The 117,287-nt window shown below is 43.9% G+C and overlaps 5 protein-coding genes, 1 long non-coding RNA gene and 2 pseudogenes across 23 annotated transcripts; 4 read left to right on the top strand and 4 right to left on the bottom strand.

The window, feature by feature from the left end:
* Nucleotides 1-5,175: 5,175 nt before the first annotated feature.
* Nucleotides 5,176-13,661, top strand: LOC132353221 (zinc finger protein OZF-like). Of its 10 annotated transcripts, XM_059904258.1 has the most exons (7): nucleotides 5,176-5,444; nucleotides 5,574-5,793; nucleotides 6,080-6,260; nucleotides 6,453-6,556; nucleotides 8,347-8,385; nucleotides 10,333-10,459; nucleotides 11,760-13,661. In XM_059904258.1, exons 5-7 carry the CDS (start codon nucleotides 8,353-8,355, stop codon nucleotides 13,274-13,276), a joined length of 1,677 nt encoding a protein of 558 aa, XP_059760241.1. In that variant the 5' UTR covers nucleotides 5,176-5,444; nucleotides 5,574-5,793; nucleotides 6,080-6,260; nucleotides 6,453-6,556; nucleotides 8,347-8,352; the 3' UTR covers nucleotides 13,277-13,661. The 10 variants fall into 10 exon arrangements, with proteins under 10 accessions (XP_059760241.1, XP_059760242.1, XP_059760243.1 ...); XM_059904259.1 differs by lacking the exon at nucleotides 5,574-5,793 and having other exon boundaries at nucleotides 6,080-6,116; XM_059904260.1 differs by lacking the exon at nucleotides 5,574-5,793 and having other exon boundaries at nucleotides 6,080-6,116; nucleotides 6,438-6,556.
* A 12,158-nt stretch (nucleotides 13,662-25,819) lies between these two features.
* Nucleotides 25,820-48,104, bottom strand: LOC132353236 (uncharacterized). Its single transcript, XR_009498979.1, has 3 exons — nucleotides 47,868-48,104; nucleotides 45,354-45,472; nucleotides 25,820-26,702 (listed from the first exon to the last, which is right to left on the bottom strand). It is a non-coding gene; the product is annotated as an uncharacterized LOC132353236 (long non-coding RNA).
* LOC132353768 (mitochondrial import inner membrane translocase subunit Tim8 A-like) lies at nucleotides 39,556-39,910 on the top strand. Its single transcript, XM_059905175.1, has one exon. The coding sequence runs from the start codon at nucleotides 39,617-39,619 to the stop codon at nucleotides 39,908-39,910; it is 294 nt and encodes a 97-aa protein (XP_059761158.1). The 5' UTR covers nucleotides 39,556-39,616.
* Nucleotides 48,105-48,207: 103 nt separating the features above from the next.
* On the bottom strand, nucleotides 48,208-88,118 carry LOC132353213 (zinc finger protein 416-like). Of its 7 annotated transcripts, XM_059904243.1 has the most exons (9): nucleotides 87,423-88,118; nucleotides 79,386-79,424; nucleotides 78,832-78,958; nucleotides 73,807-73,892; nucleotides 65,811-66,047; nucleotides 53,587-53,726; nucleotides 50,179-50,228; nucleotides 48,791-48,890; nucleotides 48,208-48,402 (listed from the first exon to the last, which is right to left on the bottom strand). In XM_059904243.1, the coding sequence occupies exons 1-9, from the start codon at nucleotides 87,579-87,581 to the stop codon at nucleotides 48,369-48,371; spliced, it is 972 nt and encodes a 323-aa protein (XP_059760226.1). In that variant the 5' UTR covers nucleotides 87,582-88,118; the 3' UTR covers nucleotides 48,208-48,368. The 7 variants fall into 7 exon arrangements, with proteins under 7 accessions (XP_059760226.1, XP_059760227.1, XP_059760220.1 ...); XM_059904244.1 differs by lacking the exons at nucleotides 48,208-48,402; nucleotides 50,179-50,228 and having other exon boundaries at nucleotides 48,802-48,890; XM_059904237.1 differs by lacking the exons at nucleotides 48,208-48,402; nucleotides 48,791-48,890; nucleotides 50,179-50,228; nucleotides 53,587-53,726; nucleotides 65,811-66,047 and having other exon boundaries at nucleotides 71,758-73,892.
* Nucleotides 53,690-62,752, top strand: LOC132353217 (zinc finger protein OZF-like). 3 transcript variants are annotated; one of them, XM_059904248.1, is made up of 5 exons: nucleotides 53,690-53,928; nucleotides 54,623-54,670; nucleotides 56,861-56,899; nucleotides 58,850-58,976; nucleotides 60,278-62,752. In XM_059904248.1, exons 1-5 carry the CDS (start codon nucleotides 53,896-53,898, stop codon nucleotides 61,834-61,836), a joined length of 1,806 nt encoding a protein of 601 aa, XP_059760231.1. In that variant the 5' UTR covers nucleotides 53,690-53,895; the 3' UTR covers nucleotides 61,837-62,752. The 3 variants fall into 3 exon arrangements, with proteins under 3 accessions (XP_059760231.1, XP_059760232.1, XP_059760233.1); XM_059904249.1 differs by lacking the exon at nucleotides 54,623-54,670 and having other exon boundaries at nucleotides 60,278-62,751; XM_059904250.1 differs by lacking the exon at nucleotides 54,623-54,670 and having other exon boundaries at nucleotides 56,842-56,899; nucleotides 60,278-62,751.
* A 6,660-nt stretch (nucleotides 88,119-94,778) lies between the features above and the next one.
* Nucleotides 94,779-95,614, bottom strand: LOC132353400 (large ribosomal subunit protein eL6-like; annotated as a pseudogene).
* A 4,134-nt stretch (nucleotides 95,615-99,748) lies between these two features.
* On the bottom strand, nucleotides 99,749-100,417 carry LOC132353235 (large ribosomal subunit protein eL33-like; annotated as a pseudogene).
* Nucleotides 100,418-100,580: 163 nt separating this feature from the next.
* LOC132353220 (zinc finger protein 530-like) lies at nucleotides 100,581-107,956 on the top strand. Its single transcript, XM_059904252.1, is given in 4 exon segments — nucleotides 100,581-100,933; nucleotides 103,938-104,064; nucleotides 105,957-107,312; nucleotides 107,315-107,956. Coding segments are annotated over 4 exon segments (1,716 nt in total). The 5' UTR covers nucleotides 100,581-100,900; the 3' UTR covers nucleotides 107,515-107,956.
* The last annotated feature ends 9,331 nt before the right edge of the window (nucleotides 107,957-117,287 follow it).

Genomic DNA, 117,287 nt, shown 5'->3' with positions numbered 1-117,287 from the left:
CTAGGGCACAAAGGCAAGGGAGACACAGTGCAAGGAAAAGCCTCTGATAGTCTGATGGACAAAGGGGGGGGGATGAATAAAATGAATGAAGAATGTGGGAAAGGGTGGGATGCGGAGTATAGTAGAGAGAGTAATTTCAAGGGGAAGAAATATTCCTTTTCTCCTGAGCTGGGAAGACAATCTACAAGAAAACGTACATCACTATTATTCATTATGATTCATATTATTACACGGATAATACAAATAACTTATTTTTGTTGATCCACTTCCTATGACGAAGGCACTGTTCTATGCACTTCTGTGCATTATCTCATTAGATCCTCAAGCAACCCAAAGCCACAGAAATGATTATCATTCTATTTGTCAAGAGCAAAATGAGAACTTTTAAAGAGTAGCTATAGCACAGGGAACTATATTCAATATACTGTAATAACCTATAATGGGGAAGAATCCAAAGGTATACGTATATATGAATCAGTTTGCTGTACATCTGAAACTAATACAACATTGTAAATTAACTATACTTCAATTTAAAAAAAAAGAGTAGTAGACTGATGCACAGAATATTTCAGATCCAGTTAATTAGGTTAATTAGAAAACGACTCCAGCAAGGTGAGCTTCACCTTCTCAGCATCCCATGGGATTGTAAACCAAGCTCATTTTCTTATCTCCTCAGGAACACAGCAAACCACACGTCCCAGTCCTGGCACCCAGGTGTGGCCTCCTGTCAATGGAATGTGAGTGGAAGGGATGTTTGTGTGCAAGAGGTTATGACTTCTGCCCTCCTCTCTCATTTCTCCTATGCAAACAGGATGATGCCAGAGCAAACTTAAAGCCAGATGGTGACAGGAGAAGGCACCTGGGTCCCTGAACAACTGTGCTCCCCAGAGCTCCATTCTGACCCACACTGGACCTTGATGTGAGCAAGAAACAACCAGGGCCCCAACGAGGCCACACTGAGGAGCTTCCCACAGACATCCAGAGGCAGGAGTTCCCTTGCAGTCTGAAGCCAGCTGTGGCACACATCCAGTCAGCTCATGGTTGTCCTTGTGTACACATACTTTGGTCTCCTTTTCAGGAACATGGTTTGCATCTTCATCTGCAAGTTTTAGGCATCTCTTCCTGTGGGCCTTGCCCTAAATGGTTCTATTTTGGCTTTTCCTCACAGCCTCCCCATGAAGCAGGTGCCTTACAGGCATCATTTTCCATAGGATGAAATCAAGTCTCAGGGAGATAAATGTACTTGCTGAAAGGCAGGGATCTGATGAGCAGCTGAACAAAGTTGTACACCAGGTTGGCTGCATCTGGTGTCTGTAATGTATAACCACAAAGCTATGCAGCACTGCTCCAGAATGGGCCAAGTCCTGGCACGATGGTGATCTCTATTTAAAAAGACAGAAATATCATCAACCAAAGAAAATAAATTGATTATTTGAAGCTTAATCAAAAATAAAACTTTGCTGTTCAAGAGACAGTTAAGAAAGTGAAAACTCAAGTCACAACCTGGGGAAATACATTTGCAAGAAATTTACGTGATAAATGACTGATTCTCAATTTGTAAATAGTCCTTATACCAATAATAAAAAAATAACACAATTTAAAGTATTTGCAAAAGTTTTGAAGGTATACATCACCAAAGAAGTATAAATGGTAAAGAAGAAAATGAAAATATGCTCCTTGTCATTAATCACCATTGTAAACACAATTTAAAGCCATGGTGAGGTACTACTACACACTCATTTGAATGACTAGAATTCAAGAACAGATAATACCGAATTGATAAAGATGTGAAACAGTTACCACTCTCATATATTTCTTGAGGGAATAGAAATTGGGTGACTTCCCTGGCGGTCCAGTGGTTAAGACTCCACGCTTCCAGTGCAGGGGGCGAGGGTTCAATCCCTGGTCCAGGAACCTAGATCCGACATGCCGTGCGGCCAATAATAATAATAATAATAATAATAATAGGGCTGCCCTGATGGCGCAGTGGTTAAGAATCCGCCTGCCAATGCAGGGGACACAGTTTTGAGCCCTGGTCCGGGAAGATCCCACATGCCGTGGAGCAACTAAGCCCATGTGCCACAACTACTGAGCCTGCGGTCTAGAGCCTGCGAGCCACAACTGCTGAGCCCGTGTGCCACAACTACTGAAGCCCGCATGCCTAGAGCCTGTGCTCCGCAACAAGAGAAGCCACCGCAATGAGAAGCCCAGGCACCGCAACAAAGAGTAGCCCCCTCTCACTGCAACTAGAAAAAACCCGTGCGCAGCAACGAAGACCCAATGCAGCCCCCCAAAAAATAAATAAATAAATAAAATAATAATAATAATAAATAGAAATCGGTAATTAACCTTAGAAAATACAGTTGTACTCTTTTGAGATGGTATACATATACATATCATATGATATACACAGTAATTTCACTTGCAGGTATATCCTTAAGAAAAATTAAATCATATAACTCAGAAACACTTCTGTGGAAATAGTCACAAAAATAGCAGATTTATTCATAAAATCCAAAAAAACAGTATAATATTTGTGATTTTACTTTTATTTTTCCCCCATCATGTGTTAAAATATCTAAACTAATCCCAAGATAGAGTGGCTCATGCTACATCTCAAGTCCCCATGCTGGAACCTACCTCAATTTCTATTTTTTGTAAGTATCTGGCTCTGTCAGAAGTGGAAACCTAAGGCCACCCAATCAGAATACGCCTGCTCAGCTTTAGTTTTTCACACCCTAGCTCCCAAACTTCCCTGTACCCCATATAAGAAAAGTTAACCCAGCTATGACCAATCAGCAACTGCCTTGTATGAATTCCTTGTCCTCAAGGACAGGAATTTTATCTCAGTAATCTTAAGTAATCTGTGCATTCTGAATAGCTCTTTGGAGCTCCTTCCTGTTTGCTACACTGGATGATTCCCAGTTTGTGAATCAGTACATAAAAGCCAAATGGATTCCAAAATTAATGTCTCTGAAATTTTCCCTTAACACATATGTCAAGACTTTTTTCCTTTTTTTTAAAAGATAGATTCCTATGGTCCAAATATCATAAATTCAATTTTATATTCTACTCTTGAATTTTTAATTTCTTTGCTTTCTTTCTTCTTGTTTTTGGCAGGTATAGCAATGCTACTTAGAGCTATCTGACATGTTCCCTGATTGATATACTGGTTTATGTAGTGCATATATCAATAGAAAGTACTTTTTGCACGAAGGGACACAGGTTTAAAGTAAATGTATAATACTAAACACTACTGCAAAATAATTTTAATAGATACCCAATGCTAGTTTATGATATTTACTAATATCTTTAGTGTTACCAACATTTAGTTACTAACGTCAGACTTACTGAGTCTCATCAATCTGATTGGGTTCATTTGCATTTGCATTTTCCTGATGGAAAATACGGTTCTTTTATTTTTAGAAAATTTAGTTTCTTTCTGGTAATTCTAATCTCAAGTGGCATACAAGAATTTTGCCTTCACGGGTGTTAAATATTTCTCTCATTAATTTGTAGTATTTATTGAATTTACTTATTATTTATATATTAATGCTTAAAAAGTATAGGTGGCTCAATATCTTATGTGTTTTCTTCTTATTTCAATTTTTATGATTTTTTTAAAATAAAAGAAACCTGCTATTATGATATAGTTTGTGCATATGCTGTGATCATTTTTACATATGGTTTGAGAAGTCCTGCAAGGCATGCCAAATTAATAGTGTTGTGAAATGTGAAATAAAAAGGAGTCACTCATGTCAAAGGATTTTAACATGGAGCTGGGAGGCTATTAATTAGTGGACCTCCTGCACTTTCCCATCATGTGAAACCATGAACTTTTTTTTTTTCTAACATCTTTATTGAAGTATAATTGCTTTACATTGTTTTGTTAGTTGCTGCTGTGTAACAAAGTGAATCAGCTATACATATACATATATCCCCATATGCCCTCCCTCTTGCGTCTCCCTCCCACCCTCCCTATCCCACCCCTCTAGGTGGTCACAAAGCACCAAGCTGATATCCCTGTGCTATGCGGCTGCTTCCCACTAGCTATCTATTTTACCTTTGGTAGTGTATATATGTCCATGCCACTCTCTCACGTCGTCCCAGCTTACCCTACCACCTCCCCGTGTCCTCAAGTCCATTCTCTACGTCTGCGTCTTTATTCCTGCCCTGCCCCTAGGTTCTTCAGAACCATTTTTTTCCCCCTTAGATTCCGTATATATGTGTTAGCATACAGTATTTGTTTTTCTCTTTCTGACTTACTTCACCCTGTATGACAGACTCTAGGTCCACCCACCTCACTACAAATAACTCAATTTCTTTTCTTTTTAGAAACCCTGAACTTTTGATCTGGGCCAACCTGCAAATGTTCCAAGGACACTGCAAAAACGCCTTCAACTTGCCACAATAATGGGCTTATACCTCCCTCTAGTGATAGGCTTAGCACTCAACCCTGTTCAGCAAAGACTAGCTTCTGCAGCCAACTTCAATTAAAATTCTTTGTAACGCAAACCCCTCTTTGCCTTTAAAATCTCCTGACTTTTATTCCCCAGCTGGACACCTTTTGGTTGTCACTTGAATGTGTGTCCGCAATTGCAAATCTTTGATCCCAAGCAAATGTGTCATGCTTGATTAGTGCCGCTGAGGTTTACTTAGGTCCACAGTATCAACGACAGACTTCATTATCTAATTTTATATACTTATTCTCTTAGCCAATGATGAAGAACACAGGGATATTTAGTTGCATATAATTCCCTTTTTAATTTTTTATTCCAAAATCTTATTGACTTGATTTTTCTTACTTGAAAATTCTTCCAAGATTTTTATAAAAACAACAAGAACAAGTAGGACTGTGGCTACTTTCAGCCTTTTCACAACTGGAATGCTTTTTTGCTAATCCTGTATCAACTTTTATGTTGAGAAATGAGAGTTAAATCAGAATTTTGTAAAGGTTATACATAAAGGCTTTGCTGGGTCTACTTCGATGTGTTTTTAATTTGTACTTCCCTCAAGGACAAGTTGCATTAATGCCCTGGGGCTTTTCACATCACAAACCGGCAGCGAGGGGAACTACATTACCCAGAAGACTGTGCGGACCAGCCTTGTTCTCCTCTCCAATGAAGGCACCAAATTAGGGCTCTTCCGGATTGTGAAATAACCAGGGGCGGGACTTCCGGCGTCTTTCTGATGGCGGTCGTTTGGCGGCTTTTGCTGCCGTCTGCAGGACCCAAGGCTCTATCTAGGTCACTCGGTGGAGCGGAGCTTAGAGAAACTGGAAGGAGCCCGAGGGGGCGCCGTCCACACTGTCCAGGAGTGAGTGGGTTGCGGAACCCGCTTCCGGGATTTTCGGCCTAGGTCTCCACCATTATCCCGCGCGTCTCCTGGCACCACCGCGCCCACAGGGTCCTATGTCAACCAACGCGGTGCAGGACCCGGCCCAGGTGACTGTTCCGCCCCCCCGACCCAAATCCGCAAGCCCCCAGGGAGGGTCTCCTGCTCAGGGCACTGGGGTTCAGTCTTCTGCTTCCAGAACTTTAGGTGTGCGTGTGTGGTGGTCCCATTTCTGACAGGCTGTGTGACGCAGTGTGGAGCGTGTTAAAGGCTGTGGGCTTGGCCCGTGCAAAGCCTTGGAGGTGCTCAAGAGCCGGGAGCATTCGGGAGTCCAGGACTTAGGCTGTCACCACATGGACATCAGTCTGCCAGTGACCTCCTCCCCCAGGGCAGGAGGTTCTTTCTGCAGGGACAGGGCATTTAAGGAGGAGTCAACAGTCTGCATCAACTGAGCCAACAGTCAGTATTCTGGGAACCATGGAGGGTTGTGAATAAATCAGGACGACCCTCTGAGTTTTAAAGTATTTCAAAGGCTGCTCAGGGGAGAACAGACTGGGGAGGGGGAGCTGAGGGTGGAGACAGAGAGACCTGGGAGAGCCTAGTGCATTCCACTCCAAAGAGTAAGGTGGCTTCTGGACCAGAGTGGTGCCTATGGAAGTTGCTGACCTGAAACAAACAGCCTGCACGCTATTTCACTTGCAAAGATGGGTTTTTTTGTTTGTTTTTTTTTTGTTTTTTTTTCCAGAATCATCAGGGAATTGCAATTGGGGTGTGCAACCAAGGTGAGCTAAGACTTTTATACAGATTAAAGAAGGAAGTTACAAGGGCTATAGTCACCAAAGAGTCCATGGCTTTTCATTGGCCAAGTCCTTTCCAGGAAAGAAGAGAGTCTTTCTTCTTCCTTTTGGATACTGTTATTGTCTCAGGTCAGTGAGGGCTCCCCTTCTGGTGTGCCAACTTTAATTGAGGTTTCTGTTTATTAATTTTTTTTACAAAGGAATTTAAGTAATAAGATTCCCAGTAAACCTTAAAGATAATTGGTAGGATTTCCTGGTGCTGTGAATGTGGCTCCGAGCTAAAGGACAGACTAAAGTACAATAAAGATTTTCTTTTGGCAGAGCATCTGGGAAGACTTGAGACCAGACTGATGTGAGAAGTCAGTTTTAGGGAGAGATTAAAAGCTGGATTCGGGACATGCTGTTTCTGAGATCCCAAAGTTGAGGTAACAATAGGAGCTGCTGGAATCTGTAATCTGGAATTGGGGGAGGAGGACACTGGCGGACTGATGTCCATGTGGTGACAGCCTAAGTCCTGGACTCCAGCCAAGCCAGGATCACAAATTTAGGAGGGAAAGTCTTGTCACTTTTCTGTGCAAGGGGACCTCAGATGAAAGTAGAGAGACCTGGGGCTGGAGGGCAGGGCAGAGTGGGTGGGACTTTCTGAGGCTGCCTGAGGATGGCAGGGTCCTGTGGTTCCAGGGCTTTCTGGGGAAGCAAGGGTATAAAGAGTAAGGAGCCTTGCATGGGATGGAGATGGAGAAGGAGGTGTGACGTGTAGCTTCACTGCTCTGAACACTCAGCCGACTGTCTATTCCTTGTGGAGCCAGAAAAAGGTCAGCCAGGGTGGTGGAGCAGCTCAGGCCCAGTCAAGGGCACACGTGCCTCAGCTCTCCCAGGAAACTACAAGGTTAAAAATGTATAGATTTAACAAGTTAATCTTGTGTAAACAAGTAATAACTGCTTAAAATGAGAATATATATCTGTGCTATAATAAAATACATATGTTTAGGTTTTGTTTTGGGCTCTTCACCTAGAGCTCTGAACCCCTTGGAATTTCCTGGATTTAGGATTGTTTTTTGTTTTTCACAAGTAGCGTCTTTAATCACACAGGAGTTTGACTTAGCGTGGGTCCCCTAGATAACCTCAGGATTGGACTGGTCACCAGGAAAATAAGGTGAATAGAAGGTTAAACTTTCATCCCCACGTGGGACCACCCAAGGATCAGGGGGGAGCTGGAGACTAGGTATAAAAACTGCTGAACAATGAAATTCAAGGTTCCTTCAGATTGGTGAACACATTGAAATGGTGGAAGTGCTGGGAGAGTGGCATGTACTGAAAGGGCCTGGAAACCCCCTGCTGCCCTCTACTCCCCGACCCTGACCTAGACGTCGCTTCCATTTGACTGTTCCTAAGTTGTATACATTACAGTAAACCAGAAAAAGTAAGAAAAGTGTTTTCCTAACTTCATGGGTCATTTCAGCAAATTATCAAAACCGAGAAGGGGTTCATGGGAAACCCTGAATTTGTAGCCAAGTGGGACAGAAGTACTGGTAGCCTGGGGACCAGGGATCGGAACTGGCTTCTCAAAAGAGGGCAGTTTATGGGCCTGATGCCTTAAACCTGTGGATTCTATCACTAAGTTCAGGTAGTGTAATAATAGGAATGAACTGTAGGGCACCACAGTGGTGTCATAAAATTAGATAATTGGTGGTTGAAAAAAGATACTTTGTCTTAGAAAGCCTTGAAAGACATGTAAGAAAAACCTAATTTTAAAAAACATTTATAGAAATCTTAATCCTGTGCTCTGTAATAGCTGAATCTTAGCATGGGAGAGGTAATAATGCATTTGGTATGTACACATTATGAGATAGACATCCTAAGTGTTGCCGTTTATGTGAAGACACTGAGACTCAAAGAGAGTGAGTCTTTTTTTTTTTTTTTTTGCCACGCCCCGCGGCATGTGGGATCTTAGTTCCCCAGCCAGGGATGGCACCTGGGCACCCTGCAGTGGAAGCTTGGAGTCTTAACCACTGGTCTGCCAGGGAAGTCCCAAGGACGTTGAGTCTTTGTCTAAGCCTTTCGAGTTGTCAAGCTATAGCTCTGAAGACTGAGGATCTGAGGTCAGAGGTCAGCCTCAGATGACTCATGTCCAGGAAAAGGAAGGGAAGAAACGGCTCAGCCTTTACATCCTCACCATAATCACCTTTACCTCAGATACTCCCTCTTTTCACAGGTTCCCATGGTAGCAGCAGCATTTATGGTCCCTGGACAGGTAAGTGGAAGAAGCCCCAGTACCTACCCAGACATCATCCCTACCCCTGGTCCTGACACACAGATATAGAAGACAGTGTTGTCCTGCGATTCTGGGTCCTTAGGTCTGGGCCCTGGCATCATCTCAGGCACAGGACCATTAATCAAAGCCAGAAGTTGTACAGAGGTGTTCCCATGTGTCCAGTGGAGAAGGTCAAGTGGTGACATAACCTTGGGCACAGCCTGGAGATGAGACTGAGAGGGGAGTGTTCAGGGAACTGCAGGACCCATGACGTGGGCTGATAAAGACTGAGGGCATGAGTCATTCCTGGGATGGCAGCCTGAGGAGCTGGGCCTCTCCTGAGGGGGCGGGTCCATGCCACGTTGGCCGCAGAGGAGGGAAGTGATCTGACGCTGGGTCCGAAGAGGCTGCTCTGCCTGCCAAGAGGAGGAAGACTGGGGATGAGGGTGGAGCCGGGGGCCCAGTGGAGGGCACAGTCCTGGTAAATGTCGATTGTGACTGGATCCTGGCAATGGCTCTGTAGCAGGAGAGGAGGTGAGTCTCTCATTCTCGTTTGTGGTAGAGCTGATTTTCTGCTGTACAGGATGAGAGAGAGTAGTCTGACATGATCCCAGGATGTTTGCCTCTACGTGACGGTGGGGATGCCATGTCTGAGATGGGAAGTCAGAAGTAGGAGTAATGGACAGAAGGACTGTCCAGAGTTCCGTGTCCCCATGCTGAGTCTGAGATATTGTCGGGGTGTCTTGTGGGAGGTGTCAAGTGGGCCACTGGAAACACACACCTGGAGTTCAGGGAAGGTGTGGTTCAGGATTGAAGATACCCCTGAGCAGGTGGATGGCATGTGGACCAGGTCAGATTCCAGGCCCTCAGGTCATGTGTGAGTGCCATGAAATTTGTAGGCTGGGGAGGGTGTTCTCCGTGGACTGGCTCACCTCCCTGGGCACAGGGACAGGGGTGGCTGTCATCACTAAGATGGATGAGGCAGTGCAGTGACCATGAGTGTGTGGGGGATGGGAGTGGCCTCAGGGGAGGTCCTGGTCGTGGCACAGGATTCGAAGGGGTGGATAAGGTATGGATTGAGAGGCAAAGCAGGAATGGAGGTGAGATGACAGGGAGGTAAGGCCTGGGGCATTGTTTCCCCTCCACAGGCTCAGAGTCTTGTGATGACTGCGGTTGGAGCCTGAAGAGAGTGAGACTGGACGACAGACCAGCTGAGGGCAGATGACCGCAGCTGGGACAGGGTCTTGGGCTGGGCTGGGTGGTGGGGGGCTGGGCTTGGAATGAGAGGAGCAGAGAGAGGAAGGGGTGAGTGGTGCAGGGTCAACACGTGGGCCACTGTGGAGGAAGAGGGCTCCAGGCATCTGACCCCCCACGAGGTCTGGGTGCTGACGTGGGAACAGGGAGCAGGGCCAGGTGGGGGGACGGAAAGCAGTGCTGGGAACACCTGTAGCAGCGGGTCCCACAGAGGCCTGGGGAAGCACCGCGTGCTGGGTGGCACGTGGGGAACACGGTGAGGTGCCGAAGGCCTGTGGCCGAGGTGGTGGCGTGGGGTGGGGTGGGGGTCATGGTCAGGCACGTGAGGGAGTTGTGACCCTGCAGGGCTGGGCAACGGAGAGTGAGGGAGTGTGAGCATGGACTCAGGGCCCTTGTCCCCAGGCTTTACTCCAGGGGGCTGAGCACAAGTGTCATTGTATGTGGTGTGATCTGTGTGATCTCAGGAGAGTCGACTCTGAGGAGAGTGGCTGGGGGTCTGTGTGGCAGCCCCAGAGCGTCTTGTGAGACTGCATGTCTCCCTCTCTGTTTTAACTGAATGACGTAACGCTAGCAGGTTCCTGTAGTATCAGGACCTGGTGTGTCCTCTGAGCTGGGTCACTGGGGTAGACGACCATTACCTGGGGGTCCTGGTTGCAGAGGCTGCTGTGAACTCACTTGTCCCCCTCATGACAGGGCCATGTGATCTTTGAGGATGTGGCTGTGTCCTTCTCCCAGGAGGAGTGGGGTCTCCTTAACGATGCTCAGAGACTCCTCTACTGTGACGTGATGCTGGAGAACCTGTCACTTATAGCCTCTCTGGGTAAGGACCCATGTTCCCACACCATCGCCCCGTACGGGACTCTGCCCTTCTTTTTGCATGGCTCACTCCGTCCTTCCCAGCCTGGACCTTGGACACTGCTTACTCCCCTGATTTCCTGGCACTTGAGCTGCGTTCCCCCACCCTGTGTGTGTTCAGCCCTGTACCATAGTCCCTGAAGCCTTTCACAGAAGGCTTTCGTCTCAGAGGCTTGAAGCCTGCCCAACTGATGCCACTTAGCTTTGCCACCGCTTGTTGTGTTGACTGTTCAGATATGTGCAAGATCCGTGTCACACGTTCTAACCCTTTTTTTTGCACTGCCTGTGTCAGGAATTACAGACAGTTACATGGTCAACATTTGTGGTCAACCCTAGATTATGTTTGCAAGATTCCTTAAGGTTCTTCTAGTGATACATTTTTTTCCTGAAGTCTGTCATTGTTTGGTTCACTCTGGGCCAGTGTCTTTCTCCTAATGGCCCTATTTTCCTCTGAGGACTTTGATCTGGTAGGGTTCATAGTCACCCAGCCTGAGCTGAGGGGTGGAGGCAACCCTGGGTGCCTGACGAGGTGGGGCCCTCTCTAGTCATAGGAAGAGGGTTAATTGCATCCTGAGCCTGGTGAGTAGGAGCTGTAGGAAGGCATGATATCATTGATGAATTCTAATCCTACAGGGAAATGTTCTTTGCTCTCTCCTCTTTCCGTGTCAAGACTTATCATGCTCATACTTCATTTCTTTCTTCCACTTCTCCCCATTTGGACGTTTTGCCCACTTTTCATTTCTAATGTGATTTCTGACTCTTGTTTTCCACCTTAGTGTCCTCCACACCTCTCCTTTCCCCCTCTCTGCACTGTTCTCCAATTTTATGTATTTTGTATATTGTATATGCATATCCTTAATGTATCATGAGAGGTACATGTTTACTTACATTGTCTTTGAACACTGATAGTCAGGTGTAATTGCATTTTCCTGGATTGAGACACGCATTCTACAGAGCTGACACTTGTCACCACCAGAAAGTCCTGCTGAAAGCCATTGGCCGAGGAGTGGGTTGTTCTAGCCTCTCCTCCCGGCATGGCGCCACATCCTGGTATCCTGTGTTCTTGCTGGTTTGAGACATCTTCTGTTCTGTAACCATCAGAGGCCTAGTATTGCACAGTATCCCCTTCTACCACTTGACCCTTCCTCCCTTGTTTTAATAACAAACCCATGGGCTTATTCCTACATGTGTCATGCACAGATTTGTAGTGGGCTCCTGTCCCACCAACGTCTCCATACAGTTTATCAGCATTTTTGTGCTTTCAGGGTGTTGGCGTGCAGTAGGTACTGAGGAGGCTGCTTCTGAACAATGTGTTTCTGTAGAACAAGTGACACAAGACAGGAATCCAAATCCAGACCTATCTATCCTGAAGACTCTTACTTCAGATACAGGTGCCCTGGGAGAGAAAGACGTTTTGTACCTGGCTGAGCACCAAGGAGTGCATCCTGGGCTGAAACCGTCCTCTTCTGGGGCTTGTGGGAAAATGTTCACTTCTCACCTACAACAGCACCAGAAGCAGCCCAGTGGAGAGAAACACCTCAGAAGGGAAGAGAACGGGGCCTTGCTTGTGACGAGCTGCAAAGTCTTTTTACCCAACAATATGTTCGCATGTGGAGAGGTTGAGAAGGCTTTCCTAGGCAGCTTGGGCTTTCCCCAGCACCAGCCCTCCCACGATGGACAGCATCCACGTAGAAGCAGGCAGAGCAGGGAGGTCTCTCACCCTGGGCAAGGGCATTATGAGTGCAGCGAATGTGGCAAAGCCTTCAGTAAGAAGTATAAATTCACTGAGCACCTGAGAGTTCACACTGGAGAAAAACCTTATGGGTGCAGCGACTGCGGGAAGTTCTTCAGACTCAGGGGGGGTCTTTCTCATCATCGGAGAGTTCACACAGGAGAAAAGCCTTTTGATTGCAGTAAATGTGGGAAAGTCTTCATCTACAAATGTAAACTTGTTCAGCACCAAAGAGTCCACACTGGAGAAAGACCCTATGAGTGTAATGAATGTGGGAAAGCCTATGCCCGCAAGGATTCACTTGTCCAGCACCAAAAGGTCCACACTGGAGAGAAACCTCATAAATGCAGTGAATGTGGGAAGCTCTTCCTTTACAGAAATAAACTTCTTGTGCATCAGAGGATCCATACTGGAGAAAAGCCTTTTAAGTGCACTGAATGTGGGAAGTCCTTCAGTTATAAAACCAGTCTTATTATCCACCAGAGAACCCACACTGGAGAAAGGCCTCATATGTGCAGTGAGTGTGGGAAAGCCTATGTCAACAAAAAAAGTCTTATTGTACACCAGAGAATTCACAATGGAGAAAAAGTTTATGGGTGTAAGAAATGTGGGAACTTCTTTATAAGCAGCTTTGCCCTCAATAAACACCAGAATATTCACACTGCACAAAGGCGTTACGAGTGCAGCGAATGTGGGAAAGCTTTCAAGAGGAAAATCAGACTTGCTGAGCACCAGAGAATCCACACTGGAGAAAGACCCTATGAGTGTAATGAATGTGGGAAAGCCTTCAAGCTAAAGAATACACTTGTTAGCCACCGAAATGTCCACACTAGAGCAAAGCCTTTTCAGTGCAGTGAATGTGGGAAGCCCTACAGTAACAAAACAAGTCTTGTTGTCCACCAGAGAATCCACACTGGAGTAAAGCCTTTTCAGTGCAATGAATGTGGGAAGCCTTACAGTTACAGAACAAGTCTTATTGTCCACCAGAGAATCCACACTGGAGAAAGGCCTTATGAGTGTAGTTCTTTGTATGTAGCTCCAAGCTCATAAAAAAGAGGAAAGTTCACACTGGAGAAATGCTTTCTGGACTTATGCGTTCCTTCACTTGAGTTAATATCTAGCACCACAATTCCTGTGTTGTAGAGTAGGTGAATGTTTAACTTATGTGGGGTCAAACTTTTTAAAGTGATAGTATCCTTTTACAGTCTCGCCAGAAACACCAGGACCCAAGTTCCCATTCTTTCCATTCTTACCAACACTTGGTACGTGCAGGCTTTCTAATTTTTGTGACATCATAGGTGTATAGTGGTATCAAGTGATTTTAATTTGCATTTCTCTAATGACATGATGCTGAGTGGTCTTCCATGTGTTAATTTCCAGCCATATATTGTTATTGAAATTTCTGTTCATTTGATTTGTTGTTCTAATTACTGAGTTTTGACATTTCTTCATGAATTATTGATTAAGGTCCTCTAATGGAAATACTTAGCAATACATTCTTCCAGAATTGGTCTTGTCTTTTCAATCACTTTTCAGAGAAAAAGTTCTTAATTTTAGTGTAGTCTAATTTGTCCATTTATTCTTATACTTTTTCCCTTGTTTCCTCCTGTAACTTTTATGGTTTAGGGTTTTTATTGATGTAAATGAATCATTTTCAATTAATTGTGGAAGTTATTTTTTAAAATATAGATACCCAATCTGCTGCAGTGATACTGATTTAAAAGATTATACCTTTTCCCCTGAATTGTTTAGTATCTTCATCGAAGGTCAGTCATTTATGTATATGTTTATTTCTGGAATTTCTATTCTGTTGCATTTATCTACTTTATTTATGCCAGTATTTTCATGTATTAACTAATTTGTTTTTATAGTATGTCTTGAAATCAAGGTTGTATACTCCTTTGACTTTCTTTTTTTTTCAGTCATTATAGCCTTTCTTGGTTCTTTGCCTTTCCATATGAAGTTTAGAATCCACTTTTCAGCTTATACAGCACAAAAAATCCTACTAGGAGTTTCACTGGGATTGCATTTAGTCTTCAATTTATTTTTATTTTTATTTTTATTTTTTGGCTGTTCTGCGCAGCTTATGGGATCTTAGTTCCCTGATCAGCAACTGAACCCGGGCCAGGGCAGTGAAAGCGCCGAGTCCTAACCACTGGACCTCCAGGGAATTCTCCTAATCTTCAGTTTAGAAAGAAATACTGAGTGTCCCAATCCATAAACATGATATATCTTCTTTTATGTAGATCTTATTTAATTTTGGATGGAAATGTTTTTAGATTTCTTTTTATAGGTCTTGCATATGTATTTTCTACATCTGATAATATTGTGAATGGGAATTAAAAAATTTTTTTTTCTTTGTGAAATGTTCAGTGCTAGTACACTAAGAGAGATATCAAACTACGGATAGAAGCAAGCCTTCTTAATCCTACAACATCTACAAAGAGCTATTAGAAATACTATACCTTGGAACCATTATTAAACTATTGCCATTAGAATAAAAGGAGGACAGCTGCTCATTGTTCTCTTATTCAGTATCATCCTGGAGTTCCAATTTCATTCAATACGAAAAAAAAAAAACCCCGGCAAAATAATGAATATGTAGCAATTGGAAACGAAGAAAGAAACCACCTAAAATATGTCCTCAGTTTTCATCTTCACTATGAATCCAAATGTGGACACTCATTTTGGTGCCTCAGCCCATCGTAAACTCATAATTTTTTCATCACCCATTCGCTGACCTTCTTACTTCCTTAGGACCCATCACCTTCTATTACACTATGCAACTTAATATCATAGAAGAACTGCTTATTTTATTTTTCTATCAAATACAGAGTAAGTTCCAGTAGGAAAACATGTATTTACATGTTGTGCATTGATACATTCTGTATTCCTAGAAACATGTCTGAAACACATATGGTACTTTTTTTTTTTGGCCTCACTGCGCGGTATGTGGGGTCTTAGTTCCCGGACCAGGGATCAAATCCTTGCCCCCTGAAATGGAAGCACAGAGTCTTAACCACTAGAACGCCAGGCAAGTCCCCCATGTGGTACCTACTGACATCTTAAAATACGGAACAAAATGATAATGCACATTTAACATTCATTTGCACAACTGTGGGTATACTTTCTAACTCTCCTCACCCTGCCTTTTCCTTCAGTTTTACTACCATGAATGCTCTGAGTTATAGGAAGAAATTATGTTTTGTGAAAAGCCTTTAAATATACTAGAGAATCCCCAGTAGGCATTTTAGTGGTTTCCTTCTCTCACTTATTAGATGTCAAGTTTTGGGGGTTTTTTCCTCACATTCCAGTGGGATTTTGATTATTTCAAAAACCAGTTTTTCACCATCAATTTCTGCCACTCCTCATGGATATCTATCTCATTAAGCACTTTTATTTATTTATTTTTTTAGTTTATTTATTTATTTCTTTTTGGCTGCGTTGGGTCTTCATTGCTGTGGGCGGGTTTTCTCTATTTGCAGCCAGTGGGGGCTACTCTTCGTTGTGGTGTGCGGGCTTCTCTTTGGGATGGCTTCTCTTGTTGTGGAGCAAGGGCTCTAGGTGCGCGGACTTCAGTAGTTGTGGTGCATGGGCTTAGTTGCTCCACGGCATGTGGGATCTTCCCAGACCAGGGCTCGAACACATGTCCCCTGCATTGGCAGGCGGATTCTTAACCACTGTGCCACCAGGGAAGCCCAGGTACTTTTAATAGCTCTGGGTAGTTACACAGTCTCAAATGTTTTTCAGAGTGTTTCTCCTCTCCGTATGCAGACACTGTCAGTGCACTTACAGGTGATGTGGTAATCACTTCCAAGGAGCAGATGACATCGTGGGGTTCTAAACCTTTATCTCAGGCTTACGTGTCCCCATTGCACACTCAGATGCTGCCATGGCAGTCCTTGTTATGGGAGCAAATACACATTTGGTAAGTATCTCTTCAGGTATCTGATTCTTAGAAAACATTTATGTCAGGAAACCGGAAATTAACTATTCTTAAAATAAATTTCACTTCCTGAGGTCAGGACAATAAAAAAGGAACCACCTTAAATAGGTTATATATATAGATATAGACAGACATAAGAACAAAGCCATAAAAACAGGAAAGGCATTTGCTGAGGAAACCAGAGGCATGTTGCCCCTCATCAACGTGCATCAGGAGTGCCTGACACTTCCCCTCTCTCCTCAGTTGCATTGTTTTGAAACTTGTTTCACTGGCTTCTCTCTAAACACACTGACCATAAACAGGGTTCACTGTAGAGGCTTCAAGATAAGGTAGTGAGTAATAATATGAAGAAGATGAGCTCCTACTCTGAGTAGACGCCTAGTGTCTGTGTGGTATCTGCTGATGAGGGGCATGTTGTGTCATGGAGACTTTAATGATGTGTCTGTAAATTTTTATCCTTGGCAGAAGGCTGTTCATTGCATCTTAAGTACTTGGATGTTCTCTTTATCACAGTAATCAACACCCTCTACCCTCCTAGGGCCTTGGCTTCCATTCCTCACCTATAAAAATGGATCCATTCTTCTGTCATCTGTATGTCTATCATCCACCTATATGTCTATCATCTATATATCTATCTCTGTCATCTTTGCCTTATTGTGATTTCATCTCAATGACATGTCCCATTTATAAGATAATTTTCTTAAACAGAAAATAAAAATTTGGACCAGACATCCTCTTAGAAGAATGGAATCACCCTGCACTCAGTGAGAACAGGGCATTTAATTTAGACCCTTCCTGTGTCTCTGCAGAACCTCTATGATCAGGGGAAGTTATCAATCATTACTACCTGTGACTCACTGGAGGTCATTAAGAGTGGACTGATCCACAACCTCAGCAATGTCATGGTTGTTAGACTCTCAGATTTACGCACACTCCCAAATTCTCACGGGAAATTCTCCTGGCATATGTTTTTATTTGTCTTCATCTTGTGATTCTTTTTTTTTTTTTTTTTTTTTTTTTAATCAACTCCCTACCACTGTGGTTCTGTTGTCATTCCTGAGTTTGTGGCACATGGTTAGTACTTTTTTTTTTTTTTTTAATTTTTTTTTATAGCTACTTTATTTATTTATTTATTTTTGGCTGTATTGGGTCTTCAGTTCGTGCGAGGGCTTTCTCTAGTTGCGGCAAGCGGGGGCCACTCTTCATCGCGGTGCGCGGGCCTTTCACTATCGCTGCCCCTCCCGTTGCGGGGCACAGGCTCCAGATGCGCAGGCTCAGTAGTTGTGGCTCACGGGCCCAGCTGCTCCGTGGCATGTGGGATCTTCCCAGACCAGGGCTCGAACCCGTGTCCCCTGCATTAGCAGGCAGATTCTCAACCACTGCGCCACCAGGGAAGCCCCATCTTGTGATTCTTATCAAGATTTCTGGTTCTTTCCTTTGTCCCTTATTTTGCTTCATTTTCTAGTTTTGTAACCTATTTTCATCACACTGGTGATATTTTTTACTTCAACCTTAAATAGAATTATAAAAATAATGTTTACTATGAATATTTTGAATGAACCCACTGGTGTATAAAGTTAAACTGAATAATGACATTGATACACTACACTCCTCCTCCCTTACAAAGTCCGCATCCCAGAGAAGGAACACTTCACAATTGGTGAGGATCTCTCCAGACAGAAATGACAACTTCATACAAATATTCGATAAGATCTTGGAGAACACCCCCTAACCACTGGACCACCAGGGAATTCCCTCCCTTGGATTTTTTAATTGAAATATTTATTGTGAAAATCAGTGATTCACATGCAAGGGTAAGAATGCAGAGAGGGAGTTCCCTGGTGGTCTAATGGTTAGGATTTGGCGCTTTCACTGCCGTGACCCAGGTTCAATCCCGGGTTGGGGAACTGAGATCCTGTACACGTTGTGGCACAGAAAGGAGAGGACAAAGGAAAGGAAAGGGAAGCAAAGGGAAAGGGAAGGTAAGGAATCAGGTTTACAGCTGTTGTCCAGGGGTTCCATTCTCAGCAGAGGAGTCAGGTAATGCCCTTCAGTCAGCCCTACATCTCCTCTTCCCTGTACTACAAAAAGTGAAATCTTTTTGGCAAGGCTGAAAGGGCCTTAAATATTGTATGGGAGACCCTTTCTATGTTCCAGAAATGGTTTAGGAAATCTGGAAGGAACTCGAATTAAGAAACTAGACACTCACAGGTCTGTACAATTAATGGGCACCATTCTAACTGCTATATATAAGTTTGCCTCCAGCAGGTTAATATTTCCCACAAATGTTCCCCTGCAACTCTTCTGTCCTGGAGATTGGGTCCTACTGAAATACTGGAAAACTAAGCATCCAGAAGACCAGTCCATATTTGCTGGGCCAGACCTTATAAGGAATGACACAGGGAACAGAAACCACGCTGTTGAAGAAAACCATGACCAATATCATCCAAATCCTGGCTGATTCCAGATCCCCGATACTGACTTCACTGAATGGGCAGTGAACCCCAACAGATCTTAAGTTGCTTTCAGAAGGAAGTTACGAGAAAGAAATTAAGGTGAGGGACTTCCCTGGTGGTCCAGTGGTTAAGAATCTGCCTTCCAATGCAAGGGACGTGGGTTCGATCCCTGGTCGGGGAACTAAGATCCCACATGCCATGGGCCAACTAAGCCCGTGCACTCTAGAGCCCGTTTGCCATAACTAGAGAGCCCGTGTGCTGCAACTGCTGAGCCCACGCACCACAATGAAAGATCCCGCGTGCTGCAACTAAGACCCGACACAGCCAAATAAATAAAATAAATAAACTATTTTTTAAAAAAGAAATTAAGGTGAATGGTACCAAAGCTCTTGTTCAGTCAATAGGATTGTCTGCTGGCTTTATAGTACTGTTAACCTAACTGCATGCCTGACATTTATGACTGAGGAACTCTAATCTTTGTGGGGATATCTATGCTCCTAGTGGGATGGCTACAGTGGTGACTTTGGCAAAGTAAAATTCTTCAGAAGGTAATGCTCCAAGGCCAAGCAACAAATAATTAGCTCACTAGATCACCAAAATGAGTGTCCTTTTCTTTTGCTATATTTCCTCTGTGATTTTATCCTTCCAGGTTTGGAAGAATAATTAGGATTTCTCAAACATTGGGAAAAACAGGCAATCTTTCTAGATGTTGGCTATGTCATCTAAATCCTTTTTCTGTACGTAATCATGCTGACCCCTTGGTTGTGCCTGTCATCAGTTTTTTGGCCATCCTGAACTTCACTATGATTATGATTAAAAAAAAAAAAACAAACTTCAGATGTACTATGGGAAAAAGTTGACTCGTTAGCCAAAGTAGTCCTAGATAATCGTATAGCTCTAGATTATATACTAGCTGAACAGGGTGAAGTTTGTGTTATTGCTAATACCTCTTGTCATGTATACATTAATGCCTCAGCTGAAGTGGAAACTCATATAGACAAAATCAGGCAACAGACTACTGGCTACAGCAAATATCCCAGAAGTACTGGGTCCAAACGGGTTTCCAGGACTATTTTCCTGGATCCAATCTCTTAGGAAATATGTGCTCATGGATCCCATCAGGAATAAGGTGTATATTAGAGGGATTACTTAACTAGGTGGTGTTGTTTTATGCTTGCTAGGATTTATATTCCTTCTTGTCAAAACTCTATACTTGCTGTTTGTTTCATATGTTTAAACCCAAAACCCCAACCCATATGAACATAAAGGCCCAGAACCAAAGCCTTGGCCTCATCTAGGGAATCATGAGTATTTGCAATCAAATAAGAAACAGTTTCATTCCTCCCTCAAACCCATATCAGGCCCATGCCTCTCTTCTGCAGGAAGTAGCCAGAGTGGTCATTGCCCCTCTTCACTTAAGACTGAGGAATGATCAAAAGACGGGGGGTGGGGGTGGTGTGATGAATTGGGTGATTGGGATTGACATGTATACACTGATGTGTATAAAACTGATGACTAATAAGAACCTGTTGTATAAAAAAATAATATTCAAAAAAAAAAAAAAAGATGGGGGATTGAAACTGTGCCCTATAGGGTTAAAAAACCCATCCTGAAACCGTGCCCCATAGGGTTAACAGAAATTGGTGACTAACAGAAATTCTTGAACTTGTCTGACAGAACAGAAGATAACAGAGCAGCTAGTTCACCTTGGCTTGTAACACAACAAAAGTGGCTGAAAATAGATGAAACCAATGTGGCCAATCCGAGTATGCACAGAATAGACTCGGTTGTTTGATACGTGACCTTCAACTTTACGACCCCAAATTCCCCCAAACGTTTCATACCAACTCCTCCTGAATTTGCACGTGTCCCTGAAAGCATGTAGCTCCATTGTGCCTGCACAGAACGATGATTATTTCACCTTTTCCTGCCTCCAATCACCTTCCCTATACCACTGACCACACTACACTCTTCACCCATAAATGGCCCAAGTTCCCCATCTCCCAAAAGGTGTATTTGGTATTTTTTCTCCAGTCTCCTCACTTGGCTGCCTTGTACAAATAAAAATAAGCCCTTTCTCTGCTGCAAACCTCCACATCTCAGTATTTGGCTTGCTGCACATTGGGCAAACGAACCTGGTTTGGTAACATGTTTTTCTTCACATAAAATTTGTTTCTATAAATGCAAAATAAACGAGACTTAATTTTCTCTGAATGAGAATGAATGTTAACTTTTTACAACTAGAGAAATTTAGAAACATACTAGACTTTGGCTAACAATACATGCCCCTCCCCCCCTTTGCAAAACATATAGGAACACCACCAAAAGCACTTACGCATAGCAGCAGCTATCATTCTCAAACTCAGCATCTGGGAACCCATCTTCCCTGTCTTACTGCTCATCACATGCTTGTAGCAAGAAGTCTTTAGAGTGAAACCTGTGAGGTTCAGTGTGCTTACTAGGGGTAAGTGAGAGATGTTTTCATAGAGGGCTGGTAACAGGAGGAGAAAGGAAAATCTCCAGCAGCCCTGAAGCAGGTGGACAAGTGTGGTGATAGCCTCTGGTTCCCTTAACAAATGTCTTTCCTTTCCTGTTTTTGTCTGTTTGTCTGCTATCTGTCTCTAAATTTTTTTATCTTTCAACATCAGAAAGCCTTATTATTTTAAAAAATGCTTATTTATTTATTTTTGGCTGCATCAGGTCTTTGTTGTTGCGCACAGGCTTTCTCTAGTTGCGGCGAGCAGGGGCTACTCTTTGTTGCAGTGCACAGGATTCTCATTGCGGTGGCTTCTCTTGTTGCCAAGCATGGGCTTAGTTGCTCCATGTTATGTGGGATCTACTCATTGTGGTGGCTTCTCTTGTTGCAGAGCACGGGCTCTAGGCACGTGGACTCAGTAGTTGTGGCTTGAGGGCTCTAGAGTGCAGGCTCAGTAGTTGTGGCACACGGGCTTAGTTGCTCAACGGCACGTGGGATCTTCCCAGACCAGGGATTAAACCCATGTCCCCTGCATTGACAGGTGGATTCTCGACCACTGTGCCACCAAGGGAAGTCCCGCCTAATTATTTTAAGAAAATAATCTTCATAGATTTCCTGAAATACATTCCTTAAGAGAATGTGAAACCTATCTGGAGGAAAAAAAAAAAAAGCTACTAACCCAATTGTTGTTTGCTGTGAGAACAGTGGCTGCAGGTGTGGAAAAGGGGGATTCTGAACCCTGGGTAAAGGTTTTGAAATGCCATAATCTCATCTTTTTGGTGGAAGGTGATTAATCACTTCATCTGTAATTGCAGTAATAGTGTCTGCAAAGGGATTTGAGATCATTTCTGGAAAACATTTGTGAGTTATGCAACCACTGAAAGCTATTAAAAGTGATTAATAAAGATATCTAACAGGAGAGCAGAACAGATAGGGAAGAAATTACTTTGGAAATAAACAAAAATCCTAATGGAAAAGGAGCAGAAGACACTGAAATCTAATAGTTGAGAGAAGAAAGAAAAAAACTGAGCACATCCTATCCATCTTTCTTAGTCAATTCAGCGTTTGAATCCAAAATATGACTTCTTTCCATTCCTGAGAACCCTTGAAGGTATTGAAACTGATTGGGTGAGACGGGAATGAGCAGTGTTGGAAAAAATAGCAAACAATGTTACAAATGAACAGGAACTTCCGGTTTTCATGTTTGTTCAGTGCTTCAACATATATTCATTGTGTACCTTGTCAGGCACATTCCTAGATATATATGAGTGCACAGAACATAATAAGTAAAAAAATGCTTCCTCATGGAAATTGCATTCTGGTTAAGGGAAACACACAACAAGCAATGTGCTAAGTTGTTAAATTACGTAGTATCTTAGACAGTAATAATAGGTCTTAGGGAAAGAGCAAAGAAGAACCACACAGAGGTGAAGAAAAGTATAGGGAGTAGGGAAGCATTGCAATAGTAAATTGGGTCTCCATAGTAGGAGTCAGGTGTAGATGAAATTTGAGGAAATAATTAAGGTGGTTAGTGATAAAGTCTTTATTTATTCCTTCACAAACGTTATATATTTATTTTCTTGCTGTATTTCACTAGAGAGAAACACCAATGTAACACTGAATAAAAGTGCATAGAGGAGTTCACAATGTGCGGGGAAGTATTTTATAAGGCACAAAGAGGTATGACATTTGCAATCGCACTTTTGTAGAAGCATTTTATAAGATAAAAGAAGATCCTTCTGTATTAGTTTGATCTCCCTCTCCTCTCCATCTCTCTCTCCTCACACATACACCAATTAAAAAAACAAAAACAAAAACAGAACAAAACAAAAAAAAAAAACACTGGAAAAAGTATTTTGAACTGAATAGAAAAAAACAACAGAAGAAAATTTGTGAGAGGTTTCTTTTTTGTTGCATTCATTCATTATTTTTTTATGTTTATATTAGGTTCACGTGTATAACACTGATTATTTTTGTGCATTATGAAATGATCACCTCAATAAGACCAGTTACTATGTTTGAGCACTGGTTACAATATTATTGACTATATTTCCTATGTGCAAATTACATCCTCATGACATTCATTTTATATCTGGAAGTTTCTACCTTGTAAGTTGCTTCACCTATTTTGTCCACTCCCTCAGCCCCCTCCCCTCTGGTAACCACGAGTTTGTTCTCTGTATCTATGAGTCTGTTTCTGTTTTGTTTGTTCATTTGTTTTGTTTTTTAGATCCAACATAGAGGTAAAATCATACAGTATTTCTTTCTCTGACTTATTTCACTTAACATAACACCCTCCAGGTCCATCCATGTTGTCACAAATGGCACGATTTCTTATTTTTTATGGCTGAGTGATATTCCATTGTGTGTGTTATACATATACACACACACACACACATACATACCACATCTTTATCCATTCATCTATTGATAAACTTAGGTTCCGTCCATATCTTGGCTATTGTAAACAATGCTGCAATGAACATAGGGGTACATATGTCTTTTCAAATTAGTGTTTTTGTTTTCTTCAAATACTCTGAAGTGTAACTGTTCAACCATTGATAGTTCTATTTTTAGTTTTTTGAGGAACCTCCATACTGTTTTCCACAGTGGCTGGGCCAATTTACATCCCCACCAACAGTGTTTGAGGGTTCCCTTTTCTCCACATTCTGGTCAACACTTGTTTCCTTTTTTAAAAATTTATTTTATTTATTTATTTTTGGCTGCGTTGGGTCTTTATTGTTGCATGTGGGCTTTCTCTAGTTGTGGTGAGCGGGGGCTACTCTTTGTTGCCATGTGTGGGCTTCTCATTGCAGTGGCTTCTCTTGTTGTGGAGCGTGGGCTCTAGGCACATGGGCTTCAGTAGTTGTGGCTCACAGGCTCTAGAGCACAGGCTCAGTAGTTGTGGCACATGGGCTTACTTGCTCCACAGCATGTGGGATCTTCCCAAACCAGGGCTTGAACCCGTGTCCCCTGCATTGGCAGGCAGATTCTTAACCACTGCACCACTAGGAAGTCCTGTTTTTTCTTTTTGATAAGCCATTCTGACATGCGTGAGGTGGTATCTCATTGTGGTTTTGATTTGCATTTCTATCATGATTAATGAAGTTGAGCACCTTTTCATGTGCCTGTTGGCCATCTGTATGTCTTCTTTGGAAAAATGTCTATTCTGCTCCTTAGCCGTTAAAAAAAAAATTTTTTTTTTTAATATAGAGTTGTATGAGTTCTGTATATATTTTGGATTATCAACCCCTTATTGGATATATCATTTGCAAATATCTTCCCCCATTCAGTAGGCTGCCTTTTCATTTTGTTGGTGGTTTCCTTTGCTGTGCAAAAGCTATTTAGTTTAATGTGATCCCACTTATTTATTTTTGCTTCTGTTGCCATTGCCTGAGGAGACACATCCAAAAAAATATTGCTAAGACTGATGTCAAAGAGGTTACTGCCTATGTTTTCTTCTAAAGAGTTTTATGGTTTTGGGGTCTTAAATTTAAGTCCTTAATCCATTTTGAGTTTATTTTTGTATATGGTGTAAGTGGTCTAGTTTTATTCTTTTTTTAAAAATAAATTTATTTATTTATTTATTTATTTTTGGCTGCATTGGGTCTTCATTGCTGCACACGGGCTGTCTTTAGTTGCGTCAAGTGGGGGCTACTCTTCATTGCGGTGCGCAGGCTTCTCATTGTGGTGGCTTCTCTTGTTGCGGAGCACAGGCTCTAGGCACACAGGCTTCAGTAGTTGTGGCACGCGGGCTCAGCAGTTGTGGCTCGTAGGCTCTAGAGCACAGACTCTGTAGTTGTGGTGCACGGGCTTAGTTGCTCCACGGCATGTGGGATCTTCCCAGACCAGGGCTCGAACTTGTGTCCCCTGCATTGGCAGGCAGATTCTTAACCACTGTGCCACCAGGGAAGCCCCCTAGTTTTATTCTTTCACGTGTAGCTACCTAGTTTTCCCAACACCATTTATTGAGGCAACTGTCCTTTCCCAATTGTATACTCTTGCCTCCTTTGTCATAGATAAATTGACCATATGACTGTGGGTTTACTTCTGGACTTTTTACTCTGTTCCATTGATCTATGTGTCTATGTGACAGGACCATACTGTTTTGATTATGATAGCTTTGTAGTATGGTTTCAAGTCTGGGTGCATGATACCTCCAGCTTTGCTCTTCTGTCTCAAGACTGCTTTGGCTATTTGGGGTCTTTTGTAGTTCCATACAAATTTTAGAAATATTTGTTTTAGTTCTGGTGAAAAATGTCATTGGTATTTTGATAGAGATTGCATTGAGTCTGTAGATTGCTTTGGGTAGTATGTATATTTTCATGATATTGATTATTCCAATCCATGAGCATGGTATATCTTCCCATTTGTTTGTATCATCTTCAATTTCTTTCCTCAGTGTCTTATAGATTTTAAACTACAAGTCTTTCACCTCCTTGGTTAAATTTATTACTAGATATTTTATTCTTTTTGATGCAACTGTAAATGGGATTATTTTCTTCATTTCTATGACAGTTCATTATTAGTGCACAGAAATACAACAGATTTCTGTATACTAATTTTGTATTCTGCAATTTTAGTCAATTCACTTAGCTCTAACAGTTCTTTGGTGGAGTTTTTTGGGTTTCTATATATACAGTGTCATGCCATCTGCAAATAGTGAGTTTTACTTCTTCCTTCTGTAAACCGAAATTTCAGAAACAGAGACCTGATTGAAATAAAAAGGCATTTATTTGGGGTTTATTAAGAATGTAGTCCAGGAGGGAATTCCCTGGCAGTCCAGTATTTAGGACTCTGCCCTTTCACTGCCAAGGGTGCGGGTTCAATCCCTGGTCAGGGAACCAAGATCCCGCAAGCCGCCCCTTGCCCCAAAAAAAGTATTTAGTCCAGGATACACAGAGTCAAGGAGCATGTGAATTGTATTCTACTATACTACAAAATGGAGAAAGCTTAAAATGGAAGGCAAAAACTGCAAGGCCATAGTGAGTTACATAGTTGTCTGTCAGGAATTATAATTGGAGCAAGCAAGAAATAAGGGTGCTTGTTAAGCAAGGATTGGTTGGGGTCCAAAATGGTTGCAGAGTTACAAGGGGAAACTTTAGACCAAAAGGGTGCAGCTGCTGGGTGTTCTAAATATGGCTGATGGTGTCCTTGGGTTTGGTACAGTTCAAAGAAAGTTCAAATTCTCAGTGACGCAGGGATGTGTTTGAGATCTGATCCTCAACGGCTGCTCAACTCCATTTTGTATGCCTGAGTATGATTACACCATTACAATTTCAATTTGTCATTCCTCAAGGTAAAGATTTTATGACAGAGGAATAATTCCAATATTAGGATTATCAGGATTACAGAAAACATGAGGAAGGGGTAAAAAGGCTTATTGACCCTCACTGTGACAAAGTCAAGTGTATAGGTACCTCAGTTAACAAAAAGAAAAACAGTTTGAAACTATCAACAAAGTTGGGGTTACAGGCCTGGTCTCGACTCTTGCGATGAGCTGTCTACTCAGATGTCATCTGCTTCTGACCCAGGGAAGTTTTTCTTGTTTTGACGGAGGTCATCAATGGGTTGGGAGGTCCATTCAGGATTGGTAGCCTTTCAAAAATGAGAAACGTGACTCCATGAGTGAACACCAAAGGTTTTGCTGCACATGGCTTAGTGAACAACCTGTTAATACCTGATTAACAACCTCTTTCCACTGAGGTTGCAAAGCATCTCCAGGGAGGTGTCTTTTCCAATAAATATAGTCACCTGGTTGTAAATTGTTTTCTTTAATGGCTTTGTCTCCTGGGAACTCACTTTTTTTTTTTTTTTTAAAAAGGTTACTCACTTTTAAAAGATTCTAGTACTAGTAAGCATGAAGCTTTAATGTTTTTAGTTAATTCTTGGCAATATGTTAAGAGGTCTCCTTTAACCACATTGGGCTCATGTAGTGCATTACATATTTTCATTGTTCTTCCCGTAATTATTTCAAAGGAAGAAAGTCAGTGCTTACCAAAGGGGGTAGACCTTAGGCTGAGCAATACCAGGGGCAGGGGTTCCGGCTATGGTAGATTAAAAGATTCAACTAGTTTAGCCAATTAAGTCTTTTTAAAATTATTATTATTGAAGTATACTTGATGTACAATGTTGTGTTAATTTCTGCTGAACAACAAAGTAATTCAGTTATACATATATATATATTCTTTTTCACATTGTTTTCCATTATGGTTTATCACAGGATGTAGTTCCCTGTGCTACACAGTAGGACCTTGTTGTTTATCCATTCTATTCAATATATATTGTATAATAGTTTGCATCTGCTAATCCCAAACCCCCAATCCATCCCTCCCTAACCCCTTCTCCCCCTTGGCAACCACAAGTCTCTTCTCTATGTCTGTGAGTCTGTTTCTGTTTTTATACATAAGTTCATTTGTGTCATATTTTAGATTCCACATAAAAGTGATATCATATGGTATTTGTCTTTCTCTTTCTGACTTACTTCACTTAGTATGATAATCTCTAGTTCCATCCATGTTGCTGCAAATGGCATTATTTCATTCTTTTTGATGGCTGACTAGTATTCCATTGTCTATATGTACATCTTCTTTATCCATTCTTCTGTCGATGGACATTTAGGTTGTTTCCATGTCTTGTTAGCCAATTGAGCCTTAATGGTTCTATATGTAAGTTCCACTAGCCTGGAGGACTGTGAATGATAGAGGCAGTGGAAATACTGGGGGGGAAATAAAAGGCCAAGTTTTACAGATTGACTGAATAACTTGCCCTGTAAAATGAGTTCCTTGATTACTATGAAGCTCAGATGAAATACTCCATGTAGAAATTATTTTTTCCAAAAGAATTTTGCCTACCAAAAGTGCGATAACCCTGCAACATGGAAATGTTTCAATCCAGTGAGAAAACATGCATACTAGTACAACTACATATTTATATCCCTGAGATGGTGGCAGTTGGATAAATTCCATTAACCATACCTCAAAGGGTCCTGAAGGCAAAGGAAAACAATCTTTAGAGAAATGGATGGGTTTACCTGGATTACATTTTGGACAAAGGTTACACTTCAAATATACTTCAGTGGCTATTTTGTGGGATGGTTTTCAGTAGCATTGTTTTGCACATATCATTTTATCTGGGCCCCCATGTATGTTCAATAATATGTTCCTGGAGGCTATGAGTCAAAACTGGAGTACTGTTAGACCCCTACCATAAATTATGATCTTCCCAAAATTTACATCCCCGGTATAAGATTTGTCTCATTCCTCTGGAGAAACATTGTTTTAGGTTTCTGCCAGTAAATCTCGTAAGCTAACATAAGGTTAGGTAATAATTAAAGCTTTTTTGAAGTGGGTCAGAGAGCAGCAGTCATTGCTACAGTATCGGCTAAATTATTTCCTTTCCTTTGAACCAAGCCTTGAATAACCTGAGATATTTATAATGGCCAGAAGTTTTAGTATTTTAATAGCTTCCAGAAGGTCCAATATATATTGGCTATTCTTAATAGTTTGTCCTGTGGAAGTTAAAACAAACAAACAAAACCCTTTGCTTCCATATAATACCAAAATCATGGGTAACATCAAAAGCATATTGACTGGGACTTCCCTGGTGGCGCAGTTGTTAAGAATCCGCCTGCCAGTGCAGGGGATGTGGGTTCAAGCCCTTGTCCAGTAAGATCCCACATGCCGTGGAGCAACTAAGCCCGTGAGCCACAACTACTGAGCCCACGTGCCACAACTACTGAAGCCTGTGCGCCTAGAGCCCACGCTCCACAAGAAGAGAAGCCACCGCAATGAGAAGCCCGCGCACCGCAACGAAGAGTAGCCCCCACTTGTCACAACTAGAGAAAAAGCCCCCGCGCAGCAACGAAGACCCAACGCAGACATAAATAAATAAATAAAATTAAAAAAAAAAAGGGGGGACATGGTGGCTGATACCTCTTGTTTGAAAAAAAAAAGCATACTGGCTATCAGTATAAATATTAACAGTTTGATCTTTTGCTATAATGCAGGCTCAAGTAGTTAGAGGCTGTCTTTTTGAGAAGCCTGCATGCCTGAAGAGCAAAGAAGTTAGTTATCCACATATTGGAGTAAAGTGAAGTCATTTGGGAAAGTAACATCTGCAAGGTATGATTTTAAGGTCTGAGAAAAGTAAATAGGACTCTCCGTATATCCCTGGGGCAATACTGTCCAAGTGTACTGTTGGTCATTCCAAGTAAAGGCAAACAAGGATTGGCTGTCTGGATCCACTGGCATAACAAAGAAAGCACCACATAAATCAGCCATGTGAAAACCTTGCTGTCTGTGGTAACTGCAAAAAGGCATATGGGAATTAAGGACTACTGGATGGCGGGATATGACTATATTATTGATGGCTCTTTAATACTGAACAAAATGCCTCTTCCATTAGGTTTTCTAACTGAGAGGAAGGAGGTATTGCAAGGACTCGTGCAAAGAATCACTAGACCTTGTTTAATATAGTCTTTTATGATATGTTGAATTCCTTTTATAGGTTCCTGTTTGAGGAGATATTACTTGATGTTGGGGAGGGGTTAAGATGAGTCTACATCTATTTTGATTGGGGTGCTGCATGAATTTTCCCTCTATCCATAGAGATTTGGGACCGTAGTGTTTGTACAAGTTCATCCTTTCTTGGGGTTATGATTGATATGAGAAAAATGATGGCAGCTTCACATTCAGGGCCTTAATTTGTGTCATTAGGACCTTGTTGATTGGAATGTTCTTCCAGATTTAAAACATTTCCCCCTTTTGTGAGAAGGAAACATGTGCATTATGGGCCTCTAAGAAGTCTCTTCTGAGGATGTGTACAGGAGTGGAAGGAAGAAGGAGAAAGGAATGTGTGTCTGTGACAGGCCAAGTTGGAATGGAGTGGGTTGAGATTTAAAAACAGTCATTGGGTGCTTAGAAACTCTCACCATTGAAATTGTTTTAGTACTCCACAGAAGAGAATGTTTCAAAGTGGTGGGACTGAGAACAGAAAGAGTGGTACCCCGTAAGAATTAAAGCTCTATCTGTTCTCAAACAATGGTGAATTCAATTTCTCCAGAGTGTTAGTGAGAAGAAAGGGAGAAACCCCAGGTATTTCCTTGGAGCAGCCCTAGGCGAGACAGAAAGGAAGTTGCATAGGACCTTTGTTTGGAGAAGGGCTAGCAGGATTTTGTTTTCTCTCTGAGTGACTTTCAGAATTTATAGCAAGCTCTTTTTAAAATTCCCAGGCTTTTTTTGCAATAATAGCAAAGGTACCTTTGAAGGTCTTCTGTGTTGGAGGGTCTTTCATTGTAAGATTGGAGGCGTGTTGGCCTTTTTTGGCCAGTCAATTGCTGAAGCTGTAAACTCATTATTTGAGTAGCCTTCTTCTTAGCTATTTTTGTATGGTCTTGGACAGCTGCTGTGCCATACTGCATAAATCATGGGCATCCATGGCTGCCCAATTTCACTGATGCCTTTTAACTAAAGTGGCAAGTTCTTAATCTAAACCATTCATGAGTTGGTATTAACATCTTCCATTCCTGAATACTGTTTGAAAGTTTTTTGAAATCTTTCAAAGAATTCAAGTACAGATTCCTTAGGTTTTGAGTACACAGTTGGATATGTTTCAATCAGTAATATTTGGGGAAACTTCTGGAATAACCAGTAAAGGGTTTTGGCTAAGTCTTTGGCCCTATCTTGATCTTCAGCTGTTTTCTTTTGGAAGTCTTCTATAGGTTTCTTCCAATCCGCCTTATTAAGCCATTCTTTTGCTCTGCCTTCCCCTACCAGCATGTGTATAAGTTGATAAGGATCAGAATAGCCTGGTTCATAGGTTTGTATAACAAGATTAAGTTGTTTGGCAAAGGAAATGAGGTCCAAAAATGATCACAGAATTCTTTAGCTATAGCCCTAAGTTCACGTTTACTCCATGGGACAAAGACAATAAAGGGTTCAGGTGGACTTCGTTTTAATAGGGGCTGCCAGGACAGGGGGGTTGAGTGAGGTTTAGGCTCAGGAGTGTTAACTGATGGAGGAGGAGGAGGAGGGTATCTGGTGGAGAAAGAGAAGAGAGGGGGTAAGTTAAATAAAAACGGAGTTTGGAAAGAGGTGGGTAAAGGAATGGAGGAGAAGGTGCAGAATTGGGAGGGGAATAGGAGTGGGGTAAAGAATTTCATGATTTCTTAAGTTTAGAAACAGTCTGAGTCAATTTTTAATTACAGCTTGGAGGGAAGCAATTTCCCCAGTATTATGTTTAGAGGCCTCTAAATATCAATTAAAACATGTTTTCTGGGACCTCCCTCGTGGCACAGTGGTTAAGAATCTGCCTGCCAATGCAGGGGACATGGGTTTGATCCCTGGTCCGGGAAGACCCCATATGCCACGGAGCAAGTAAGCCCATGTGCCACAACTACTGAGCCAGCGTGCTGCAACTACTGAAGCCCACTCTCTGCAACAAGAGAAGCCACCGCAATGAGAAGCCCGTGCACCGCAACGAAGAGTAGTCCCCGCTCATCACAACTAGAGGAAGCCTGTGCTCAGCAATGAAGACCCAATGCAGCTATAAATAATAAATATTTAAAAATATGCTTTCCATTAATTTTTCTCTGTTTCTGGTATTTTTTTCTAGGCATGCATGAAGATTGACAAATTTGGGAATTTCAAAAGCTCCCCATTTTGGCCAGGGCAATTTTAAATCATACCAGGTTAAATGGACCCATTTAGATAGGTCGTTACAGGATGAGGGCCCATAGGTGTTAAACACAAAGCTGACAGGGTTTTGTTTTGTTTTGAATGAGAACTTGGCATTATTCTGAGTACTCATCAAAATCAAAAGAAACCTGAAACCCGAATCTCCTACCAAGTGGCACAGATTAAAACAAAACAAAATAAAACAAACAAACAAAAAACTCCACTCCCAAAAGGGAGGACTAAAGTCAACACTGAGAGACACCCAATTTTATTTATGATCTAAGCCCTGACCAAATGAGAGTTTTGGGTTCAGGAGAACTCTCTGCAGTCTTTATGTGAGTGAAAAGATGGCTAAACGCAATGGGTCCATGTAGGTACTGAATGCCAACACCAAGTCTGAAGAAGTGCTGGAGGTCACACTGGGTAATGCCAACTACACCAAGCAATGTTAACCTAAATTTCAGAAATGGAGACCTTATTGAAATAAAGAGGCATTTATTTGTGGTTTATTAGACTACAGCCTGGGAGACACAGGTTCAAGAAGCACCTGAACTATGTTCCTCTGGATTACAAAATGGAGGAAGCTTATACAGGCAAAAAACTGCAAGGGCACAGTTAGTTACATATGTTGTTTGTAAGGAATTATTTAGAGATGGCAAGAAGAGTGCTTGCTAAACAAGCATTGGTTGGGGTCTGAAATTCTTGCACTGACAAAGGGGAACCTTGAGACCATAAGGTTACACCCGGCAGATGTTGTTCTAAATATAGCTGTAGGTGTCCTGGGGTTTGGTACTTCACAGAAAGTTCAAGTTCTCAGTGGTACACGGATGTGTCTGAGACCAGAACCTCAATAGTCTTCCCAATCCGTTTTGTACACCTGAACTATAATTACTCCATTATGATTCCAATGTTTCCTCACTTTGCAATTTGGATGCCTTTTATTTTTCTTGCCTAGCTGCTGTGGCTAGGACTTCTATGAATGGTGGTGGGGGTACATCCTTCAAGGACTGAGGTTTAAGCCACTGGGGCCATGTACCTATTTCTCCTATCCAAGAGCCTCAGAACTGTTCCCTAGTTTCCCCACACTGGTAGAAAGGTGTCCCCACCCTGTCCCATACTCTCACATCTCAATGTACTCATGGTATCCATTACAGGAGTGCAAAATCACATTGTTTTAAATGGAGTTCACATGATGTAGCCTTGAAATAAGGGGAGATCAGAACATGTTATCTTTGTCATTTGCAAAGGGCAGGGTGACTTTGAGACAGATGTGTGCCTCTGTGAGCCTGGCGCTGCCTTCCAGCAGGGCAGGGATTTCAACACTCACACAGCTTGTGATTATCTATGTGCTGAGATTCTCCTATTTGGGGATCCAAAAGTGAAAAGGAGGGTAGAATCCCACACCTGATTTAAACCAAATTGAAAACAAATTCATTTGTCCTTAGCAGTGTTCCTTCTCAGATACAGACTTTTCCCATTTTGCACTCTCTCTGTGGCTTTTGGATTAAGAGACCTGACCCACGTCAAGCATTTGTTCAATCGCTATGGAAGGCAGTCCCCATTGATTAATATTGTGTTATTGCTACATTAAATGAAAAGCTACTGTCTGTGCTGCCTACATAAATACTGCCCATTGTCATGCACAACCCATTGACAACATGCAGAAGTAGTCATTTTTTTGTGGAAGTGGGTCTAGTGGTGAAGGGTTGTGCTCAGAGCAGAGGACAGAAGTCAGGAAGACATGTATACCAAAGTCAAATCCTTCAAGGACTTTGGGGAAACCCCTTCTTACACTTGTTTAAGATCTATACACTTTTGGTCTCTTTTCCATGTATCAATATTCACTGAGCACCTAGCACAATGCCTGGCCCATACTAGGTGTTCAATAAATATCTACTGAATGAATGAATGAATGAATGCCCTCATCCAAGCAAGGTGAATATATATTATTATATTTTATGGGTACTTAGAAATTATATAATGCTCTTTAAATCTTTGTAAAGGCTAACAGGCTGAGTCTTTTATTTGTGGGTATGAAGTGGCAAATTTGGGAGAGAGAAAATAGCAACATGTTTAGGCTGTTTTCAATGGGTGCAGCCTCTATGTATAATGAACCCCCTCCCCGTGATTCATGATGAATGATCAAACTTACCCTTGTAATTTAGCCCTGTGAGAAAGACAGCCATTGCCCAGACATCAATGCACATAACTGTACCGCCACCGCCCTCTAACTTATTCATTCTAAATGTCTGGACACAACAAGGGGAGAAGCATTCAGAAACAGTGATCAACACAATGACATATTTCGTCTCGGGTAGGTTCACCCCAGATCTTCTCTTTCCCACAAACCTAATACAACAAGCAACTTCTTAGAAAATATTTGGACATAAAGGTAAAAGTCCAACAAATTTTTTTGTTCAAAAGCGTTGAGAATGAAGCTATAATAAAAATTTTGTGGCCACAATACTAAAACAGACAGCAACACACGTTGTGCTCTATTTGTAACCATGGAGATCAGCTCCAGCCCAGATGGGGCTGATGTAGGCACTGCATCCCCGCCTCAGGTGATCTTGTGGTATGGGGTACTCCCCCTCTTCAGTTCTGTGCAATCCAATTAACAAATACTGACCTGACTCCGGCCAATCATGGCTGGATTGCCCACAAAGCCAGGTAAGCATTTGCTGGGGTGGAAGCAGGGACAGGGGAATGGGGCATTCAAGAAAGAATCAGGAAGGGAATTCCCTGGTGGTCCAGTGGTTAAGACTCCCCACTTCCACTGCAGGGGGCACGGGCTTGATCCCTGGTGGGGGAACTAAGATCCCACAAGCCATGTGGCATGACGTGGCTAAAAAAAAAAAAAAATCTGGGGCTTCCCTGGTGGTGCAGTAGTTAAGAATCCGCCTGCCAATGCAGGGGACACGGGTTCGAGCCCTGGTCCGGGAAGATCCCACATGCCGTGGAGCAAGTAAGCCCGTGCACCACAACTACTGAGCCTGTGCTCTAAAGCCTGCGAGCCACAACTACTGAGCCCACGTGCTACAGCTACTGAAGCCCACATGCCTAGAGCCCGTGCTCGGCAACAAGAGAAGCCACTGCAATGAGAAGCCTGCGCACCGCGATGAAGAGTAACCCCCGCTCGCCGCAACTAGAGAAAGCCCGTGTGCAGCAACGAAGACCCAACACAGCCAAAAAAAATAAAATAAAATAAATAAATTTATAAAAAAAAAAATCTGGAAATCTGTACCCATCATTTTATTTATGGAGTGCTTGCTATTGCCAGGCACTGCCCCTATCACTGGATAAACAGCAATCTTTCTCTCCCTCATGGAAATTACATTTTTGCATTAATTAAAAATTTATTTTCCAACTGAATATTGTTTTTATTTTGAATTATTTGGGAGGGTACCACAATCATTTTAGTACTGTAGCCATAAAATTTTTATTATAGCTTCATTCCCAGCATGAAGTAACGACTTTTACCTTTTTGTTTGTTAAATATTTATTTATTTTTATTTTACTTGGCCGTGTCAGGTCTTAGTTGCAGCACGTGGGATCTTCGTTACAGCGTGCAGGATCTTTAGTTGCTGCGTGTGGGATCTTTAGCTGCGGCATGCTAACTCTTAGTTGCTGCATGTGGGATCTAGTTCCCTGACCAGGGATCGAACCCGGGCCTCCTGCATTGGGAGCACGGAGCCTTAGCCACTGGACCACCAGGGAAATCCCTAAAGACTTTTACCTTTATGTCCAAATATCTTCTAAGAAGTTGCTTGTGGTATTAGGTTGAGTTTTTAAGTAGGAATGATCACTGCTCTAAGGGTGAGAGAGGTCTCACATAAATCCAAGAAGTTTGGCTTTAGGCGAAAGATGCAAAGTCAATAGCAGGAGTAATTAACAGCAGTACTATCGGGAGTTAGGTGTCACCAGGCTGAGTCTGAGGTATTGCAGGCATCTCTAAGTGGAGGTGTTAAGTGGGCATGTGAAATACACCTGGAGTTCAGGTAAGGAGGGGGTTAATGTAAAGATACCCATAAGCAGGAGATTGGCACGTGGACTATGTCAGACTTAAGAGGTACACCCCACAGGTTATGTGGCAATGCCATTAAGGCTGAAGGGAGGGTATTCTGCATGGACTGGCTCACTTGCCTGGACCCCTGGAGAGGGGTGGTGGCTGTCATCATCACTAAGACAGGTTAGGAAGTACAGCGACCATGAGACAGAGTGTGTGTGTGTGCATGAGTGTGTGTGGGGGGGGTGGGGGGGGGAGGCTGTCATCATCACTAAGACAGGTTAGGAAGTACAGTGACCATGAGAGAGAGAGAGAGAGAGGTGTGTGTGTGTGTGTGTGCACGTGCGTGTGTGTGTGGTGTGGGAGCTGGCTTCAGATGAAGATCCAGGAGTGACACGAAATTCCAAGGAGGTGAATAAGAGATTTATTGAGAGGCAAGGCAATAAATGGAATCAGATGATACTGAGATAAGACCTGGTGCTGTTTTCCTCTCTACAGGCTCAGAGTTTTGTGATAACTCCTGGTGAAGCCTATAGAGTGTCAGACTGGATGACAGATTAGCTAAAGAGTAAATAAGGTCAATTTCTACCAAACATACAAAGAAGAACTTATACCAATCCATCTCAAAGTCTTCCAAAAGACTGAAGAGGATGGAACACCCCCAAAGTCATTCTATGAAGCCATCACCACCCTGATACAAAAACCAGACAAAAACACCACCAAAAAAGAAAATTACAGGCCAATATCGTTGATGAATATAGATGCAAAAATTCTCCACAAAATATTAGCAAACCGAATCCAACAACACATAAAAAAGATCATACAGCAGTATCAAGTTGGATTCATCCCAGGGTCACAAGGATGGTTCAACATATGTAAATCAATCAATGTAATACACCACATCAACAAAATAAAAGACAAAAACCATGTGACCATCTCAATAGATGCAGAAAAAGCATTTGATAAAATTCAACATCCATTCATGATAAAAACTCTCACCAAAGTGGGTATAAAGGGAACATATCTCAACATAATAAAAGCTATTTATGGGATTTCCCTGGTGGCACAGTGTTTAAGAATCTGCCTGCCAATGCAGGGGACACGGGTTCAAGCCCTGGTCCAGGAAGATCCCACATGCCGTGGAGCAAGTAAGCCTGTATGCCACAACTACTGAGCCTGTGCTCTAGAGCCCGCGAGCCACAACTACTGAGCCCGCGTGCCACAACTACTGAAGTCCATGTGCCTAGAGCCCATGCTCTGCAACAAGAGAAGCCACCAGAATGAGAAGCCCACGCACCGCAACAAAGAGTAACCCCCACTCACTGCAACTAGAGAAAGCCCGTGCACAGCAACAAAGACCCAACGCAGCCAAAAAAAAAGCTATTTATGACAAACCCACAGCCAACATAATACTCAATGGTGAAAAGCTGAAAGCCTTCCTGCTAAAATCTGGAACAAGACAAGGATGCCCACCCTCACCACTTCTATTCAACATAGTATTAGAAGTCCTAGCCAGAGCAATCAAACAAGAAAAAGAAATAAAAAGTACCCAAATTGAAAGGAAAGATGTAAAATTCTCCTTATATGCAGATGACATGATACTATATATTGAAAACCCTAAAGACTCCACACAAAAACTACTAGAACTGATAAATAAATTCAGCAAGGTATCAGGATACAAGATTAACACACAGAAATCAGTTGCACTTCTTTACACTAACAATGAAATATCAGAAAGGGAAAGTAAGAAAACAATCCCTTTTAAAACTGCATTAAAAAAGTTAAAATACTTAGAAATAAACCTGATCAAGGAGGTGAAAGACTTATATGCTGAGAGCTATAAAACACTGATAAAAGAAACTGAAGATGATTCAAAGAAATGGAAAGCTATCCCATGCTCTTGGGTTAGAAGAATTAATAGTGTTAAAATGGCCATACTACCCAAAGCGATCTACAGATTCAATGAAATCTCCATCAAATTACCCATGACATTTTTCACAGAACTAGAACAAAAAAATTCTAAAATTTATATGGACCCATAAAAGACCCATATTGCCAAAGCAATCCTGAGGAAAAAGAACAAAGCTGGAGGCATAACCCTCCCACACCACAGACAATACTACAAAGTTATAGTCATCAAAACAGCATGGTACTGGCATAAAAACAGACACATGGATCAATGGAACAGAAGAGAGAGCCCAGAAATAAACCCACACACCTATGGTCAATTAATTTTCAACAAAGGAGGCAAGAATATACAATGGAAAAAAGACAGTCTCTTCAGGAAGTGGTGGTGGGAAAGCTGGACAGCCACATGTAAATCAATGAAGTTAGAACACTCCCTCATACCATACACAAAAATAAACTCAAAATGGCTTGAAGACTTAAACATGAGACATGATACCATAAAACTCTTAGAAGAGAACATATGCAAAACATTCTCTGACATAAACCATAGCAATGTTTTCTTAGGTCAGTCTTCCAAGGCAAAAGAAATAAAAGTAAAAATAAACAAATGGGACCTAATCAAACTTATAAGCTCTTGCACAGCAAAGGAAACCATGAACAAAACAAAAAGACAACCTACGGACTGGGAGAAAATATTTGCAAACAATGTGATTGACAAGGGCTTAATTTCCAAAATATATAAACAGCTCATACAACTCAATAACAAGAACAAAAAACAAATAACCCAACAAAAAAATGGACAGAGACCTAAATAGACTTTTCTCCAAAGAACATACAGATGGCCAATAGGCACATAAAAAGATGCTCAGCATTGCTAATTAGTAGAGAAATGCAAATCAGAACGATAATGTGGTATCACCTCACACTGGTCAGAATGGCCATCATGAAAAAGTCAACAAATAAATGCTGGGGAGGGTGTAGTGAAAAGAAAACCCTCCTATGCTGTTGGTGGGTATGTAAGTTGGTAAAGCCACTATGGAGAACAGTATGGAGGTTCCTTAAAAAACAAAAATAGAGTTACCATATGATCCAGCAATCCCACTCCTGGGCATACATTGGGAGAAAACGCTAATTCAAAAAGATACATGCACCCCTATGTTCACAGCAGCGCTATTTACAATAGCCAAGACATGGAAACTACATAAATGTCCAACAGCTGGAAGGATAAAGATGTGGTGTGTGTATACACACACATACACACACACACACACACACACACACACACACACACACACACAAATGGAATACTACTCAGCCATAAAAAAGAATGAATTAATGCTATTTGCAGCTACATGGATGGACCTAGAGGTTATCATACTAAGCAAAGTAAGTCAGAAAGAGAAAGACAAATACCATATGATATCCCTTATACATGGAATCTAAAATATGATACAAATGAACTTATTACAAAACAGAAACTGGGGCTTCCCCGGTGGCACCGTGGTTAAGAAGCCGCCTGCCAATGCAGGGGACACGGGTTCGAGCCCTGGTCTGGGAAGATCCCACATGCCACGGAGCAAGTAAGCCCGTGCGCCACAACTACTGAGCCTGTGCTCTAGAGCCCTCGAACAACAACTACTGAGCACGCGCGCCACAGCTACCGAAGCCTGCGCGCCTAGAGCCCATACTCCGCAACAAGAGAAGCCACCGCAATGAGAAGCCTGCACACCCCAACAAAGAGTAACCCCCGCTCGCCACAACTAGAGAAAGCCCGTGCACAGCAACGAAAACCCAATGCAGCCAAAAATAAATGGTAATAAATGAAATATTAAAAAATCTTAAAAAACAAAACAAAACAGAAGCAGACGTGAAGGTTGGTGAGTTGGTGCAGAGTTCGTCTCAGCACACGTGGCCACGCTGGGATGGATTCCTCCTCATCTTCCTCCGCAGCGGGTTTGGGCTCGGTTGACTGGCAGCTGCAGCATTTCATGGAGGTAGAGTCTCAGAAGCAGCGCTTCCAGCAGCTGGTGCACCAGATGACGAAACTTCGTTGGGTAAAGTGCATGGACAAGCCTGGGCCAAAGTTGGACAGTCCAGCTGAGGCCTGTTTTGTGAACTGCATTGGGCACTTCATTGATACAAGCCAATTCAACTTGAATCAACTGGAAGAGACCCAGAAATCCAAGCCAGTCTTCTCAGAAAGCCATTCTGACTGACCTCAGCATTACCACTTTGGAAAAGGAAGATAGTTCAAGAAATGAAGAGCAGTTGATGGGATGGTTGAAGAAAAGGCTATAGGGGGATCCGCTCCCACCTTTGTCACTCTTGGGACATCCTGTCATCTGAGAATGAACAAAGACCAATTTTTGTGTGTGGGGGGTTTGAGGGTCAAATGTGTTTGGGGTTGTGTTTTTTAATGCTAATCTTGGGAAAACAATTGACAGATGAATGGAAAACTCTACTAGATGTATATTACTGTATATGGGACAAAGCTTTTCTCATAGTCCCATTAACTGCTCCCTACAATTTTAATAGTGGAACTGCTCTATAATTTGATAGTGGGACCACATAGGTAATAATCTGTTATTTCTGTGGATTCATTTCAGATTTCTAGAGAGATCGACATACATCTTTGTGTCTCTCAGAAAGGGCAGCAGCGGGGGAAAGAGTAATTTGGTACTTGACTGTAGGCCTCCTTATCTAGTGTTTGACTATCAGTGCTGGAAAAAAAGATGTATGGAATATTCATACAGTACATTTCACCTTTCCAGATTATCTCTCTCCCTTATACTGTGATTCACTTAAATATCTATATAAAGTACAGTCTTGAGCTAGTACAGGTAGCCTGAGAGTCTAGAGGCCTTTGGTTAAAGGAACATAATTCTCATACTAAACTGCCACAAGGAAGAAGTTAACTTACCCTGTATATCAGGGTCCAAAAAAATTTAAAGATGTGCCTAAATGACAAAATAAGTTATAAAGATTTAGGCCACTCAAAAACTAACAGCAGTTTCAGGTAGAGGTGCATGCCTAATGTAAATCGGCATAGTTTCTGTTTAGTGCGTTCTTTTAATCACTGAAATAAAAGATTCTACAAGAAAAAAAAAAAAAAACAGAAACAGAAACAGACTCACAGATATAGAAAACAAACTTACGGTTACCAAAAGGGAAAGGGAGTGGAGGGAGGGATAAATTAGGAGCTTAGGATTAACAGATACAAACTACTATATACAGATAAACAACAAGGTCCTACTGTAGAGCACAGGGAACTATATTCAATATCTTGTAATAAACCATAATGGAAGAGACAAGAGTAAATGAGGTCAGCTGGGAGTCTCTTGGGCTGTGGTGGGAGAGGTGGGGTTGGGCTTTGGATGAGAGGAGGCAGATAGAAAAAAGGTGTGGCTGGTGTAGAGTAGGCACATGCAATACTGGAGAGGACGTAGGGCATGTGACTTCCACACAAGGTCAAAACCTGTGTTCCTGTTTTATCGGGTTGGCCAAAAAGTTCGTTCAGGGTTTCCCGTAAGATGCTACCGAAAAACCCCAACCAACTTTTTTGGCCAACCCAGTATTTTGTAACTCTTGCAGTTTTAGGTTTTTCTGTATATGTCTATGATCCATAGTTATTTAATTTTTATAAGTTCTCTTTGCATACCCAATTGCATACCCAACTGCTACCGCACACTGATCTAACAAATCATTCTTTCTATACCAAATTGCTTTTGTTCCTTCACTGAAAAACAACTGATCAGTTGTGTGTATGTTTATTTCTAGACCTCCTATTCCCTTACATTTATCTATTTGTATTTACGTTAGCACTTTCTTGTTTCCAGGTTGTTTTGACTATTCTTGGTCCTTTGCACTTGCATTTTCATTGTAGAAGCCACTTCGCAATTTCTATTAAAAAAAAAAAAAAAGAGGGGCATCCCTGGTGGCGCAGTGGTTTAGAGTCTGCCTGCCAATGCAGGGGACACGGGTTCGAGCCCTGGTCTGGGAGGATCCCACATGCCGCGGAGCGGCTGGGCCCGTGAGCCACAACTGCTGAGCCTGCGCGTCTGGAGTCTGTGCTCCGCAGCAAGAGAGGCCGCGATGGTGAGAGGCCTGCGCACCGCGATGAAGAGTGGCCCCCGCTTGCCACAACTAGGGAAAGCCCTCGCACGAAACGAAGACCCAACACAGCCAAAAATAAAATAAATTAATTAATTAAAAAAAAAAAAAAAAGAGCTTACCGAGATTTTGACTTGGATTTCACTTAACACACAGATCAATTTAGAAGGAAATATTGAGTGTTACAATCCGTAAATGTGAGATATCTCTCCTTTTACTTGGATCTTAATTTTTTTTTCTCTAATTTTTAAAATTCTGTTTACCCATCTTGCATGTATTTTTTACATCTGATGGTATGCTCAATTTTAATTGTATTGATTATATTTTCTTATATTTTTGTATTTTTCCTACTCTGGCCTTTGGGTACTTATTCCTAGTGAGGCTATCCCTCTCAGAGCTAGCTAATTCTTACAGGTAACAAATCCTTCCCCTGTAAGCATGCTTGTTATACACAAACTGACCAATCTGGAGCCCGCACCCCCAACTATAACCTTATCAAATTCACACACCAAACCAATAATCCTCCCTGCCCTATACCATACCTAGCTCTGGTATAGGTACCTAGCTCTGGTACCTATACCAGAGCTAGGTACGGGACAACGAGGGTCCACCCTCCCAAAACGGAGCCTGCTGAAAAATTTCAAACTGTCTGTCTTAGTCTTATAGGTCTGCTATAACAAAACACCATAGACTGGGTGATTTATGAAGAAAAGACATTCATTTATCCCAATTCTGGTGACTGGAAGTCCTCCGATGCCATAAAGGTGCCTCATGATTGGGTGAATGTCCTCTTCTGGGTGGCAACTAGGGATGACCCCTGTAGCCCAGAGTCTGCCAGAATTTTTCAAGGCTGTGAGCCATGCTCTTCTTGACCTTCCTGAGCAGAAGGTGGAGGCCCAGCATATGCGGCCCAGTATGACATGCTGTGCTTCCTGTTTCTAGGGAACCGTGTAATGTCCTTCTTCATAATAACTTCCATGTCTGCATGTCTCACAGTGCATGATTAAAACAAGTCCCTGGTACATTTCAACACAGACATTTGGGGAGGGGAGGGGGGATCTGAAGTTCTCAACTGTTTATTGCTATTGCAAATAGGATGGTTTCTTTTATATGGATCTTGAATTCTTCAAGCTTCAGATACTCAGTCGTTCTAGCAGGTTTTTTTGGTTAATGTTATGTTTTGTTTTTTATTGAAGTATAGCTGATGTACAATGTTATATAAATTACAGGAGTACAATATAGTGATTCACAATTTTTAAAGGTTGTACTCCATTTATAGTTATAGAATATTGGCTATATTCCCTGTGTTGTACAATATATCCTTGTAGCTTATTTTGTACATCACAGTTTGTACCTCTGATTCCCCTACCCTTATATGGCCCCTCCCCACTTCCCTTTCCTCACAGGTAACCACTAGTTTGTTCTCTGTATCTGTGAGTCAGCTTCTTTTTTGTTATATTCACTAGTCTGTTGTATTTTTAAGATTCCACATATAAGTGATACCATAGAGTATTTGTCTTTCTCTATCTGATTTATTTCACTTGGCATAATACCCTCCAAGTCCATCCATGTTGTTGCAAATGGCAAAATTTCATTCTTTTTTATGGCTGAGTAGTATTCCATTGTATATGTTTATTCTGGGTTATGCTTTGTTTGGAGATCCCATAGAGTTTTCTCCATAGATCAGTTTTATTTTTTCCTTAACAATGTGAGTAATTTTACTTTTTATTGCCTCATTATTGTGACTATAACCTCCATCTCAATACTGAATAGAAGTCTAGTTTTATTAAAATTTCCAGTATAATATTGAACCAAAGTCTTGCTTAATTTGGCTTTGTCTTATTTTTCTACTTTCTTAAGGGACAACATGCCATTAAGTTGAAGCCATTCTTTTCGCATATGTGTTTGGTCCATAAATTTAAAAATTACAAATAAAAATATAGGTATTTAGTCCATCAAAAAAAAGCTTCACAGTGAAATCTAAACTGGTATTTGAACAATATTCAGGTATCACAGCCAAGTCAAGTTGATATATAAAATTAATCAACACAAGTCCACCTCTTGTCAACTTGGCACCATACAAACTTAAACCATTCCTTATCTCCAAATAAAGACAACAACAAGGTCAGGACACAACTATCCTGTGTACAACCAAAAATACAATAACTCTTTCTTCAGAAAGGAGACAGACTCCCTGCGTAACATTCACTCTCCTCCTTGATACCCTATAACCAAATACTATGATATAAATTTAACAATATTTAAATACTGTGATGTGAAGTCAGCACATCTTCTGTTAAATGATAAGGGGGTGAAAGAAGGAAGAAAAAGGTATTGGCTGTACACACACATTCATGACAAAAATCAGGAAGAAATACTCACGACATTACTGACTACTATCCTCACTTCTGTTAATGGTCACATGAACTAACTAATATGTAGCTCTTCCACAATCCATTCCATGTTCCTTTTGTCCTCAGCAGCACCTCGAATGGTCATTTTTTATTCCCTGGTTGGGTGACCAAAGCATTCTTTCCTGAAGGGTCTGGGCCATGAGTTGTCTTGCCTGAAGTAGGTTGTGAATAGTTTTCCGTTGACTTTACCATAGATCATGACAAGACATCTTAAGGGATCTCTGCATTCCAGACACACACTTCCTTTGTGCAAGTAGCAGTGGGAAGTATAGTCCAATTTGCACCTGATAATCAGATTCAATCACCAGAGCCAGCACAGTAACTCTTACTTTGCCTGTTGATTCAGAAGCATGAGTAGCGCAAAGTGGCAGACTGGCAGTGTTACTCTCCAGGACAACGGAATCATTCTACTGCAGTAGTGAAAGCACTCTTCCCTTTGCAACTAAGACCTCTACACAATCAGTGCTTCATGAAGACAGGAAGCAAAAATTTCCCCTAGTGCCTCTCTATGGATAACTGTCAGTGGTGCCACTCACATATCTACCCCTTGATTCCTGGACACATCAATCCAGGCTATGGGACAAATAGTCCTATTTGTTGTTTGATGATTCAGAGCCTATACAGCTTCCTGGGGAATCTTTCCCTGGCCCTCCAAGTATTGCCACATAGCAATCTGCCCAGGCCACAGGAAACATGTGAGGATCATGTAGACACCAGGGACCTTTGAACCGAGATTGTGCTGTTTAGGAAGATCTCTGGGTGGCACTGATGACAAATGCCATGTAGGGGTCTGCCTGGCCCACCCTCTCTTCTGAGAACAGCCCTGCTAACTGGGCTGTGGGGACACCTGACCCCACCAGGCTGGACCAGTCAGCTTCCCTCCTGTGGAATCTGGAACAGGGACCTCAGACTGAGGCCCGAGGGTGCTGGGCACTGGGATGGGGGCTGGTGTTCAGAAGGACATTGTTTCTATCCCACCGATCACTGCTACAGACACAGGGAGACCAGGCAGGAGAAGGGACCAGAAAACTGCAGGACCTGTGGGGAGGAGGAAAGGTGACTCCTGTGACCTTCCTGATCAGCCCAGAAACAAGGCGGGTGGGGTCCCCCACAGGTGTGAGAGCTGAGCACTTACCCAGTGAGACCAGAAGCTCACAGGTCTCCAGCATCACCTCCTGGTACAGAGTCCTCTGGTCCAGGTCAAGTTGTCCCACTCCTCTTGGTCACAGCCACATTCTTAAAGGTCACCACCACCTGGAGAGTCAAACACAGGTAGTGGTGTTGGCCTTGTGCACTTGGATGGGATCAACCTTGTCACTCTGTTGCTGGTGAAGATGCAGAGAGACCCAGGCTTGAATCACCGAGGCCTCCGGATCGCCAAGTTCTGTGTTGGGCTCAAGGGGAAAGCAGATGCAACCTTGGGACATAATGCAATTGTGGCTGAGAGAAAAGTCTCCCATGAAGGAAGTCACTGGAGAAGACAAAGACAGTGTCACAGAGACACAGACAGTGCTGTTCCATGAGGACTGGGGAGAGATGGTAAGTGCTCTGGGAAAAATGATCATGATGATAATTCCAACAATGGTAACAGTAAAGTGACAGCAGCTAAGCCTCTCTGGTCCTCACAGTGCACCTGCCCCAAGTTGAGGCCTTTACACAATAAGAGCCCCTGCTCGGGAGCCAGACTTCCAGGGTTTGAATCAAGACTCTGGAATTAGACACTTCCTGCCAGTGCGACCACAGGGGAGGACATCCCATCATTTCTCTAAGCCTCGATTTCTGCATCAATACAACAATCAGTCCCACTTCACCACGCAGTTTGGAGAACTAAAGAGAAAATGTTTACATGGCAGATGCTGGACTGCCTGGCACAGTTACGTGTTCAATGTATTTTGTGACTCTTACTAATCCTCCCACAGCCCATGAGGTAAATGCCATCATCACCTCCGTGTCACAGCCAGAGGTCTGAGCCCCAGGCAGCTCTAGAAAATCAGCCACAACCTCAAATTTAAGGAGCAGAAGTGGGAATTGAACATCCAGTAAAAGCGGGAACAGAGTTGCCAGAAGATTGGCAGGTGGGGGCAGGGGTACCTTAGCCAGAATTATTATAAAACAGCCAGGAAAAGACTATCCTAAGAGGTGACACTGATGCACAGGAATGGTGGGGAGAGATAGCCCTGCAGAGATCTGGGAACGGGGCCCCAGACAAAGAGAAGTGCAAGTTGAAGCTGCAAACTGGGCAGGAGTTTTACAAGTTCAGGACTGCCTGGCCGTGTGCGGTGAGTGAGGGAAAAATGGAGGGAAAAAAGCTTGGGGGTAAGCAAGGGGCAGATCAAGTAGAGAGAGCCCTGTGGGCCATAGTTGGGAGAAAGACTGCATTTATTATAAGTGTGAGGCAAGCACCTGAGGGGGGAGAGCCATTCATTCACTGAACCATTTGTTGAGTACCTTTTGTAAGCCCAGGCTGTTGTTCTAGGTCCTGAGCGGCAACAGTGCTCATGCTCGGGGTCTGGGAAGAGATCCTAAACAAGCAACTAAATAAACGAGCAAGACAATGTCACAGGGACCCAAAGATTCCAAAGTCAAGAAAATAGCACGAGAACACAAGAGGTTACAGTCTGCTTTCGACAGGGCACCACGGAAAGCCTCTTTCAGGACAGCACACTGGAGTGAGTCTGAAATAAAGTGAGGAAGGAGCCAAGTGAATGGGCAGTTTAACAAATAAGACAAGGCCTGTCAGCAATCAGGACTATGATGAGGGTACTCAGGGCCACGGCTATGGAGTTACCCAGGACCTCTTGTGTTTTTGTGTCCAAAGGGACACCACACTCCTGCACATTATCGTCATTTACCATATGTAACTGAACCTCAAACAGGAAAACAGTTTCAGTGGGAAGCCAGTTCCACTGGCTGTAAACTGGAAGACAAATTCCTTGGCCTTCTGGGTGCCCTGCCTGTCCTGACACCTTTTCTGTCCTAGCAGAGCTGCAATCCCCAAGCTGCTGCAGGCTACTCCTGCCTCTTCCCCACCCCAGCCCTTATCTTTGTAGAGGTTACACAGCTGGGAAGCCCAAGGGTCAGATTCCAAGGAGGAGCCTCTAAGATCAACAAAGGCTCAGGAGGCACCTCCGTGGAAAGAGAGCCAGAGTGGCGCTCCCTGCACCGTGCTGGACTCGGGGGGATACACGTGCTTTTTCTAGTTCCCTCAAACCCAGTTGGAGGAACTTTAATATTCCTGTTTTGTGCCCGAGAAAACAGAAACCAAGGGCAACAGGGAAAGCTGCTCAAGGTCCTAGACTCGGGAAGGGGCGGGGCCGCAACACACAGAAAGGTCTCCGGACTGTGCGGCCTGCGCTCCTCCCTGCGGGTCCTTCCACGCCAGCGGTATGGGGTCAGGGGGATTCGAGAAGCCACATCTCTCCCTACCACACAGCGTCCCACTGACTGACAGAAATGGGAGCCTCCGCGTGAAGCCCCTAACCTGGATTCCCACCCGGAGCACAAGCGACCCCATCCCGAGGTTCCGACAAACAATGCCCTGGGGAGGACAAGGTGACGACTCACAGGACACCACCATCCTGCACAGCAGCGCGCCTCGGCCACGTGGGTGGGGTCCGAGCGGGCGTGGCCTGGAGCACCGTCCACTCACCTGCGCCGGGGTCACCAGCGCCGCCATCGCACCGCGGGGAGCGTAGGGCCACGTGAGGGCGCCGGAGACCGGCGAGTCCAGCGGGCTTAGCTGACCCTCTCCCAGGTCGTACAAAGGCGCAGGTGGGCCCTCCTGGCTGTCCTCCCCGCTCCGTCCCTAAGTCCCGGGAAGAGATCCTAGTGGGTGGGGACACACCAGCCTCACCACAAAGAAAAGCCCGCTCCTCCGGCGCAGGAAGTCCCGCCCCTGACAACGCGAGCCAGTAACGCCCCTTTTCTGTGACGCCATCAGTCCGGCCCTCACAGCCATCACTCAAAGCACAGCCTGCTGGGTAATGTAGTTCTTTTTTAAAAAATATTTTATTTATTCACTCATTCATTCATTCATTCATTCATTATGCGCTACGTCTTCGTTGGGGCCCGCGGGCTTCTCTGGTTGTGGCGCGCGTGGTAGCGTAGTTCTTGCTCTGCAGCCGGCCGGGAGAGGGTGTCTCTGTTCCTTCTAGGAGCCTGGGGCCCAGAGGCCTGGAGAGGAGCTGGCAAAGGAAATGCAGAGGCTCTAATGAAGGAGGCGAGGCATGGGATGTTCCTAAAGGGGACGATCCAGATTTCCCTGTTGTGTTTTTTGCGTCTTGTCATTTAAGATGCTCGGAACATAACAAGTGGACATACTGTATTGTAAATTTTTTAATGTTCCTATTCTGCTGCCTCAACATCCCCACAGACTGGCTGTGAGCACATCCCCACCACCCCGCCCCCACCCCACCCCGGGTGACTGGGTACACCAGAGTGATGAGGCTGTGGTCCCAACTCAAGTTCCCCTTCTTGTCCTCCCATGACTTAGTGACATTCCAACCCACCAATGAAATCCCCTCATGACTTTTGCCTGGGTACTCCGCCCTGATCCCCAGTAATGGTACTTACCTAGGGGGCCCCACTCTTCTCCTGCTTCGTTGAGAATGCTCCCCAGGTGCTCCTCCTATATGGTTCCTGTGTGGGGTGACATGCCAGTCTCTTCTAGGACCTGTGAATATAATAAATCCTTTATATGCCTCTAAGGGTACAATTTCCACAACTGTGTTGTAGTGCTCCATAAAGACCCCACAAGTGGGACTTACTTCTCTCTTCACCATATGGGGGAGTAACACATGATATGATATCACTCAGATACAAAGTACCTTCACTCATAGCCGCAAACTAATAAACATCTTGTTCCTTTTCAAATACATGTGGATGGAAGCTTTACAATCAGTTTTGTGAGTTTCAGTATGTTTGCTCAGAGTCAAGAGAGAAAGGGCTTCACACATGGCCATTACTGGGATGTTGGGGAGGAAGAGGTTGTGTGTCCCTGAAAAAGATGGACAGTAGTGAAATTTTTTCTATAAATTTTTAAATAAATTGATGAAGTTCATCAAAAGTAAGTTGGGAAAATATAGGGTAGATTTTTTTTTTAATGAGGGTGCTTTGACATAAATTGTAATTTTAAGCATATGTTATTATCCAAGTATCTTTATTTTGTCCCTTCTGTTTTTTGAAGATGTATTCCCGTTAAAGGGAGATATTGTTTTGTAGACTGCATTCAGCAAACAGGAACACAAAGGAAAACCTGAATGCACACACTGCAATGTCACTCAGTCACAAACTGCATGCTTTTTTTTTTTTTTTTTTTTCTGGCCGGGCTGCACGGATTTCGGGGATCTTAGTTCCCCGACTAGGGATTGAACCTGGGGCCATGGCAGTGAAAATGCCAAGTCCTAACTACTGGACCGCCAGGGAATTCCCAATAAACTGCACTGCTCTTCAACTTTATGTAGCTCAAAGCTTCAGAGATAATTTTGTAGGCTTCAGTATGTGTAATCAAGGAACAATTAAAAAAGAGTTAAGCCAATATCATGACAGGGGAAATGGATGGTATCTGTCAGGAGGCCAAGTAGGAAGTAGATGATGTGGCATTCTGCCTGTTTCCCACACAAAATAATTCTTTCCTGCATGAGTACATCTCAGTGTTTCTGTTGAAACCCCAGCAAGTCCAATTATTTTTTCCATATATTTCTAACTCAATTTCCTGAAATAGATACTGCTATGGTCTTAATGTTTGTTTCCCCCTCAATTCTTATGTTCAAAGCCTAATGCCTAATGTCATGATATTAGGACATAGGATCCTTGGTAGGTGGTTAGGTCAGAAGGGCTCTACCCTCATGAAAGGAACTAGTGCCCTTATAAAATAGGGCCCGGAAAGTTCACTGCTTTTACAATGTGAGGACATGGCAAGAAGAAGGAGGCTATCTATGAAACAGGAAGTGGGCTCTCACCGGACACTGAATCCATGGGAAACTTGAGTTTGGACTTCCAGCCTCCAGAGCTGCGAGAAATAAATGCCTGTTGATTATAAGCCACCCAGTATATGATGTTTTCTTACAGCAGTTCGAATGGACTAAAACAGATAAAATTAATTTTAAAATATGAGACTTATCTGGGACTTCCCTGGCAGTCAAGTGCTTAAGATTCAGCACTCCCAATGCGGGGGGCATGGGTTTGATCCCTGGTCGGGAAACTAAGATCCTGCTTGCTGCATGGCGCAGCCAAATAAATAAATAAATAATAAAATAAAATAAGATGGACTTCCCTGGTGGTCCAGTGGGTACTCCGTGCTCCCAATGCAGGGGGCCTGGGTTCGAACCCTGGTCGGGGAACTAGATCCCCCATGCCTGCCACAACTAAGAGTCCACAAGCCACAACTAAGAGCCCACATGCCACAACTAAAAAAGATCCCGCATGCCACAACTAAACATGCCACAACGAGGATCCCACGCACCGCAACTAAGACAGGGCGCAGCCTAAATAAATAAATAAATATATTTTTTAAATAATAAAATAAAATAAGAGACTTATCTGAAAAGAAGAGCCACTTACTAAATGTTTTTTCCTACTAGGAGAGTGGCTACCACGATCACAGTCTTAGCATGTGTACAACAGGTGCACCTTATCCCTGAGATAAACATTTCATTATGGTTTGAGCATGATGTTAGTGGTCCAAATAATTATCCTGAAAAATTGCTAAATAGAGTTGAGGGATCAAGCTCTTGCCTCCCTGATCTTTACAAACTGTATTTTGAGGTAATTGAACAGAACATTATGGAAAAAATCTTCTTCACAGAGGATTTCTAGCTAATAAATGCAGAAATAGCAGTAGAGGTAGGTGAAATGTTTCAACAGCTTATAAAATAATCAACGACCCAATTATCATCAGTGCATGCTGATACAATAGATAAAAGATGCATGGAAACTTGGTACCTGGAGAGAAACACTAATAACATTGGAACCCAAACACAAAAGAGAGACATCCAGACATCAGAACAGGCTTATGTGATACAGTCACAATTTCTTAGCATTGTGTGTGGAGTATTATGGCCAAAGGATGAATCTGAATTTCAAACTTGTTTGGATGGCAAGACTATTCACTGAAATTGGGAATGAATTTCTGTTGTTCATGATGAGTTCATGGTGTGTTTGAGACATTCAAGTGGACGCATTGGATTGAGGAGGTGGATGGGCATTCGGAACAGAATTAGGATCTGAGTTAGGGCTGGACACAGACACCAGCTGGCTGAGCAGCATGAAGGATGTTTTGAAAACAAGAAATATGAAAATATTTTTCTTCTTATTTAAGAATTTACTGTATATCTACACTAACTTTAGAGCAATGGGAAAGCGTAGAGAATCTAGATATATATAAACCCTAATAATGTCAATTTATTTCCAGTAAAGTTGCCAAAGGCATGTAAGGGGGAAAGGATAATATATTGAACAAATTTGCCAGAAAAATCATATGGTGGGGCTTATGTTAAAAATAAATTTAGGGACTTCCCTGGTGGCACAGTGGTTAAGAATCTGCCTGCCAATACAGGGGACGCGGGTTCGATCCCTGGTCCGGGAACATCCCACATGCTGCGGCGCAACTAAGCCCGTGAGCCACAACTACTGAGCCCGCGCGCCTAGAGCCCACGAGCCACAACTACTGAAGCCCGCAAGCCACAACTACTGAGCCCACATGCTGCAACTACTAAAGCCCATGTGCCCAGAGCCCGTGCTCCACAACAAGAGAAGCCACCGCAATGAGAAGCCCGTGCACCACAACGAAGAGTAGCCCCCGCTCCCTGCAACTAGAGAAAGCCCGCGCGCAGCAACGAAGACCCAGTGCAGCCAAAAACAATAAATAAATAAAATAAATAAATTAAAAAAAAAAAAAGAATGTTGCCTTCAGTAGTTCCCTGGTTGTCCAGTGGTTAGGACTCAGCCGTGGGCCTGTGTTCAATCCTTATGCGGGGAACTAAGATCATGCAAGCCGGGCAGTGGGGCCAAAAAAAGAAAAGAAAAGAATATTGCCTTCTCAGGTTTTAACTCTTCCTCTTTTTAATTTGTAATACTTAAAAAAAAATAGTAGTACTTATTGAATTTATTATTTATATATTAACTCTTTAAAAATTATAGGTAGCTCAATATCTTCTTAAAGCGTTTTTTTCTTGTTTCATTTTTAATTTTTTTAAAATAAAAGAAGCCTGTTATTATCATATAGTTTGTGCATATGCTGTGAAAATTTTTATATTTGCTTTGAGAACTCCTGCAAGGCATGCCAAATTAATAGTGTTGTGGAATGTGAAATAAAATGGAGTCACTGATGTCAAGGGGTTTTAACGTGGAGCTGGGAGGCTATTAATTAGTGGACATCCTGCACCTCCCCACCTGGTGAAACCGTGAACTTTTGATCTGAGCCAACCTGCAAATATTCCAAGGACTCTGCAATAACACTTGCAACTTGTCACACTAATGGACTATTACTTCCCTCTAGTGATAGCCTTAGTACACAATCCTGTTCAACCAAGACTAGCTTCTGCCTCCAATTCCAATTAAAATTCTGTAATACAAAACTCTCTTTGCATTTAAAATCCCCTGAATTTTACTCCCTAGCAGAATACCTTTTGGGTTGCTATTTGAATACGTGTCCCGAATTGCAATTCTGTGATCCCAAGTAAATGTGTTGTGCTTGATTACTGCCTCTCAGGTTTACTGAGGTGGACAGTATCAACGATAGACTAATGTTATCTAACTTTATGTAGTTATTATTTTAGCCAATAATGAAGCACACTGAGATATTTTGTTGCATATAATTCCCTTTTTCATTCCAAAATCTTATTGAATTGAGTTTTCTTACTTGAAAACTCTTCCAAGATTTTCATAAAGAAACAAAAACAACAAATAAGGACTGTGGCTTGTCTCAGTCTTTTCACAACTGGAATGCATTTTTTTCTAATCCTATATCAAGTTTTATGCTGAGAAATACGAGTTTAATCAGAATTTTATAAAGGTTATGGATACAGGCTTTGCTGGGTCTAATTTTATGTGTTTTTATTTAATTTTTTCTTTAATTTGAAATATAGTTGATTTACAAGGTTCCCTTAGTTTCAGGTGATGTAAATACATTTTTTTCCTGGCCGCGCCACACACCTTGGGGAATCTTAGTTCTCCAGTTCCCCAACTAGGGATCGAACCTGCCCCCCTGCAGTGGAAGCCCGGAGTCTTACCCAGTGTACCGCCAGGGAAATCCCTTGACGCGTTTTTAATTTGTCCTTCCCACACCGACTTGGCCCATTACTGCTCCAACTGGTTGGGGGTGGGCCTCGTCCGCACCGCACTCGTGGGCGTGAGGGGAACTACATTACCTAGAAGACTGTGCACGGACCGGCTTGTTCTCCGCACCAATGAAGGCCCCAAACAGAGGTTCTTCCGGGATTGTGAAATACGAGGGGGCGGAACTTCCGGTGTCTTTCTGTTGGCGGCGGTTTGGCGGCCTTTGCTGCGTCTGCAGGACCCAAAGCTCTAGATCACTGGGTGCAGCCCAGGTAACGGAAACCGGAAAAAGCTCGAGGGGACGCCGTCCACACTCCGCGGGAGTGAGCGGGATACGGAACCTGCTTCCGGAATTTTCGGGCCACGTTACCACCATTATCCCGCCACGCTCAACGGGTCCTATGGCAACCAGCACGCTACAGGACCCGCCCCAGGTGACTGTTGGGCCCCCCCCCCCCCCCCCCCAGATTCTGACCCAAATCCTCAAGCCTCCAATGAGGGTCTCCTGTTCAGGGCACTGCGGTTCAGGCCCCTGTCTCCAGAACTTTAGGTGTGCGTGTGTGGTGACCCTATTTCTGACAGGCCGTGTGGAGAGTGTTAAAGGCTGTGGGCTTGGCACGTGCAAATCCTTGAGGGTCACAAGAGCCGGGAACATTCTGGAAACCTGGGTTTGGAGTCCCTTCTGCAGAGACGTGGCATTATGGAGGAGTCAACAGTCTGGGCCTTCTGGGCCAACAGTCGGCATTCTGGAAGTCATGGAGGGTTGTGAATAAATCAGGAAGACACTCTGAGTTAGAGTTTTTAAGTATTTCAAAGGCTGCTCAGGGGAGAACAGACTGGGGAGGGGGAGCTGAGGGTGGAGGCGGGGAGGCCTGGGAGAGCCTAGTGCATTCCACTCCAGAGAGTAAGGTGGTTTCTGGACCAGAGTGGTGCCTATGGAAGTTGTTGACCTGAAACAAATAGCCTCCCGGCTATTTCTTCTGCAAAGATGGGTTTTTTTCGGGATCATCAGGGAATTGCAATTGAGATGTGCAGGCATGATGAACTAACACTTTTATAGAGATTAAAGAGGGAAGGGCTATAGTCACCAAAGAGTCCACGGCTTTTCATTGCCTGAGTCCTTTCCAGGAGAGAAGAGAGCCGTCTTCTTCCTTTTGGATACTGTTATTGTCTCAGGTCAGTGAGGGCTCCCCCTTCTGGTGTGCCAACTCTAACTGAGGTTTCTGTTTATTAATTTTTTTACAAAGGAATACAAATAATAAGGTTCATAATAAACTTGCAAGACAGTTGGCAATGAATGTTGTTCTAAGCAAAAGGACAGAGTAAAGGACAATAAAGTTTTTCTTTTGGCTGAGCATCTGGAAGACAAGTCAGGGAGAGATTAAAATTGGATTTTGGAGGGAGTTCCCTGGCGGTCCAGTGGTCAGCACTTGGTGCTTTCACTGCTGTGGCCCTGGGTTCAACCCCTGGTGGGTGAACTAAGTAAGATCCTGCAAGTCGTGTGGGGCAGCCAAAAAAAAAAAAAAAAAAAAAAGGAAGGAGGAGTTAACAGTCGGGGCCAATTGGTGACATAGGGGCTGCTGGAGTCCCTAATCTGGAATTGAGGGAGGAGGTCACTGGCTCAGCAATGTCCATGTGGTGACAGCTTAAGTCCTGGATTCTGGCCATGTCTGGATCTCAAATATAGGAGGGAAAGTCTTGTCACTTTTCTGTGCAAGGGGACCTCAGATGAAAGTAGAGAGACCTGGGGCTGGAGGGCAGGGCAAAGTGGGTGGGACTTTCTGAGGCTGCCTGAAGATGGCAGGGTCCTGTGGTTCCAGGGCTTTCTGGGGAAGAAAGGTTATAAGGAGTAAGGAGCCTTGCCTGAGATGGAGATGGAGAAGGAGGTGTGAGGTTGTGTAGATTCACTGTTCTGAACACTCAGCCGACTGCCCACTCCTTGTGGAGTCAGAAAAAGGTCAGTCATGCTGTTGGAGCAGCCCAGGCCCAGTCAAGGGCACACGTGCCTCAGCTCTCGCAGGAAACTACAAGGTTAAAAATGTATAGATTTAGCAAGTTAATCTTGTGTAAGCAAGTAATAACTGCTTAAAATGAGAATATATATCTGTGTTATAATAATATATATATGTTTAGGTTTTGTCTTGAGCTCTTCACATAGAGCTCTGAACCCCTTAGAATTGCCTGGGAATTAGGACTGTTTTTTGTTATTCACAACTAGCGCCTTTTATCACGTGGAAGTTTATTATAATGAAGTGACATAGGGTGGATTCTCCAGATACCCTCAGGATGGGACTGCTCTCTAGAAAAAACAAGTGATTAGAAGTTTCAACTCCCAGACCTACCCGGCACCTCCTAAGGATCGGAGGGGAGCTGGAGATTAGGTATAAAAACTGCTGAACAATGAAATTCAAGGTTCCTTCAGATTGGTGAACACATTGAAATGGTGGAAGTGCTGGGAGGGTGGCATGTACTGAAAGGGCCTGGAAACCCCCTGCTGCCCTCTACCCCCCGACCCTGACCTAGACGTCGCTTCCATTTGACTGTTCCTAAGTTGTATACATTACAGTAAACCAGAAAAAGTAAGAAAAGTGTTTTCCTAACTTCATGGGTCATTTCAGCAAATTATCAAAACCGAGAAGGGGTTCATGGGAAACCCTGAATTTGTAGCCAAGTGGGACAGAAGTACTGGTAGCCTGGGGACCAGGGATCGGAACTGGCTTCTCAAAAGAGGGCAGTTTATGGGCCTGATGCCTTAAACCTGTGGATTCTATCACTAAGTTCAGGTAGTGTAATAATAGGAATGAATTGTAGGGCACCACAGTGGTGTCATAAAATAAGATAATTGGTGGTTGAAAAAAGATACTTTGTCTCAGAAAGCCTTGAAAGACATGTAAGAAAAACCTAATTTTAAAAAACATTTATAGAAATCTTAATCCTGTGCTCTGTAATAGCTGAATCTTAGCATGGGAGAGGTAATAATGTATTTGGTATGTACACATTATGAGATAGACATCCTAAGTGTTGCCGTTTACGTGAAGACACTGAGACTCAAAGAGGGTGAGTCTTTCTTTTTTTCGCCACGCCCCGCGGCATGTGGAATCTTAGTTCCCCAACCAGGGATGGCACCCGGGCTCCCTGCAGTGGAAGCTTGAAGTCTTAACCACTGGACCACCAGGGAAATCCCAAGGACGTTGAGTCTTTGTCTAAGCCTTTCGAGTTGTCAAGCTATAGCTCTGAAGACTGAGGATCTGAGGTCAGAGGTCAGCCTCAGATGACTCATGTCCAGGAAAAGGAAGGGAAGAAACGGCTCAGCCTTTACATCCTCACCATAATCACCTTTACCTCAGATACTCCCTCTTTTCACAGGTTCCCATGGTAGCAGCAGCATTTATGGTCCCTGGACAGGTAAGTGGAAGAAACCCCAGTACCTACCCAGACGTCATCCCTACCCCTGGTCCTGACACACAGATATAGAAGACAGTGTTGTCCTGCGATTCTGGGTCCTTAGGTCTGGGCCCTGGCATCATCTCAGGCACAGGACCATTAATCAAAGCCAGAAGTAGTACGGAGGTGTTCCCATGTGTCCAGTGGAGAAGGTCAAGTGGTGACGTGTCCTTGGGCACAGCCTGGAGATGAGACTGAGAGGGGAGTGTTCAGGGAACTGCAGGACCCATGATGTGGGCTGATAAAGACTGAGGGCATAAGTCATTCCTGGGATGGCAGCCTGAGGAGCTGGGCCTCTCCTGAGGGGGCGGGTCCATGCCACATTGGCCGCAGAGGAGGGAAGTGATCTGACGCTGGGTCTGAAGAGGCTGCTCTGCCTGCCAAGAGGAGGAAGACTGGGGATGAGGGTGGAGCCGGGGGCCCAGTGGAGGGCACAGTCCTGGTAAATGTCGATTGTGACTGGATCCTGGCAATGGCTCTGTAGCAGGAGAAGAGGTGAGTCTCTCATTCTCGTTTGTGGTAGAGCTGATTTTCTGCTGTACAGGATGAGAGAGAGTAGTCTGACATGACCCCAGGATGTTTGACTCTAGGTGACGGTGGGGAAGCCATGTCTGAGATAGGAAGTCAGAAGTAGGAGTAATGGACAGAAGGACTGTCCAGAGTTCCACGTCCCCATGCTGAGTCTGAGATATTGCTGGGGTGTCTTGCGAGAGGTGTCAAGTGGGCCACTGGAAACACACACCTGGAGTTCAGGGAAGGTGGGGTTCAGGATTGAAAATACCCTTGAGCAGGTGGATGGCATGTGGATTAGGTCAGATTCCAGGCCCTCAGGTCATGTGTGGGTGCCATGAAAGTTGTAGGGTGGGGAGGGTGTTCTCCGTGAACTGGCTCACCTCCCTGGGCACAGGGACAGGGGTGGCTGTCATCACTAAGATGGATGAGGCAGTGCAGTGACCATGAGTGTGTGGGGGTGGGAGTGGCCTCGGGGGAGGTCCTGGTCGTGGCATAGGATTCGAAGGGGTGGATAAGGTATGGATTGAGAGGCAAAGCAGGAATGGAGGTGAGATGACAGGGAGGTAGGGCCTGGGGCATTGTTTCCCCTCCACAGGCTCAAAGTCTTGTGATGACTGCGGTTGGAGCCTGAAGAGTGTGAGACTCCACTGGACGACAGACCAGCTGAGGGCAGATGAGCGCAGCTGGGGCAGGGTCTTGGGCTGGGCTGTGGGGTGGGGGGCTGGGGTGGGAATGAGAGGAGCAGAGAGAGGAAGGGGTGAGTGGTGCGGGGTCAGCACTTGGGACACTGTGGAGGACGAGGGCTCTGGGCATCTGGCCCCACACGAGGTCTGGGTGCTGACGTGGGAACAGGGAGCAGGGCCAGGTCAGGGAACGAAAGCAGTGCTGGGACCGCCTGTAACAGCGGGTCCTGCAGAGGCCTGGGGAAGCACCGCGTGCTGGGTGGCACGTGGGGAACACGATGAGGTGCCGAAGGCCTGTGGCCGAGGTGGTGGCGTGGGGTGGGGTGGGGGTCACGGTCCGGCACATGAGGGAGTTGTGACCCTGCAGGGCTGGGCAATGAAGAGTGAAGGAGTGTGAGCATGGACTCAGGGCCCTTGTCCCCAGGCTTTACTCCAGGGGGCTGAGCACAAGTGACATTGTATGTGGTGTGATCTGTGTGATCTCAGGAGAGTCGACTCTGAGGAGAGTGGCTGGGGGTCTGTGTGGCAGCCCCAGAGCGTCTTGTGAGACTGCTTGTCTCCCTCTCTGTTTTAACTGAATGACGTAATGCTAGCAGGTTCCTGTAGTATCAGGACCTGGTGTGTCCTCTGAGCTGGGTCACTGGGGTGGACGACCATGACCTGGAGATCCTGGTTGCAGAGGCCGCTGTGAACTCACTTGTCCCCCTCACGACAGGGCCATGTGATCTTTGAGGATGTGGCTGTGTCCTTCTCCCAGGAGGAGTGGGGTCTCCTTAACGATGCTCAGAGACTCCTCTACTGTGACGTGATGCTGGAGAACCTGTCACTTATAGCCTCCCTGGGTAAGGACCCATGTTCCCACACCATCGCCCCGTACGGGACTCTGCCCTTCCTTCTGCATGGCTCACTCCGTCCTTCCCAGCTTGGAACTTGGACACTGCTTACTTCCCCGATTTCCTGGCACTTGAGCTGCGTTCCCCCACCCTGTGTGTGTTCAGCCCTATACCATAGGCCCTGAAGCCTTTCACAGAAGCCTTCGGTCTCAGAGGCTTGAAGCCTGCCCAGCTGATGCCACTTAGCTTTGCCACCACTAGGTGTGTTGAATGTTCAGATGTGTGCAAGATCCGTGTCACACGTTTTAACCCTTTTTTTCCCACTGCCTGTGTCAGGAATTACAGACACTTACATGGTCAGCATTTGTGGTCAACCCTAGATTATGTTTGCAAGACTCCTTAAGGTTCTTCTAGTGATACATTTTTTTTCCTGAAATCTGTCATTGATTGGTTCACTCTGGGCCAGTGTCTTTCTCCTAATGGCCCTATTTTCCTCTGAGGACTTTGATCTGGTAAGGTTCATAGTCACCCAGCCTGAGCTGAGGGGTGGAGGCAACCCTGGGTGCCTGACGAGGTGGGGCCCTCTCTAGTCATAGGAAGAGGGTTAATTGCATCCTGAGCCTGGTGAGTAGGAGCTGTAGGAAGGCATGATATCATTGATGAGTTCTAATCCTACAGGGAAATGTCCTTTGCTCTCTCTTCTTTCAATGTCAAGACTCATCATGCTCATACTTCATTTCTTTCTTCCACTTCTCCCCATTTCGACACTTTGCCCACTTTTCATTTGTACTGTGATTTCTGACTCCTCTTTTCCACCTTAGTGTCCTCCACACCTCTCCTTTCCCCCTCTCTGCACTGTTCTCCAATTTTATGTATTTTGTATATTGTATATGAATATCCTTAATGTGTCAGGAGAGGTATATGTTTACTTATATTGTCTTTGAACACTGATAGTCAGGTGTAATTGCATTTTCCTGGATTGAGAAACACATTCTACAGAGCTGACACTTGTCACCACCAGAAAGTCCTGCTGAAAGCCATTGGCTGAGGAGTGGGTTGTTCTAGCCTCTCCTCCCAGCATGGTGCCACATCCTGGTATCCTGTGTTCTTACTGGTTTGAGACATTTCCTGTTCTGTGACCATCAGAGGCCTAGTATTGCACAGTATCCCCTTCTACCACTTGACCCTTCCTCCCTTGTTTTAATAACAAACCCATGGGCTTATACCTACATGTGTCATGCACAGATTTGTAGTGGGCTCCTGTCCCACCAACGTCTCCATACAGTTTATCAGCATTTTTGTGCTTTCAGGGTGTTGGCGTGCAGTAGGTACTGAGGAGGCTGCTTCTGAACAATGTGTTTCTGTAGAACTAGTGACACAAGACAGGAATCCAAATCCAGACCTATCTATCCTGAAGACTCTTACTTCAGATACGGGTGCCCTGGTAGAGAAAGATGTTTTGTACCTGGCTGAGCACCAAGAAGTGCATACTGGGCTGAAACCGTCCTCTTCTGGGGCCTGTGGGAAAATGTTCACTTCTCACCTACAGCAGCACCAGAAGCATCCCATTGGAGAGAAACACCTCAGAAGCAAGGAGAATGGGGCCTTGCTTGTGACGAGCTGCAAAGTCTTTTTACCAGACAATATGTTCACATGTGGAGAAGTTGAGAAGGCTTTCCTAGGCAGCTTGGGCTTTCCCCCGCACCAGCCCTCCCACGATGGAGAGCACCCAGGTACAAGCAGGCAGAGCAGGGAGGTCTCTCACCCTGGGGAAGGGCATTACGAGTGCAGCGAATGTGGCAAAGCCTTCAGTAAGAAGTATAAATTCATGGAGCACCTGAGAGTTCACACTGGTGAAAAACCTTATGAGTGCAGTGACTGCGGGAAGTTCTTTAGACTCACCTCCAGTCTTACTCACCATAGGAAGGTTCACACAGGAAAAAGGGTTTATGAGTGCTGTAATTGTGGGAAAGTGTTTGCCCACAAATATAAACTTGTTGAGCACCAGAGAATCCACACTGGAGAAAGATCCTATGAGTGTAATCAATGTGGGAAAGCCTTCCTTCAAAAGGATACACTTGTTCAGCACCAAAAAGTCCACACTGGAGAAAATCCTAAGAGCAGTGAATGTGGGAAGCCCTTCCTTTACAAAAAAAATCTCCTTGTGCATCATAGGATCCATATTGGAGAAAAGCCTTATGGTTGTAGCAAATGTGGGAAGTCATTCATCTTCAAAAAAAGGCTTCTTGATCACCAGCGAATCCACACTGGAGAAAAGCCTTATATGTGCAGTGAATGTGGGAAAGCCTATGTCTACAAAGGAAGTCTTGTTGTGCATAAGAGAATTCATACTGGAGAAAAGGCTTATGGGTGTAAATGTGGGAAGTTCTTTACAAGCAGCTCTGCCCTCAGTAAACACCAGAATGTTCACACTGCAGAAAGGCCTTATGAGTGCAGTGAATGTGGGAAAGCTTTCAAGGTCAAAATTAAACTTGTTGAGCACCAGAGAATCCACACTGGAGAAAGACCCTATGAGTGTAATCAATGTGGGAAAGCCTTCAAGCTCAAGTACACACTTGTTCGGCACCAAACTGTCCACACTGGAGAAAAGCCTTTTAATTGCAATGAATGTGGCAAGCCCTTCAGTTACAAAACAAGTCTTCTTGAGCACCAGAGAATCCACACTGGAGAAAGGCCTCATACGTGCAGTAAATGTGGGGAAGCCTTTGTCTACAGAAGAAGTCTTGTTGTCCACCAGAGAATCCACAGTGGAGAAAGGCCTTATATGTGCAGTGAATGTGGAGAAGCCTTTGTCTACAGAAGAAGTCTTATTGCCCACCAGGGAATCCATACTAGAGAAAAACCTTGAGTGTAGTTCTTTGCAGGCAGCTCCAGGCTCATAAAAAACAAGAAAGTTCACACTGGAGAAATGCCCTCCGGACTTATGCTTTCCTTCACTTGAGTTAATATCTAGCAGCATATAGATTAGGTGTCATAGAAGAAGTGAAAATTTAACTTATGTGGAGCCAAACTTTCATAGAGTGGTAGTATCCTGATACAGTCTTACCAGAAGCACCAGAACGTGAGTTCCTGTTGTTTACATTCTTATCAACACTTGGTATGGTCAGGCTTTCTAACTTCAGTGATGTAAGAGGTGTATAGTGGTATCTAGTGATTTTAACTAGTATTTCCCTATTGACATGATGTTGAGTGGTTTTTCATGTGATAATTTCCATTCATAGTTTTTTGAAATTTCTGTTCATATAATTTGTCATCTTAATTACTGAGTTTTGACATTTCTTCATGGATTATTGATTAAGGTCCTCTAATGGAAATATCTGACATTATTTTCATCCAGAATTGGTCTTCTCATTTCAGTAGCTTTTCCAGAGAAAAAGTTTTCAGCTTTAATGGAGTCTTATTTGTCCATTTATTCTCTTACTGTTTATGCTTTTGGTGTTCTATCAATAAATGAAAAATGTTTCCCAAATTTAAAGAAAGAAGTTTTTCTATGTTTCCTTCTGAAACTTTAAAGTTTAGGTTTTTTTATTGATGTAAATGATTCATATTTAGTTCATTTTTGGAAGTTCTTTTTAAAATATGGATACCCAGTTGCTGCAGTGATACTAACTTAAATACCTTCTCCACTGAATTGCTTTTGTATCCTCATTGAAGGTCAATCATATGTATATGTTTATTTCTGAACTTTATCTTCTGTTGCATTTCTCTACTTTATTTATGCCAATCCTTTCATGTGTTGAATAATTTGTTGTTATAATATGCCTTGAAATCAAGGTCATGTACTCCTTGGACTTTCTTTTTCAAAGTTGTTATGGCCATTCTTAGTCCTTTGCCTTTCCATGTGAATTTTAGAATCCACTTGTGAATTTGAACATCCCAAAAACCAACTAGGATTTTGCCTGGAATTGCATTTAATCTTCAATTTAGAAAGGCATACTGAATGTCCCAATTCATAAACATGATATATCTTCTTTTATTTAGATCTTATTTAATTTTTGTTAGCAATGCTTTTTAGTTTTCTGTTTATAAGTCTTGTATAACTTAAACATCCCCAGGTATTTTCTACATAGAATGATATTGTGAATGGAAACTTTTTTTAAAAATTTCAATTTCTGAATTTTTCATAGCTATTACAGTTAGAGAGATATTAAACTAAGGATAGAAGCAATCCTTCTTGATCTTATAAACATCTACAAAGAGTTATTACAGGGACTTCCCTGGTGGTGCAGTGGTTAAGAATCCGCCTGCCAATGCAGGGGACATGGTTCCAGCCCTGGTCTGAGAAGATCCCACGTACTGCGGAGCAACTAAACCCGTGTACTACAACTACTGAAGCCTGCGCGCCTAGAGCCCGTGCTCTGCAACAAGAGAAGCCACCACAATGAGCAGGCTGAGCACCACAACAAAGAGTAACTCCCGCTCGCCGCAACTAGAGAAAGCCTGCGTGCAGCAACGAAGACCCAACACAGCCAAAATTAAGAATAAATAAATAAATAAATTTATTTTAAAAAAGAACTATTAGAAATACTATACCTTTGATCCATTATTAAAATATTCATATTAGAATAAAAGGAGGACAGCTGCTTATTGTTCTGGAGCAGGCCCAGACCAGGGGCACTCCCTGGTGAGTGCCTTGGAAGGGCAGCTGGGTTGGAGCAGCCCTGGCAGGGAGCAGTTTATTGGGGTTTTCTTTTTTTTTGTTTGTTTTTAATTTATTTGGCTGCATTGGCTCTTAGTTGTGGCACGCAGGATATTCATTGCAGCATGCGGGATCTTTTCATTGCGGTGCATGGGCTCTTAGTTGCGCAGGCTTCTCTAGTTGTGGCCCATGGCTCCAGAGCGCGCGGGCTCAGTAGTTGAGGTGCATGGGCTTAGTTGCCCTGCGGCATGTGGGATCTTAGTTCCCTGACCAGGGATTGAACCTGCATCCTTTGCATTGGAAGGCAGATTCTTAACCACTGGACCACCAGGGCATTCCCTATATTGGCAATTTCTTTTCTCTTTCTTTTTTAAATTAATTTATTAAATTTATTTTTGGCTGTGCTGGGTCTTGTGGCTGTGCGCAGGCTTTTCTCTAGTTGCAGCGAGTGGGGGCTACTCTTCTTTGCGGTGGCTTTTCTTGTTGCGGAGCACACACAGGCTTTAGGCATGAGGGTTTCAGTAGTTGCAGCATATGGGCTCAGTAGTTGCGGCATGTGGGCCCTAGAGCACATGGGCTTCAGTAGTTGCAGGGTGTGGGCTCAGTAGTTGTGGCACATGGGCTTAGTTGCTCCACCACATGTGGGATCTTCCCAGACCAGGGATCGAACCCGTGTCCCCTGCATTGGCAGGCAGATTTTTAACCACTGGACCACCAGGGAAGTCCTATTGGCATTTTCTTAAGCAGTACTTCAGGGAAAATTTATCCCACATTTAACACTTATAGAAAAAATGTGTCAAATCAAGGAACTCAGATTCCACCTCAGAAACTAGGAAAAGAAAAAAGAAATCCAGAGAAAGCAGAAGAAATTAATATGAAATTAAATATGAATGCCCTACAACTACTGAGCCTGTGCTGTAGGGCCTGCATGCTGCAACTACTGAAGCCCACGCACCTAGAGCCCATGCTCCAAAACAAAGAGAAGCCACCGCAACGAAGAGTAGCCCCCGCTCGCCACAACTAGAGAAAGCCTGCGCTCAGCAACAAAGACCCAACGCAGCCAAAAATAAAATTTATTAAAAAAAATAACAAAAATAAAATAAAATTAACAAAACAACAACAAAAAACAACCCAATCGAGAAATGGACAAAATGGGAATTCCCTGGCAGTCCATAGATGGCCAACAGACACATGAAAAGATGCTCAACATCACTAATTATTAGAGAAATGCAAATGAAAACTACAATGAGGTACCACGTCACACCGGTCAGAATGGCCATCATCAAGAAGTCTACAAATAATACATGCTGGAGAGGGTGTGGAGAAAAGGGAACCCTCCTACACTGTTGGTGGGAATTAAATTGGTGCAGCCACTGTGGAGAACAGTATGGAGGTTCCTTAAAAAACTAAAAATAGAGTTGCCATATGATCCAGCAATCCCACTCCTGGGCATACATCTGGAGAAAACTCTAATTGAAAAAGATAGTGAACTGCTATGTTCATAGCAGCACTATATACAATCACCAGGGCATGGAACCAACCCAAGTGTCCATCTATAGATGAATGGATAAAGATGTATATAAGTTAGGAGTATGGGATTAACAGATACACACTGCTATATATAAATAGGTAAACAATAGGATTTACTGTATAGCATAGGGAACCATATTCAGTATCCAGTAATAACTTGGCAATGGAAAAGAATCTGAAAGAGAATATATGTTCTACATATATAATTTTGTAAAATATGTATATTTTACATATTTTTTCATATTTTGATAGATGTACTGCAAAGCGATTTAGTACACCAGAAACTAACACAACATTGTAAATCAACTATATGACCATAAAAAACATTGTTTAAGAAAATACACATACCAAACAAAAGTATTAAAATAGACACAAAATTTTTTCTTTTTTACAAGATCCTCAGTAAGTGAAAGGAGAGCCCAGTCTACAAGCATGAGATAGGAATCTACTAAAGAATAAACTATTAGGCTGTTTCTTGGGGTGGAACTATCAGAGTCTGACTTAGGATGAAAAGGGCTTTGAGCCAGGGTTGCCAGTTCAGGATGTGTAGTGAATTCCATCAGTGGCCTCACTCTATCCACGTGCTCCCCATCTCCTCCAATGCTGCCACCCCAGCCCTCCCTACAGAGAGAAGGTGCCCACCGACTCCTCACCTGTTCCACCTTGCCCTTGCTGCCAATGTCCTGAGCTCCGCTTCCTGCCATGGTCTTCACGGGATAACCCCCATCCAGGCCAGAAGAACTCCGTATGGGTGGGGGAATCTTGTGTGATGGGGCCGCCAAGAACACCTCAGTGGGCCGTACCAGCCACTGCAGGTCTGGGCTGGTCCGGATGGCAGTCACCCTTGGGATGAGGTTGGCACTGGAGCTGGCCAGGTCTGTGCACACGTCCTAGAAGGAAACAGAAGGGGAAAGCTGAGGGGACCAAGCAGGTTCTGGATACAGGTGGGGTGAGAGGGAGGAGAAACTGTCCTGGACTGCTCATCTCTTTTTATATGCCCCTCATCCTGGATGGAAGGTCTCCCCCTTTCCTCGCAAGAATTCTGTCCCCTCATCCTGGATGGAAGGTCTCCCCCTTTCCTCCCAAGAATTCTGTCCCCTCATCCTGGATGGAAGGTCTCCCTCTTTCCTCCCAAGAATTCTGTCCCCTCATCCTGGATGGAAGGTCTCCCCCTTTCCTCGCAAGAATTCTGTCCCCTCATCCTGGATGGAAGGTCTCCCCCTTTCCTCCCAAGAATTCTGTCCCCTCATCCTGGATGGAAGGTCTCCCATTTCCTCCCAAGAATTCTGCCGCGCACTGCCTTTCTCCTCCATCCTGCGACTGCGTTCCCATGATTCCCTCGGCATCACCGGCTCGAAAGGGGGTTCTTATAAATGTACCCGACTTCTGTACTGACGCAGGAGCCCCTCCAGAGTCTCCCGAGTGAACTCGCTTTTTATCGGTGAACCGCCTTACACACCCGCCCGCTTCCCCTCCTCCCCGCGCCTCCTGCCTGCTCCAGGCTGCCAGCGGAGGGAGGGCGCCCACTTTCTGCCGCCTCCCCGGGGAGCCGGGCTCCTGTGAGCGAGTCTCTGCTTGGCACGCGTTTGCTCGGCTCCCGCCGGACACAAGCCACAGCGCGCGGGCCGGGGCGCTCCGAAAGAGCCGGCGCGGAAAAGGGACCATTCTTACCGGGACAAGCGTGCGCGCTCTTCCAGCAAGTCCAGGCCTCCCAGGACCGGGATGCTCCGGCCAGGGCAGCCTCCCTCCCCGGCGAAGGAGGGACGCCGAACCGCGAGTCCCGCGAGCCCAGCCTTCCTGCGCATGGTTGGGAGAGCCAGTGCCGGAGGACTCGGTCAGGGAGTGACAGCAGGAGGAACTGTCCGCGGCCCTGAAAGCGATGCAGCAGCGGGAGGACACCACGCGGTAGCACGCCACGCGGTAGCGGGCGTTGAAGCGTGGCGTGCATTGAAGCCGGAAGAATTCAGGCTGGTGGTAGGGTGGGGCTGGAGTGGGGCCGGGGCGGGGCGCGGTCCCTGCCCATCAGGCCGGCGGCTGAGTCCCCGCCTCAGGAGCTAGCAGCCCAGAGGTGGTGAGCACCCGGCACCGCCTCCACTCTTTATAACCGTGTTTAGGACTGAGCCCTTATGTCACGGGGGTAAACCATCACGGCGCCGGAGGGGTGGCGCGCGGGCCTGGACACATCTGCGGCCTCTTTGCCGCCCTCGCTTCTCTCGCAGCCCCTGCCGCCCGTCTGCCTGTGTTCCTCTATCATAGGAGCATTTAAGTAATAGGGTGTTAGGGTCCCGTGCAGCCCCCAAATTGAGCGACTTCGGGGATGACCTCCCCCGACAAGGCAAGGAACGTCCGTGAAGCCTGCTGACGTAGACCTCCATTGGGCATTACCTAATTTGGGGGAGGAGCAGGCGGGAGCCGCTCCTGGGTACAGCCCGCCAGGAGATTCAGGGCGGGGCAGGCGGGGCAGACGGGGCCGCGCAGAGCGCCCGGGACACTCGCACGTGTTCAAGGCGGACCCTTGTGCCCCGGGTGGGGTGGGGGCGCCTTTATGCCTGTGTAAGGAGAGAGCCGGAACAATTCTGGGTCTCATGTATAGAAGAAACAAGTCCATGACTGCAAGGGGATAAGCCGCGGTCCCGGAAGGAAAGCGCCCCAACCCCCATTTCCGATGTTAGTCCTAATTCAGTGCGAACGGTGGAAGCAGACCCTCACCCCCTCGCCCCAAGCCCCCGGGCCCGAGCAATACTAGGATTGTCACTGCGTTTGGAAGCAGAAAGTCGGAGGGGGTCCAAAATAAGAATAGGATAATCGACTTCCCATGCTGGGTTTTGTTTTGTTAAACTTTTTAAATGGAAACGGCGCATTTATTATTATTTTTCTCGGCCTATGTGAGGATATTAGTGTTACTGTCAAATTCCAGCAGAATTTTCGGAAGCTGCATGCAAGGATGTCTGACCAGATCGTTAGCCTCGTTCTGAGCTGGGGCTCCGGAGACGCGTGGAGGGGGCACGTTTTGTGGACAAGATTGTCAGCTCCGGGGAACCGGGTGGGGTGAGCTTCTTGGGGGAGTGCAAGTCCGAGCTGGGGAGGTGAGAGAGGTTCGTTCCTCCAGGGCGCTAGGCTGACTGACTGGGAGCCCCCAGCGGGTGATTTTCCAGCGCGGACTTGGGGCGCTAGAAGGACCATGCACAGCACAGCCCAGGGCGGAGAACACTCTCACACACACACACACCCCAAATCCAGAATATGGCAAATTCTGATGGGCAAACGACTGAGCAACTTCAACAAATGAATGGCCCAAGAATTTAAAAAAATGAAGTGATATCTATAAGTGAATTGAGACTTCCCAGATACATCTACTAAAAGTCATATAGATCCATTTTGGATCTGACTGCCTTAAAGAACGAACATATTTTTGGGAAAATTGAAAAAGAAACTGAACACTGAAAAAATATATATTTTAAAAAATTTATTTGTTTATTTTTGGCTGCATTGGGTCTTCGTTGCTGTGTGCTGGCTTTCTCTAGTTGCAAAGAGCATGGGCTTCTCATTACGGTGGCGTCTCTTGTTGCTGAGCATGGGCTCTAGGCACGTGGGCTTCAGTAGTTGTGGCACACGGGCTCAGTAGTTGTGGCTTGCGGGCTCTGGAGCGCAGGCTCAGTAGTTGTGGTGCATGGGCTTAGTTGCTCTGCTGCATGTGGGATCTTCCCGGACCAGGGATAGAACCCGTGTCCCCTGCATTAGCAGGCGGATTCTTAACCACTGCGCCACCAGGAAAGTCCCAAAAATATATTTTTAACACCTCAAAATTTTGTCTGAAAAAGTTATTAGGATTATGAAAGAGTCCTTACGTTTTGGAAGTACATTCTGAGGAGATTAGGCATTGAATGACAAGATGTTGGGATTATAAGTACCACAACCCAATTATATACGTGAGAACAGGTGAAACAAGAATGGCCATGAGTTGATCAATAATGATGGGGTTGGGGCTTCCCTGGTGGTGAAGTGGTTAAGAATCCGCCTGCCAATGCAGGGGACACGGGTTGGAGCCCTGGTCTGGGAAGATCCCACATGCCGCGGAGCAACTAAGCCCATGCGCCACAACTACTGTGCTTGCGTTCTAGAGCCTGCAAGCCACAACTACTGAAGCCCACGTGCCACAACTACTGAAGCACAAGCACTTAGAGCCTGTGCTCCGCAATAAGAGAAGCCACTGCAATGAGAAGCCTACACACCGCAACAAAGAGTAGCCCCCGCTCGCCACAACTAGAGAAAGCCCGTGTGCAGCAAAAAAGACCCAATGCAGCCAAAAATAAATAAATAAAACTAATTAATTAATTAATTAATTAATTTTAAAAAGTTGTCATTTCCAAATTATTTTACTATGTTTTACTCATATATATTCCTGAGGTTATTTGTGACCACTCCATCAGCATGGTGGAAATACATTATAATACTGTGCTACTGCACACTTTTCCCAAATCCATGTTTAGTGCCATCCTTTTGGCAACTTGAAATTGGCCAGGGTGGGCATAGATACACCAGAGAAACTGACAAACTCTACAAAATGGGCCTTGTTTATTTGAATGGCTAGACTTACGAAAGTGGTGGAGAATATGTTAAGAAGGTAGACAACGCTTGAAAGTATATAGCCTCTGGGAGTGTTACACTCCCAGAATAGCACCAAACAATTGAGAAAATATTCTGATAGTATTCAAAAATAATACTTCCTTTTAGTAAAGATGACACATCACTGCTGAGGAATGAGTGAAGTTCCAACACCTGTCTTTGTTAGACATATGTCTTTTATTTATTAATGGAAAAGGAAACATCAGCCAACATCCATTTCAAAATAAGCAACTGGTAGTAACAGTCGTTAAAGAAGACATACAAGTGGCAAATAAACAGGAAAAAAATGCTGGACATCATGAAACATCAGAGAACTGCAATTAAAATCACAGTGAGATGCTATTACATCCCTGTTAAAACAGCTAAAATTAAACAGACTGACAATACCGAGGATTGGCAGGATGTGGAGGAATAGGAGCTCTCATATACTGTTGGTGGGAACACAGAAGGGTCCAACCAGTTTAGATCACAATTTGGCCATTTGTTAAATATTGAAACATTCACATACTCTGAAGTAGTGGCACAAGAGAATTAAAACACATATTCATATAAAGAACTGTATGCCTATGTTCATTGCAGCTTTATTTCTAACAACACCAAACTGGAAACAACCCAATTGCCCATTAGCAGATGGATGGATAAACACATCATAGCATATCCATAGACAAGAATACTACTCAACGGTAAAAAAATGAACTATTCATACAAGCAACATTGATGAATCTCAAAATAATTAGGCAGTACGAAAAATATCAACAACAAAAAAAGAGCAAACACTTTTATACTTCAATTCAAGTAAAGTTCTAGACAATGCAAACTAATTTATTGTTGAAGGCAGTAAATCACTGGACTCCTGTAGGCTTGGGAAGGGCAACGACAGATTGTAAAGGGGCATGAGGTAAATCATGGTTATGTTCATTATCGTGATTCTGATGGTTTTATTGGTTTATATATATGGCAAAATTTTTCAAACTATACACCTTAAATATGTATAGGTTATTGCATGTCAATTATGCCTCAATAAAGTTTCTAAAAAAAATGGTTCAAAATAAAAAAATCTGGACCTCCCACTCTTTCTGGAAACCAGAAGGTTTAACAACTCAATATTGACTCCACTCTATTTTTTCCCATTCCTGGGGAAGGGCAGCCCTGAATCAGTGCTGGAAATATGGGCAAGCAATGGAGGCCATTGCAGTCTGGGACAACAGGACCACTGGCTGGACCACAAAAGACACGTCCCTGGACAACAGGATCTCCATTCTCTGTTCTCATTTCCCTGCCTTTACAGCAACGGACTTGAGTTGACCAGCCCAGAAAGACAACGAGAACACAAAACCTTTAGATTATTTGCTGACAATGAATTCAGCTATAGGAGGTACACAGCCTTTGGTGGATCTGTGATTCCTCACAGCCATAGTCACTGGAAGATTTATGGATGCACATTAGAAGAGGCACACTCCATTTAATTTGCTGCATGCTCTTCCACTGACTATTAATCCCACCCAGGATTTCACTACCAAGTATGGTTGAAACCCGGCTCCTGTAGTCTGAGGAGTGATACCAGTCCACAGAATTATGAACATCAGGACACTTGGTTCCTTTGTAGAACCTGGTGAAAAGCTTCCCCTCAACAGTGCTGGGCATTATAGTACACCCTCTGGGAATATGAGACAAAGTCATGGAGGTCCCAAAGGCCCTGGAGCTTGCCAAAATAAGTGACCCCTCCTCAGGGTAACCTGTGGTCATACATTATGTAGGCTTCCAGGTCCCAAATTAGGACCACAAAGCATTATTTTAGTTCCTAGGAGGTCTTGGGGAGCAATGCAAATTAGGCCAAAACTGGAATGAAAACTATTCTGTCATTATACTGCCCCTGCTGAGGCACAAGAGGCTGAGGGCCCATCCCTTCGTACAAACAGGCCAATTCTGTTTTCCACCCCCCCCCACAGTGAATACAACCCCCAAGATTAAAGGTAGATTAAACAATAAGACCTTTATTGCTGCACAAACCAGAGCAATGGGGGGGGGGGAGGGGAGGCAATTACCAGTTGGTGACTTTGAGGCAGGAAAATCAACCACAAATGTCATGTGAAACCAACAATTTTGATGAAGGGTCAGATTCATACTTAATCAATTGGAAATAGGAAAATATAAGGGCACAGACTACTCAAGATTTCCTCCAGGGAATAGGAGAGAGCACAGACATCTGCCTTGTGTTAGCACATCAGGGTGACCGATGAAATACTGTGCAAGGCAGGAGAGGTGAGATGGGTTCTATCAGAGAAAATGGCAGAGATGTAACTCTGATAAGGGCCCTGGGGAGTTTAGAACATGGAATGTAGCTCCTGTAAGCTTCACAGGTCCCTGGAACTCATTGGGAATTTCGCCCCTCTGGATGTTTGCAAGTATGAGGTTCAATTTCAGGCAGATGGCTCCCTCACAGAAGCTGTCTAGTGCTATTATAACGAACGAGGAGACAGCAATTCCTTGAGGTCTAAGGCCTTTCTCAAAGTGTGGACTTCCTGGTACTAAACAATGTTAGCTGTTTGGAGTAAAGGATTTCCCATACTTCCTGTGTTCATGGGGCCTCGCCCTGGTGTGAAATTTTCGGTGGAGATTGAGGCTGGAGCGCTGGCTAAAGGACTTCCCACATTCGCCACATTCATAAGGCCTTTCTCCAGTGTGAACTACCTGGTGTTGAATAAGGACAGACTTTTGCCTGAAGGATTTCCCACACTGCCCACACTCATAAGGCCTTGCCCCAGTGTGAATACTGCAGTGCTGAATAAGGCTGGTGCTTCTACTAAAGGATTTCCCACACTCGCCACATTTATAAGGCCTTTCTCCAGTGTGAATTCTCTGGTGTTTAGTGAAGATGGCTCTTCTGCTAAAGGACTTCCCACACTGGCCACACTCAAAGGGCCTTGTTCTACTATGAATTCGCTGGTGTTCAACGAGGCTGTAGCTTTGTCTGAAAGATTTCCCACATTCAGCACACTCATAAGGCCTTTCTCCAGTGTGACTTCTGTTGTGCCGATCCAGTTTGGATTTGGATCCAAAGGCTTTCCCACATGCCCCACACTCATAAGACATTTCACTAGTGTGAACTCTCTGGTGTCTAATGAGAGTGGATCTGTGGCTAAAGGATTTCCCACACTGGACACACACAAAAGGCCTTGCTGTGGTATGAATTCTCCGGTGTTGAACAAGGGTGAAGCTTTGTCTAAAGAATTTCCCACATTCGCTGCACTCATAAGGCTTTTCTCCAGTGTGTGTTCTCTGGTGCCGAACAAGATTGGATTTGCACCCAAAGGCTTTTCCGCATTCCTCACACTCATAAGGCCTTTCTCCACTGTGAATTCTGCAGTGTTCAATAAGATTGGAGCACTGACTAAAGGATTTTCCACACTCGCCACATTTATAAGGCCTTTCTCCAGTGTGAACTCTCTGGTGTATAATGAGGGTGGCTCTTTGCCTAAAAGATTTTCCACATTCACTGCACTCGTAAGGCCTTTCTCCAGTGTGGACTCTCTGGAGCTGAACAAGCGAGTACTTACAGCGCAAGGCTTTCCTATATTTGCTAGACTCATAAACCCTTTTCCTAGTAGAGACTCTTGGGTGGTAAACAAGACTCTGTTTGTAGCTGGAAGCTTTCCCACATTCACGCAACTTGTAATGACTTTTCCTACCATGAAAGGTCTCCCAACACTTGGTGATTTTGTTGGGTTTCTCACCAGTGGGAGTGATCTGGTGCTGGAGAACACCCAAAGTGGCTGGGAAATCCTTTCCAACCTTCCTACAGGTGAAGGGATGCCCTGACACATGGAATATGCAACTCTTTACAAATGATGCCCTATCCATGTCACTTTTCTTTGCACTGAAATGCTTCTGAAGCTGTCGTAGGTTTGCACATGCCCCAATCAAGTATGGTTTCTGCCCAGGTAGGTAAGCCAGGTGCAAAATGTCTTTCAGGATTGGGACACATTTCTCACAGGGGTGAGCCTTCTGGCTGATTGGACCTACCTTTGGAGTCCTGACCTGTGATAAAGCTTCTAGGGAAACATTTTGCTCAGAAGGTGTCTCTTTATTCTCTGTTCCATGCAAACAAACTGAAAGAAGAGAAATATTTGTGAATCATGCTGATTATGGTGGGAGAGTATTAATCATGTTCTTTTTAAAACTTTCTGTATAATATGATGTTTTGACATCTTAAAAAACCTTCACGGCCAGGGAAACAGTGGACTTGAACACTATAAACCAAATGGATCTAACAGACATATATAGAACATTTTATCGAATACAGAATACACACTACTCAAGAAAATTCTCCAGGAATTTTCCAGGGAAAATTCTCCAGGATAGATCATATGGTAGGCTACAAAACAAGTCTTAACCAATTTAAGAAAACTGAAATCATACCAAATATCATTTCTGACCAAAATACGATAAACGTAGAAAATAATGACAGGAGGAGAATTGGAAGATTCACAAATATGTGGAAATTAAATAACACATTCTTGAACAACCAACGAGTCAAAGATGAAATCAAAAGGGAAATCAAAAAATATATTGAGACAAATGAAAATGGAAACACAAAATACCAAAATTTATGGGACCCAGCAAAAGCAGTTCTAAAAAGGGAAGGTTATAGCAGATACATATCTACACTAAGAAAAAAAGAAAGATCGTAAACACCCTATCTTCACACTTCAAAGACTAGAAAAAGAACAAACTAAGCACAATGTTAGCAGAAGGAGGGAAACAATAAAGATAAAAGTGGAAATAAACAAAATAGAGACTAGAAAAACAACAGAAAAGATCAAAACTAAGATTTTTTGAAAAAGATAAAATTGACAAACTTCTTAGACTAAGAAAAAAAAAGAGAGGACTCAAATAAATAAAATTATAAATGAAAGAGGAAACATTACAATTGATACCACAGAAATACAAGGATCATAAGACACTACTATGAATAATTATACACCAACAAATTGGATAACCTAAAAGAAATGGATACATTCCTAGAAATATACAACCTACCAAGATTTAATTTTGAAGAAATAGAAAATCAGAGAAGACCAATAATGAGTAAGGGTATTGGATCAGTAATAATAAACCTCCCCCAAAAGAAAATCCCAGGGTTTGATGGTTTCACTGGTAAATTCTATGAAACATTTAACACCAATCCTCAAAAAAACTGAAGAGGAGGGAACACATCAAAACTCATCTTACAAAGCCAGTATCACCCTTACACCAAAGTCAGATAAGAACACTACAACACAAGAAAATCAAAGGCCAATATCCCTGATGAACATAGATGCAAAAATCCTCAACAAAATACAGTAAACCAAATTCAACAGCACATTAAAAGTGTCATACAGGGCTTTCCTGGTGGTGCAGTGGTTAAGAATCTGCTTGCCAATGCAAGGGACACGGGTTCGAGCCCTGGCCCGGGAAGATCCCACATGCCACAGAGCAACTAAGCCCGTGTGCCACAACTACTGAGCCTGAGCTCTAGAGACCGCAAGCCACAGCTACTGAGCCCATGTGCCACAACTACTGAAGCCTGCGCACCTAGAGTCCGTGCTCCGCAACAAGAGAAGCCACAAAAATGAGAAGCCCGTGCACTGCAACGAAGAGTAGCCCCTGCTCACCGCAACTAGAGAAAGCCTGTGCACAGCAACAAAGACCCAACACAGCCAAAAATAAATAAATAAATAAATTTATTAAAAAAAAAAAGTATCATACAACATGTTCAACTGGGATTTATCTTTGGGATGCAAAGACATTTCAGCAAACACAATAAATGTGATATACCACATTAATAGAAAGAAGGATAAAAATCAGAGAGTCATCTCAATAGATACAGAAAAAGCATATCTCAAAATTTAACATCCTTTCATAATAAAAACTCTCAACAAACTTGATAGAGAAAGTTTTTATTATATACAACATAATAAAGGCCATATATGACAAGCCCACAGCCAAGATCATACTCAATGGTGAAAAGCTGAAAGCTTTTTTGCAAAGATCAGGAACATAACAAAGATGACTGCTCTCACCACTTCTATTCAACAAAGTACTAGAAGTCCTAAGCAGAGTAACTGGGCAAGAAAAAGAAATAAGAGGCATCCAAACCGGAAAGAAAGAAATAAAATCATCTCTGTTTGTGGATGACATAATCTTACATACAGAAAACCCTGAAGACTACACCAAAAACCTGTTAGAATAAACAAATTCAGTGAAGTTGCAGGATACAAAATCAACATACAAAAACCAGGTGCACTTCTATACCCTAAAAACAAATTATGCAAAAAAGAAACTAAGAACCAATTCTTTTTACGATGATAAAAAAACAAAACAGGGCTTCCCTGGTGGCGCAGTGGTTGAGAGTCTGCCTGCCAATGCAGGGGACACGGGTTCGAGCCCTGGTCTGGGAAGATCCCACATGCCGCGGAGCGGCTGGGCCCGTGAGCCACAATTACTGAGCCTGCGCGTCTGGAGCCTGTGCTCCGCTGCAGGAGGGGCCGCGATAGTGAGAGGCCCGCGCACCGTGATGAAGAGTGGCCCCCGCTTGCCACAACTAGAGAAAGCCCTCGGACAGAAACGAAGACCCAACACAGCCATAAATAAAATAAATAAAAATAAACATAGAATTATCATTAAAAAACAAAACAAAACAAAACAAAACAAAAAATACCCTTAGGAAGAGATTTAAACATGGAGGTGAAAAGATCTTTACACTGAAAACTATAAAACATTGATGAAAAATATTAAAGACACAAATAAATGGCAAGAGGTCCTCTGTTCATGGATTGGAAAAATTAATATTCTTAAATATACTACCCAAAGCTATCTACAGACTCAATGCAACCCTTTTCAAAATTCCAATGGCATTTTTCACCGAAGTAGAAAAAAAAAAATCCTAAAATTCATATGGAACCACAAAAGACCCTGAATAGCCAAGGCATTCTTAAGGAAGAAGAACAAAGCTAGAGGCATCACACTTCTTGATTTCAAATTATATATATTACAAAGCTACAGTAATCAAAATAGTATAGTACTGGCATAAAAACAGACACATAGACCAATGGAACAGAATAGAGAGCACAGAAATAACCCTCTGCATATATGGTCAACTAATGTTTGAGAAGGGGGCCAAGAATACAAACTAGAAAAGAGTAGCCTGTTCAATAAATGGTGCTGGGAAAAGTGGATATCTACATGGAAAAGAATGAAATTGGACCCTTACCTTACACCATACACAAAAACAACTCAAAATGGATTAAAAACTCACATGTGAACTCAATATCAAAAAAAAAAAAACAAACAAACAACCCAATTAAAAAATGAGCAGAGGATGTGAATGGACTGTTTTCCAAACAAGACATACAGATGGCCAACAGACACATGAAACAATGTTCAACATCACTAACCATCAAGGAAATGCAAATCAAACCACATGAGGTATCACCTCACACCTCTCAGAATGGCTGTTACCAAGACAACAAATAACAAGTGTTGGTGAGGATGTGGAGAAAAGGGAACCCTTGTGCACTATTGGTGGGAATGTAAATTGTTGCAGCCACTATGGAAAACAATATGGAGACTCCTCAAAAAATTAAAAATAGAACTACCATACAATCCAGCAATTCCACTTCTGGGTACTTCTCTGAACAAAACAAAAACACTAATTTGAAAAGATATATGCACCCCTCTGTTCATTGCAGCATTATTTACAATAGCTAAGATATGGAAGCAACCTAAGTGTTCTTACCACACACACACATACACACACAAATTAATAATGATGATAATAATAATAAAGGGGTGGGAGGCAGTGGATATGTTTATGGTCTTGATGGTGGTGATGGTTTCAAGGACGTATACTTATTTCCAAACTTATTGAGTTGTATCCAGGAAATGTGTACACCTTTTTAAATGTCAATCATTCCTCAGTACAATGGTTCAAATATAAATAAATAAATAACGTTTAACATTTACTAAAAGGGACCAATGGTCAAACTTCTTAAACGTAATTATTAGTGGGGCTCAAATTATATGTGAGGATTCCACTACTTTTTTGGCCACACAGCATGCAGGATCTTAATTCCCCGACCAGGGATCAAACCCACACCCCCTGCAATGGAAGGACAGAGTATTAACCACAGGACCGTCAGGGAAGTCCCAGGATTCCACTATTTTTACACACCATAACTGTATACTCTTAGGAATGTAACTAAATACAAAACAGAGAAAAATAGGTATGTCTCACTTGAACTGTAGCTTTTCTTAAATTTTCCAATGTCATAGCACCCATTACCCAAAACTATCCCATATTGGGCACAGCTGCTCTAACATGCTGAATAATAAATTTAAATTAACATAAGTCTTTGACACAAATTGGCTTAATAAAATGGTACCTCACAGGCCACCCAGTTAAAATAGTTAATATAGCCCAATGTATGTTAAAACAGGGCCTTCAAGGATTAAAACTTATTATAGAAAATCTAATAAATGAAGGGGTGATTATCCTCACTGCTTTTCCATTCTAAAGCCCAATTATGTCTGTCCTTAAATCTGGAAAAATTAAAGGTGCCTCATGGTGGATTACTATAATATTGTGGTCCCATCCATCAGGATCCCATACCTAACATCAGTAAAAATTATATATCATATATACATATTGTTAAATACTAATTATATATATTATTAAAATTACCGACTCAATCAGAACTTGGGAAACCAGGTGTCATGGATCTGGACACATTCATTCTGCCAGGGTGAGAGCAAACAAGGTGAGATGCTTTGTTTTAGGCTGACTGCAAGACTCCTAAATCCCAGATGCTTCCCTGCAAGCTTGGTGCAACAGGATTTAGAACTACTTGGGGTGGGCAGTGCACACAGTTCAGCACTGGTACCCACAACACATATGCCAAGAAAGTGGGGAAGTTAGCAGAGCCCATGGTCTGTCTGTGGAAAGGGCAGAGCTGCCTCTGGGGGACAGAAGATAAGATAGAGACCAGGACCCTTGGGTGAGGGCCTTACCCATTGAGGCTGTAAGTGCAAAGTTCTCCAGCATCACCTTGTGGTACAGGCATCTCTGAGCCTCATCAAGGAGCCCCCACTCCTCCTGCGAGAAGTAAATGGCCACATCCTCAAAGGTCACACAGCCCTGCCAGGATGAGGACAGATCATTCCATGATCAAATTCTCTCCTAGGACCCCAAGTTCCTTCACCCAGACATCCATCTCCTGCTCATCCTCCTTCCCGTGTCCCCACCTTAGAGGAAATATCAGGCCCTGGGGCCTCAGATACCTGCTCTCTTCTCATGGTATCAAGATCACTGTGTCTGCCCACACCAACAACAAGCACGTGGGCAGGGAGACGCCATCTAAACTCTGAGCCTGGCATTAGGGCATATGCCCTCTTGTCAGGCAATTCCCCTGGAGTCCCAGATTGTGCCTCCCAGAGACAACCAAATGTGGGCTTGGGGTTTCTTCAGGGTCTCCAGGTCCATGGACTGGAAAAATCCCAGGACACAATCCCAGAGACAAAGGGTGGGTCAGGACAATTGAAGGCCTGGAATATCCTCCACTCACCTTTGTACAGTCCATAAGCACTTCTGTAGTCATGGGAGTCTGTAGGAAGAGGGAGGTCATTAGAGGGATGTAACCATGGTAGTCTCAGTAGGCTCAGGCCTCACTGTACCCCTGTCCAGCCCTGGAGCAAGGTGACCTGGGATGACTGCATTATCTCTGAGCCTCAGTCCTTAGTGCTCTTACAACTGTATGATCTTGGATAAAAACTCAACCTCCCTGTGCCTCAGTGTTTTCATCCCCTTTCCAGTCTGTTCTTACTCGGAGCAACTTCTGGAAAATCTGAAAAGCCTAACTCACACCATGTGCCTCTTGTATTCACAACCCTCCATGGCGTCCTGAGGTTAAAACTCCTCACCTTGCCATTCCTAGTGGGAATGATTCTGGCTCAATCGCCCCTCCACGACTTTACATAAACCGGTCCCTCTGCCTGCAACACTCTCCCAACATGTCATCACACTGGTTTTTAGATATGGGGACTCCACCCATGAGATCCTCACTCTTCTGGACACAGGGATCTATACTGAATAGACGTGAGCAGGCGCCCCGCACTTGGGGCTTTAGTGTCTGGTGGGGTGAGGGCGGTCAGGGCCCGCAGGACGAGCGTTTACCTGAGGCGGGTCCCTAGGCGCAGCCGCCACCATCGGAGTCTGGGAGGAGCGGGGTCTTAGGTGGTGGGCGACAGAGACGGAACTCGTGTACAATCGTCATCTACCGCCGCGGCCCTGCAGACTCGCCGCTGTGCAGTGGGGACAACCTCTCCCCTAAAGCCTCCTCGCTCTGGTCACCCCGATCCTGACTCCGCTCTCCTAAAGGACTCGTAACGCGGGTGGACACTGGAGCAGCCACAGTGACTGCCACAACAGCGGCGCCGGAAGTCCCACCCAGATCCTCTGGTCCGAACGAGAAAACGCCCTGCTTTCGGGCGTTCATTGGCTGCTAGTCTTGGCCCCCGGCCTCCGGCATTGTGGATAGCGTAGTTCCCCTGGCCCCACCAACCACAGAGGAGGACGCCCACACCGAGATCGCGGAGTCCCGGAGGCCGTGTTAGGGCTCTGTGGCCCGGGCGGCGGTCTACCCTGTGGGCCTGTACGGAGGTTGCCCAGAAAGTGTCCGGATGAGGGGTCGGCGACGCTTCGACCCCACATGGGAACCCCTACGCTGACCCGGGTGGTCGCGGGCTACATGGGAGGTCTCCCCCGGAGCGGGGGTTGGGGGAAGACACAGTCAGCACACTTTGCGAAAAGTCCTGAGTTCCCTCCCTGGTGTGAGAGCCGCTCCCACCCCTCTGCGACCCCTGACCGCAAAACGGGCTCGTGATCTGACCAGATCAGGGTTGGCAGGTTTGGCTGCGCCTCCTGGGGGGTCGTCTGGAAAGGTCGGGAGTTGACTTTGTAGCCGAAAAGTTGAAACTCTGCCTTAAGGGCGTCAGGCGGGGACTCGGCGTCCGGAGAGCAGCGCGGACTTGTCGCTGGCGACAGGGGGGTGCGCTTGACCTCTGCAGGGGGAGGGGTGAGGACCTTCGTCCTGGGACCAGCAGTAGAGACCTCGCGCCTGAAGCCCAGAGGGGCCGGGGGAGACCTTCAGGGAGCTCCAGGTTGACCCTTCCCAGGAAGACTCTGGTGAACCCGGGAGCCTCCGCGGGGTCTGGAGGCCCTTTGAGCGTCCCCGCAGCTCCCTGCTCTCCCCCCGGAAAGCCCCCAGGGCAGCTGGCAGCCCGCAGCCCGCATGTCTCCCGGACCAGCGGGCGCCCCCTGGCGGCTGCGTGTGAAAGTTGGGATTCTGCCCTTAGGTGAAAAGGGGGGAGCGCAGACTCTGCGGCCAGGGATGGAGACTCAACCCCAAGGGGAGTGCCATTAAAGACATCCAGGGAGGTGCCCACTCTCCCTGGATGTCTCCTCCGGCTCCCGCGCCCCCCTCCTCTCTGCCTGAGTCACTGTCAGCCTGCAGCCAGCGGGCACTGTAGGGTCCGGAGTTGCAGCCTGTCCCTCCTGCCACACCCACTGTGCCTAGGCCTCATTGTCCTATCCAAGATGCGACCTCAGATCACACATGGCTTCGCTGCCTTGAAGTGCATCTGTTCCTGGAGGAAAAGAACTAATGGGGTTCCCTTGGAACACGCGAGCAGGGAGAGATTGTCACAGAACCGCCTCCCCAGCATGGAGCGCAGGGAGGACCCTAGACCAGCCTGTGCTTGGGCCAGGGTCCTTCTGAAGGAGGCTCTGCTGCGGATGGGGTAGGCTGGCAGTGGTTCCCCCACCGCCCCCACCTGCACGTCCTCCCAGAGTCGGGGTGTCTGGAAAAGCAACACAATTCAACGCGCGATTCTGCTGAAGCATAACTCATCCCGTTATTAAAAGAGAGGGTTGTAAAGTACTTGAAGAGAATTCCTAGACTAGGAAACCCCTATGGGGAGGTAGGACACCGTCAAAGCCTAAATGCAGGCAGCTAGGGGATCGTTGCTGCTCTCATTCCCTCCTGGCCCCTCCACCAGCTGCTGCAATGCTGCCTGACCAGGGTAGGAGCATATATATTAGGGCACCCTGTTACTCCTAAGTGAAGCCTTTCTGGGGTCTCCACTAACCACCTAAGGTGTTCAGGGAGGTATCCCCACTCTGGTCGGTCAGGATTCTAATATCACCGGCGCTGTGCAGCCTGTGCAATCTCCGGCCAGTTCTCAGCCCTAGCCGCAGTTCTCTGTGCATCCCTGTGAAGTCTCACGCTGAACAGGCACAGTTTAGCTTTCTTCCAGACACCCTGGTGACCCCATGCAGATTTCTGAGGCATCTTCATTGCTCACATACCATTTTCGGTCAGGTCCACACAGGAATTCAAGCCTCCTCCTCTGCCCTGAGCTTTGACTACATGGAAATCCACATAGTACAGCATGAAACGTCCAAATAATTTAAAGGCTGGAAGAAATCTGATTTGAGTAGGAGCCCCTTCTAGAAAGAGACTTACTGGAGTTAGGGAAATTATTTTTTGAGCTGAATAAGAGGGGAGGAAAATCCCAAAATGACAGGCTCAAGTCATATTATATACTACCTCTGTTCCTAATAGGATGTGTCTACATCCTGTTGGAATCAGTTTTGCTATGTGCAGTTTACTCACAGAAAGAAAGATGGCTTTCCCTGACTTATTTGGGGAATGGAAGAGACACTATGAGGAAAGGAATTTAACATGTGGGCTGCAAGCCCGACTGGGATGGGCAGGGGGGAAGAGGGGCCAGGGAGCCTCAGAAAATGGAACAAATAAAGCTTTAAGGAGGTGGTGGGCGAAAGGGAGTTTTCCCGTTAAGAAAGTAGGTATCAGTCCATGTTTGTTCACTGATGGGAGGTCAGAAGAAAGGGGAAAATGGAGGAAAAGGATCAATAAAAACAGGAGTAAAATACTCCTGTTTTTCAGTAAAATGTCAACATCATTATGCACCTGGGAAATTCTAATCAAAACCGTGAGATACCAGTCTACATCTACCAGGATAACTATGGGGGGAAAAGGGGAAATAACAAGTATGGATGAGGCTGTGGAGAAATTGGAACACTCGCACATTGCTGATGGGAATGTAAAATGCTGCAATGTGAAAAACAGTTTAATAATATGAAAACCGGTTTAGCAGCTCCTCAAAAACTTAATACAGAAATGCCACTGGACTCAGCAATTCCACTCCTTGGGAAACCTGAAAGAATTGAAAGCAGGGGCTCAACCATATTCGTGTGCAACAATTTTCATAGCAACATTATTCACGATAGCCAAAAGGTGGAAACAACTGAAGTGTCCATTAACACATGAATAGATTTTAAAAATTAATTAATTAATTAATTAATTAATTGGCTGTGTTGGGTCTTCTTTTCTGTGTGAGGGCTTTCTCTAGTTGCGGCAAGCGGGGGCCACTCTTCATCGCGGTGCGCGGGCCTCTCACTATCGCGGCCTCTCTTGTTGCGGAGCACAGGCTCCAGATGCGCAGGCTCAGTAGTTGTGGCACACAGGCTTAGTTGCTCCATGGCATGTGGGATCTTCCTGGACCAGGGCTTGAACCAGTGCCCCTTGCACTGGCAGGGGGATTCCTAACCACTGCGCCACCAGGGAAGTCCCCCTATAAAGTCTTAATTAAATCTCCAAATTTTTTAATACCGTCTGTTAAATAAGCCACTTCTCCCAACTAATTCATCATTTAGTTTTTTTATACATATGCTCCTATAAACTTATCCTATAAAAATGCCTGCAAACGTAGATATATTGCAACCTTATTGTTCTATCCCATATTTGTGTTTTGCCAGTAGAAGTCTGTAGTCACTACTAAATTATATATACATATTAAGGATAGTTCGTTTCATTAAATTGATTTTAAAATTTTTGTATAATTTTGATGTTCGTAGAAACTTCAGAACTGTTAACATTTTCACCGGAATTTTATTAGATAACGCACTTATTGTGTGAATTGAATTATTAATATTGGGAAAATTTCCAACTAGGAAAAGTTTCTCTGCTGCTATTTAATGTGAATCCTATGATTTGCATACAGTTTTTGATTTTCACTCAATAACTCCCTCACATTACTTAGTTTTTAATGTTGTTTTCCAAAACTTAATTTCTTTCACTGGTGTATTTTTGCCTATGCATTTAAGGAGATTGTTGTGTATAAACGAAAATATTGGCAATCTTGATTTGTGACTATTCTAAATTATATCATTTATCCTAATAACAAGTCCTGTGTTTCTAGAGTGTACCTCAAGTGTATAAGTGTTTCATTTCTCAATCATAGAAATTAAATACATCTCACAGTTATTATTCCTGCTATATTAAATGATCATGACAGGAAGATGGTAATTCAACAAGGTGCTGTCCAGCATGGTGGTTTTGTGTCTTCGCAATATGAGAACGTCCTCATATTTCATTGTCCAGTACTGTAACATCAGTGCATCTGGAAGAAGGAGTTGTTCTCATGAAGAAGTCTCCCCTAAAATGTTGTTGAACTTATTTTTTATTATTTAATTTTGTACCTCTGTATCTTTTCCCAGGATGTAAAATATTTTAAGTGACATCCACGGGGGTCATCCAAAACAGATCAATTTTGTGTGCCAGCACAGAGATTTCTTAATTGTGAAATACAGTCTGTATAGATATTCCTGGAGAAATGATTGATACTTTCCCATCACAGTTTTCTGAATAATGAGTTGTTTCCTTAACATCTCCCAGCATTAACCTTTGCAGTTATTTTTATGTCATTTATAGGCATTTGGTTTACGTGAGCCAATCCTTTGGAGTTAGTGCTGTACCAAAATTGTGCAGGAGCAGCTTCTTCAGGTGGAATCCTGTGACCTCAGTGTTCTGTTTCCTTGCTTCCCTTAAATGACAAGTAATTTCAGGATTTTCTTGGAAAGCTCCTGCTCTAGACTTGGAATAAGATTTTTTCCCCTCTCAAGACACTCTGCTTACTTATATTGGGAAATGAATTAATAGTCCGTAAAGTGAGTAGATTTAGGCATTGTTATAGGGTTGTTCATAATTCCTAGATTTTCTTTCAATTTAAAGAGTAAGGAAAGGCATGTATTTTTAAAATCAAATACTATATGAGTTAATATTGATTGTTCCTATAAAATGTAGGTTTTAGTTTTATTCAGATTCTTTGGCTTTGTATTTGAATTTCTTTATTCTTACATAGAAAGTTTTGTTTTCCACTTATATTAATATATTCGTTTCCAAAATACCATACCAATACTTTTAGTAAAATACGTAGACAAAGTTTAAGATCTTTGCAGGTAGTTTTACCTTGATATATCTCCCTAGGGATATAAAGTCAAAATCCTGTGTTTTCTTTTCTTTTTTTCTTTTTCTTTCTTTTGGCCGTGCCTCACAGCTTGTGGGATCTCATTTCCCTGACCAGGGACTGAACCCAGGCCACGGCAGTGAAAGCATTGAATCCGAACTACTAGACCACCAGGGAACTCCCTGAAATCCTGTGTTTTCAATTCACTTGAAGTATTTTCTTCTCATATAGAAACAAGCAATGGGATAGTCAGTTATTTTTTAACCTTTAGATTTTATACTTTAAAAACATAAATTTGCTTTACTATTGTTTAATAGTTATGTGATATTTGCACATTTGTACAAATAAAACACCATAACAAGATTTTTTTTCTTAAAAAGTCTAGCTTTAAATCCTGCCACCTTCTATATATGTTCTCTGCCTATATTTTCATTCCTCAATATACATGGAAACACTTAGCATACTCTACAGAGTTCTCTACCTGGATTTTCACTTCAGGAGACATAAAGTTCATAACTGCAGATCAGAGTGTAGAGATCCTTCTCACTCAATTTATAGGTGTAGAAAACTCTATTGTGCAGCTGGGACATAATACAGACATCTGACTCATACAGATAGACATTTAAAGTTTTTTCAAGTTAGAATGTCCATGAATAGCCTCTGCACCCAAAAGCACACATACTTAATGCCCATTTAAATTGACAGAATATGTGTAAGATTTAGCATTGGAGGTTACTGGGCATGATGGTGATGGTAACTTTTTTTTTTTTTTTAAAGACTATTTTTTAGAAGAGTTTTGGTTCACAACAAAATTGAGAGGAGGGAACAGAGATTTCCTATATATCTCCTACCTCCACACATGTGTAGCCTCCTCCATTATCAGCATCACTCATGAGAATGGTACATTTTTTTTTACCAAATATGTAACTATTTTGATACAGCATAATCATTCGATATCCATAGTTTAAGGTTCACTCTTAGTGTTGTAAATTCTATGGGTGTGGACAAATACATAAGGACTACATTCATCATTATAATGTCATACAGCATATTTTCACTGCCATAAAAATCCTCTATGCTTTGTCTATTCGTCCCTCCCCACTCCTCTCTACTCCTGGCAACCACTGCTCTTTTTATTGTCTCCATAGTTTTGCCTTTTCCAGAATTTCAAATAGTTAGAATCATACAGTATGTAGTCTTTTTAGATTGCCTTCTTTCACTTAGTAATATGCATTTAAGTTTCGTCTATGTTTTTTCATGGCTTGATAGTTCAATTCATTTTAGTGCTGAAAAACATTCCACTACCTGGATGTACCAAAGTTTATTTATCGCATATATGTTTTTGTTTGTTGAACTGTCATTCATCGGGCTTCAAATAAAATCAATATCCCATAGATATTGATGTGAAAGCTCCTGCCAAGTGGGGAATGGGGATTATCTTCCGCTCTCAAATAGGAGTGGGAATCCTTGGGAACTTCTCCCTCCTTTGTCTTTATAACTTCACACTTCTCACTGGACATCAGATAAGACCCACAGACTTGATTCTTAATCAACTCGTCTTAGCCAACTCCCTGGTGCTTTTCTCCAGAGGGATCACTCATACAATGGCAGCTTTGGATCAAAATATTTCCTGAATGAGTCTGGGTGTAAACTTCTCTTCTTTTCCACAGAGTGGCCAGAGGGGTTTCCCTCACCACTACTCCCCTCTTCAGTGTCTTCCAGACCATAAAGCTTTGCCCCAATTTCTCTAGGTGGGTGGAGCTCAGAATGAGATCCCCAAGGTACATTGGTTTCTGCTGTTTCCCTTGCTGGGTCCTGCATCTCTTGGTAAATATCTTTGTTTCTATCAATCTGAATGGCCCAAAGCACAGCAAAAATATTAGTGTGAAGGACTTCTCTGGTGGCGCAGTTGTTAAGAATCCGCCTGCCAATGCAGGGGATACGGGTTCAAGCCCCGGCCCGGGAAGATCCCGCACGCTGCGGAGCAACTAACCCCGTGCGCCACAACTACTAATCCTGTATGCCACAACTACTGAAGCCAGCGCGCCTAGAGCCCGTGCTCCACAACAAGAGAAGCCACTGCAATGAGAAGCCCAGGCACCGCAATGAAGAGTAGCCCCCACTCACAGCAACTAGGGAAAGTCCGCGCGCGGCAACGAAGACCCAATGCAGCCAAAAAATAAATTAATAAAAATAAAAGAATAAAAGTTAAAAAAAATTAGTGTGAAAATAAATTATGAATATTGTTTCTCACTGAATCCAGACAGACTTACCAAGTTTGTAGTTGTAGTAATATTCGTCACAACTGACTTTGTGTGTTTAGGCCTAATGGTCTGCACTAGTGGCTCCATCGTCCTTTGCCTGCACAAGCACAAGCACAGGCAGCGAGTCCAACACATCTTCCAGATCTTCTGCTGAGGCCATAGCCACATGTACTATCTGGATCATTATGAGCTCCTTTTCCCCCTTTACTCACATTCTTCTCTTTTGTCTATTTGGATGAGTCTATTTGCTATTCCAGGACAGTGGCTGGTGCATACCTCTATGTTTTTGTCTGGGAAGGAACCAGCCTGGAGTCTTTTCTCTCTCGTCCTGACCCAACGCTCTGAATCCGTCCATCCTCTTCAACGTAGGAGGGACAGACCCACGTTGTGTCTAAGTGACTCTGTAGAATGATGTGTCCATGTCCATGCATCACTTTGGGAGCCGCTGAAATCATATCTTTAGCCTTCAAAAGTAGTTGAGCTTGAAGAAGGCTGAAGTGATTCCTTTCTCAACACTTCGGTGACCTGCAGACAAGATTCCCAGAAATCAGCCTTCGGCCTCTTTAAGAAGGAGTTAAGCTCCGCCTCTGCGCCCGGAAGTTGGCAGCTCCACTTCCCAGTGTCCCTGGTGGGGCCGTTTAACCTGTGTTCCCCGTCACTGATGCGGCGCGCCGCTTGCCGAAGCCTGTGGAGCTGTGGGAACAGCCCAGAATGCCTTCTGCTAAGCGGAACAGACGCTAAGCCAATGAACACTGGGTAATGGGGGGTGTGTTTGGACCACAGGCTTGGGGCGGGACTTCCGGCATCGCTCAGGTAGCGGCTGTTTTGTCTGCTGTTGCGTCTGTCCGCTCCATCACAGCTTCAAGAATGCGGTGTTGGGCCCAAGGTGACGAGAGCGGGAAGGCTCGAACAGAAAAGTTGTCCCTTCCCAATTGCACAACGACATATCTGAAGGTCAGCGGTGGTGGATAACAGCTGTGCCCTCGTCCCTATGCTTCTCCACCGCCCCTTACGACCCGGCTCGACCCACATCTGCGATGGCTGTCGCCGCGTGGAGGGACCCAGCTCAGGTAAATACAGCGTCCTGCAGGTCCTCACCCTACCTTACCCCCACTCGTGTCCTAAGAGTGAGGGGCGCCTGATCACATCACTGCTTCCCAGCCACAAAGATTTTAAAAAATCTTTCTGAAAGAATATAAAATATTTATTGGATACAAATGATTAATATTCCTGACTATGAGTTCATGATATTTTATGGTCAAGAACTACTGAGATCCTCTCTCTTTTCTTTTTTAATATTTATTTAGTTTATTTATTTGGTTGCGCCAGGTGGGCTCCTTAGTTGTGGCAATCATATGGGATCTAGCACCCTGACCAGGGATCCAACCCTGGCCCCCTGGTTAAGACTCCTGAGCGCGGAGTCTTAACCACTGTGCTACCAGGGAAGTCCCCCAAAGCCTCTCTATTCGACAATTCTTATGCATCAAAATTGAGAGAACATGAACCCAGGAGAGAAGCATATAATTTTAAGGTAAGAGTTAAAGTCAGCTGTTATTTCTGATAATATAGCAGGGAAGGATCCAGAGCTCACTTATGTACTGAAACAATTTAAAATGAAGGATTTGAAAAACACACAAAGACATACTTGATCACCATCTGAGAGTCTGCACTGGAATAAGGCTTTAAGAGTCTAAAGAATGTAGAAAGCCTTTTGCAGCTAGTTCTCATGTGTTCAGCTCTAGGCAGTCTACACTGGAGAAAGGCCTTACTGGTAGTGCAGTGAATATGGGAAATCCTTTAGCCAAAACTCCTATCTCAATGGCCATTTGAGAGTTCACACTGGAGAAGGCCTTATGAGTGTGGGGAATGTGGCAAAACCTTTATGTACAAATACAAACTTGTCCAGCACCAGAGAACTCACAGCAGCAAAAGGCCTTTATAGTATAGCTAATGTGGGACGTTCTTTAGACAAAACTTCAGCCTCGTTAAATACCAGAGAATTCACCCTGGATCGAGGCCTTATAAATGCAGCAAATGTGGGAAGTCATTTAGAAAACATTGCAGCCTCATTCCCCACTGAAAATGTCACACCATGGACAGGCCCCATAAAAGCAAATGTGGGAAATCATCATTTCCAGGTCTAACATTTTTTTAGTACTAGAAAGTTCACACTTAAGAAAGGTCTCAGATCTGCAGAGAATGTGACTGGTGGTAAAAGTCATTTCTTTGGACTTCCCTGGTGGCGCAGTGGTTAAGAATCCACCTGCCGATGCAGGGGACACGGGTTTGATCCCTGATCTGGGAAGATCCCACATGCTGGGGGGCAACTAAGCCCGTGCACTGCAACTACTGAGCCTGTGTTCTAGAGCCCACGAGCCACAACTACTGAGTCCGTGTGCTGCAACTACTGAAGCCCTTGCGCCTAGGGCCTGTGCTCTGCAACAAGAGAAGCCACCGCAATGAGAAGCCCATGCACCGCAACGAAGAGTAGCCCCCACTCGCTGCAACTAGAGAAAGCCCGCGCGCAGCAGCGAAGACCCAATGCAGCCAAAAAAAACAAAAACGAAAGTCCTTTCTTTTATGAAATGTGGGTGAGAGTAGATGATAGTTGATGTCTGTGAGATGTCCTCTTTGGACCAAAATCATCAGCAAATCATCCTCTCCCCCACCACTGTGACCATTAAATCCTCCCACTCACACTTCCCCCTTACCTCATGTCTACTTTCCTCCATGGCTGTTGGCCCTACACAGCTGCTATGAGCTGTTTCCTCCTTAGTGTAGCACCCAGGAACACATCTCTGGAGCCATTCCACATGGTGTCAAATCCCAGCTCTGCTACTTTTGAGCATTGTGACCCTGGGCAAGTTAATGAACTCTGTACATCAGTTTCCTTCTTGTTAAAATGGGGTAATATGACATCTACTGTGCAAGATTGTTATTAGGATAAAATGTTTAAGAGAGGAGCACAGAACACAGCCTGATGCTGTGGGTGAATTAGTGGTTTTGATCCCTGCTGTCATTAGCATTGTGATCATCCTGCCTGATCTCAGCGCCTTGTGGAAATAAAGTCTATACACTTCTATTCCTTGGTCATCAATTTTAAAGATCCACCTATATCTGTTTCGGAACTTCTGTTTCCCTTCTTATTCTCCACAGTAGAAGTCTTGCTTCAGGCCATGGCCAATTGCTGTAACAGAGTATGCATGATACTTTCTCATGTTTTCTCTGTGAATTTGCTTCATTTATTTCCTGGATCTTCTGTATCTTAATCATCTCTACTCAACAAAAAATATGCTCTGATTGGATGAAAAATAAAGCCAACAAAAATATTCTTGGATCTATAATGACCTTTAAACTGTGTTGACTTTACTCATAAAATCAAGCTATTAGAAGTTGAGTAGTTCTTGAAAGGGAAGTGTGTTGTTCCTTTTTTAAATCCCATTTACTCTTTTTGTTTTTTGTTTTTGTTGTTTTTTGGCTGTACCGCATGCGGGATTTTAGTTCCCTGACCAGGGATTGAACCCGTGCCCCCTGCAGTGGAAGTGTGGAGTCTTAACCACTGGACTGCCAGGGAATTCCTTCCATTTACTCTTTATTTCATTTTTTAACTAAAATGTACAATGATGCACACAAATCTTATGGGTTCACTTAAATTTTTACACATGTATAAACCAAAATATTCTTCACTCAGATCAAAATTTAGAATATTTCCAACACTTCGGTAGGTTCCTGGTGGCCCATCCTTGTCAATAGCTCCTCCTACAATGGTAACCACTATTTACACTATCATCATGGATTTGTTTTGACTGTAATTGAGTGGAAGTAAGTGGTGACCTACAAAATTTTCTCTTTTGTGTCTTCCTTGTTTTGAACATTATTAGGTCTATGGCATTCGTCTGTTACACATACCAGAATTAAGTTAGGATGAGGTCAGAATGCAGTAGTGTAAGCCCTTAATTCAATATAACTGGAATCCATATAAGAACAGATAATTTGGATACAGTCCTTAGAAGAGAATGCCAGGTGAAGATGAAGGCAGAGATTGGGTTGATGCTTCTGTGTAACAGGGTTCATTAGAGATTGTGAACAAATCATCAGAAGTTTTGGGAAAGTCATGAAACAGCTCTCAGAAGGAACCAACCCTGCTGACATCTTGATCTCAGGCTTCTAGCCCCCAGAGCTGTGAGAAAATAGAGGGACCCAGAGACATGTCACTCTTGTCTACTTGCTTTATGGCTGCCTGGTTTTCTTCTCCACATTTTTTCTGTTAGCCTGTCTGAATTCCTCTTTCATTTCTGACCAAACTGACTGATCCTCACATCCATTTTAAAGCCTTCACTACACATGCAGTGAAGATCAGTAAAGAGTGTGTTGAACTCACAGCTACTGAGCATTCTTTTAGCATCTCTATAGCCATTGTTGACATACACTATTAAAAATTCTTTTCCAGGTGCAATTTGCTAGTGGAAGTTGAGAGGAGTTTTTCTCTAAATTTCTCTCATCACTGAAAGAGATGATCGTCCTTTCCCATTTTGTGAACTGAAAGAGTCACATAAGAAAAACATCACTGAATGTTTGCAAGTTTCAAATGGCAGGAATGATCAGGGATGTGAAGAATCCCCAGATATAAATGTTACTGTGAAATAGAAGCATGTTTTATATGTACTTAATATCTTAATTCCAATAATATCTCACCTCCATTCAGTATAAAGATCTCAGATACTTCTTGGTTCTTAGTGTACCACTTACAAGACATTAAACAGTTTGGTTTAACCAATATTCAGACCACAAACACTGTGCTGAGTATCTTCATATCCCTTTCTTGGAGAGAGGCATTTTCTTTTTTTTTTAAAATAAATTTATTTATTTATTCATTTATTTATTTGTTTATGGCTGCGTTGGGTCTTCGTTGCTGTGCACAGGCTTTCTCTAGTTGCGGCGAGCGGGGGCTACTCTTCTTTGTGGTGCGTGGGCTTCTCATTGCTGTGGCCTCTCTTGTTGCGGAGCACCGGCGCTATGCATGCGGGCTCTAGAGCGCAGGCTCAGTAGTTGTGGCACACGGGCTTAGTTGCTCCGTGGCATGTGGAATCTTCCCCGAGCAGGGCTCGAACCCGTGTCCCCTGTGTTGGCAGGCAGATTCTTAACCACTGTGCCACCAGGGAAGTCCAGCATTTTCTTAATTAACTCCAGTTATGCTCCTGTAGAATCTTTTTAATCAGAGGACGGTTAAGAGCCTTTATTTGTTATTGAATGACTGCAGTTCTTAAGGGTCAGCTGTGGTCAGTAAGGAGGGCAAATTTTGGATTTAAAAGCCTTTCTTGTCTCTAATACAAACTGTTCATTCTTACTCTAAGATGGTCAAACTTTTTAACAAATTTATTTCCTAATTTCTCTTAACAGTAGTTCTGTTTCTTTCCTTATAGCTCTTACTATATTTTGCTTCATCAATATAATTTTTTGCTTCATCAATATAATTCTACTAGTCATTTCTCTTTTTTTGGTTTAATTTTAGTATTTAATTAATTAATTAGTTTATTTTGGCTGCTCTGGGTCTTGGTTGTGGCACGTGGGGTCTTTGTTGTGGAATGTGGACTTCTTAGTTGCGGCATGAGAACACTTAGTTGCAGTGTGCAGGATCTAGTTCCCCGACCAGGGATTGAACACTGGGCCCCCTGTATTGCGAGCACAGAGCCTTACCCACTGGACCACCAGGGAAGTCCCCTCTGTTTAATTTTTTTTTTTTGTATGTGAATGTTTATAGTGACTTTATTCATAATCTCCAATAATTATAAACAACCCAAATATCTTTCAATGGGTATATTTTAGAATAAACAGTGATACATTGATACAATAGAATGCTGACTGACAATAAAAAGAACTACTAAACCATTAAAATGTGAACAAATGTCACAGATATTATGCCAAAAAACATATTACATGATGTTCTGGAAAAGACAAAACTAGGAAAACAAAAATTTGATCAGTGGTTACTAGGAGTGGGAACTGACTTTTGAAAAAACATGAAGGAACTTTGGTGGTGGTAGTGCTTCCTAAACTGTATAGATGCCACAGCACTGCACACAAAAAAGTCAATTTTACCAAATGTAAATTATCAATAAAACCAACTTAAAAAACCCATCAGTCATTTTTCACCTATCTATTGCCAAAAACCCAAGTCTAATGACCCATCATTTTAGGGAGCCTGTAGGGTAATGGGCACTCTTATACATGAGTATAAATTGGTACAACCTCCATGGAAGGCAGTTTGGCACCATCTACCAAAACTGCCTAAATCCTTTGACTCAGCAAAAAGCTAATTCTTACCTGGTACTTGCTCATCTGTATGCATGCCTCAAGTTACTACATCGCACTCCGGTACCCAGTACTTTCTGAAAGTTTGCTTTAACCAAAAGAACTTCATTCGTACCTGTCTTTGTTAACTGGAAAAAAATCGAGATTTTCACATTTATGAAAAAAGGCAAAGGGGGAAAACAGCAGTTTGTTTTGCAGAGAGCCACTAGAGACGGCAGCATGTCTGGGCAGTGGGAGTGCCACTGCCAAGCTCTTTCCCTGGGAACTACACTCTGGCATCTCAGCATCCAGAGCCATCACTTTGAACTGTCTGTGAGCATCTGTGTTTTATCCCATTTTATGCCTCTGTTAGCAAGATGTGTCATAAGGTAATTTCTTCACTTTTTGCCATTTTGGCTTACAGAAGGTTTCAGAGGCATACTCTACTTTTGGATAGCAGGGGAAACCTGTATAATTACAAATGATGGAAACCCAAATATCCATAGAATGCACTACTATACTATGCAGCAGTAAAGATGGACACTTCCTATGGAATAATCAAATTCATTTGTTATCTGTATAACAGCATGTACTGCACATGGGGTTTTTGGTTAAAAACGGGGAAAGGTAATTATACTAATTTGTTGTGTATGCTTTAAGAAACTAGGTACACAAGAAACTAATAGTAATGACTATGGAGAAGGACTGAATTGGGCAGAAATGGATGTTAATTCATGGAAAGGGAGGGAAGTTTGTGGCCTGAAGAGCCCACAGTTGTTTCTTGTACAGTTAGTACTGACTTGTTCAGTGATGGCTGGGGAAATGCCACTACTTTGTATTGGTAGGTGCTTTGTGAAAAAGCTGAGAAGACACTTAGGAAGCTAAGAATGTTGATCCAAAGAGGGGATTCCACGGCAGCTGATAGCACTCCCCTCCAATCCCACTCCTCTTAGTAGAGGCTAACATCCTATCAAATTGGCTGAGTCATACCACACCTTCAGGGAGATTAAAAAAAGAGAGAGAGAGAGAGAAAAAACACAAAGGAAATGGACTGAGTTATTTAATTAGGTTCTTTGTAAGAAGTTTAGAACACTGCTTTGTGAGGATAAATTCCGTTTGTGAGAGCAAACACAGAGCGAAGGTAGCCCTGGAGCTGAGGAACAGCTTTGATTCTTCGCAGAATTTGTGAGTCCACAGCTTTTTGATCAACCTTGCGCTGCTCTGTAATCTCGTATTTCTCTCTGTGTTGAAGATCTCACCTTCCTGGTGCCTGGGCTTACGCAGCTTCTTGAAGTAAGCGTCAGTGAGATGTTCGGGGATTTTCACACCACTGATATCAATTTTGGTGGAAGTGGCAATGACAAATTTCTGGTGTGTTCTCCGCAGAGGATCTCGATTGAGGGACAGAGGCCCAGTCACAAGTAGCAAGCCACTGCGCAGCTGCTTCAGAAAATGACCCTCTTGCCTCTGTGGTGCCAGTGAGGATAATCAGAATGATGCTAGCGCGCAGTTTTCTCACATGCTTACTGTAGGGTTTTTGCCGTGACTCAACAGCTTTCAAGGCACATCTTCAGTAGGATAATACCTAGGCATTTTGCGAAGTTTAACCACCTGGGTAACACCATTCTTGTCACCACCAACTGGTTTTGTGACAGTAGCAAGGACCTTCACCTTTTTCTTTTCAACCTTGGATTTAGATGCTGAATACTTCCTCTTGTACAAGGCCTTTCTGGAATACATAGCCGATCGGGAATATCTGCCAATTCCTCTGACCAGGACAGGGTTTTGGCTGCAGTGGGGCTTCCCCTTCTTAACCTGCTTCACCTTTTTAACCTTGCCACCAGCCTCAGCCTTCTTGGCTTCAGGTTTTTCTCCTTAGTATCTGGCTTCTCAGCCTTTTCACCTGCCATATTGCAAGATGGGAAAGAGCCCCTCTTTTTAATTTTAAAGGATGTTAATAGGTTCATCATCTTGGCAGGGTGCTGAAGCAGTCTTGAGTTTTCTACTCCCTACATTCTTCTGCGATTCATTCTGATTCTCCTCTCTGCACTGCTGCTGCCTCCCATTAAGCCCTCACCCTCTCCACCTGGAATATATATTTAAACTTGACATATATGTCATGTGTTACCATCAAATGCAGGTATTTGTTAAAACTGGGGATATAGTCAAGCACAAAACATAAAAACCACTACCTGTCTAGTGGTAATGAGCTCCCTTCAGCTTTTGTTTATCTGGTAATGTCTTTATTTCTCCCTCATTTTAAAAAAAATTAATTTATTATTTATTTTTGGCTGCATTGAGTCTTCGTTGCTGCACGCGGCTTTCTCTAGTCGCGGCGAGTGGGGGCTACTCTTCATTGCGGTGCCCGGGCTTCTCATTCTGGTGGCTTCTCTTGTTCCGGAGCATGGGCTCTAGGGACGTGGGCTCAGTAGTTGTGGCTGGCGGGCTCTAGAGTGCAGGCTCAGTAGTTGTGGTGCACGGGCTTAGTTGCTCCGTGGCAAGTGGAAACTTCCTGGACCAGGACTCGAACCTGTGTCCCCTGCATTGGTAGGCAGATTCTTAACCACTGCGCCACCAGGGAAGCCCTCTCCTCTTTTTTTTTTTTTTTACATACATATATGCTCTTTTTTTTAAGAAATAAATTTATTTATTTATTTATTTATTTTTGGCTGCATTGGGTCTTCGTTGCTGTGCACAGGCTTTCTCTAGTTGCGGCGAGTGGGGGCTACTCTTCGTTGCCGTGCGTGGACTTCTCATTGTGGTGGCTTTTCTTGTTGCGGAGTGTGGGCTCTAGGCACGCGGGCTTAGTAGTTGTGGTTCACAGGCTTTAGAGCGCAGGCTCAGTAGTCGTGGCACGCCGGCTCGGTAGTTGTGGTGCATGGGCTTAGTTGCTCTGCGGCAGGTGGGATCTTCCCGGATCAGGGCTCGAACTCATGTCTCCTGCATTGGCAGACGGATTCTTAACCACTGCGCCACCAGGGAAGCCCATCCCTCATTTTTTAAAGGGAGCTTTGCCAGGTATAGAATTCTCAGTTGACAGTTTTGTTTTTAATCTCTGTGGGGGAAAGAGGGCTTGGAGTTTACTAGTCCACCATTTTGCTGATGTCACTCCTCACATAGTGTTTTAATTGAAACTTTTTTAACTTAAAAAAAGAATGGGTCTAGCAATCTGGATTGGATGACCTGGTGACACAGTAAAAACTTGGTCAGAACTAGGAATAAACTAGGAAAAAGAGCACACTATGTTTTTGCCTTTTCCTGTTTGCACATCTGCCCATATGCCATTTCTTTCAAGAAGTTTTTAGAAACAACATGTATGTAATTTCAAAATTTAAATAATTATTTTACTGAAAATATTATCATGGAAATGTTTTATCTTTTTTTTTTTTTTATAAATTTATTTATTTATTTATTTTTGGCTGTGTTGGGTCTTCGTTTCTGTGCGAGGGCTTTCTCCAGTTGCGGCAAGCGGGGGCCACTCTTCATCGCGGAGAGCGGGCCTCTCACTGTTGCGGCCTCTCCCGTTGCGGAGCACAGGCTCCGACGTGCAGGCTCAGTAGTTGTGGCTCATGAGCTTAGTTGCTCCGCGGCATGTGGGATCCTCCCAGACCAGGGCTCGAACCCGTGTCCCCCGCATTGGCAGGCAGATTCTCAACCACTGCGCCACCAGGGAAGCCCCGAAATGTTTTATCTTTATTTCCTTCTCTTATTTATTAATGTAGAACACTGTCATATTGACTTTAGTTTTCATTGGAAATAATTCCTTTTTTGGCTAAATACAAAGTTTGGTACACAGGTTTATTTTAGTTTTGTTTTCATTTATGTGACTATATCTTAAACTATTTTGTTATATCTATTCAGGTACAATAATTACACAATTCTAAAACAAAAACAAAACAAGTACATTCTGAGCGCTATAGTTTCATCCTTTTTCCTCTGTCCTCTTCCTTCTCCTCATCTCACAGGTGCCCCTTGTATACAGTTTTTATTTTTCCATTATTAAGATACAAATGCATAAATATATAGAAATGCATAAACTATATGAATTATATTCATTTTCTTGCCAAAATAAAGCTAACTGCACAAAGTATTCTGATAGTTACTGACAGTTTAGGTCTGCATAGTTGAAATAACTTACTCATGTCCACAGCTGCCCAGTGCTCTCTTAGGAGGATGCACCCTGATTTATTCAATCTTGGTTATTACCAAAAATGCTGCAAAAATAGTTTTGTGCTTGTGAAAAAATCTGCTTTTAACATTTATATAAAGTTGGAATAATTGTTAGGAGAGCAAACAAGTTTACTTGCTCTAATAACAGGTACTCAATATTTTATAGTTTCCAGAGTCCTCTGATTGCAATAATATCAAACTCCAACATTCCCTCTAAATTTAGAAATAATGGTTTTTACTAATCTAAATCTGAGTATTAATTTCCTCATTCAGACTAAGGCTGGGATGCTTGGAACTTTCTCACTCCTTTATCTGTATAACTTCACTTTGGTCACTGTATACATTCTTCCATCCACTGACTTGATTCTTAATCAGCTGGTCATGGCCAGCTCTTTGGTGCTTTCCCTCCAAAGAAATCCCTCTGATAATAGCAGCTTTTGGATTGCAATACCGCCTGTATGATTTTGGATGTAAAGTTCTATTTACACTGAATGGGCAGAGGGGTATCCCTCAGCACCACCTGCCTCTTGAGTGACTTCTAGGCCAGTAAGCTTTGTCCAATTCCTTTGCCACCTGTCACACTTGGGGCATAGTCTCCACTTTTCCCAGTTGTCCAAGCTGGCAGAGGGGTCCTGTGTGGGGGTCAAGCCACCAGGGTGAGCCCTGGACTGTGGCTGAGAACAGTGCCAGCCCTTTACCACACAACTGCTGAGACAATCTCGGGACTGGCCTGAGGGAGCAGGACCTGTCCAGGACAATGTACCCATCACCGAGGCTTCCTGCTATCCTCAAAGTACTGTGGCCAAACGCCGCCCCAACCTTGCAACCCAGACTTACCTGCATTCCAAGGCCCTAAGAGGGCATCTTCACCTCTCCTCTTTCATTCTAATGTACTTTTAATTTAGTACTTCCTTCATATTTCCTGTCTGTGTTCCTTAAATGGTCGAAAACTCACAAGGGCAGGCTTGTCTGTCTTGTTTTCTGACTTTTCTTGTGCACCTACAGTAGTGCCTAAAACTCAGTAGATGCTCATTGAACATTTACTGAAGAACTGAGGGACTTCTGTGGTGGGGCAATGGATAAGAATCCGCCCGCCAATGCAGGGGACACGGGTTTGATCACTGGTCCGGGAAGATCCCACATGCTATGGAGCAACTAAGCCCATGCTCCACAACTACTGAGCCTGCGCTCTAGAGTCTGCGAGCCACAACTACTGAAGCCTGCACACCTAGAGCCTGTGCTCCGCAACAAGAGAAGCCATCGCAATGAGAAGCCCGCGCACCGCAATGAAGAGTAGCCCTTGCTCGGGGCAACTAGAGAAAGCCTGCGCGCAGTAACGAAGACCCAAAAATAAATAAATAAAATTAAATTTTAAAAAATTAAACATGACACCCTAGATTCCACATCCATTTTTGCTTTTTATTGTCAAGGCTACCTTGAAAGTCCTTTTAAGCTATACTTCAAAGTATTAATGTTTTCACGAATGAAAAAATAATCACATTTCTAAAACAAAATCCTGAGTGGCCAAAGTTTCAGCATAGCCACTGCTCAGATAACTGTCTCTTCTCAGACTCCAGTGTGTCCTGTTCAGTTTTCTTTGAGATCTTAACTTTTGTTTTTCAATCCTCTACTGATATTTTCCCAGAGCTATCCAGCCATTATCTTTAAATAAGTACATAATCATTAGTGGCTTTCAGTGATTTTCATTTCACAATTTTTTCTGGAATAATCTCAACTTCCCATGCCCACGCAATCCCTACTATAACAGTAGGAATAATAATCACTTCTCATAAAAGAGATCAGATTTTGGTGTCCCCCCAATTTTTTTGTGTGTGGGTTTTTCCACACTTTAATTTATTCATTTTTCAATAAGTTTAAATCCTTGAGGGATACGGCATCACACAGATTCTATGTCCACGGCCTTGGCAGCAAGGTTGCTTGGGAATTCGGCACGAACAATGCCACTATCTCCGTGAACACAAGGTACCTTTCCCCAGGTTACTCTGGTTTTGTTCGGTTTTCCACCAGGAGTTACTTTGTTTGCTTTGTACACGTAAGCATGTCTCTTGCCTAGATATTTAGAATTCTGTTTCATTTCGAGCATAGACCCTTTCATTTTTTTAAAAAAATTATTAGCACCTTTTAAATTATTTATTTATTTATTTATTATTATTATTATTTTTGGCTCTGTTGGGTCTTCGTTTCTGTGCAAGGGCTTCCTCCAGCTGCGGCAAACGGGAGCCACTCTTCATCGCGGTGCGCGGGGCTCTCACTATCGCGGCCTCTCTTGTTGCGGAGCACAGGCTCCAGACGCGCAGGCTCAGCAGTTGTGGCTCACGGGCCTAGTTGCTCCGCGGCATGTGGGATCCTCCCAGACCATGGCTCGAACCCGCGTCCCCTGCATTAGCAGGCAGACTCCCAACCACTGTGCCACCAGGGAAGCCCCAGACCCCTTCAATTTTAAGAGCTGTGTGCTCCCTCTGGTTCCAGAGACTGGGCTTATAGCCAGCAAAAATGGCCTTGGACCACAGCCTTCCAGGCATATTTGTCCTTTCAGAAGTCCTGTTCCCAGCGGGCCTCCACAGGCTTCAAGATGGTTGAAACAGAAAGGCCGATGTCCCAAACTTTTATCTCAGGGTTCTGGTATCTTTGCACAGGTGCTCTAACCGGGCCACTTTACCTGGCGGTTCAGGTGAGCAGCGCTCCACGCTCGGTCCCAGAGCTGTTGGAACTACATTTCCCAGAGGACGCTGCGCTGGGGGCCTTCGGCGTTAAGCCAATTAAAGTTCAGGAGAAGGACACTTCCCTGCGAGAGCATCGCCTAGGGGCGGGACTTCCGGCATTCTCCTCGTGGCGGTCGTTTTGTAGGCACTTGGGGTGTGTTCGCTGCGTCTCAGGTTCCGCAGCTGTGAGTCGAGACCGAGAAGGTCGGAGAGGAGACGCTGTCCGTGCCAGGCCTGGGATAGGGTCCACTGTGCCCGCGTTCCCCCTCCTCTCCCGCCGTTCCCCGCCCCGTCCACAGTCCGATGGCGGCGGCGGCGCTGAGGAACCCGCCTCAGGTAAACGCTCGTCCTCCGGCCTTCACCGCCCTCACCTCACCAGACACTAAAGCCCCGAGTGCGGGGCGCCTGCTCTCGTGCCCGCAGCCCAGGCCCCGGTGTCCAGGACGGTGAGGCGGCCGTGGGTGGGGCCCTGTTTCTGACAGACGGTGTGATGGCGCGTGGCAGAGGGTCACAGGCGGAGGGACCGGTAGGTGCAAAGGCTTGGAGGTCGGGTTGAGCCGGAGGATACGGGAACCCCGAGATCTGCCTTGTGTGTTCAGGGAACAGAGAAAGTGAGGCAGAGTCGCGCTTGGAATGCCAGGCTGCCATTTTCAGGAGGCCGGGAGCATTGAGAGTTGTGAACAGAAAAGGACTGTCCTGATTTAGGCTTTCAGAAGTTTTCCAAAAGCTGTTCAGAGGGTTAGACTGGTTGCCTCGCATATAGGTACCAGAATGTGCAGGTGCTTGCAAGGGAGACTGAGCTAGTTCAAGGGAATCTCAAGTCTCCTTTGTTTCTCATGGGAACAGAGAGCAGGGGGCAGGAGTCAGGACTGGAATGGCTTTCTGAGAAGTTGAGTGTCTATTCTGCAGGTGATGGGAACAATGGGAGGTTTGGAGCGGAGGAGGGAGGTGATCTGACCCAGCTCTTATCAGGCTCCCTGTGACTGCAGAATGGAGAACCGAATGGGGCGAGAGGGGGTGGTGGCGGTGAAGAAGGTGGTAGAAAACCAGGGAATACGCTACTGCAATAGTCCAGGTGAGTCTTGATGATGTGGACCAGTGTGGTGACCTTGGAGGGGGTAGACATGGTTAGATCCTGAATTCAATTTTTTCATTAGATCTGCTCAGATTTTCTGATTTTGAAGGTGAGAGTAGAAGTCAGGGATGACCGCAAGGTTTTGGGGTGTAGCAGCCAGAGGGATGGAAGCTCCATCAGTTGGGATCTGGAATTTGGTAGTAGGATTAATTTTCTTTTTCTTTTTCTTTTCTTTTTTTTTTTTGACTGCGTTGGGTCTTCGTTGCTGTGCCTGGGCTTTCTCTAGTTGTGGTAAGCGGGGGGCTACTCTTCGTTGCGGTGAGCGGGCTTCTCATCGTGATGGCTTCTCTTGTTGCGGAGCATGGGCTCTAGGCACACGGGCTTCAGTAGTTGCAGCATGTGGGCTCAGTAGTTGTGGTGCGTGGGCCCTAGAGTGCGTGGGCTTCAGCAGTTGTGGTGCGCAGGCTCAGTAGTTGTGGTGCACAGGCTTAGTTGCTCCGTGGCAAGTGGGATTTTCCCAGACCAGGGATCGAACCCGTATCCCCTGCATTGACAGGCGGATTCTTAAGCACTGCGCCACCAGGGAAGCCCCAGAATTAATTTTCAATCGGTATTAGGGTTTTTGTTTTGGCCATGTTAAGTGTATGAGATGTTTCAGAGAACAAATCAGTAGAGGTATTAAGTGGGCAGCTGGACACACAGGTCTAGGTCTCTGGGGAGGGTTTCAGGACAGACACCTGAAGAAGGTGGTGGATAGTATGTGGACCAAGGTGGAGCTGTGTATCTTGGCTTAGATGGCTAGAACAGAATACTTTTTATTTCTCACAGTTCTAGAAGCTGGGAAGTCCAAAATCAAAGTATTGGCAGGTTGGATTCCTGGTGAGGGACTCTCTTCCCATCTTGCAGATGGTTCCCTTCTCCCTGTATCCTCATGTAGACTTTTCTTGGTAGAAGGAGGTGGAAAGAGCAAGAGATGCCTGTCTTCCTCTTATAAGGGTTCCTTCTTACAACCTAATCTAAACCTGATTACTTCCCAAAGGCCATGCCTCCAACTACCATCACATTTGGGGTTAAGGCTTCAACATAACAAATTTTGGGAGGATGCATACATTCAGTCCATAACACTGTGGGTCACATTTAGTGGCGATAATCTTGGTCATGATAGTGTTAATAATAGTCCAGGAAGGGGAGAGTGGGGTCTGAGGGCTGGGCCTTGTCCTTGGGCACCAAGGTGGAGTATGATAGACATCACAAACATAGGTGAAGGAGATAAGTGGTCGTGGGAACAGTGTGGGAAAGAGGATGAGCTACCAGGTGATTTAGATTTCTGAGGGATGAGTGCACATGAGACGGAAATGGCGGCAAAGGAGCAATTGAGGCAAGATTGACAGTGAGGCCAGGACTACTGCTTATTCACTGCTCTATGGGCTCACCAGGGTTTTGCTGTGACCTTCTGTTTCTGGGGGTTTTTAGTCAGGTTGGTGGATTAGTTTAAGGGGCACAAGTGGTCATCTGGGAGAGTCACTGGACCTGGGGTGGAAAGTGTCTGGGACTCTGTTTTGAATGATGGTTAGGAAAGGAGAGGAAGTCTGTGACGGGAGAGCACATCAAGTGTAGCTCATGTGGAAGAGGGACATGGCTGTATGACATCTACAAGTTGTTCTGGGTGGCTGAGGTTGAAGCAAGGAGCAGAGTCAGGCAGGACTGCCAATGGCAGTGGGGACCAGTGGAGGTCTGGGTAGTTGGATTCTGTTTGAATTTGCTGAGCACTCTGTATATGCCACGTGTTCTGTGACACGTAGGAAGGAGAGGCAGATGCCTGTGTTGCAGGGCAGGAAAGAGGTGGTGACTGTGAAAGTCACGTTGTACAAAGAGTGATGTGGAAAGGGAGTATAAGCTGATGGCCTGAGGGCCCTGGCACTGAGGACATAAGGGTGAAATGTGAGCCCACACCCTTGGTTATGTCCGGGAGGCATGATCTGGGACATCCTAGGAGAATTGCCTCGTAAGAGGGAGTCCTTCCCTGTGTGCCAGGCCCAGAGCATAGATATCATCTGTCTGCCCACCTGCCTGGTGCTGTGGGTGGACAGGGTAATCAAAGGGACCATGAGAAGAGTGTGCACATCAGTGACACCAGGGCCTGGTATCTCCTCTGAGATAAGAAAGTGGTGGGGGGTGGTGAGCAGGGTAGGAGTGGGTGGGTGGATGAACTTGGGGTCCTGTGAGAGAAGCTGATCATGGAACAAACTGTCCCCATCATGGCAGGCCTGTGTGACCTTTGAAGACGTGGCCATTTACTTCTCCCAGGAGGAGTGGGGGCTCCTTGATGAGGCACAGAGGTTCCTGTACCATGATGTGATGCTGGAGAACTTTACACTTACAACATCCCTGGGTAAGGCCTTCATATTCCTCCCAGTGTCCTCAACTGTCCTCTGTGTTTCCCCCTGTCCAAGAGGCAGCTCTGTCCATTCCATGGCTAGACCATGGTCTCTGCTAACTTCCCCACTTGCCTGGCATATGTGCTGTGGGTGCCAGTGCTGAGCTGTGTACACTGCCCCGAGCACTGTACTCCTCAAGCAGCCCCAATGTCTGATACCCCGAGGAATGCAGGGAAGTGTCTGGGAGTCAGTCTGGCAGTCAACCTAATAGAGCTCACATTTCTTTTCCTCTCCTTGGCAAGATGACTGTGTCCAGATCTATGGTACCTTGTGCCCCAGATTCTTCCCCTTTCCTCTTTTTTTTGAGATATAATTGGCATAGGACATATTAGTTTCAGGTGTATTACATAATGATTTGGTATTTGTATTGCAAAATGCTCACAACAGTAAGTCTAGTTAACATCTATCACCATATAGAGCTACATTTTTTTTTTCCTTGTGATGAGAACTTTTAATTTTAAGACTTTCTTGTGACTGCCTATATCAGGATTGCAGGCATTGTCATTGTCACTACTTATATATATGCTTTTCTTGAAAGACCCTGTTTTGGGATTTTGTTGTAATATTCTTTCCTTTCCTGTGGTCTGCTGTTTCCTGAGTTGCTCTGAGCCAGTGCTGACCACTCACATGTCCTGTCTTTCCCTAAGGACTTGTTTCATTCCGGTCTCACGTAGTTACAGAACTGGGGGTGTGTGGGGAGAGCCCTGATTGCTTTACAGGGTGAACATGGCAAGTTAGTCTCAGAGGAGACCTGGTCCTGGTGAGTGGCAACTGGAGGGGGGACGAGGGGAGGGCATGAAAATGAGGCTGTGTTTAATCATACTGGGAAGCTACCCTGTGTCCACCAGTGTTTTGGTGCAAGTGCCACTGGACGCAAATCATTTCTACACTTTCTTCTGCATACTTGACACTTTTCTGATTTGTCATTTCCAGTTTCTGACTGTCCCCACCTTCCAGACCTGTATGCATCATGTCCCTCTCCACTGCACCATCTGTAGTTTCTCCCGCAGTGACTTACACTTATCCAGATACCTCGGAGATGTGGGTTCAGTTCCAGACCACTGCAATACAGTGAGTCACGCAAATTTTTTTGTTTCCCAGTGCATATAGAAGTTATGTTTACATTATACTTTAGTGTATTAAGTGCAGCAGAATTATGCCTAAAAAACAATATACCTACTTTAATTTGAAAGTACTTTTTTGCTAAAAAATCCTAACCATTGTCTGAACCTTCAGTGAGTCATAGTAGTAACATCAAAGATCACTGATCACAGATCATCATAACAAATAATAATGGGACAGTTTGAAAGATTGTGAGAATTACCAGAATGTGACACAGAGATACAAAGTGAGCAAACGCTATTGGGGAAATGGCACCGATAGACTTGCTGGACGTAAGGTTGCCACAAACCTTCAATTTGTAAAGAAAAAAACCAGAATGCAGTATCTGCAAAGGGCAATACAACAAAGTGCCATGATAACGACATATGCCTGTAAAGTGTTGTGAGGTGTGCACACATTCTTAAATAGTCCTTGAAAACCAGCTACTCACTTCCAATTGTATTTCCCTGGGCCTGGACACAGCCATCCTTCTGCATAGTATGGACATGTTCCCAGCTGACAAGATCTTGCTGAAGGCTGTTGGCAGAGGAGGGAGTAAGTGATCCTGCCTCTCCTCCCTGTGTTAACACCCTGTATTTGTGCCCTTTGTCCTGGAAAGTTACCCACCTTCTGTGATCTTTAGGGGCCCAGTACTGCAGAGCAGCCCTCCCTTCAAATTAGTGCCTCATCCTGAAAACATTCCCATGGATTCATTAGCACTTTATTAGCATTCCTCTGCTTTCAGATTGTCAGTGTGGAGGAGAGAATGAGGAGATCCCTTCTGAGCAGAGTGTTTCTGGAGGAGAATCACAAGTCAGGACTTCTCAGTCAGTTCCATCGACCCAGAAGACTCATCCCTGCGAGAAGTGTGTCTCAGTCTTGAAAGACATTTTGCAGCTGACTGAGCTCCAGGCAGCATATCTTGGGCAGAAACCATACTTTGGTGGGGGGTCCAGCGGCTTCTGGTTGAATGCAAGCCTTCACCAGTATCAGGAGCATGGCAATGGAGAGAAAAACTTTAAAATGGACGTGGACAGGGCCTCGATTGTGACGAGCTGCAGACTCCATGTGTCAGGGAAGCCCTTCCTCTGTGGGGAGGATGGAAAAGACTTCCTAGCTACCTTGGGCCTTCATCAGCACCAGACCACTCCCAACAGTGAGAAGCCACACAGCAGCATTGAGTCTGGGGAGGCCTTAAACAATGGAAAAAGTCATAACAAGTGGATTGAATGCAGGAAAGTTTTTGGCAACACTCATATACTTCACCACCAGAGAGTCTGCACTGGAGAAAGTCTTGATGAGTGTAGCAAATGCAAATACAGATTTGTTCAGCACCAGCAAATTCACGTTGGAGAAAGGCCTTATGAGTGTAGTGAATGTGGGAAATTCTTTAGCCGTAAAACCCACCTCATTCGACACTGGAGGGTTCACACAGGAGCAAAGCCTTATGAGTGCAGTGAATGTGGGAGGTCTTTTAGCCAGAAATCTGACCTCATTCAACACCAAAGAGTTCACACTGGAGAAAGGCCTTATGAGTGCAGTGAATGTGGGAAATCTTTTATCCAGAAATCCATCCTCATTAAACACCAGAGAGTTCACACTAATGAAAGGCCTTATAAATGCGATGAATGTGGGAAATCGTTTAGCCAAAGTTCTGGCCTCCTTCGACACAAGAGAGCTCACACTAGAGCAAGGCCTTATGAGTGCAGTGAATGTGGGAAAGCCTTTAACTGTAAAACCCACCTCGTTCGACACTGGAGAGCTCACACTGGAGTTAGGCCTTATGAGTGCAGCGAATGCAGAAAATCTTTTAGTGAGAAATCTGTCCTCATTCAACACCAAAGAGTTCACACTGGAGAAAAACCTTATGAGTGCAGTGGATGTGGGAAAGCCTTTAGCCAGAAATCTGTCCTCATTCAGCACCAAAGAGTTCACACAGGAGAAAGGCCTTATGAGTGCAGTGAATGTGGGAAATCCTTTAGCCGCAAAACCCACCTCATTCGACACCGGACGGTGCACACTGGAGCAAGACCTTTTGATTGCAGTGAATGTGGGAGATCCTTTACTCAGAGCTCTGGTCTCCTTCGACACAGGAGAGCTCACATGCAGTGAGTATAGGAAATCCTTTACCTGCAAATCTGACGTTGGTCAACACCAAAGAGTTCACACTGGAAAAAGGTCTTGCACATGCAGTGAATGTGCTTTTATCTTACTTAGCATCATTGTATTGGACGGAAGTCTCTGTGAGGAACCATCTGCGTGAATTGAATCTCGCGTCAGGATATCCACAGACTAGGGATTGATTCACCATAAATTTCACGGTTGTGTGGGAAGCATGTGTAACCTGCCCAAGGTCACTGCCAGTTTCTCTGGCAGAAACTATCTCACCTCTAACATCTGGCAGGCCCTCACAGTTGGCATCAGTCACAAGCGTAGTATGCTCAGAGCAACTGGCCTCTGTGCTGTCCCGTTTGTTGGAGGAAATCGTGAGTATCCTGAGCCCTTATGGAGTCTTCATTCCCTTTTCTCTGACAAGTTAGGGCATGGACCTGACCTGTGTTGGCCCTGAGAACGCTGAGTTCTGCTGGCAGCTTGCAGAGAAGGACTAGCTTTTTCAAGGACACAATTGGTCTCGGGTAGTTGTGATGAATATTTCCAGCTTCCAAGTCACCCAACCAGAAATTGCCTGTTACACGTTGCTTTGGTTTGTGTAATAATAAAGGCCTTTTTGTTTAAGCACCTTAATTTTGGAAATGCTCTTCACTGTGTGGAATAGTTTGAAAGCACAATAGGACCATCAACTTGAGGGTAAATGACTTTCATGGAGATCCAAACTTTGGGTGCCTCAGAGGACATGGTATGATGGCCAAATATAGGGCTCTCGTTTTAGCCTAGTTTGCATTGCTGCCAAGGCCTCCTAGGAAAGACTACTTTGTTATAATTTTTTGCCTGGATGCCAGAGGTCTGTGCATTCTAGTGCTTCTGGAGACAACATGGATTCTTTTTTTTCTTGCGCACAGGGGGTAACACACAATGGCCAGCACTACTGAGGGAAATCTTAACCCCAGTTCTCCTCCAAAGCAACCATATACCCTGATACCTGGAATTCCATAAGCTAGTGTCCATAATTGTAAGGCTGCAGGGGCAGGGAAGACCGCAATTGGTAGAGAAACACTGGTTACTAGGGAGTGGAGGAGACTGCAGCAAGCTACGTGGAACGTACCGCTTCTAAAGGTACATCCACAAATGTTCTACTGACAAGGACTGCAGGATGAGTGTGTCCAGAAATCTCAGGACCTCCAGGTATGTTTACGTTGTGAAGTCATTGGCAGACAAAATAAGGTTTTGGGGGATCCCTCTAGCCTTTCTGAGCTGTTGACCTCAAGGCCAGTGCTATACAGGCAACAGAAGAAGGATGGTGAGATACTGTGGTCCAGGCATGTGGTTTTTGTGACCCAGCCAGCAGTCCTCTTGACTCAGCCGGAAATGGCCTTCACTGTTTGCCAGTATTTCCTGTCCCTGAGGAGAGGCTGCACCTCAAGGCATGAGGAATGAGATAGTGGAGTGATTTTCTGGAGTGGGATATTTAGATTTTTATTGTGAACCACTTTTTAAGCCTGCATGATGGTATAATGGGCATAGAAATGTACATATTTAAAGTGTACAATTTGATAAGTTTTCATATGTATACACTTGTGAAACCATTATTATTATCATAATAATGAGCATATCTGTCACCAGCATATTTTCCTCATGCCCTTTTCTAGTCTCCTTGCTCTCCCTGGCCATACAGACAACCATTTATTTACATTCCTTTACAATAGATTGCATTTTCTAGAATGTTATGATTGATCATAAAGTGTTTACTTTTTTTTTTTCTGGCTTCATTGATGCTACATAATTACTTTGAGAATCATTCATTGTACTTACATGAACATTCTTATTTCTAAGAATTCTTAGACATGGAAGCTTTCTCTTCCATGTATAATTGACTATGTTCATCCATTCATCTGTTTATGGATATTTCAGTTATTTCCAGTGTTTAGCTTTTGTAAATAAGAGCTGATATGAACATTAATTTACAATGACTTATATGGATATGTTTCATTTTTCTTGTATTAATAACTCAGAGTGCAGTACCTCAGTCGTGGGGTAGGTGAATAGTATGACTTTTTATGAAATTGCCAAACTGTAATGTAAAATGTTTGTGTTTTTTTACATTCCCACCAGCAGTGTGTGAGACTTCTAATTCCTTCACACCATTGTCAATACCTGGTAAGGTTACTCTTTAATTTTACCCTTTTAAAATAAGTGTGTAGAGGTAATCCACTGGTTTTAATTGCTTTTCCCTAAGGATTTACAACGTTGAGCATTATTTCACGTGTTTGCTGTATATATCTTCTTTAGTAAGATGTCTATTCTTTTCTTTGTCCTATTTTCTATTTTGTGAATTTGGCTATTTTCTTTTTAGTTACAATAAGACAAACAACAAAGACACGTTGGTATTTTACTTATTCTTCAATGATGTGAGTGACTTCCTTGCTGCATGGGATAATTGTTTTTGAATACTGGAAGAATATTTTGTTATTTTTTACTTTTTTTTTTTTGATGGAATGCACAGTGTATGGACACCTATACCAAACATTTAAGTTTCATCAGCATTATTAACATATTCTCCATCACTTTTCTAAGTGTAGACATTCAATATATTGCATTCAGTAATACTATAAATCAAGCCTTGGTTTGTAGTGTTTGCCAGTTTCTTTGGTATAAATACCATGAACAATTTCAAACTACCAACCTGATGTCACTGAATAGAGTTGGGAAGAGTTGGCAGTATCACACCATTCTAAACAGAGAAATGATTAGAGAGTGATGATGTTTCAATATTTGTAACTTAAAAGAGTTTAATTGATATATAATTGACTTATGTATATATTAAAAATGTCAATTTTGTTGTTTTGATGCATAAAATTTCCTTAAGCCCTTTTTAAATTTGTGCTTTTCAACTTATGAGATTTCTGATACAGGATATAGTCTACTGTTTGTAATTGCTATTTTCAAATATACACAAAAGTAGAAAAGACTGTCTTATGGATCCCCAACCTTCTGTCATTGTTTATAGTCATTCGTGTTTCATCTCTCATGCACATTAGTGGGTTCTTTTACTTAAAACCCAGAGATTGTGTTGTTTAATACATAGTTTCTTGAGAATGCTTCTCTAAAATGTAAGAGTATTTCCATAATGACAATAACTTTCTCACACAAAATAAAAATATTTTAAAGTGTGATAAATATTTTATCAGTGCTGAATTTTATCAATTTTCTCAAAAATATATTCGTTCTTTAAGGCAGACTACAGACGTACCTTGTTTTATTGTGCTTCACAGATACTGTATTTTTTTTTTTTTTTAATTTCTATTTATTTATTTATTTATTTTTGGCTGGTGTTGGGTCTTCGTTTCTGTGCGAGGGTTTTCTCTAGTTGCGGCAAGCGGGGGCCACTCTTCATCGCGGTGCGCGGGCCTCTCACCATCGCGGCCTCTCTTGTTGCGGAGCACAGGCTCCAGACGCGCAGGCTCAGTAGCTGTGGCTCACGGGCCTAGTCGCTCCGCGGCATGTGGGATCTTCCCAGACCAGGGCTTGAACCCGTGTCCCCTGCATTGGCAGGCAGATTCTCAACCACTGCGCCACCAGGGAAGCCCCGATACTGTATTTTTTTTTTAAATAAATTGAAGGTTTGTGGCAACCCTGCACTGAGCAAATCTATTGGCACCATTTTTCAAACAGCATTTCCTCATTTTGTATCTCTGTGTCACATTTTGGTAATTCTCACAAGTTTTCGAACTTTTTCATTATTATTATACCTCTTATGAGATCTGTGATTAGTTATCTTTGATGTTACTTTTTTTTTTTTTTTTTGTCTGTGCCATGCAGCTTGTGAGATCCTAGTTCTCTGGCCACGCATTGAACCCGGGCCCTCAGCAGTGAAAGCACAGAGTACTAACCACTGGACTGCCAGAAAATTCCCAGTTGGTTTTTTTGTTACTTTGTTTTTTGTTTTTGTGATGTTACTATTGTAGTTGTTTTGGAGCACCATGAGCTGTACGCCTCTAAGATGGTGAACTTAATTGATAAATGTGTGTTCTGACTGCTCCACTGATTGGCCATTCCCCTGTCTTTCTCTCTCTCTTTGGCCTCCCTATTCCCTGAGACACAACAATATTGAAATTAGGCCAATTAATAACCCTACAATAACCTCCAGTGTTCCAGTGAAAGGTTGGAGTCACTTCACGTCTTTCACTTTAAATCAGAAGCTAGAAATGATTAAGCTTAATGAGGAAGGCATGTCAAAAGCTAAGAGCTTGTACGTCTGTCGGGAGTGGGCCCAGAACAGTATTTATGTACTTTTTCCAAACTTATATTTTTGGCGTTGCTTGGGCCATGCACCTTTTTTTTTTTTTTTTTTTAATTAATAGACTTTTACTTTTTTTTTTTTTAAGTATTTGTTTTTTATTTATTTATTTATGGCTGTGTTGGGTCTTCGTTTCTGCGCGAGGGCTTTCTCTAGTTGTGGCAGGCGGGGGCCACTCTTCATCGTGGTGTGCAGGCCTCTCACTATCGCGGCCTCTCTTGTTGCGGAGCACAGGCTCCAGACGCGCAGGCTCAGTAATTGTGGCTCACGGGCCCAGCTGCTCCGTGGCACGTGGGATCCTCCCAGACCAGGGCTCGAACCCGTGTCCCCTGCATTGGCAGGCAGACTCTCAACCACTGTGCCACCAGGGAAGCCCCATGCACCTTTATAGCAATATGTGTATTTACTAGGAGAGTCAGGATCCAGCAAAAGGAACAGCAAAAGCCAATGTACTTTGAGATTCTAATTTTGAGCTCCATCCACTTAGAGCTACTGGGGCAAAGCTTTAAGGCTTCGAAGCCACCAAGGAGGCAGGAAGTGCTGAGGGAAAACCCTCTGGCTACTTTATGAAAATAGAACACAAGTTTATATCCAGCAATGACCAGGAAATATTTCAGTCCAAACACTGTCATTTCCTGAGGGATCCCTTTGGAGAAAAGAACTAAGCAGTTGGCTAGGACAAGCTGGTTGAGGATTTGGTCTGTGGGTGTGAGACTTCTTCCAGTGATCGAAGTGAAAGTATAAAAACAAAGAAGTGAGGAGTTTCCCAGGATCCCATCTTTCATCTGAGTGAGGAGGATAATCACCCAGTCCAGGTTAGTAGAAACCATCACATCAGTAACTTAGGGATAATGTTTAATCGGAGTCAGAAGAATCAAATTGATGTTTGATGCCAGGACAGTAACTGCAGGGGTAACATCCATGCAGGTGTGGAAAGGAGTCATCTGGACACTAATGCAGTCACCCAGAGGCAGAGCTCTCCCCCAGTCCCTGGGGCGCCAGGTACTCCTGCATGCTGGCAGGTTGTGTTCCTTTCTGGAGGCTCTGGGGAACCAGATTCTTGCTTGTTGGGGTTGTTGGCAGAGTTCAATTCTATGTGGTTGTAGGACTGAGGACTCTCAGCTCCCTAGATGCTCTCTGGTTGTGTTGAGGGCATCTGCGAAGTCTCAGTTTCTTCAAAGAGGTTTTTGTGTGACTGACAGCTCTGACCTTTCCATCTTGCTGAGTCAGGACTAAGGTTGCTGGCTATCAGACGTGTACTGTCCTTAGCTCCTACGGTTCTAGCACAAAGCTGTTATCTCAAAACCAGCAATAGGGCATCAAACGCCCTTATCGTACTGCCATATCTCTGACTGATGTCTGCAACTTTCTCCCTGCAGCTGGGATAGTTTCTCCACTCTTTTAAATTAGTTAATTAATTAATTAATTTATTTATTTATTTATGTTTTTGATGGGTTTTGCTGGATGTTACAAGTACTTTTGTTTTTTTAATTAATTTTTATATTTGGCTGCGCTGGGTCTTCGTTGCTGTGCGCGGGCTTTCTCTAGTTGCAGCGAGTGGGGGCTACTCTTCATTGTGGTGCGCAGACTTCTCATTGCAGTGGCTTCTCTTGTTGCGGAGCACGGGGTCTAGGCACCCGGGCTCAGTAGTTGTGGCGCATGTGCTTAGTTGCTCCGCAGCATGTGGGATCCTCCTGGACCAGGGCTTGAACCCGTGTCCCCTGCATTGGCAGGCGGATTCTTAACCACTGCGCCACCAGGGAAGTCCTAGTTTCTCTACTTTTAAAGACTTATCTGTATTTTTTTTTAAGATTATTTTCTTTGTATTGTAGTAAAAAATACATAACATTAAATTTATCATCTTAACCATTTTTAAATGTACTGTTCAGCAGGGTTAGATACATTCACATTGTTGTGCAACAGATCTGAGGGGCTTATAAAGACAAGGAAATGAGGTTTGCATTACAAATAATTTTAATTGGAATTGGAGGCAGAAAATAGTCTTGGCTGAACATGATTGACTGCTAAGTCCATCACTGAAGGGAGGTCAAAGTCCGTTACTGTGACAGGTTCTTGCAGAGCTCTTGGAAGATTTGTGGTTTGGCCCAGATCAGAAGTTCATGGTTCTACCTGTTGAGGACGTGTGTCAGGTTCACCTCTTTAATGGACTCCCAGCACCATTTTATTTTTTTTAACACTTTTTAAAAAATGTTTTATTTATTTATATTTAAAACGTTTGTATATTTTTGGCTGTGTTGGGTCTTCATTGCTGCACGTGGTCTTTCTCTAGTTGTGGCAAGGGGGGGCTACTCTTCGTTGCGGTGTACGGGCTTCTCATTGAGGTGACTTGTCTTGTTGCGGAGCACAGGCTGTAGGTGTGTGGGCTTCAGTAGTTGTGGCTTGCAGGCTCAGTAGCTGTGGTGCACGGGCTTAGTTGCTCTGTGGCATGTGGGATCTTCCCAGACCAGGGGTCGAACCCGTGTCCCCTGCATTGGCAGGCGGATTCTTAACCACTGAGCCACTAGAGAAGTCCCACAGCACCATTTTAAAAGCCTTGACATAAGTAACTCCATTTTGTTTCACATTTCACACTTGGGATTAGAACAAAAACACTGACGGAAGAGACATGTTCCTATGAGACCTCAGTGCACATGAATTAAAGTGTTTCTTTTTGTCCTGTTAATCTGTCTTGTGTCAGGTTTTTTTTTTTTTTTTTTGGCCACACTGCGTGGCATTCGGGATCTTAGTTCCTGGACCAGGAATCTAACCCACGCCCCCTGCAGTGGAAGCGTGGAGTTTTAACCATTAGACGGCCAGGGAAGTCCCTTGTGTCAATTTTATTATTAGTTCAGCCACAAGAACTCAAGAGGGGTAGAGCGGGAAATTTCCCCCTCCTGACATAGCCTTGCCTCAGTCTCCCATAGTCACAGTACCCATTGCTTTCAGATATTCCATATTGGGCATAGATGCTCTGACACAATAGAAATGGATTAAAATTAAGACTTTGACATTTACAAATTGGCTTGATAAATGTGACCCCATGTAAGTCAAAACAGGACCTTCAAGGATTAAAACTTATGTGTAATAAAATGGTGATTATACCCCACTGCTTCTCCATTTACAGTCCAATTTTGCTTGTTCTTAAATCTGAAAAAAATAATGAGCACCACTTGATAGATTACTGCAACCTTAATGCTATGGTCCTGTTCATCAAGGTTCCATATCCAATACTCAGTAAAAGTTACTGATTCTATTCAATCAACAACGGGTGAATATTTTTTGCTCTATAGATTTGGCTGACATGTTCTCTTCAGTGCCTGTTTCAATAGCCTCTACTGCAGTTTGTTTCTACCTTAAGAGGGGTACAATACACCTTTTCCTGGCTACTCCAACATATTCGTCATTACAAATTTTACTTCCAAATTAAAATCAGCAGGCACTCCTGATAGTGCCCTCAGAAACTCTACCATAGAGGATTTGGCAATTTCTCCTTAAACCTACTGGAGTCTGGACACATGATGGCTGTAAGTTGACCAAGGGCTTCTGATACAAGAAGCTGGCCTTCTCTGCCCATGCTGTCTGACATTAAAACCACCGATGACTGGCTACCTCCTGGGTCTTCTGGAAATAGAGGCTGTCACAGACCCTGAGCCTGTGACTCTCCGTATTCAGCTGCCCATCATGCTTTGAGTCATGGAAACAACACAGTCCAATCTCAGCACAGCTACCGAGGCCTCTGTAGATTAAAACATCCTGGAAACAAACCTGGAACCTCTGGCATATTCCACCTGTAGGAGTGGTGGCATCCTCTGTCTTTAGTCACTTGCCAGATTCCATGGTGCTGGAAGGTCACCTCCATTCAGGCCCCTTGTCTACCTGGAGAGCCCCTTGGGATTAACTGAGTGAACTGCAGTGGAAGATGAACAGCACTGCCAACCATCAGACATGGTGGAGCTCAGTGAAATGTTGCTTCTTTCCATCCTTTAGCCAGGACATCCCTGATAGAACACAGGACCCAAGGGACAACACCCTTGGGCAAACTTCAGGCAAGAATCTTAGCATGGGGTGACCTGGCTCACAATGGCCACATCTCCACATTTATTATAAACTGTTGGGTCATTACTTAAAAATTGTCCCCTCGGTAAAAATAGCAAGAACCTCTAGGAATCTCTTGCTTCACAGTTAAATCAAAATCACACGTCTCCACATGTATTAACGCCACAATATGAGGTCTTGCCAGGATATTCCTTTTTCACTTCGGAGTTATAATTTGAACCTAAACTTCCTCCACGAAAAAACCAAAAACCTGTCAAGTGCAGCTGCACACCATTCTTGTGACTTGATTTTTCTGCTACTGGTAGGAGTACTTTTATCAATTTTCAAGAAGCTCCAACCCTCCAAGGAAGCCATTGTTTCAACTAAACATGGCAAATGCTGAGGTTCACATCAACTCAAGCGGGTACCCTCTTAGAAGGGACACTCCCATCCAACATCCCAGACAACATCATCCTGGCCCAGGAGTTCGTTGCTGGAGATGACATCACCTCAGATGATAACAGTTCAAATGACGTTGTCCCAACCCAAGACCTCGAAGTTGGAGTTGACTTCACCCCTTACACTAAAATCTTCACCCCGGCAATGCCCATGGACTGCCTCTCCTAAGGCACAAATTGGACGCAGGACATGTATTGCATCTCTTCCTTTCTTTTATTATTATTTTTAAAGGCATCATTTATTTATTGAGACTGCGTTGGGTCTTCGTTGCTGCACACGGGCTTTCTCTAGTTTCAGAGAGCAGGGGCTACCCTTTGTTGCAGTGCGTGGGCTTCTCATTGTGGTGGTTTCTCGTTGTGGAGCACGGGCTCTAAGGTGCGTAGGCTTCAGTAGTTTTGGCGCAGGGGCTTAGTTGCTCCGCAGCATGTGGGATCTTCCCGGAGCAGGGCTCGAACCTGTATCCCCTGCATTGGTTACATGCATGTAAAGAACAATAAATAAAAGCTGTGAGTCAAGTTTATTCAGTATCTTACTGAGAACTATCGCCCAGGAGACAGCCTCTCAGATAGCTCTGAGAAACTGTTCTGAAAAGAAGGGAGGTCAGGGGACTTCCCTGGCAGTCCAGTGGTTAAGACTCTGCACTTCCAGTGCAGGAGGTGCAGGTTCCATCCCTGGTCAGGGAACTAAGATCCCACATGCCACTAGTCACGAGGAATTTTAGTTAATGGTTTTAGTGTTTTTCTAAGTATGGGAAGATGTAAGAATCCAGGTTCATAAAAAATTTCTCCTCAAAAAATGTAACTTTCTGAAAGCCTGTTCTGCCAGTTTTCCCAGAGCACAGACTGCCTCATTCCTTCTCTCTGCCCTGATCTTTTTTCAGGGTGTGCTGGGGATCAGTGACTGCATTGGCTAATGATTCAATACTTATAGATCCAAATGGCTAGCAGCATTCTTTAGTTGGCACTAACAATGTACATATTTTATGTCCAAATGACTTTATGGAATTGTTTGTCCATTTGTATCTGTAGACTTTGTTTTATTTTATTTTGTTTTTAACATCTTCATTGGAGTATAATTGCTTGACAATGGTGTGTTAGTTTCTGCTTTATAACAAAGTGAATCGGCTATACATATACATATATCCCCATTATCTTCTTCCTCTTGCGT

Source organism: Balaenoptera ricei, chromosome 19 (genome assembly GCF_028023285.1).
Source record: "Balaenoptera ricei isolate mBalRic1 chromosome 19, mBalRic1.hap2, whole genome shotgun sequence".
Lineage (NCBI taxonomy): Eukaryota > Metazoa > Chordata > Mammalia > Artiodactyla > Balaenopteridae > Balaenoptera > Balaenoptera ricei.
This window is presented reverse-complemented; position numbering and strand designations above follow the sequence as displayed.

Coding starts and splice junctions, on each gene's coding strand:
- LOC132353768 (XM_059905175.1), top strand. CDS start 39,617: ATGGATTCCTCCTCATCTTCCTCCGCAGCGGGTTTGGGCTCGGTTGAC.
- LOC132353221 (XM_059904254.1), top strand. CDS start 5,412: ATGTCAACCAACGCGGTGCAGGACCCGGCCCAG. Junction 5,445..8,346: donor CGGTGCAGGACCCGGCCCAG/GTGACTGTTCCG, acceptor CTCTTTTCACAG/GTTCCCATGGTAGCAGCAGC. Junction 10,460..11,759: donor GTCACTTATAGCCTCTCTGG/GTAAGGACCCAT, acceptor TTGTGCTTTCAG/GGTGTTGGCGTGCAGTAGGT.
- LOC132353213 (XM_059904237.1), bottom strand. CDS start 87,581: ATGTGGCTATGGCCTCAGCAGAAGATCTGGAAGATGTGTTGGACTCGC. Junction 78,959..79,385: donor TGCTTATGGACTGTACAAAG/GTGAGTGGAGGA, acceptor TCATCCTGGCAG/GGCTGTGTGACCTTTGAGGA. Junction 73,893..78,831: donor TGCACTTACAGCCTCAATGG/GTAAGGCCCTCA, acceptor CTCTTCTTTCAG/TTTGTTTGCATGGAACAGAG.
- LOC132353217 (XM_059904248.1), top strand. CDS start 53,896: ATGGCAACCAGCACGCTACAGGACCCGCCCCAG. Junction 53,929..54,622: donor CGCTACAGGACCCGCCCCAG/GTGACTGTTGGG, acceptor AGTCCTTTCCAG/GAGAGAAGAGAGCCGTCTTC. Junction 56,900..58,849: donor CATTTATGGTCCCTGGACAG/GTAAGTGGAAGA, acceptor CCCTCACGACAG/GGCCATGTGATCTTTGAGGA.